This window comes from Oncorhynchus nerka, linkage group LG27, assembly GCF_034236695.1.
Source record: "Oncorhynchus nerka isolate Pitt River linkage group LG27, Oner_Uvic_2.0, whole genome shotgun sequence".
Taxonomy (NCBI): Eukaryota; Metazoa; Chordata; class Actinopteri; order Salmoniformes; family Salmonidae; genus Oncorhynchus; species Oncorhynchus nerka.
Window position 1 is genome coordinate 75,847,897 of NC_088422.1, and position 144,179 is coordinate 75,992,075.

A 144,179-nucleotide genomic window follows, 5' to 3' on the forward strand; every position below is an offset into this window, starting at 1 on the left:
TGCACAGTAATAACTGTAACAACACTGTAAGTTGTGTTGGAGATATAATACCCAGTGTAATGCACAGTAATAACTGTAACAACACTGTAAGTTGTGTTGGAGATATAATACCCAGTGTAATGCACAGTAATAACTGTAACAACACTGTAAGTTGTGTTGGAGATATAATACCCAGTGTAATACACAGTAATAACTGTAACAACACTGTATGTTGTGTTGGAGATATAATACCCAGTGTAATACACAGTAATAACTGTAACAACACTGTAAGTTGTGTTGGAGATATAATACCCAGTGTAATGCACAGTAATAACTGTAACAACACTGTAAGTTGTGTTGGAGATATAATACCCAGTGTAATGCACAGTAATAACTGTAACAACACTGTAAGTTGTGTTGGAGATATAATACCCAGTGTAATGCACAGTAATAACTGTAACAACACTGTAAGTTGTGTTGGAGATATAATACCCAGTGTAATGCACAGTAATAACTGTAACAACACTGTAAGTTGTGTTGGAGATATAATACCCAGTGTAATGCACAGTAATAACTGTAACAACACTGTATGTTGTGTTGGAGATATAATACCCAGTGTAATGCACAGTAATAACTGTAACAACACTGTAAGTTGTGTTGGAGATATAATACCCAGTGTAATGCACAGTAATAACTGTAACAACACTGTAAGTTGTGTTGGAGATATAATACCCAGTGTAATGCACAGTAATAACTGTAACAACACTGTAAGTTGTGTTGGAGATATAATACCCAGTGTAATGCACAGTAATAACTGTAACAACACTGTAAGTTGTGTTGAGATATAATACCCAGTGTAATACACAGTAATAACTGTAACAACACTGTAAGTTGTGTTGGAGATATAATACCCAGTGTAATGCACAGTAATAACTGTAACAACACTGTAAGTTGTGTTGGAGATATAATACCCAGTGTAATGCACAGTAATAACTGTAACAACACTGTATGTTGTGTTGGAGATATAATACCCAGTGTAATGCACAGTAATAACTGTAACAACACTGTAAGTTGTGTTGGAGATATAATACCCAGTGTAATGCACAGTAATAACTGTAACAACACTGTAAGTTGTGTTGGAGATATAATACCCAGTGTAATGCACAGTAATAACTGTAACAACACTATAAGTTGTGTTGGAGATATAATACCCAGTGTAATGCACAGTAATAACTGTAACAACACTGTATGTTGTGTTGGAGATATAATACCCAGTGTAATGCACAGTAATAACTGTAACAACACTGTAAGTTGTGTTGGAGATATAATACCCAGTGTAATGCACAGTAATAACTGTAACAACACTGTAAGTTGTGTTGGAGATATAATACCCAGTGTAATGCACAGTAATAACTGTAACAACACTGTATGTTGTGTTGGAGATATAATACCCAGTGTAATGCACAGTAATAACTGTAACAACACTGTAAGTTGTGTTGGAGATATAATACCCAGTGTAATACACAGTAATAACTGTAACAACACTGTAAGTTGTGTTGGAGATATAATACCCAGTGTAATGCACAGTAATAACTGTAACAACACTGTAAGTTGTGTTGGAGATATAATACCCAGTGTAATGCACAGTAATAACTGTAACAACACTGTAAGTTGTGTTGGAGATATAATACCCAGTGTAATGCACAGTAATAACTGTAACAACACTGTATGTTGTGTTGGAGATATAATACCCAGTGTAATGCACAGTAATAACTGTAACAACACTGTAAGTTGTGTTGGAGATATAATACCCAGTGTAATGCACAGTAATAACTGTAACAACACTGTAAGTTGTGTTGGAGATATAATACCCAGTGTAATGCACAGTAATAACTGTAACAACACTGTATGTTGTGTTGGAGATATAATACCCAGTGTAATGCACAGTAATAACTGTAACAACACTGTAAGTTGTGTTGGAGATATAATACCCAGTGTAATACACAGTAATAACTGTAACAACACTGTATGTTGTGTTGGAGATATAATACCCAGTGTAATACACAGTAATAACTGTAACAACACTGTATGTTGTGTTGGAGATATAATACCCAGTGTAATGCACAGTAATAACTGTAACAACACTGTAAGTTGTGTTGGAGATATAATACCCAGTGTAATGCACAGTAATAACTGTAACAACACTGTATGTTGTGTTGGAGATATAATACCCAGTGTAATGCAAAGTTCATGCAAAATCATATTTGACTGCGTACGCTGTGGTTTTAACCAGTACTGTACTGAAATGACTAAAAGAAAGAAAGACTTCATGTTCCAATAGATTTGAGGTTATTTGAATGAGTGCAGAGGGAGACCCCTTGAGAGGGGAAGGCTTCTTAATGTGAGATCCTCTCAGTTTATCTAACAGTTGACGTTATGTTCCCTCCTCCTTTCCCAGTGAGGTCTGAATCTCTCGGGTGATGTTAAAAACCACAATGAAGCAAACACACATTTTACGAGTGCACGGGAATGCCATAATCAAAGACAGGTTGGTCACTGTCCTCTTAGCATCATGTGGATTCCACTTCTGACAATAGCATTGTTATATTGAAGTAAATACAATGTGGAAAGAGCACTAGATTGTCCTTGGTGGTCCAAATTGTTAAGCACTTGTAACTAAGCAAAAATTATCATCTGCTTGTGAAATAATATATAATTTCATATAGGCTTCTTAAAATTCTTTACATCAGCTCCCATGTGAACTTACATAGTACTCTGTCTTTAGGAAACACCATGTGAACTTACATAGTACTCTGTCATTAGGAAACACCATGTGAACTTACATAGTACTCTGTCATTAGGAAACACCATGTGAACTTACATAGTACTCATTAGGAAACACCATGTGAACTTACATAGTACTCTGTCATTAGGAAACACCATGTGAACTTACATAGTACTCATTAGAAACACCATGTGAACTTACATAGTACTCTGTCATTAGGAAACACCATGTGAACTTACATAGTACTCTGTCATTAGGAAACACCATGTGAACTTACATAGTACTCATTAGGAAACACCATGTGAACTTACATAGTACTCATTAGGAAACACCATGCGAACTTACATAGTACTCTGTCATTAGGAAACACCATGGGAACTTACATAGTACTCATTAGGAAACACCATGTGAACTTACATAGTACTCATTAGGAAACACCATGTGAACTTACATAGTACTCATTAGGAAACACCATGTGAACTTACATAGTACTCTGTCATTAGGAAACACCATGGGAACTTACATAGTACTCATTAGGAAACACCATGTGAACTTACATAGTACTCATTAGGAAACACCATGCGAACTTACATAGTACTCTGTCATTAGGAAACACCATGGGAACTTACATAGTACTCATTAGGAAACACCATGTGAACTTACATAGTACTCATTAGGAAACACCATGTGAACTTACATAGTACTCATTAGGAAACACCATGTGAACTTACATAGTACTCTGTCATTAGGAAACACCATGTGAACTTACATAGTACTCATTAGGAAACACCATGTGAACTTACATAGTACTCTGTCATTAGGAAACACCATGTGAACTTACATAGTACTCTGTCATTAGGAAACACCATGTGAACTTACATAGTACTCATTAGGAAACACCATGTGAAATAATGTGATTCAATGGGTAGTTTATCGAAAAAAGCAACACGCTTATAATTTCAGTTCTCGTGATGGGTGCCACTGTCCAGGCCAATGGACATGCTAACTTTTTACTGTACTATAATGTCTGAGAAAATGTATACACAGTAGGTGACATTACAGACTCTAATCTTCTGGGATATTCTTTGTGCTGGACGTCTGATCAGTAAGCATCTTCTGAATGCCTCAACTATGGAGGGTTTAGTTACACAGCAGAGGATCTGACTGCCGGGCTGAGAGAAGGCCTGGAGTACGAGGTTCAATGTAGCCCTGTCGCACTCCGGCCGGGCAGATTGAGTCTAATGTAAATTGCTGTGCCAAAATACGAGTTAACTGGTAAAATGATCCGAGGTCCTTGTCACCTCTAGTCATGTCAGCAACCTGCTGAAGTGTGTCCTGGTTCTCCAGGCTTCGCAGCACTTCCATGGCTGGTTTCTATTACCCACTGCTCATATCAATCAGCACAGACGGACAGAAAGGAAGGCTCAAATGGTTGTGCTGTACTAAAGACGGTAGAGAGAGAAAGAGCAGCAGATGGGGTGTTGGTGGCTTCAGTCTAGATTGAAAGGCTCTCACAGGACAGTTGATTCACACCTCCTGTATCCTCCCTCTCTTTGAGTGAAAACACGAAAACACGATAGTAACCGCAACTATGTACCAAATGCTTGTAATGTCACAACAAAGGCTCTTCCTCTCTCCGTCTATAGCCCATGAATAGTTCATGGAAAAGCTCTTGGAATGTTAAAGTAAATAGTGATCTTGACTACAAATGTTGCGAAAATATAATGTACGTTTCCGTTTGGATTATTTGGGGTTTTAGATCGATTCGCTCTGGAGAATTTTGGGGTACAGCTCTTCTAAAAAGGAAAGGAAACCAGAGTTAAAGGTCTCTGTGTCCTGTCCTCAGGGGGGACAGTCAAACACCATAAGAGGAAAACTCCTGTTGCTTCAAGAAAAATACAAAGAGATTGATGTTCCTAGTTTGAAGGTTAAGTTCTCAGTGGGTACACTGACCCCTTTAGACACCGTAGAGAAGCCAAGGATAGCTATCTCTGACAATGTGCATTGTTTGTGTGTCAAACCAAGTCAAGGCATAATCTATTATTCCCTCTTATTCTATTCTACTATATATTTTCATGTAAAAAAACACAATCCACCAATGTAAAGGCCACCTGTTGTCAGATTTTATCAGGTTGAATTTTGGCCACTCTCCCTGAGATGTTCAGAGCCAGGCCCTAAATATCCTATTACCTGGCGGAGAGGAGTCTGGTTTATGGAGCCTGGAGTCCAGTGGAGTCTACAAGCTTTTATCACTGCATGTAGACCCGGCACTGGTCTACTGCTCTCCCCTACAGCAGTAGAGCACAGACCTTGTATATGTTGTCCCTGAAGTAGCATACTGTTGGTCCAGGGCTGCTGGACCTGAGAGAACCTCAATGTAACTGGACTGATGGGCCGTAGAAAGTGTCCCATCTTCAGGGGTTTGAATGGTTGAAACCATTTATTTATTTATTTTACCTTTATTTTACTAGGCAAGTCAGTTAAGAACAAATTCTTATTTTCAATGACGGCCTAGGAACAGTGGGTTAACTGCCTGTTCAGGGGCAGAACGACAGATTTGTACCTTGTCAGCTCGGGGATTCGAACTTGCAACCTTTCGGTTACTAGTCGAACGCTCTAACCACTAGGCTACCCTGCCGCCCCGGCAAACCATGCCATTTGTTACCCTGTACTCTTTTGGAGCAACAGTTTTTTTTAACCATAATTCAATGGTGGCTTAGAAAACCTGTATGAATATCTAAAGGGTTCTAGCTGTCCTTTACAATTTGGTTGACGAAACAATGCATTTCCCTTTTCCTCATTTCTAAGTTGCAGGCACAAAGTATTTGTTTCCTTCCTCTTACAGTACATAAAGATTTGCAAGCACAGTACAGCATGTTAATGTCCACAAAATCATTCACTGATCCTTTCAATCACTTGCAACCCACCCCATAAACAAATATTGTATTGGTGACATGTTGTGTATTTGTATGCGGCACATGTTTAGCAAGGTTACACAATCCAGTCACCTCTTGGACACGCAGGGACTGCCTGTGCTTACTGGGGGCTGGCCTTTGAATGTATACAAATAACTGGGGGAAGTGCTGATGTACATCTGAGTCACATTAATGGTGGAGGTCTCCTGTAGTGCTGAGACGTTCCTGCCTGCTCTTTAACGCTCGCTCTATCTGAGGAGTCAGTCATACCTGTGGTCAGGCAAGGCTGCTGCAAGGGTGACTTCCACTGTAAAAATGTGCACGGTCTACCCAGCCAGTCTGTGATACCAACTTGGTCCTGGGCCTCCCCTGGGAGCAGTTTTGTTTTTTTGTCTTAGCACTACACAGCTGATTCAAATAACCAATGCTTGATGATGACTTGGTTATTTGAATCAACTGTGTTTTGTGCTAAGACAAAAACAAAACATGTGCCCTGAGGGTATCTGTTGTAAAATATTAGATATGTAAACTTCCTTTTTAGTGGCTCACTTATTGCTTTAATAAGATACATTAGGACAGCATCATTAGCCTAAGTATTATTTATGGCGGTTTGTTTGGGATTAACAGCGGCAATCATTTTCTTTACATCTACCGAGTGTACGACGTTATGTAGACTACAGGTCACTGGCAAGTTCAGCTGAACGCAAAAAGAAACAAACTCCCTTGAAATCTCCCGAAAACAGCGCTGGTATTATCTTCAAAGGACCCCGCCGTGTCTAGCGGGAAATATTGTAAAGACTGTGACTCCAGGAATGTCAGCCTACCTGCTTAAGCCTGATTGAAGTAATAACTCACGAAGTCCCCGTTGAATTACCTGCCATGACTTATACCTGTGGTCGAAACCAATAAGGCTCACAAGACCAGGTTTAGGGTCTTTAAAACGTGACCCTAAATAAGATCTCGTGAGTGATTATGTGATCTGGTAGGTTTACGGAACATAAAAGCTATTCCCCGGACACAAACGCATTCCATTGCAAATATGACCCCGAGTTGATAGGAAAGTGTGACAATGTGTTTGGGTTTTTAGTATAGGCCTATGTGATTCAAACGCACCTTCAAATCGATCATTCAATTTTCAGTCCGTGTCTATACGTTTTCATTAGTTGACTTTGTATATGCCGAGCATTTTCGTAATTTCTTACAGGTTTATGATCTTTTCCGCGCTATATTACGCACGCCTCTCCTGTGAGTCATTACGTACCAAAGGTTAAGCAAGGCCATGACACAGGATTGGAAATTAAATATATGAACAACTGAATATTATTTTTAACTTGAATAACTTGTAGGCTTAATGTTTTAGGCATGCCACGTTTGGCGCCCGTGCGTATAATGTGCTTAAATGACCAATAGAGAAAAGACTGCACATACGCGTTCAAGTTTGAATCAGAGTATTTACTCATTTATTTCAGGTGAATATTTTCTTGTTCAGAATTATCTAAATATAAGAAGCTATATAATGACTATATAATAGGCAACTTGATGCTTTCTGAATAATAAAGATGTGCATACGGTAAATGACTTCTGATTCATCATAATATTCTCATATGGTTAACTATTGTTTAACTACTATTAATATTATTATTATTAGTAGTAGTAGTAGTCGTATTCCCATAGATTCCAAGCAGTGATCAATCATTCGCATACTCTTGACAAAGCAAGTGTCTGGTGTTCGTATGTTGTTGTCTAAAGTTATTTGATTAAACCAAAGAGATTCGATAACATCTGCACAGCAGACCATCATTAAATCTTATATTGATGGCTATGCTATGTTACGTCACCCGTTTAAACTAATTATGTAGCGAGGAATAGACTGATTGGTTTATGTGCTTTTATTAGGGTTTACAGAAATCCTATTCTGGCACGTTAGTGGCATGTTGTCAGTGCCCAGCCCTCCTCCGTAACTCAGCTGTAAATACTTAATTATGTAATAATAATAATATTATTACTGTTATGATGATGATAGTCTAGTCATCAACAATAATATAATCTTTATCCTCATTAATATCATCCTGATCCTCATCATGGTAGCCATTAGCCAATGGTAAGAACAGCATGGCAAAGTTTAACTGAAGTTTCTTCATGTGTACTTTTTTCTCACGCTAGACCAGACAATTGATCAATGACTTCTCCTTGACAGCAGTGATTCAGTGCTTTCGCTTTTATATTGACATCTCAACTCGTTATATCCTCTTTGGTTGTGTCCCCATTTTCTAATTTTCACCAAGGACAGGACTCCTGTCGTTTTCACTAGATATTCATTAGAATATCTGTAATAGTGATTCATTAACATGTTTGGTGAAGCCTATACTTTCGTTTAATCGAACCGTTCCCATGCACAGCAGTGCAAATTGATATTAGTATATTGATGAAAATTGTGAAATATTCTAATTTCATTCTATAATTTCAGTAATCTGGCATTTGATTTTAATTTGGATGTTGTTTGTGTTAGCAGCACTGTCCAGTGTCCATACGTTCACTGTGCATGCATCTTTAGTGTCGGTTTTGTTTTTCTATTTATTGATCCGGAAAAACAGAAAACGGATGTTATTGTTATGTTATAAATCAGGTGTAATGGGTATACATTTACATTTTCTAAATTACACAGATGGATGGAAAAATACTTACGTTTCCTCACAGATCGCTTGGTTGATTTTCGAGCATGATTAATTAAGGATTATTGAAATTGTGAGGATTTTTACTTATCCTTGCGCTTAATGTTACCTGTAGCGTTCAATAAACTATCATGTGGTTCGATCATCGTCTATGCACTCTTACTTTTTGTAATAAAACATTTGAAGAATGTGCGTTTAAATGAAGGAACGTTGGACATCTTTGATCTAAATGTAGCCTAGAACTGAGACAGAATTTGGCCACATTTAATGAAAATGTTTTAGAAGTGAGCTAACTACTCTTTTTTATCTAGACAAGTTAGTTATGAACAAATTCGTATTTACAATGACGGGTTAACTACCTAGTTCAGGGGCAGAACGACACATGTTTTACCTTGTCCGCTCTGGAACTCGATCCAGCAACCTTTCGGTTACTGGCCCAAAGCTTTAATCACTAGGCTACCTGCCGCAATTGGTTTATAGAGACTTCGAAACGTGAGACTGACATAATTATTTGGCAGAAAGTCTTAGGCATATTTTGCCTGTATTATCATTGTAGCACTGCTTTAGTCTTGCTGAAGTCAACCATTTTCTTGAGGATTCATGGCCTACGTATCGAATATCATCTGGCTTTGGTCACTGACTTCTCAACCATAAACAACAAATGAATCACTTTTGAAATTTGTAATAACTCCTACAAAAATTCTTAGCACTTGTAGCCACTCTCCTGAGAGAGGTTCCATAGAGCTTTTACCGCAGTATTTGATGCTTCCCTCCAGTTGATCATCTGAGAAGCCGCTGTATGTCCGTGGGTTTTCATCTCACCCACAAGTTGCTCGCAGATGGTTAGAGAAAGCGATGGATTTTGCGGTATTTGTGTTAAATTTATAGCATGGGCGGATTTTTCCTGCGCTCAAGATGTGCCCTTTGTTAGACCTCTGCAGAATATTTTCAACATAAATATATAGTTCGGTTAATCAGTAGAGGGTATTATTTCTTATTAAGAATTAAGAATTGCATGTAGGTATTTTACACATTACATATTAATTTAATGCAACGTAACTGTGGGTTTCGAGTTGCAAAGTTAAAGTTTGTATTTCATTGTAAAACAAACAAATATTTCTTAAGAACTTGTGATCCGTTATATTTTATTATATGGTCATACAAACATCTATAAGGTCACCAATACCCAAGTCACGCTAATGCAACGTTTCTGCAGAGTGCACGTAGGCTATTGTAGGCTAGAGGACTTTACAGTGTTCTTTTGTCAATTCACAAAATCAGGCTGTTTGATCAGCAATGTTTTAGTTACAATCTCTAATTCACCACAGGCTATCAGTTTGGGCAATCTTTTCGACAAGAATCGGATTATCTTTACCTTGATATCATATAGGTGCAAAAACGTGTGTGTGTGGGTGTGTGTATGTCAACGATGGATTCTTAACATTTGCAAACTCCCCCAATATCTATTGCTCATGAGACAATATTGAGTAAGTAGCCTATGGATGTAAAGAGACTAGGAATAATAACAATATTGGTCCGCTGATAAACTATTTCCCATATTTTTCATGCTTGAAAACGTGATAATTCAATTGTCCGATTCAGATTCAGTATTAAGGATTGTAATGCAGATTATCGCATTAAATATAGCCTAATTTAATTCAATCGCCAAAGGGAAAACGTGATAGTCGGGAAGGTTATGCCTCTTCGTAATTGTGTTACAGGGGATAGTTGTGGCCGTAATATTGGTAGTAAGTTGTGAAGTCCATCACATTGAGTTTGTAAAGACTCATGCATTGACAAATGTTCATATGCGGTTAGTGATATTATCCAACAACCGGGATGATAGCAGACGTGATTACTTCACCCATTTATTTTATTTCATCGTCGGTTCTGATTATTGGAAGGAATTTCTCAATTTACATGAAACTGTTTAAGAGGCATGTGGAGACAGGCATAACGTTCCCAACTTTACGAAAATACTCAAAACATCCCTCATAATTGGGGGTATAGTCAGTCAAGTGAGCAGATATTTACACCGACCAGTGTATACAGAACACAAGCACAATTTATGTTGTCATTTGATGCGGTTTCTCCATAAGAGTAAACAATACCGGACACGGGAAATCTCCGTTCGTTCGAAACAGAACTGTGGTTTTACTCACCATAGCAGGGAATGAGCGCTCCGTTGTGTCCGCTTTCTTGGTGCAGTTTGCCTCCTTCGGGGGGGGTTTTGCAAGAAGACCTCTGCATGAAGAGGTGGTATTTGTTAAAGGTGCCTTCCCCAGTGGTGACATCCAATGACTGACACTCCTGTTGGAATGGGCTCCGAGACTTTTCTCCGTAAGCCTGACCTTTGTTTGGCAGGAAAGTGGGGCTGTATTTGTTGTCACTTACTTGGAATGTCCTAAACGGGTTCGTCTGATGATCCCTACCTTGCGGTGCAGAGGGGCTATAATATGAATCCATGGATGTCATATCGCAGTATGAGACGCACGTCTCGGCGTTCATGCCTAAAAAAGTTACTGGGAGAAAAAGACTTCCAAACTTTTTTCTTTCTTTCCGTTTTGGAAAGGGAAGCAAACAGATACCCTCACTCTCTCTCCCTCTTCCACATACGGATGAACACACGCATACACACTGTCACGCACACACACATACACTGGCACGGCAGCTGTGTTTGGTTATAAAACGATTCAGATGTTTTCCAGGAACCACTCGCTGACCAAAAGCTAAAAACTCCCCTTAAGGTTTAGAAGAGTAACAAAAATGCGTCTTTCTTCAGAAGATGCAACCCAGATCTCCCCGATATACACTACCGAGAGCTGTGTGGACTTTAAGTCAAGACATCTCCGGAGTGATTATGTTGATAAAATGAATGGGTGATGTCAGACCTTTCCTCAGAAGAAAAAAAACGTTTTTTTTTTTTATATGTGGGGGGACTTAACACATGACATTAATGTAATTAGGGTATGAATATATAACTAATTGTAAGTGAAGGGCAACAGCGAGAGCGCAATTTTATGATTGATTCGCAATGGTTCGTCAAGAGGGGACTTCTTCCAGACAAATAGAATCTCGACACATACAGGACAATATAGCCTATCCATGTTTCATGTGTACTGTGTGATTTGTGACACGGATAACTATTCTACATCTTTCTGATTTCCATTTATATGTTGGGGGGGTATGTGTGTTTTAAGCAGAATTACATTTTATTTTTCTGGAAACCACATCACGCAGAAAATATGTTCTATCGTTAAAGATGAGTTGGCATATATTCAGAATATCTACAACTTCATCCTTATATTCCGTTGATCGATATTTTTTTACCTTTTGAAGGCCTTTTTTCTCATGTTATCAACTGATTGGAAATAAATCACATTGCACTTATAATTTATCTCCGTGTCAAACCCTTCCACTCTTGATGTGATTCATTTAATATCGCCGGGTTCAAGCTTTAATGCAACCTATTTACCGTAAGCCTATAGCACGGGTTCTCTAATTAGACTCGTTTGCAAAGGTTGAATGAGTCCCGTCGATAAATGAACCACACTGATATAACGATATAACCACGTCTAATTCAACAAAATCATACAATTTGGGCCTAAAGGCTTATGGGCTCAAAATATTATCTAATAATTTCAGTGAAATTAGTCCAATATGTCTTAATAGTTGGAGATATATCTCTATTACAACGATTATTGCGAACTCGGCAACAAGCACATCACTGAAATGTCAAAACGTAGTGGTAGGAGTCATCGTGTTTTCTATTGCCACTTACTTCAATATTTTAATAACAGATTAGGCCTATGTTAATGTGCTCGTGGGACGGTGGGACATGTATTCGTCACAAGCAGGAATAACAATAACATATTTTCCTCCTTGAGTTACTTATTTCATTGTTATCTCCAATTTTGTGGGATATTGCTCAGCAAATTAAATATTTTAATTGAATTGGTGAAGAACATGCTTGGCTACTATAGTCACTGTATTAAGCATTGGACATATGGCTATTAGGCTACAATCTTACTACAGGGAGTTGCTGTGTAAAGCCCCTCTGGTGAAAAATATTCCGCGTAAAATATCTCTGCAGTAGGCTATCTGCAACAACATGGTTCTTTGATCGCTGAATTTTCATGGTGTAGTTCATGGGTAATGAGCTTGGAAACGAGACGGACACCCTCCTAAAACCTACAAGTGAAGTGGTGATGACAGGGTAGTAAGACATGATTAGGCTACATTAAAATGTAATGTCATCAATTAAGCAAATTTAGCACAATCTCACACTCATTGTTTATGTAAAAAATATTGCATGCGTGGGCTGAAATGGAGTCAAACTTTTAATTAGGATAAATGTCTAATTTACTGTTTAATTAAGTATATCAAACGCAATATACAAAAACACAATTAGCCTATTATGAAACGTTTCCCAAAAACGTAGCAAAGGCCTAGTCAAAGGCAGCCTCCATCGTTGGAGCTATTTGAAAATGAGTGCCTTTTGCTGTAGATCACTTTGAGAGCGAAGGCCTGCATGCTTTTCAGATGCTACAAAACGAATGTTCAATAAATAAAATAATGAGACGATAGAGATTTCGGTTAATACTATTGGACATGGCTACATGGTGATATTACAGGAAACGGACGTGAGCATTCAAGCACTTAAATAATTCATTGGTATTATTTACTACCCAGGGAAACGTATTTAACCCAACATAACAAAGTTCAATACAGGCTGCATTAAAGTGGCCTTGTTAATTTAACCACACGCTATAGTACACATGAGGCCGACTCGGTGTGCTGTTTTATCTATGCAGTTCGTGGTGATTGGTTTGGTGATTCCTTTGGTTGTTAAATTAACTAAAAAATATATAATCGTAAATTAGGCTACATGGTTTAGTTATTAGTCTTTATATATTTCTCTTTAGAGCAAGCAAAGGCCAATCTTACCTGTTAGACTGGCCTAGAGATAGCCTTTTCTCCTTTACTGTCAACAATTTAAAAAAAACAAAGGCAAATGCAGGGACGTTAAGGACGCTATAAAACAGGGTTATCCAAATCCGCCTTCCATATTAAATTAAATAGAGCACATCTCCACATTGCTGCTCATTTGCGGACTTTCTTCCCCAGTCCCTCCGGTATCAGAGACCTTGTGTAAAACTCACGGGTGATTATATTTTCCACCAACGAACCAATGACACTATTCACCATTTGTTTCGACGGGATTTATTTATTTATTTTATTTATTTCACCTTTATTTAACCAGGTAGGCAAGTTGAGAACAAGTTCTCATTTACAATTGCGACCTGGCCAAGATAAAGCAAAGCAGTTCGACACATACAACGACACAGAGTTACACATGGAGTAAAACAAACATACAGTCAATAATACAGTATAAACAAGTCTATATACAATGGGATGGGATGCACACATCTCAGAGATGTTGTTGTCATTTAAACCCAAAACCAATCAATCGAAATAATATATTAAAGCATTATAGTTATTATTATAAGCCTAATATTCTAATAATTATTAAGGCTTCCAAATTGCTTCCAAGTTTGTCTGTAATGCATCATTCATAGAAATATTAAACGAGAAGCATCCATTATATTAATATAGTAAGACTCACAAATTGCATAAACGAATGAATACCATATTGCAGTGGACTTTGGAAATGTGGAAGCCCACTAAAATGGTACATAGACTGCTGTAGATAACATTGCTTTAATGTGAAATAGGCGCTTGATTAAACGCTCAGTCTCAAGGACAGCTAGATTCGATTGATTTCACCCTAAAGCAGTGTGAATCCATTTATTTCAAAGTTCTGTTTCCAGACATTCGTCATTCATTTCAAAGAGATCAAATGCAACAATGTATTTAGATCTGGCCGTTTGTTTTATTTTACTTTTAAATGAATCTAATTTCCACAACATCTTTTCTTTTTTAAATATTTTATTTTTAAGGGTTTTATTTAGCAATTTAGTACAAAACAAAAGACATATGAAGTAAAGTATTGCTTAAGTAAGACATGGGACAAGAATAAAGCGACAATGAGAGATACAACAACAATAAGCGTTCCCAGTCAGTGTTCCCAGTCAGTGTTCCTAGTCAGTGTTCCCAGTCAGTGTTCCCAGTCAGTGTTCCTAGTCAGTGTTCCTAGTCAGTGTTCCCAGTCAGTGTTCCCAGTCAGTGTTCCTAGTCAGTGTTCCTAGTCAGTGTTCCCAGTCAGTGTTCCCAGTTAGTGTTCCCAGTCAGTGTTCCTAGTCAGTGTTCCCAGTCAGTGTTCCCAGTCAGTGTTCCTAGTCAGTGTTCCCAGTCAGTGTTCCTAGTCAGTGTTCCTAGTCAGTGTTCCCAGTCAGTGTTCCTAGTCAGTGTTCCTAGTCAGTGTTCCCAGTCAGTGTTCCCAGTCAGTGTTCCTAGTCAGTGTTCCTAGTCAGTGTTCCCAGTCAGTGTTCCCAGTCAGTGTTCCTAGTCAGTGTTCCCAGTCAGTGTTCCCAGTCAGTGTTCCTAGTCAGTGTTCCTAGTCAGTGTTCCTAGTCAGTGTTCCCAGTCAGTGTTCCCAGTCAGTGTTCCTAGTCAGTGTTCCTAGTCAGTGTTCCCAGTCAGTGTTCCCAGTCAGTGTTCCTAGTCATTGTTCCTAGTCAGTGTTCCCAGTCAGTGTTCCCAGTCAGTGTTCCTAGTCATTGTTCCTAGTCAGTGTTCCAAGTCAGTGTTCCCAGTCAGTGTTCCTAGTCAGTGTTCCCAGTCAGTGTTCCCAGTCAGTGTTCCCAGTCAGTGTTCCTAGTCAGTGTTCCCATTCAGTGTTCCCAGTCAGTGTTCCCAGTCAGTCTCTGTCCAGACGGTCCAGAAACGGACCCAAATCCTTGAGAAATCTGCTGGAGGAGAAAGTCCTGGAAAAGCGAATAGTTTCGAAGTTAATAGTGTTAATAATTTCTGCTAGCCATCTACTGAAGCAGGGGGGAGAGTGACTTCCATTTCCAGAACGTCTTAACATGGACGTTTTGTATTTATCACATCTGTGTCAAACACAAAGTTACTTTCACTTTGTTTGCCAGTTATTTATCGGTAACATAATACAATGATCCTAGATTGTGACCTGATATACAGCAATACAGGCTTTGTGGACTTGTCCGTTTGTTTGTTCCATATTACTTGCTATATAAGATTCTCAGCTCATCTGTCACTTCTTTTCTCAGATGTGGGAGTTTTGTTAACATCCTTTGATAACAGGTACATTGTGCAGTTCCTTGTGAAAGGGTAGAGAAAAAAGACAAGGTAGCAAAAATACCACACCAGTATGTATACAAGCTTGAATAATGTAGATTGATGATTTATATGATGTATTATGTAAGGCATCTGTCATGACAGACCAACGAAATGAGGAACATTGTATGCTTTAGTGAATGGTAAAGTAGAATATGTTGTCATGTTGTCTAAATGGAGAAACTGTGTGATGTGTCAGTTATAGATGGGAACAGGATCCAGGGACTGGTGGGTCCACCCTTAACCTCTACGGATGTGGTCCAGAAACCGGTCGCCCAACCTTAACCTGATGTGCCCAGCCTGTCTCTGACAGGTAGACATGGAGGGAGACATGATGTCACATTGTGTATTTGTTCTGCAGGTAAGCAGGCAGGCAGGGCAGGGGCCAGGTTGTGTTACAGGCCTGAGGCTGGTGCTCAGGGTGGTAGAAAGCAGCACCTCTTGGCAGTAAAGGAATGTATATACATGGCACACAGAGAGAACGTGTGGAGGACCCAACACTACATCAGAACAAATGTAAACCAGCCATACTGAGCAACCACACACACACACACACACACACACACACACACACACACACACACACACACACACACACACACACACACACACACACACACACACACACACACACACACACACACACACACACACACACAATACGGCAATGCACTTGCAGCACTTCATTCCCTAGATTCAATTTGAAGGGCATTTAGACAGCTGAAAGGTGCCTCTATGTTTATGTATCGCTGTCTCTATACTTCAGTACTGTTTACATTCAGCCAAGCCAGCAACAAAAAGCCTTTGAGAAGTGAGGTACATAGGTTTGTGACAGTCAAATGGATTTAAATACCAGATTTTATGGGGGGGAAAACAACCCAAGAAACACTTTTACAATGTGAGTGAACCACTGTGTGTGTCCTACTTCGTCCCCCTGACCCCTGCCAGAGGAACAGGTGTGTTTGGTAATGAAAGCTCATCAGGGCTTAAGAGGCTGAACACACACATCCTATACCCCAGCAATGATAGAAGGGTTAGTGATGACACCAGCTTCAGAATAACAGCTAGGAGAGCACAGTGGCTCCACAAAATGTCTCTAAGTAGGCTACAATGAGCAAAATATCTCTCTCTCTGCTTTTCGCTATGGTTTTCAGAAGAGGCTTTGAATGACTAATACCTCCACCGAACCCAAATAATACATATTTATGTGGCTTGTGCCTGCTTTCCACACCCACAGCTGGATGCTGGATGCATCCAATACCTGCCCTCTCCTAGGGCAGGTATTAGATCAAGAAACATTGATGATCCAACTAAGCAACTACAGATGTAGGATATTAATTTGAGACAGTTTGCTACAGCAGGAAAATAATCCTGCAACAGGAAATGTGAATTATAATTAATTGAAATTTTTGTAGTGGTTTGTACATTTTTGTAAGGGATTCTTTTTTATTTTAATTTTACATGTTTTTATTTAAACTATAAGTCAGTTAAGAACAAATTCTTATTTACAATGACTACCTACCCTGGCCAAACCCTAACCTCGACTACGCTTGGCCAATTGTGGGCCGCCCTATGGGACTCCTAATCACGTCCGGTTGTGACGGCAGCCTGAATGGAACCAGGGTCTGTAGTGACGGCTCTAGCACTGAGATGCAGTGCCTTAGACCGCTGTGCCACTCAGGAACCCCAAAGATCAAGTCTGACATTTCAAAATGGAAATGAAGCCTTTTTCAACCTCAAAAGCACAACACGTTTTAAATATCGTGCATTGCAGGAAGGTTCTGCTACAACAGAGTGATTCAATTAAGATCCTACATCGATATGGACTCCAGAGTAGGTGTCACAATTTTCAGTACTTTTTCAATACCATGAGCTACTAGTTAGGCTACTAGTTACATGGTTACTACCAAAGGTGACTTGTTTCTCTTTTCTAAGCAGCAGTGAGCAGAAAATAGCACCCCCAAAAGTGCAATATAACTTTGCAATACTGTCTTACATTTGGTTGACATTTTTTGCTACTTTTGTCTTTTGTCTATAGTGTGCACAGTCCGCACTGTGCAAATTAGTATGTTGGTTACACTGTAAATAAAGATGGACTATATGTTGTATATTTCCATTGGCATATTCAGAGGGTGGTTCGTGTTCTGGCCACAAGCGTGATTCCTACTCTGTTTATTTCAGGGGTAAAGCGTCCCTAGTCTCACTCACTGTAATTGTTTTATTATAAAAACCATGCGCCCTCCTTTGGTGCTGCAGCTTGGAATAGACACAGTACATAGAGGGAGAGGGGCTCCAGCTAGCGATTACACTCCTGACTATTGAAAGTTATTAACGTGTCGGTTTCCTGGCAAAGCTATTAAAAGCTTCCCATCGATCACAGGCCCACCTGCCTTGTATAAGGCTCCGTATTTATTGAGTGTGGCATTTTAATAAAATAGAATATAGATATATACATCAGGAAAAGAAACAATTGGCACACCATGGTATCACACTTGTTTTGTATAATAGGAGAATGTTGATGCTTTTAATCACAAATGTTTAAGTGCTGTTTTTATAAGGTGTAACATTAGCCATGTAGAAACAAGTTATTACATCTTTGAATATGCTCGCTGTAAGTGCACTTAAAACCTCAAACACTGTAATTATTGCATTATTGAAAGTGTCATTATGTATATTTGAACATTATTGTCATCATTTCAAGTAATGGATGATACATGTTTTTAGTTGTAATATAATATATCTCATGCTGAGGAAACAGTTGTAAGCCATCATAACGTGTCGGGAGTAAGGCAGAGCCTGTCAGTATATTTCAGTTAGCAAGACTTCAGTTTGATGGGAACGTGCCGCTATATGGATTCTATTCTGCTGATTCATTACAACATCCTTTTTCTGATTTATTTTGCTGCTCTTGCAATTACAAACTCAGGTCTCCATCATTGAAATATGTGTCACAATAACCACTATTCTGTTTCTAATAGTCAGGAGGTATATTATTAGGGGGTAAGAGTATTATTATCATCATAAAGCGTTGGACTATACAGCGTTAATGTCAATATCAATTTCTTTATTAATGGAAGAGAAGCAGAGAGACCAATGATCCTAATCATTTTTACACTTGTTTGTCAGTTTGAATTATTTCAATGTTTGAGGATGCCTGACATTATCTATATTCACTGTTCTCTAGGGATTAGTTCAAATGCTACCATCATATAAGTATTTTGTCTGAAAATTATGTAATCAAATGCAGAGGTTTTATATCACGTTTTGTTGTTTATTTTGTATGTGATCAAAGTCATTTGCTCTTTCTGTCAAAGTATGTTCCCTTAACCAACAATGATTCAGTCCCTGACATTCAGTATAAGGGTAAATGTATGTTCCCTTAACCAACAATGATTCAGTCCCTGACATTCAGTATAAGGGTAAATGTATGTTCCCTTAACCAACAATGATTCAGTCCCTGACATTCAGTATAAGGGTAAATGTATGTTCCCTTAACCAACAATGATTCAGTCCCTGACATTCAGTATAAGGGTAAATGTATGTTCCCTTAACCAACAATGATTCAGTCCCTGACATTCAGTATAAGGGTAAATGTATGTTCCTTAACCAACAATGATTCAGTCCCTGACATTCAGTATAAGGGTAAATGTATGTTCCCTTAACCAACAATGATTCAGTCCCTGACATTCAGTATAAGGGTAAATGTATGTTCCCTTAACCAACAATGATTCAGTCCCTGACATTCAGTATAAGGGTAAATGTATGTTCCCTTAACCAACAATGATTCAGTCCCTGACATTCAGTATAAGGGTAAATGTATGTTCCCTTAACCAACAATGATTCAGTCCCTGACATTCAGTATAAGGGTAAATGTATGTTCCCTGACCTAAGGGTAAATGTTCCCAACAATGATTCAGTCCCTGACATTCAGTATAAGGGTAAATGTATGTTCCCTTAACCAACAATGATTCAGTCCCTGACATTCAGTATAAGGGTAAATGTATGTTCCCTTAACCAACAATGATTCAGTCCCTGACATTCAGTTCCTTAACCAACCAACTATTCAGTATAAGGGTAAATGTATGTTCCCTTAACCAACAATGATTCAGTCCCTGACATTCAGTATAAGGGTAAATGTATGTTCCCTGAACAACCAACTATTCAGTCCCTGACATTCAGTATAAGGGTAAATGTATGTTCCCTGAACAACCAACTATTCATTCCCTGACATTCAGTATAATGGTAAATGTATGTTCCCTGAACAACCAACTATTCAGTCCCTGACATTCAGTATAAGGGTAAATGTATGTTCCCTGAACAACCAACTATTCATTCCCTGACATTCAGTATAATGGTAAATGTATGTTCCCTGAACAACCAACTATTCAGTCCCTGACATTCAGTATAAGGGTAAAAGTATGTTCCCTGAACAACCAACTATTCAGTCCCTGACATTCAGTATAAGGGTAAATGTATGTTCCCTTAATCAACAACGATTCAGTCCCTGACATTCAGTATAATGGTAAATGTATGTTCCCGTAATCAACAACAATTCAGTCCCTGACATTCAGTATAAGGGTAAAAGTATGAAATAAACTGTCTGCATGGTGGAAATGTTGACAAATTGGCTGATTTATTAAAACGTGAACCCCTTATTTCGTCGATGGGCAGTGCACCCTTGCACGCAAGATCAGCTGATGTAAGAAGGGCTATATAAATAAAATTGATTTGATTTGATTTTGAAAGACATAAGATTCCCACTATAATGGAACAGGGGGGAATTCATCCATTTTGATGAGGTACATTTTATGAAAATATGGCGAACGAGATATGAAAAAAAGATCAGAAAAAAATCTGTTTTAGTAAAGGGGCTGCATGGTACAATGTCTTAACAGCTTATGTATTAGAAAGTCTGATTCTATAGTGTTAGCAGCCATCTAAATGATAGTTTGTGACTGATCTGGAAGGAAGTCAGCCCAGTGTAATAGCCCAACATATTGTCCTCATGACACAAGGGGGGAGTGACAGTTGTCATAATCAATGACCTTGACATGCACCCATTGTGTTTTCCTCTATTCAAACGCTTCATTCCAGTCATGGGAAGAGTCAATTATTAGTGAATGTGGAAGTTAAAAGACAACACAAGGATATGGAGGAGACACCATGCGGGCTACATCCTTAGTGCAGTGACTGTGTCAGCCATGTTGACTGTGTCAGCCATGTTGACTGTGTCAGCCATGTTGACTGTGTCAGCAGCCATGTTGACTGTGTCAGCAGCCATGTTGACTGTGTCAGCCATGTTGACTGTGTCAGCCATGTTGACTGTAGCCCTTGGCTAGGCTGGTGGTGGAGGCCTTTGATGGCTGTTAATACAGTGTTGAGAGACGCTAATAATTGACAGCATTGTTCAGTGATGCTAGCGGATGTAAAGTGGACAGAGGAACAGGAAGAGGAGTGGATCGTACGCAGATCTTATTTAATTGAACATAAAATAACTGTTCCAAAGCAGTCTATTTGAGCATCATATAACATGACTACCATATCCCTCCTCTCTCTAATGTGAGACTGCACTGTATGTTCCAGATAGTTCCATTTGGGCTTGCTGAAGCCAAAGTGAGGAGGACACAGCTCAGCAGTGTTTGATGAACACAATCTCCCTCCAGAGGGTCTGTTTTGGGTTGAGGCTCCACTCTGCTCTGCTTCCTCTATCTAGTCCACTGTTTTTGCATCACAGGTATCTAGACTGGCAGAGGTGAAAACAGTCCTGCCCAGGCAGGAAGTGAACACAAGTAATTACTCCTGAACACATTTGACATTCATTACATTGCCCAGATGAACGAATCACAGTGTACCAGGGAGTTGAGTTTGGTCTGTATACCTAGATGGGTACATACACACACCGTGTTCTATCTGACAGTGTAGGAGGTTACTCTCATATCACTCACATGACCGTGTAATGTGTAGTGTGTGTGTCGTTTCAACCTGGACATTTGAAAATCTCTTCATCATTCATGTCGTTTGTGTTCTGTGTTCTTGGTGAACTGTTAAATCTATTGATTCCAATGGATTTTGGAATTACTAACCTACAATAGAAATGTTCCTCAGCTGTTGCGATTTTGTGTGTGTGTGTGTGTATATATATGTGTGTGCGTGTGTGTGTGTGTGCGTGTGCATGTGTGTGGTGAGAGTGAGACGGTGTGTATTCAACAGACTGCTCTGCGTGTGACTAGTGTTGTGAATCATAGATACAGTGTGTTTGTGAGGCGTAGTGGGGGGGTCTTCCCTTCACCATAGTAACCATATGGTGTACCCCACCATAGTCATCCTGTGGTGCTGATTGGATGACGCATGACCCACAGCATTCACTGACGCTTGTTTATTCCACCCTGCATGTTGTGTGGTGTCGTCAGTCATGGTTTTTCTGAAGATAGGCGGGTGGAGTTTAAAATCGAAACCCATTCCCACCCGCGATGCTCATCCAGGTCTGCTCAACTCCGTTACCCCTTCCCCTGTCCCTGTGTGGGGTGATGGGCCTATAGCTCTGATCTGTCCCTACCCCTGTGTATTCAGACAGACACGCCCGGATATGTGAGTGTCTTCTGGGTGAGGATGAGCCCTCACCGTGCCTATTTGGAGCAGAGCACCAGATTTTTATGTGCTGCTGAAATTGGTTTCACATGAGTGGAGGGGCAGACTGCATCAGCAGATTCTCTGATCCTATTAAACAGAGAAGAAGGGGGAAAGGGCCAGCGGTTGTACTGATCTTTAATTTAATAAACAGGACCAAGAAGGGAGACAGAAAAATCATCAGTGCCCTCTTTCTCTGGTCTCTGCTCCTTGGCCAGGCTGAGTTTAACCGTTCTAGTGCAGTGTAGAACAGAGTATGTTCCTCCGTAACATACTGATCAGCAGCATCAGTGGAACATCTGCTGGTCTTCCCCTGATGGGGCACCGCAGCGCCACACATCTGGTCCTGTTACTCTAACACTAGGGGTACAAGGTGGAACAGGTAACGTTCCTGTGTAGCAACACTGGTCCATAAGCATCACTGTTCATCTTGTTAGAAGACTGTACAATATGCATACTACAACTACTAGAAATTAAGAACAATAATGTGAAAATAACTGAATATTATGTAAAATGTTGATTATACTAAATGTGGTATTGTTTATGAAATCATTTTCACTCTCTGAAATGAAATCTTATTTAGAAGAGGGGGCACAGTCAGAGCAGGGATGTGAATTTTCTGCTCGTATAGTTTGGGTTTGACTCTAGCTCAGTCCCAGATTTTCATTTTCTACCCAGCCCCTGTCAGACACCTCCTTACATTAGGATCTGCTCCTGCAGAACTTGTAGGGGGCCTGGAGCTGATGCCCACGGCCCCCCCAATCTGCAGATGAAAGTTTATTAGGATTTGCAAAAATGCATCCCATATGTGACTGGCTTGGCAGTCTGGTCTTGATCTTGGGATTCCTTCTTGAGTGATATGATCAGTTGGTTGAATTATCCCACTTCATCAAATTCAGAGCACACCCGGCATGCGCTGCACAGAGAAGAGGAGCGAAGGAGGGGAGCGCTGTGCGTGCGGCACATTAAAGCCCCTCCATCCTCCACGGCCCTGACAGAGGCCCAGATAACACTGTCTGCTGTGAGGTATTATCGGTTCAGCCGGGCCCAGATGCTCAGCAGTCAATATCAGAGTGGTCCACTTGTCCATGACCTGGATAGTGCACATGTATACGATAAACCTCAAGAGGATGGATTTGGCTCCCTCTAGCCATACTGTGTCATTGTGTTTGAACACACACAGGCCCACAGAGGATACGTCCCTCACCTTAATGCAGCCTACTGTCCTCAGATCTTGCATGTGAATAAGTGACACAGGAATCATGTGGAATGTGGGGAGATAGAATATCGACTGCCATTAGTCATACTCAGAGTATTTAACAGTCACCCACTGGTATGTAAACAACTAATGCCTCACATACTTGGCAGGCTCGTACGTGTGGTATTTGTCCCTACCTATAATTTAGTTCTCAAATGCAGCCATTCTGGTTGTATGGGCCAGGAGGCTGTTAGGGAGATCCTTAGGGTGCTTTACAGTCTACAGCCGCAAGTATTCAGATAGGGCTCTTCATATGATAATGGTAGATGAACATAAAACCTCTGGAAGCATGAAACTGCAGTTGCCAAAGTTGCATACTGATACTGTAGTGTTTATTGTTTCATAACTCAAACTGGAATGATGCATGAGGAACAGCACACAAAGTGAGAAGGTATTTTTGAATTGATGTGGAGAACATGTGAACCAGTGGAGGCTGTTGGGGGGAGGACGGCTCATAGTAATGGCTGGAATGGGGTCAATTGAATGGTATCAACCACATGGAAACCACGTTTGATACCAACCCATTGACTCCTTTCCAGCCATTATTATGAGCCGTCCTCCACTCAACAGCCTCCATTGGTGTGAACCTCTCCTTAGAGAATGAGAGAGAACCAAGCAGTGAATACTTTATCAACACCTCACAGGCATCGTAACAAACAACAACCACATCTTACTGATAATGTTGTGCAAATAGGTTGCAGGCATCAATGTATTCTGAATAAATTACTCAAATGTCCAGCAATTTGTTTCTCTTCTCCCGTGTAAAAAGCCAGATGGTGAATTGTTATGTCCTGTTTTTGGCGTCGCTACATTGCTTTACTATGTGTTACCATTGTTTAAAAGTTTGGTAACGATTTGCATGATCTGTTTATTATAATCATCAAGCATACACATCTATAAGCACATCATAAACACAACATTATAGCTGTATAGAGTACTATTATATGGCTGTTCAGTCTTGTCCAAGCCTTCTATTTTAGACACAGAGAGCCAGTCCTAGTGCATTCTGGGAAGGACTGTTATAAACACTGTAGGGCATTGGGAGGACAGTGCTTGCCAAAAAAACAGAGAAGCACTGCTCTGAATTTTCTGAAGCTGCTATTCACTTCCAAGGACATCTAATGGGACGCCAAATGCCTTCAATTTGAAAATAGTCCACATGGCTCTTTGAGCCCTCCCACCTTGATATGGATATATTCAGCACTGTTGTCTCCAAACCAAGCTACCCCTGTCCCTTCACTAACCCGGCTCTTATTACCACTGTTTCAGTATCGCAGCCTAAATGAAAATCAATTATATATGGAAACCGCTACCGGATGCTTGTTAAGCTCAACACTATCCACACCATACAATATCTCTACATGAATGAAATCATTGAAATTGCATGGATACATGATTATGCTAGTGCTGTGGAGTAGTTCATCTTTGCACATTGTATTCCCACGAGCGTTATTGTGTTATTAGTGATGTGTATCAACTCAGCAGGTCTAGTTAGGTCCACTTAAACGTCTTAAGTGACATTACAGCAATGTTTTGATAAAGAGGATCACAACCCTCTGATTGCTTAAATTGTTTATAATCTTGTTAGAAAAGACAAACCTAATTCCTACCTAAAGGTATGAAAACAAATGCAGAATACTAAATTGAACGTAAGTTTGTTTAAATTACCTGGGAAATCAGGTGAATATGACTTAAACAGGAGTACATTTACATGTACGCTGCTGCTACTCTGTTTATAATATCCTGATGCCTTGTCACGTTACCCCTATACATATCTACCTCCATCACTCTAGTATCTCTGCACATTGTAAATACGGTATTGGAACTGACCCGGTATATAGCTTCTTACTTTCTTGTGTTCTTCTTATTTCTTATTTTTTATTTCTCGTGTGTTTTTATTCTACCTTGTCCTTTGGAGTATTACACTGATTACTGCATTGTTGGGTTTAGAGCTAGCAAGAAAGGCATTTCACTGTACTTGTGCACGTGTAAAAACTTCTGCATCATTATTTGTATTTTTGTTGAAAGCTAGCCCATCTAATGCTCTTCATGTTTGTTTTGCGTTTTATGTTGAAAAAAAATCATAGCAAGAAAGAAATTTAGCAGTTTTATAGACCAATCAAAACTATTTTTATTGAATTTTGTGTGTGTGTCCCTTTGTATCATAAAAGGCTGTGTGTGTGTGTGTATATATATGTGTGTGTGTGTGTGTGTGTGTGTGTGTGTGTGTGTGTGTGTGTGTGTGTGTGTGTGTGTGTGTGTGTATGACAACAGGCTGCAGAAGCTGAACTTTACTGCTCTCAGGTTGTGTTTTCTCTTACAGTCAGTCACAGTGTGTAGGAGCACGTGAGGAGGAGTGAAGGATGGAGCGGGAGAAGAGAGGAGAGTTGTCTTTCTCTTCCTCTCCCCCTCTACTGCATATGACTACCATATGGAAGCACTTGTAAGGAAAATTAAGTACAAATCAGTTACCTGACAGCACTATTTCTAGCCAGACAGAGCTGGTCAAGCTGTGTATCTGCTGGACTGGGCAGTTCTTCTGCTATGGTCATCTCCCAGGTATCCTGCAGGTTTTACTGTACCTGACTCCACTTCTGTGATAGTAATACCATAGTCGTCTTTGTCACCTATCTGCTGTTTTCAGTCACACCATGACTATTAGAGATTCATTTGAAGCGTCAGACACTAAGGCATGTGGAGGTTCAGATCTCCTGGAGACTGATACACCTGTTTGTCTGGATCTTAGAGATACACAACTCACCATACTATAGAATTATAGCCATTTCTTCTGTCCTAAACAAAGCTACATGAATGTTTACTGTGAATCACGTTTTAGTCATTGTTCATGGGAGAGTAAGACTCATTCTGCATGAATGTGTGCATGAGAGACAGTGCACATGTGTACGTGTATGTCGGCCCTGTCTGTCTTTGTCTCTGTACTTCTCTTTGCTCTGAATTATGGGTAGACGATCAGGGTGTGAAGACAGAGGTCTCGCCCCCACACTCCCTGGCTCTAGCACGAATAGTCTTCTATAGCATTTGGGGTTTTGTGAGAAGCATTCGGTCTCAATGTTTCCCTTATGGATTGAACTGTGAAAGAGGGGTAGAACATTGGTATGAAGTTCAGAGTTATAGATTTGGCTCAGTACTCATCTCACACTCCATGCTGCACAGCTTTTTTATTTGTCTCCCAAGGCTGTAAAAAAAGGCATATTTTATCTTCCTTTATTTAGAAATGTTTGGAGGATAAACCCTCCTGAGAATTCATCTCATTTTTTTATGGGAGTTCTGGTATGACAACATATGTGCAGTATTGTGAAATCCATTGCAGTTCCCATATCATTATTTTTCTAAAAACTGTATATTGCATATAGCTTGAATACAGGCAGACATTGACTCAGTACGTGTCTGAGGCAGCAAAGTGTTGGTGGTGAAATGGGCCTCAAATGGGAGTCCAGCGTAGGAAAACAGAATAGACTCTCCCTTCACCAGGGTGAAGCCACATTCCCTGGTCAGAAGTCTCTGGGATGAAAGTGGTGTGTGATCTCCCAGGTCATCCTGCGACCCTGCCAATGTTTTCATAAGAGGAGGCTGGGTCCTGGGCGTTTTATCTGCCAGGCCTGGATGGAGCTGGACAGGGGGTGGGGAGGGGCCGGACCCTAACCCTCCTTTGTTTGGTTTGCGGGACGGGCAGGACTCTCACAGCAAGGTGCTCGCTGTCATCGCTTTGACCCCTGGCCTCGGCCACTGGCAATCCCCAGGACTCCAGAGAAGAGGGCCGCAGGGGCTCCTGGGACAATCACACAGAGGTCAGAGGGCAGGGATGCTGGCCATGTGCACATGTGTCAGGAAGTGGACCACATTCTCTCTTCTTCATTCATCAGTATTTCTGGTCTCTAGATTTGGTGTCAGTTATTTACCCTTTAGAGTTTTGTCTGAGGTTTAAATTAATTCTGAGCCAATGTGCAATGGATATCTCTACTGAATGACAGGGTAAATGCCTGATCCAAGTGTGGTGAAGAATTGACAAAAGCCAGCTTCATGTAGATCTGTAGCCTGCTCTCAACCTCCCAAATCAACCGTCTCTGCCTCATTTCATAGTGTCTGATTACTATGAGGCTTATGTGTGTTAGCTAGAGTAGATAAACTATATTCATGTAGTGCTGAGTTTTCCCCAGACAGGACAGGCGTTCGTCTTAAATAGAGCTATAATTATCAGTGAAGGGTATGTAGTGGACTTGTCAACAGCAAATAGTGTGCTTGGATCACGTCTGTGCTGAGAGTGTGTTACATGTAACTAATACATTGCCAATCCTGCTGGCCCTCGTTTTGTACAAGGAAGGGAAGAGGTTAAACACATTGCTACACAAACCAGGTTTCCATCCAACATTTCTAGGTGAGTAAAGTACATATATGTCAGATATAAAATGTCACGACAGGCCTGATGGAAACAGCAAATCTGTTGGTAAACATTCCAAATGACAACCAAAGGAAATATGCTAGACAATGAGATCTTTTTGTGTCTGTAAAATGAATTATGCAAGAAATGGTGGTGGAAACTTGGTGTCATTTGGAACGTTTATGTTGTGTGGTCCCCTCACTACGACTTGGGAAAGCATGCAGTTTATTAGGCTACAGATGAAATAAATGATGATGAACTTCACAGGGTGGTGAAAGTGCAATGGTATTTCCAATAAATATTGAGGGTCTTATTCTGGTTACATGATGATTGATGTTTGGCTGCCGTTTGACAAATAAAAATTATCTCGCTATTTTGTCCATAATAATTTCATCATGTGGGGACAGACGCTGGGAGATGAGAAGCAAGTACAGGGAGTGAATGTTTAATAAACAACAGACATGAAACAAAACATGGACAGCGTCTGGACAAGGGAAACTTAACGACATTAATGTGAACACAGGAATCAAACTAAGGAATGGACAGATAAAGAGGAGGCAATCAATAAAGTGATGGAGTCCAGGTGAGTCCAATGAAGCACTGATGCGCGTAACGATGGTGACAGGTGTGCGTAATGATGGGCAGCCTGAGAGGGGGAGCGGGGGCAAGGCGTGACACATCATATACGTAGCCTACACGCACTGTATCGACGAGCTGTATAACACAACATGTTTTGTGACAAAACCATCAGTAAAGTTGAAAATGTGATAGAAACCCATTTAACTTGTATTCTTTATTTGGTACATGTCAACACACACAGCCTTTAATCCGCAACAATTCAATTTGAGTGAAACACATCTCTGGTGGGAAAATGTGCATATTGTTTTTATGCAGATTTGAGAAAATTCACATGAAAATCTGTCCCCAATTGGATGGAAACCTAGCTACAGACGTTAAGCCTATTACTCAACGGCTGACAGACAGTGTCTAAGGCTGAGATAGGAACTCTCTATTATGTTTTACACTATTTACTCACACTCTCTCAAGCCTGTACACTCATTGTCACACGCATTTGCTCGCACACTCAGTGTACACACATTCACACCACACACACACAGATTCCTTCACTCCTTCCCAAGCTTTCGAGCGGATCTCAGAGCTCCAGGTCAGCCACCTGCCTCTAGGCTGGCACATAGTCCAGTCTCCAGACTACCTTTTCCTTCCTATAACTACCACCTCCAAATCAAGTGGAAATATTATGATTGGACAGAGGTCAGTGTCACCCCTGCCCCGCCATCCCCTCCCATCCCCCCTCCAGGCACGCCATTGTAATTCAATTAAATATGTTCTTAAAGAGGATGGAGCAGGAAGAGGCTGGCTGGTCAGACACAGGTCAACACAGGCCTTCCAGCACATACTGCAGACAAAAGCTCTCAGTGCTATGGGACACAGAGCCATACTGACATATGGATTTACTGATGCCCTCAGCAGTCAGGAGGTCCATATTCACTCTCAATATCATGAAATGTGTGGAGTACCTCTATGACTATGCAGCCTACAAAACTTAACGTAGTACTTTGCACAACATGTAAAAGGAAGAATTCAGAGTCCTCACAAGCTCCCAAAACAACCCTTGTAAAATACTGTATATCTTGTACTTTGCATAAATGTTTTGTTTCAGTGGAAAGTAATAGTGTGTTATTTATCTCATAAAAGGTGTCATGTGTGTGAAGTGTCTGTGATTTCCGTCAGATGTTTGAATTTCCCCTTTAAAGTGTCTCGCTCCCGTGTTCTGTGTAATAAGGCCTCTCTCACGGTTAATGGCAACACAGAGAGCAATCACGTTATATAATAACCCTGTGTTGTAGACTGTACAGTCACAGAGGAAAAACATCACATATTAAAAGTCTGTCTTTAATTTGTCAAATCTGGAGAGAGAAATCTCATCTTTGTAGAATGTAAGCTTGAGGTCCATCTTTGTCCCGGCTTGGATACCCACTGTAGACTTACTGTATACAGATTGACTTACATTCTATAAAGAGAATATGAGAATGCTTATGGTAGAGTATCTGCTAAATGTTTGCAGTGTTTTCCCCAGCCATGGGAACCCAGTGTCATCCTTCCACTGATGCTTATTTCATCTGAACACAACTGTGACTGTGTTTCATGTTATCAGGGCTTTAGTCAAGCGGAGGGAAGATGTGTAATGCTGGTTTCCATGTTGTGGTAAAACAGCCTTACAAAGAGGGGACACAATTCTATGAAGCCATGAGCCAAATGAAAAACACGTCTACTTGAAGAATACTGTGAAATGGAAGAAAATATGCCTCCAATATTTGTATTCTCTATTTGTCAGTGTATTAACTCAGTCTCATTGTCAATATGGGTTTGATATTCTTCAGGAAAGTCATCCATGTCCTATTTCTATGGTGATACATTGTGTGCCGCTTAGGTTGTCCTGGTTGTGTCAGTCATTTCCATAATGGATAATGACCACGGGCAGAAGAACTCTATCATTTATTTGGAAAAAGAGAAGCAGCTGTAAAGACTCTCTATGGCGATCTCATTTTACATGGGTTTCCACATAAAACACTCTTGTGTGATGCCACAGAGGGGGTTCACTGTTTATCAAAGGGTTTGAGATGGGGATTCTGACCTAGACAGGAGCTTTTTTTTCTACAATACAGAGCACCACTGCTTACTTGGGTTTAACAAGCATGACACCACATCACATACTTTACAGTAAAACTACATGAATGTACAGAGTGCTTGATTTCAGTGGACAGGCAGTAGAGAAATCAAGAATCAATTTATCTGAGACTGTCTTCCATCGACAGAGGACACTCAGTGAAAGTGGCACAGAGACAAACTGCAGTCAAGGCAGCGTCTGTCTGCAACACAAAAAGCTGCATATTTCATAGATATCATTCACTTCTTAATGAAGTGTTTGTGTTTTCTCCGTGAAACCCCACTATGATGTTCATTTTGATGGCTGGCTGGACTGTAGCCAAAGGCCATTGTCACGCTCTGACCTTTAATATCTCTGTTTTCTTTATATTTTGGTTAGGTCAGGGTGTGACGAGGGTGGGTATGCTAGTTTTGTATTGTCTAGGGTTTTTGTATGTCTAGGGGTTTAGTAGGTCTAGGTATTTGTAGATCTATGGTGGCCTGATATGGTTCCCAATCAGAGGCAGCTGTTCATTGTTGTCTCTGATTGGGGATCATATTGAGGTAGCCATTTTCCCTTTTGTGTTTGTGGGTTCTTGTTCTATGTTTAGTTGCCTGTCTGCACTACTCATATTAGCTTCACGGTTCGTTTTGTTATTTTGTTCGTTTGTTCAGTGTTCATTCTTATAATAAAGAAGAATGTACGCATACCACGCTGCACCTTGGTCTCATTCGTATGACGAACATGACAGCCATTCATGTCTCCGTTGATGGAAGAAATCCATAGACACGTATAGACATTGCCACTGCACTCACAGGTATTTCTTAGAGGGCTAGGGGGTGATATTGCACTGTGTTCACAAAGCTCAGGAGAGGCAGACAGTGGGCCAGGAGGTTTGTGGGTAGAAAGTCCATCTCTAAAGGCCGGTAGCCCATCTTCTAAAGTAGTTACAGTCTGTGGTCCTTTGGCTGTTAGAACAATGTCAGATCTTATTAGGCTTAACAGAGGAGATGGCTGCCATAAGAATACCACACTAACAGTCTCTGCCTCAGTAAGGCACATTTGTAGTTTAAACTAAGATTTTCCTGATCTTTCATAGAAACAAGGATTTCCCACAAGCATTAAAATAATCTCTTCACATTTGCTTCTCCAATAAATTGATTATCTCTCTGTGACACTGAATTTGAGGACATTACTAGGTCATTACTACAGTGATAAGATAAAGACAAAGAGGTCTGATGCAGTTTGATGAACAGGAAATGCCAAAAATCTTTGTTGGTCTAAGTACAATGTTGGATCAGACATGTTTGAGTTGCAGCCTCTCTAAGGCAGTATTTGTTTATCTGATAACAGGGCCGGGTGGCGTGTTGTGTTGTGGAGCCGGAGGAGCTGGCATCCTCTCTGCCCAACAGAGCTGTCAGGTATTGCGAAAAAATAACTGCTTGAGCAGAGGTCACCATAAGGAGGAAACAGAGGGCCACTCATCGGCCTAATACCTAGGAATGTCCTGACAGAGACTAGAAAGGAGCCCTTTCAAACAGCCACCTAATCAGAGTCATGTTCTTCATTTAATTTGCGAGGACACTTGCATGGATGAAGATGTCCTTTATTCACAGTTCATTCATTCCCAGGGTTGGGGAATTGAGGAACACAAGAAGTGGGGGGGCTTGGTGTCTTCTCCATCTTTCCCTCCATAAACCCATACATACGTCCAAACATTTATTTCACTGCTTGCTTCACTTGTCCACTACCCAATTCAATGTAAATGCAATTTAACTTCAACAATAGTAATCTGATCTTATTTTGTATATGTGAGTGTGTGCGCTTGTGTCACGGGCTGGGCGAATGAGCAATCTAACTACCATGATTTTTTATAAAATGTACTAATAATGTTTGATCACATTATCTAACATAAGGACGCACAAAGATCTTCCAAGTGAATGTGAGTGCCTTGGTATGTAGCCACTGATTACATTGAGGAAGGTTAAAGCTTGGCAGATTACGGCCTGACAGATTGAATGGTTTTCTCTGTGACACACTTGGGTCAGCATTCAGTTTGACCCCTCTCATCTGGAGAAGACCTGACTTGGGATGTCACTGATAGGGCACACATAAGCAGTATTATTAGCGAGTACTTAGTGCATAAAGGGCACATTTGTACTGTAATTGTAGAGGTGTAGAAGTTTAAAGTGTAGCCCATGTGGTCCAAACCTTAGATTTACAGGTTGTGGGGGTCAGCCAGGTTGGCAACAAAGTCCTGTTTGGAAGGTCCAAATGATTTCAGATAGAGCTGTGTGTGCTGTTTACGGACACTTGGGTCACATGGGTCATGCTGATCTTCGTGGTATGGACCAGAGCCCTGAGTCCCTCATCCTGTCTCCCAATGCACAGACACAGGATCCAAAGTCAGTGTTCTCTCTCTATTCCTCAGTCTGGCTGGACATTACAGGAGAGCCTGCAAACAACAGATAGCAGTGTTATAGTTCTTAAGGACCATACAACACTGAAACTAGATTTGTCCTCTTCCAGATTTGGTGGAAATCCCCTAACATAATACAATGGTACTAAAATAAATGGAATGGTTCCAGAGGGGTTTCAGACAAGCACCACATCCTACAATAAAACTCCCAATCTCAAGTGAATCTGAACAGACTTGGCTAACCTCTGACCCTTATGGTCTCTCCCCTCATCCTCTCCTCTGAACTCTAAAATATAACCAACATGAATAAACTGCACAAGAACAATGTAAACCAATTAATTTGATTAGCATAAAGCCATGCTACAAATAAAGGCAAGAATAATCAATTTGTCTTAGTTTATTATGACATCCGCTGAGTGAAAGGAAGTGGACGGAGCGGAAGGCCGGGCCTGGAGGGGAGAGGAAGCTGAGTTTAGTGGTCTGCTAGCTGTGCCTGAGGACAGCTATAGCTCAGCTAGCAACAATGGAGGCCACAGACAGAGGCCCAAGCAGGCAGAGCCCCATTCCACAGCTACAGCCCAGCAGGGGAAGGCATGGTTGGGAAATGAGGCAAACATCACATGTGACAACGTTACATCCATATGGGTGAGTCTTCCCATCTCTACTCTGTGAATATACAAACCCAATTCACTGGAATTTATGATATTACAGGATATCTGGTAACATTTCCTTTTAAGGTTTCCTTGTTACAGTGTAGTTATATGTAACAAGTATTGTAGTTAACTGTGATAACTCATAGTTACAATGTAATAACAAGATGTACCTGGTAGTAATTGTGGTCTGTAATTACAGAAGTATAACAATGAATGTTTGGTACCATGCTTGTTACAAATGGGCAGGTTTCCACTAAGTTCACCAACTTATACAGTACATTACAGTACATCACCCATTCTGACAACCTGGCCATCAAATGGGAGAATAAATACACTAGTAAACCAGAGTACATGTAATATCTGCATAAGTACAAGGTAATTACTAGGTGTTACACTTCATTTTAACTAGCCAAATCCTGTGTTTCTTGAGGGGTACTTACTTGTAATTATAGTGTACCAATAGCCAGTGGTGGAAAAATTACCAAATTGTATTACTTGCATAAAAGTAAAGATACTTGAATAAAAAGTGAAAGTCACCCAGTAAAATATTCCTTGAGTAAAATTATTTGGTTTTAAATATACTTAAGTATCAAAGTAAAAGTATAAATAATTTCAGATTCCTTATATTAACCAAACCAGACGGCACAATTTTCTTTTATTTATTTATTTATGAATAGCAGGGGCACACTCCTAAACTCAGACATAATTTACAAACAAAACATTTGTGTTTAGTGTGTCTGCCAGATCAGAGGCAGTAGGGGCGACCAGGGGGTTCACTTCATAAGTGTGTGAATTGGGATAATTTTCCTGTCTTGCTAAGCATTCAAAATATAATGAGTACTTTTGGGTATCAGGGAAATGTAGGGAGTAAAAAGTACATGATTTTCTTTAGAACTGTAGTGGAGTTGAAGTAAAAATGGTCAAAAAATATAAATAGTAAAGTACAGATACAGTACATTAAAATGGTTTTACTTGAAGATGCACACTCAAACTTTTGTATAATTTTAGCCAGTAGTTTTGAAAGAGAGCCAAAAGTGGTCCCCATTTTTTGTGTACTTACGCCATAAAATTGTGTGCTACATCATCCATTTTGTATGATATGTTACGTCCTGCAAAAAAAACATTGATTTTTTTGTTGTGCAATTTATAGTATATGATATGTTAGGAATCCAATTTGTACTATTTGTTATGAATATATTGTGCTTAAGATCCTGGAGTGCATCTTTAGTACGGGTACTTTAGTTTACATCACTGCCAATAGCATCCCAACACACTGCACAAACCACATTATATGTGTTAGCCAACTTAGAACCGATCACCTCATTGACACAACTCTGCAATAAAGAGCTCTGGAGTCTGATATCCAGCCCCAGGTCAAGTTTTCATTTCAAATTAATGGAAGCTTATGAGTGCAATGGCACAAATGGGTTCACTAAAGGTTCACGTAAAAATATATATTAAAATGTTTAGTCATTTAACGTTGTATTTGACAATGGTTCGATTGTTTTAAGCACCAATATAAATATTTTAGACACAAACAGTTGTGGTAAATATTGTGAAATAGTCATTTCTGCTTGCCAAAATGTAAGCTTGGTTGAATAATGGTTTATAAATGCACTTAAATGGTCATAAGACAAACTCTTATTCATCATGTAATCTTGCAAGGGTTTCACTGTTAAGGCATAATGTGTTCCCAATTTATGACAATACACATGTGACAATGCTGATTTTCTCATCAATTAAACATTTGATGTCAGTACAGTTTTCTGTTCCCAAAACTAGAACATGTTACAAACAGACTCAGTGGACTTAGTTTTGTAGACTTACCCTTTGCCAAAGTAAAAAAGAAGAGGTTTTGTTTAGAAGGAGTGCAAGGACAAATTTAGTTATTGCCCACGCACACCTCCCAGAGTAGGCATTCCCTAACGAAAATATGCTAATTTAGTTCGTAATATAAATATCTTTGGCGTTAGCATGCACTTTTACAGCTAGGTAGGCCTAGACTAAACTATAGAAAGCATGATGATAATAACTAGTATAGACTAACGTAGTGTCTAATGCTAAATTGTCATACATTCTTCTTCTCTACCACATATTTCCACAAGGTCTCAGACTGGGTCTCAGGATGGGAAAGGTCTCAGGATGGGAAAGGTCTCAGACTGGGAAAGGTCTCAGACTGGGAAAGGTCTCAGGATGGGAAGGTCTCAGGATGGGAAAGGTCTCAGGATGGGAAAGGTCTCAGACTGGGAAAGGTCTCAGGATGGGAAAGGTCTCAGGATGGGAAAGGTCTTAGGATGGGAAAGGTCTCAGGATGGGAAAGGTCTCAGGATGGGAAAGGTCTCAGGATGGGAAGGTCTCAGGATGGGAAAGAGGATGGGAAAGGTCTCAGGATGGGAAAGGTCTCAGGATGGGAAAGGTCTCAGGATGGGAAAGGTCTCAGGATGGGAAGGTCTTAGGATGGGAAAGGTCTCAGGATGGGAAAGGTCTCAGGATGGGAAAGGTCTCAGACTGGGAAATGTCTCAGGATGGGAAAGGTCTCAGGATGGGAAATGTCTCAGACTAGGAAAGGTCTCAGGATGGGAAAGGTCTCAGGATGGGAAAGGTCTCAGGATGGGAAATGCTTACAATAAACAAATAGATGAAGACAGAGACAGATTGCTACTTGTAATGTTAAAAAGGGGTGAAAAATACCATTTTATTTTTCTAAATGACCTATCTAGGCTACTCACCACTCTATAGACTACAGATTTGAGTCACAACTATAATAGTTATTTTTATGTTATGTCTTGTTTAATCTAATGAGTCAAATTATTAATCTAACAATAAAAATCCTAATTATTTTGTAAGAAATGCAAGTTCTTTTTACATGTGACAATAAAGTTGACTAAAGTAGAAGTTAATCTATTGTTTGTAGATATTTTCACTTGGTAATGAGTAGCAGGCCAAAGTAATTATATAGGAATACCTATATCCTGTGTAACACCTAGTTACATTGTACTTATGCAGATATTACATGTACTCCTTGACACACTAGTGTGTTTATTTTTCATTTGGATGGCACTATCAGAAGCTGATGATAAGATTGTCAGAATGGGCCATGTACTTTGTAGGTACAGTATAATTACAAGTAAGTACCCCTCAAGATACACTTCATTTTAACTAGCTAAATCATGTGTGACAACTAGTAATTACATTGTACTTAGACTTTGAAATTGTGTCTTATTCCTCATCTGGGATGACACTCTGTTTTCGTAAGCGCAACCAATTTAACCTATGTGGTATGCATTATTTTGGGGGCAAGTGCTAGCAACAACATTGACTGGAGATATACACTAAACAAAAATATACAATTATATAACTATTTCAAAGACTTTACTGAGTTACAGTTCATATAAAGAAATCAGTCAATTGAAAGAAATGAATTAGGTCCTAATCTGTGGATTTCACACGACTGGGAATACAGATATGCATCTGTTGGTCACAGATACGTTTAAAAAAAGGTAGAGGTGTGGATCAGAAAACCAGTCAGTATCTGGTGTGACCACCATTTACCTCATGCAGCGCGACACATCTCCTTCGCATAGTGTTGATCAGGCTGTTGATTGTGGCCTGTGGAATGTTGTCCCACTCCTCTTTTACTGGATATTGGCGGGTACTGGAATATGCTGTCGTACACGTTGAACCAGAGCATCCCAAACATGCTCAATGGGTGACATGTCTACTGAGTATGCAGGCCATGGAAGAACTGAGACATTTTCAGCTTCCAGGAATTGTGATCAGGTCCTTGCAACATGGGGCTGTGCTTTTTCGTGCTGAAACATGAGGTGAAGGCAGAGGATGAATGGCACGACAACGGGCCTCAGGATCTCGTCACGGTATCTCTGTGCATTCAAATTGCCTTTGATAAAATGCAATGGTGTTTGTTGTCCGTAGCTTATGCCTGCCCATACCATAACCCCACTGCCACCATAGAGCACTCTGTTCGCTGTCTGCCATCTGCCCGGTACATTTGAAACCGGGATTCATCCAGGATTCTTCTCCAGCGAAGGTGAGCATTTGCCCACTGAATTTGGTTACGACGCCTAACTGAAGTCAGGTCAAGACCCTGGTGAGGACATCGAGCGCATAGAGGAGCTTCCCTGAAATGGTTTCTGACAGTTTGTGCAGAAATTATTCGGTTGTACAAACCCACAGTTTCATCAGCTGTCCGGGTGGCTGGTCTCAGATGATCCCGCAGGTGAAGAAGCTGGATGTGGAGGTCCTGGGCTGGCGTGGTTACATGTGGTCTGCGGTTGTGAGGGTAGAGAGGATGTACTTCCAAATTCTCTACAATGACAATGGAGGCATCTTACGGTAGAGAAATGAACATAAAAGTATCTGGCAATAGCTCTGGTGGACATTCCTGTAATCAGCATGCCAATTTTACGTTCCCTCAAAACTTGAGACATATGTGGCATTGTGTTGTGTGACAAAACTGCACATTTTACAGTTGCCTTTTATTGCCCCCCAGCACAAGGTGCACCTGTGTAATAATCATGCTGTTTAATCAGCTTCTTGATTTACCACACCTGTCAGGTGGATGGATTATCTTGGCAAAAGAATAAATGATCACTAACAGGGATTTAAACAAATGTATGCACAACATTTCAGAGAAATGAGCTTTTGTGTGTATGGAACATTTCTGAGATTTTTTATTTCAGCTCATGAAACATAGGACCAACACTTTACATGTTGTGTTTATATTTTTGTTCAGTATATTTTGAACAGTGCATGGGTAAGTAATTAGATCCTATTGAGTATAGGCTATAATCTCTCAGACACCAAGCGCATCCACAAGGGTTCCCAACCTTTGTCACAGTTGTTAATGAATCGGATGAAACTGAGAAGAAGTTGGTGAATTTAGTGGAAATCTGCCCATTTGTAACAAGCATTTGTTGTTACCATGCTGTAATTACAGACCGCAATTACTACCAGTTGCAGGTTGTTATTACACTGTAACTGTGAGTTGTTACCATTAACTACAATACTTGTTACAGTGTAATTACACTGTAACAAGGACCCCTTAAACGGAAGTGTTAACAGATATCTTTATGATTTGTTTTATGAGAAGCCGTGATAATAAGTATTGATTTAGTATGGCTGTATATGTTCACTTTAGTGTCTCGGGGGCCAACTCAAATGTTGAGAGTGTGATTCAGCAGTAGCTGTTCAGGTGCGTCAAGCGATAAAACCAGTCTGTCATCAGAATGTCTTTCCAGTGGTACAGTAGGTTTCAGGTAGTGTACCTTGACAATAGGTAGTGAAAGGGGTAATAAGTAGCGCCAGCATGTGGTATCCAAGGCTGAGTTCTGGGTTCCACCTTGGTGCCAGCTGCTGCGGCTGTAATAATAAAGCTGTACAATACGCCCTGCCCGCTGCCCGCATGGGGAATCAGTAGCAGTGATTTGAAATAAAACTTAACAACCAATCAGAAATAGCAAACTCCCCAGGACAAGCTTTGCTGTGCTCCACTCACAGTCTTTGTTCATAGCTAATGAGCTATGGTTGTTTAGAAACACATGTTTTTTCCATAAGATTTAATGATTTCCTAATATAGTGGCTTGCAGCATACTAGAGCATAACACAGCAATTATATTCCTATAATGATGGCCATTATAGAGGACCTTTCTCTGGATATTGTATGATGTTGGCAAAGTCTAACACCAGGCTTGTTATGGCACGGCCTCTCGTAATGAGAACACGGCAGCCATGTTGTAGTCCTGGTCCATCGACTACTGTTGCCTTGAAAATGGTGCACGTTTATTTGGTAGATTTGCTACTGTGTGCTATGGTTTACAATGTGGACAGTCATCAGTCACAATACTCTTGGGTGTTAGACCATAAAGCACATATCTGATTAGTGAGATATCTGCCCAAAAGGTTCAACTTTACACACAATTCAATGTGAATTACTAAACCGACAAGTTTGGATGAAGATAAACGTTTGGAGGGAAGATAATATAATCTAATATTGGTCCGGAATTCCTCTCAGGGCCTCTGGGGTATGAAATATGATTATGGAAACACACCAAAATGTGAAAACGTTGGACATGTGAGAGGAGAATCCTAAAAATGAAAGCAAGAGAGGGGCTAAGTTGATTAGACGATTGGACAGGGGGTGTGTGGTGCGAGGGCTGGCAGTACCCCGGTCTAGAAGGGCTGCTGGCCACGTGCCGATCAGGACTTGTGACTGAGGGGACTATCAAAGGTAAGGACTGCGGCCGGGTCGGGATACAAAGAGGCCACTGAGCAGTCGGCCTTTTCATTTGATGCCTTACATCCATGCCCTTCTGCTGCTGATTCAATTACAAATAATCACTCAATTAAAATCACATGCAGGGGCAAGTAACCTTTTTTTCAAGAGCCTCAGCTCCAAAATAACTATTTCTACATCCCCCCCAGAATGTCTGGTGAAGAGAATTCCTACATGACATGGCAGAACAGGCCCTTTATCCCATTTTTAGCACCTTTATACAACCAGCCATTAAATTGGCCACTCGTTAGTAAAAGACATTCATCTGAGGACATACTGTATATATTTTTTATTTAACTAGGCAAGTCAGTTAAGCACAAATTCTTATTTAGAATGATGGCCAAACCCGGACGACACTGGGCCAATTGTGCGCCGCCCTATGTGACTCCCAATCACGGACAGATGTGATGCAGCCTGGATTTGAACCAGAGACTGCAGTGAGGCTGAGATGCAGTGCCTTAGACCGCTAGCCCACTCGGGAGGTTCAGAGGTTCATTTAGGACCATTTTTCTCTACAGTGGTTACAACTTTTTGTAGTTTTCTCCATGCTACAGTATATGGACACCAATATTAAAGTTATATAAATTCTTCTTAAAGTGGATCCAATTATCATTCCCCTAAATTACATGTTTTAATGTCTACCTCTCTTTTGCATTCCTTAAATGTATTTCCCAGGCTACTTAGAATCAGGGATTCTCCCTCCTCTCTGTTATGCTCCCTACAACACTAGCTGCACAGCTTTGGTGAGGCCTATAGCACACATAGAAGGGAGAGATTGCTTGCAGAGGAAGATGTGAAGAAGAGGAAATGGGGTCTGGCATGTTGACTCAGGAGTAGGCCCCTCAGGACCCCTCAACGGACAGCTATTAAAGTTTAATTGCTAGCGTCGCCTATCATGGAAGTCCTCAGAGCTCTGTAGGGGCAAATTGCTGAGCTACTGGGGAAGGAAGGCAATTTGTTGAATAAGGCCCAGTCATGGTTTAGGTAGGAGATGTCTGCCCAGCTAACAGCAAACACTCTCACAACTTTAGAGAACGTTCCTTTAAGAGTGTCATTAGGTCATTACCTAACGTTTTCATGAGAACGTTCCAGTAATGTGCAAGGACTGTTTCAAGACCACTCCCTTAATATCAAACAGAACTTACTCAGAATGTGGTTACCATGTTTTCAGAATATTCAATATTCAGTGTTGTAGACAAGTTTCATCAGAACATTGCAAGAATATTCCAATGTCCAGTTTTCTGAGGGTTTGGAGAATTTTCCATCAAAGTTGAGCCAAATATTCACAGAACATGGTTGCCATGTTTTCAAAAGACAAAATAATGTTCTCTCTCCCTATAATTGTTAGCTGGGTGGATGTTCAGAGGATGCTGCTCACCTGAGAACTCAGTGCTGCGTCACTACTACATTTACAACATACCATGATGTTACTGTAGGTTACAGTGTGTGGTAAAGTAACAAAAAACACAATGGATGTTAGGGAACATTGTGTCCAGCCCAATTTCCTCTTTCCCTCCCATGAAAAATAAGGAGTATCTGAGCTTTGTTTCTGGGTTATTTGCATAATTCACTTTGATGGGTGAATACTTGTCTCCATCCCTCGGTCTCTTTTGTATCTGAAGATTACAACGGGACTGTTTCCAGCGCCACGCAGGCTACCAGGAGAAGACTATCAAAGGGAAGGACTGGGCTTTCAAGTCAGGACCCTTCGATTGTATTACAGATTGGTTCCAGGTGAGGCAGCTTTGGTAAGCTCAGCCAGAGGAAAATTGCCCTCCATGGAGTGCCGGCGAGAGGCAGGGAGGCTTCACGGTTGGCATGGCACTCCAGAATTCCAAAACTACTCACGTTCAGCAGGATTTTGGAGGGATGAACACCGGACCTCAAAAATCTTGTTGTGGTTGATCACAGTTCCATTAAAAGCTAAGCCAGAGAAAGGGGTACACAGGGTGTCTGTCTATTTCAAAAGATTATGTTGGAATAGCTGGATAGTACGGTCATGCACAGACTTCAACTGTCACCATAATGGTCAAATTATCCCTTTGATTCCCTCAGAAAATAAGTCCAGGATTTATCTTTCAAACTGAGACATTCTCCAGCTCCTCTTTGGTGTTAACAAGATTTTTTAAATTAGAGGTTCATCTTCATTTCCATCTCATTCACACATCATGACAGGAATCTCTGTCTGCAGGACTCCTGACTGCTGAGAATCTTGTAGCTTTTACTAAAAAGAACTAATCCTATTGATTAAGACTGACTTCCCGGTTGTGTCTTCGTTAATCTGATAACATCTATTTCTGAGGATTGATATGAATGGTATGAATGAAACTGACAAATCACAAACATGGACATTGTGCTTGTTTTTCTTTATGCAGATTGGATTCTCTTGTGTTTTAACACAGTGACAGAGAGAAAAATCCTTGGTATGTGGAATGGAGGCAGAAAGGAAGGTTTGGTGCAGCACAGGTGCATACGGAACGTCAATCTTTGATATACCTGTAGATAATAGAGCAGATCCTCGCCTTGAGGGTCACCCAGCTAGCCTTAACTCCCTCCCTCACTGGTGTTGCTGTATCTCTGCTGTCTGTCATCATCTTCTATCAATAGACCCGTGCCCACTGCCCATGATGCCAGGTCTCAGAGCCAAGCCTGTCTGTTCAGTTAAACGCATCATAAACCAGTCCTCAGGGAAACACTAAACAGATCTTGGATTGTTGTACATGTATGTAGAGCTGGTTGTCCTGGGCTCCCGCTGCACGCAGCAGTGTCAGCTCTGATCTAAAGCAGGCTGCGTGTGGAAAGGCCAATTAGGCAAAGACTGTTCTGAGGACAACGTGGGCGTGCCAGGCCTTGCCATTCCACATCCCTCACCTGCCCCGACAGATCGTCCCAGACACTGCAACATCTGCTCATGTTTTTGAACTGGGGAGATTTGTTTTTTAAATCATCCTTAATTGGGTGTTCTTCTTTGTTGTCAAGTTTTTTTTGAAGCAGAGCACAAATGAAAAGAGTAACATATTTTGGTTTTGCATTATGCTATACAACAAAGGTACAAATCAAATGTCCCCTGCCAGCATCCTTCAATGTGTCCCAGTCTGGATTTCCTCTGTGATAATTCTGTCAGATATTAATCTAATTTTACCCCTTTTCAAAAAACATACTGTATGTCCTAGTTGTGTCAATCATCAACATTCTACTTTCAAACAGCATCAGATAGCAGAGTTAGTAAGACAGTGGACCAGCTTGAGTGAGGAGGCCAGGTTATTGTCGTGGGAAAAATTTAATCTTGTAGTAGTTCACCAATTCCCCACTGATTAAGTTTACACTGAGAGGAAAGATTGTTTCCACCTTTGCAGAGAGCCGAGCTCAACAACAAAGAGTCTTCGATGGACCTCGGTGCAGACTACAATCACTCCACCCTCCTCCTAGGCCACACAGAGCAAATAAGCTGTTATTCCACTGTTGTTTGGAAGGATTGCAGAGGGATTGGTCCTGTAATGAAAAGAAAATAGAGGCGATGTTCCCATGACGGATATGGTAAACCGAATCGAGACGGGGCGCACCGTTGGCTCTGAGTTCACACCTCTGGTCCCGGAGCACCCTCCCTTAACGCCCATCCCCCAACCCTCACTGACTCACCCTTTCCAAAGAACCTGATCCGGCCTGGAGGCCCATGAGGTCACGTCCTGGTGAGGATTTGTTTGATTTCTCTAATCACTGCTGAGGCTCTTCTTGTCTTTGTTTGCTTTGTAGAACAAGCAGTAAACACACATGCTTAAGATGGTTGTATGGCACACAGACAGAGAGAGCAGAGGACAACTGCTGGAGGACGCCGAGCTCTTGATTGCATTGAAGGTCATGGTAATTACTTTGTCATGTGCCTGTCCTGAACTACTCTGACTGTGCCGATGGTATGTCAAAAATATGACGAGGGCATTGCAATTGATTCAAAACAAATTGACAAGAAAATATACTGGTCATACGTCACACACAAAGTGAATCCTAAGACATTCCTAAGTGAACAGCAGTATTTGCGTCTTCAAACGGAGTGCCACTCCATATTTTAACTTAGAGATCAGCTCAGCTAGGTGGATATCCAGCCTCCTCTTGTAAACAGAGCTTAGTTTCTGTTGGACCCTAACCCCCTCTCTGGTGGTAGGGGGTCAGTGGGGTCAACCCTGATTGGACTAAACGCCAGGCCCACTTGCCAAGCCGAAAGGCAATGTGGGAGCTTCAAGACAGAGTGGAACACTCTGGCCATGTCTCACAGGGGGAAGAGGTGGGGGGTGGGGCTAGCTGGACCACTGAAGAGAGAGACCCACAGGGTGGGAGGAAGCTGCTGTGAATGAAAACCAGGAGAGGGAGGAAGTCCAGTGTTTATGCTGCTCATGGTCTCCTCTCTTCACTGTCAGGGAGAAACAAGCCCTGCTGGAGGTAGGTAGAGCCTGCCTGGCCTGGCCTGGCCTTACTCCACTAACTGGAGAGCCAGAACCCTGCTGACTGTTACTATGTTTAGGCTTTGCTCTCCCCCTCTTGTCAGGACCCCAGCTGTCTACCCTCGGAACTCCCTGCTGCTCCATGATTTGGTGGGAAAAGGAGATGATATGGGATTGATATGAATTTGTTTCTGATGACAGGTTCATCCTGATTCATACGTCTATATTTTAGCAGAGACATGTTGATTATTTAATATGAAATAGTGACTGAGTATAGGATTTAGTGCCAAAAGGCGTTTTCTGCCTCGGCTGATCTGTAAACTGTAAGTGGTTGGAATCAGCACAACCAAATGTAATGCAACTCTCTGCAGAGGACAAGCCATCATAACTTTGTCATAATAATCCACTGTCCAAAACTCTCCCCCGTAGAGTTCGGAGGCAGAGTTATAGTTGTTTATTGTTTGGTACTGTGTGTTGTCATGGTTAGATCATGACGTGAGCAGTAATGGTCTTTTCTCAAATCTCATTTGCTCCGTTTCCAGATAACCATCCGTTTTACCATATTTGAAAAACACATTTGTTTGTGTGGAGTAATAGTTTGTGTGGAGTAATAGTTTGTGTGGAGTAGTGGAGTAATAGTTTGTGTGGAGTAGTGGAGTAATAGTTTGTGTGGAGTAATAGTTTGTGTGGAGTAGTGGAGTAATAGTTTGTGTGGAGTAATAGTTTGTGTGGAGTAATAGTACTCTGGTCATTTCTTGAGTCTTTGGCTCTCAAAGGGAAATTACATTTATGTTACAATGACACACTGTCCACTGTTGGTATTTTTTGCTTTGACTGGTTTAGGTCAGGTGATAATGACAGTGTTATATTACATTATATTAGAGGGAAAAACAAGATACTGAATAAACGATGTGATTCACATAATATCACATAACATACCAATGCATACTGGTGGTCTGCAGTCAATGTCTTGTGGCATAAAACATGTCAACTGGTCTTTTGAGCATTTCTGGGCAAGATAAACCAACAGGATTCAAAAGCTGCGAATGTGGCCCTTGTGGGTGAAGTCAATATGCCATGTTTTCCTATTTTACCTGACGTGAGGCCATTCTCCCACAATGAATGCACAGTCACACCACCACCACCAGGTCTGGAACTGAACTATAACTACATAATGAACCATCTGGTCTCTGATGTTGGACTACAACATTGCACACAAACACAGATACACACGCAGCAGACCGCAAGGGCCTGCAAACTGTCTCCAATCACACATTTACACGCATATACACGTGCACACACTCTCTTACACTCCCTGACACGCAAACACACATGCGCACGCACGCACGCACGCACACACGCACACACGCACACACACACACACACACACACACACACACATACACACACACACACAGAGAGAGAGAGAGAGGCCTGTTGATGTGTGTGAAACACGTAGGTGGATCTCTGCAGTGCGTCTTAATGAGCTTTCAACTGCATATAGTGTGTTTTGAAGGCTCCTTTCAGGGTCTTTGATTGGATGCCGCCCGCCCATTGCCTGCCAGGAAGTGTGTCTGATGTGGAGTCTGTATGCTCCGCAGACTTCCTGGTACTGACGCATGCCCATGGTGTAATGTCAAACCCTACCTTGTCTTAACAGCTCCTCAGCCTCAATCTAAACCCTGACCCCAGATCATCCACAGAGCCCCACCACGTCACCCTTTCAACCCCATCACCATGCCCATTCTGAGACCTGCTGGGCCGATGGGGTCAGCCAGTGCCTCACGTCAGCCCTAAAGAAACAGGAAAGAGAAAGAGTGGCTCATGTTATTCAGAATATCAACCACAGTTAATTAAATGAAGCCTGTCTGTTCCTGAAGTCTCCTTCTGAGGAAACGCTGACAGGTTCCAGTGCCCTGGTCCAGTCCAACCAGACTGCAGAGAGACACCACAGAGCCCTGGTCCAGTCCAACCAGACTGCAGAGAGACACCACAGAGGACTGGGGAGTTCTGGGACACACAGGAATCACAATAGACCCTTCTCCTCAGAGAAATACACCAGACATCAGCATGTGTGTTCAGCTATAAGCAGGCTAGTCAGAAATGGTCATACACACTGTTTGGGCTAAATCTGTGCACGCTTGCTCATGCACATGAAAGCATTCTGCACTGTGTATTATTTTTGGGGCGCAGTCATATAGCTAATTTAGTCTATGATCTGTAATTGCATATCCTGTGTTTCTCATAACCATTCCATTACCATAGGTTCAGTCATACTGTGTATTTCAGAGGCTTTCTCCTCCTCTGTCCCTATGATTTATGTGGAGCATATGTGTTTTATCTGTGATACAGTGTGATGTAGGCTCTCTTTTTCAATCATCCTCTCCCAGTCCCTCTTCTTTTCCTTCTGTATGCTAAGATTTTCCCTGGAGAAAGGAGTAGTTCTTGATCGCATTAATATTACTACTCACCTCCCCTTCCTTTCTTAGGCAGAGATCATTTTAATGCTCTCTTAACCTAGTTAAAAAAACTAATGGTCCATTTTTTTTTGCTGCATATTTATCCAGGTAGCTGACCATCTACTCGAAGAGCTCTGCTTCAGAGATTTCAACAAGCTCGTGGACTGATACCATCACCAGGAATGAGGATACCTCCAAAAACATGTTTCTCGTTTGACTCGTTTGGATGAAATGTCCATTTCTGTTATCTGCAGATCAGTTTTGTTTTGTTTTTCTAAAGTGGATAGATTTCACCCGAGGTAACAGTGGAAGTCTAAAACCCTCCATAAAGCTAGAACACAAACACCGGTCTGAAGCGGAGGCTCTCCGGCTCCAAGTTTGGGTTTAGATTTCCATCTGAATTGATTAAAATCTGAATTTCAAGTAAACATGACAGATTCCATCTGCTTAATTGAAAAAACAAGAGAGTTTTGATGACAAGAGCAGAATGTTTTAAAGAAATGCACAACTAGGTATTTCAGGTCAACTCATCACTGTCTTTTCTCCTATCCTCCTGTTGTGATCTAGTTGAGACCCTCTTTGTGTGGCCCAGGGGTTTTCATTGGCAGAGTACACAGAAATATCACAAAGTGCTTTGATGCTGATTTCAAATGAGACCTAAATCGAAGCACACAAAACGTGTAGTCCAACATTGAGCGTGGCAGGTCACAGACTCCCATTCTACTATGTGACCCCTCCATGTGTGTCCAGGCTTGGATCTGAGATGGGAGAACAGTGCAGTTGGATCACAGTGGGTGAGCTCAGATTTAGTAGGAGACAGTCACACCTCTGGATGGAGTCAATCACCCCCAGGGGAAAGTCTGAGATCCAGCACAGGGTGTGAGATCCTACCCTGCCTCTAAGTTCGTAGGAGACGAGAGGAGGAGAGAACCAAAGATCCAGTACCCATTGGGACCCATTTACTTTTTCCCTGCAAGATTTAATCATTGATGATCCCTATTTTCTGCCTTGTAGTAGTAATAGGAGTATAATTTTATGTCATGTATGATCTCTTCAAGGGACACATGTTTGAAAGGCCATCTGAAAAGAACACCATCTCACAAAAAAGGAATGGTAGGAGACAAGGGAGTGTGCAACACACCTCTTGTCTATCTTCAGGGAATGAAGAGTGTTGAAGGATTTCATGCACAGTGACTGCACAGTACCAGAACCAGAAGTGCTCTAGTATAGAAAATTTTGGTGATGATTTAAAATAGGAGATAAGGTAATGGCCTAAAACATAAAATACATAAACACATTACACAGACTATAATGGATTGGTGGGGAGGTGCATCATGGGATGGCTTTGTCTTTGTTGCCCAACTGTAACACAGACACACACATGTGTACACCAACACAATGGTTAAATTGGGAATAACCCTAACCCTAGTTTCATGTCCACATCCTGGTTCAACCCTAACCCTATCCTCAACCACAACCCTAACCCTATCCTCAACCACAACCCTAACTTCATGTCCACATCCTGGTTCAACCCTAACTCTATCCTCAACCACAACCCTAACCCTAACTTCATGCCCACATCCCAGTTCAACCCTAACCCTAACGCTAGTTCCATGTCCACACTCCGGTTCAAGCATAATCCTAGTCTCAACCCTAACCCTAACCCTAGTTTTATGTCCGCACTCCGGTTCAACCATAATCCTAGCCTCAACTATAATCCTAACCCTAACCTTGGTTTATGCTACTTTTATTCTTCTTTTTATTCTCATTTTCTCTTTGATCCAGGTTTTAGGAGCCCAGCTCCAGGTAGCTCCAGCTCAATTTAACCTCTGGCGCTACTGTACATACTGTACATGCATGTACATTTGCACTCACAGCATTGCGCTAACATACTCAAACATTTCAGACCAAAATAACATCTGCAGATAGCCTAGCAGTTAGAACGTTGGGCCAGTAACCAAAAGGTTGCTTGTTCAAATACCCAAGCCGACAAGGTGAAAAATATGTTGATGTACCCTTGTGCATGGCACTTAAGCCTAATTTGCTCCAGGGGCTCCGTACTACGATAGCTGACCCTGTAAAACAACACATTTCTCTATGGAACAATACAACCCTGTATGGAACAATACAACCCTGTTTTTTGTGCATGTTTTACATTTCCATCCTTAAAAAGCTAATAGACAAATGTTAAAATATGACAAGAAAATGATTATGTAGTATAATTTTCAGTAGTTCTTTCGGGTATATGAGTTGTAGTATATGAAATGTTTTCCCCTGGAAGTGTAACTGGACCTGGAGAGGGATTGAATGATGAGTGACAGATGAGCTTCAAAGCCAGTCTCCGAGCCGGTCACATGACTGTGAACCTCAGTCAGGTTCCTGTCCCTAGGCAGGCATCCCAGTAGTTCCCATGATGCCCTCTGGGCCTGGCTCAGTTTGATGGCAGCGCCAGGCCTGCTCTGGTTTCACCTTGCCAGATAAGATCGGCGCGTGTGGATTCCTCAGCTCGCTGACCAATGCAGGTTACCATTGACCCCTTGGAGCAGCTTAAATAATGCCCCAGGTTTGGGGGGTTTCAAGAGCCAAACTCAGTCACGCAACACTACAACAGGAAGCCAGGGTCAAAGTTAGGCAATTCTTCTCCTGTTGGTATGATTTAACTGATTTTACACAGTCGTCTAAACTTCTTTGCTTACAGCAATCCAGACCATCTCTCTCCTCTCTCTGTCTCTCTGTCTCTCTCTCTCTCTCGATAAGTGTTGTAATGTATCTGTGCAGGGCCTGCTTTGGCCTCACAGGCAGAGGAGTCTGCTTTGTGTCGGCTGAGAGAGAGAGAGAGAGAAAGAATATGGGCCCCGCCAGTTCTGGTTCTCTCCTAGAGACTGTCTAGTCAAGAGTACACTAGGCCCCTCAGCTACTCAGCCTGGAGAGGCCTGCTGAGGAATAACAGAGTAGAAGAGGCAAGGATTAGAGGGGCATCTCACAGAGCTCTTTTTATCTTTTTATTTCTCTCTCAAATTAACTTGCTACTCCCTGCTGTCTGGGGAATATATGGTTCTTTACTTGGAGGGGGATTTGTGCTCGTGTGAACGACATATAAAAAAAACTAGGGATACCAACTCAGATATTCAGCATCAGAGAGCATTCGCATTAGGAACATGTTGAAAAGCTGTGTGCTAATTTCAACCGCAAAGAGTCATGTGCTGTGGATCAGAAAGGACCTCAGTTATCCATGTGAAACACTCTTCCTTTAATGTCACCCATCTCTCTTTTACTTTAGGGAGGGCATTCTCTGAGTGTCTCTTAGGTGGCACACTGGGTGCTGTGTTCATATCAGACATTACATTAAGCTAATTATGTAATTCCCATTCCCATTTTCACAACTTTCACAACCTTACCCCAAGAGTAGCAGTTGAACTACAGTATACAAGGCATGGTGAATAGAAGTTCAACATCTTATATCAACATATTTTTATCAAATGGTAAATAAATCAGCTGTGGCAGCAGAGGTTATTGAAGTCAGTGAGGCCACTCTGTGGGGTCTCCTTTAGGGTGATGCTGAGGGACCCGCAATGCTGGGGAAAGAAAGTCAGCTAATCTTGCAAGCCAATGGGAAGCATACATACACCCAAACTAGAGAGAGGGACACCCCTTGCTTATAAGGAGTATAGGACATATCTCATACAAGGCAGCTGGTGAACAGACCCCCCCCCCCCCCGCCAACCCACAGCCTCCCATTCCCCCCATCAATAGAGGAGGAGATCAGGCCTCCACTCTCACTTCCCTCCTGGGGAAAGGAATATTTATCTTTTTGATTTCAATCTTGGCACCAAATGCTGCTCCTAGCTTCCTCCATATGGGCAGCCATCCCTGGATCCTCATAAAGACAGACACACAGGGCGAGGGGGAGACACAGAGATAAAGAGAGTGAAAGAGAGAGTTAGCTAGAGGGAGGGTCTGTATGGAGGCCGAACACAGGCCCCTGTCCCAGCCTGCACATGGATGGATGTGTACCCTGATGGATGTCTGTGGTAATTACCAGCTGGGATTACCCCCCCCCGGCAGGACGCCATGTCATCCCTGAGTGGTGCACGTGGCAGACAGACCAGGGGACAACAGACAACAGGCTCACTGCCTGGTTAGTAGTAAACACACTCCTATGAACTCACCATGTTATGACTGGCCAGTGGTTTCAGCTGGTCACTCTGTACGATAAGAGACTCTTATAGCCTCTTTGAAAACATCCAAACTACCAGAGCCTTTGCTGGTTTGGTCTTGTAACATCTGAAATCCAGGACATGGTTGATCTGGGTTTGAAATCTAAAGCTAGGGAATACATCATATTGAGCTGAGATCCTAAAAACAGATTAATGCATGGAATTGTAAGCAATTCTGAACCAGCCCCCAACCAAAACCTCACTGTATTTGCATGATGGTGCATAAAATGGGCCTTGTATAATAATGATAACGATGGGTAGTTACAACCGTGGACTTTGTTTTTCATCTCTCTCTGCTGCACATATGGCCCATGAATTATCAATGTCGTTTGGCTAATTTAAGGGAGACTCTTGGTGGGGTACACACATCCCCAAACGACTCGAGGAGTTGAAGATCCTGCCTTTACCTCTGTAGAGAGGAGAGAGAGAGAGAGAGAGAGAGAGGTGGGCCAGGGGGGACAAGAGCGTGAGAGAGAGAGATAAGGAGTCCCTTGGTTTTAACTGTTTTAAATGAGCTAAAACCAAGGGATTCCTTATCTCTCTCTAACACTCTTTCTTTTCCCCCCCTGCCCCACCTGGTCACATGTGGCGAATACAACAGGTGTATACTTTACTGTGAAATGCTTACTTTATTTATTTCACCTTTATTTAACCAGGTAGGCAAGTTGAGAACAAGTTCTCATTTACAATTGTGACCTGGCCAAGATAAAGCAAAGCAGTTCGACACATACAACAACACAGAGTTACACATGGAGTAAAACAAACATACAGTCAATAATACAGTAGAAAAATAAGTCTATATACAATGTGAGAAAATTAGGTGAGATAAGGGAGGTAAAGGCAAAAAAAGTACTTACGAGCCCTTACCAATGATTAAAAAAATATATTGTAACCCAAGAGGAATAAAATACACAAGAATGAAGCTATATACAGGGAGTACTAGTACAATATTACTGTGCAGGGGTACGAGATATTTGAGGTAGATATGTACATAAAGGTAGAGTAAAGGTACTAGGCATCAGGATAGATAATAATACTACTAAATTAAAGAACAGAGTAGGGCTAGCATTTGATGAGTGTGAAAGTGTTTCAGTGTGTGTGTGTATGGGTTTGTGTAGTGTATATAGTGTATATATAGTCTTATGAGTATGCATAGAGTCAGTGCAAGCAAGACGGTGTTAGCGCAGATAGTCTGGGTAACCATTTAAATAACTATTTAGCAGTCTTATGACTTGTGGGTAGAAGCTGTCTCGGAGCCTGTTGGTCGGAGAGCCGATGCTTCAGTACCATTTGCAGGATGGTAGCAGATGAACAGTCTATGACTTGGGTGGCTGATGTCTTATGCAATTTTTCTGGCCATCCTCTGACACCGCCTAATATAGAGGTCCTGGGTGGCAGGGAGCTCAGCCCCAGTGATGTACTGGACCGTCCGCACCCCCCTCTGTAGCCCTTTGCGGTCGAGGGCGGTGCATTTTCCATACCAACCGGTGATGCAGCCAGTCAAGATGCTCTCGATGGTGCAGCTGTAGAACTATGAGTGGAACCAGAGAGATTCATACGAGATGTAGGAAAGACAAAATAATATGAAGAGCTGATAATGGAGAGAACCTTGAAAAAATGAAGGTGGAGAGTAAAGGAGAGGTGAGGAGAGACACAGGGACATATTGTGAAAGGGAGAGGAGAAGAGAGGAGTAACCGGCGGGGCAGCTGTTGAATTCCTGCACCCGTCTCGGCTGCACTGAAAGTGGAGTTGGGCTGAAGTGTTTGTGGGGCTCCTGTGGTTTTTCAGCCTATAAATCCTCTGCACATATTTAATCCAGTCAGAATGTGCAGCAGGAGAGGAGCGCTGAAGGATGTATGACCATTACTCAGCGGCCCACATCAGAGAGAGGAGCTGGGGATCCATAAACTCCCACCTACCCTGTCCCCGGCAGCCCAGAAGAGGGCCAGATTCTGGGGATCACTGTTGAGGTGTGAAGATGTCTGGTGCTCTGGAGGCCTAAAAAGCTCCATGTACTCGCAGGTCCTTCACCAATTGATCCAAAGTGTTAGACATCCTAAATCTGACTCTTCAGACAACCCTTCTCTGGCCATCTGATTCATCAACTAGGACTATGAGAGAAAGTAAGGCAAGAAAAATAATAGATAAAGGAATAAGTCAGATGGATGGTTAATTATTGCTAATACAGTGTTTCAAATACATCAGGACATGAATATTGAGTAACACTTGCGGTTACTGTCCCTACCGGTTCCTCTATTTCCCTCCTCTTGTGTCTCTCACAAACTGTGCAGTTTCGCTTCTCTCCTCCCAATCTGTGATATTAGCGCCATCTTCTGTCTATAGGAGTTATCAACAGGCGAATCTCCAATAGTTCGGTTTGTGTCTGACTTCAGACAAACACACTGGTCTAGTTCATCGTCTTTACCTCATTTTCCATGAGGCTCATCCGTTGACTCTGTGATCCACTCCTGTCCAGAATGGCTGCTGAATAGTGATGGAGTAGTGATGTAACAGACGTGATCTCTTAAATAAACGCTCCTCTGTCTCAACAGGGTTCAGTTTCTCTCAGGCTCAGCCCTCTCAGACTCCGGGAAAGACCTGCGATTGGAACCAGACGCCCTTCATGTCGTTTATTAGAGGTTTACATTCTGTTTATACTCTGGAAGCTATGATGAAAACAGAAGTCTCTCGTGGCTTTCCATCTGAGACTCGATGAACTCCAGTGACAGAGGGTTTTATTTGGGGCAGACGTGTGTCAGGCCTGTGCACTTGTTCAATGGCCTGACTGAAGACAGGTGTCTCCAAGCACTTTCAACAGGAGGGTAACACAGGGGTTCTGTGTTGCGGATTCATGGCCATATCCATTCACAACAGAGGGACTGGGTGGGTGTTGCCCCCTTAGGAGACAGCAAACTCTATGAGAGATAGGCTATACAGTGGGGCAAAAAAGTATTTAGTCAGCCACCAACTGTGCAAGTTCTCCCACTTAAAAAGATGAGAGAGGCCTGTAATTTTCATCATAGGTACACTTCAACTATGACAGACAAAATGAGAAATAAAATCCAGAAAATCACATTGTAGGATTTTTAATGAATTTATTTGCAAATTATGGTGGAAAATAAGTATTTGGTCAATAACAAAAGTTTATCTCAATACTTACAATATACCCTTTGTTGGCAATGACAGAGGTCAAACATTTTCTGTAAGTCTTCACAAGGTTTTCACACATTGTTGCTGGTATTTTGGCTCATTCCTACATGCAGATCTCCTCTAGAGCAGTGATGTTTTGGGGCTGTTGCTGGGCAACACGGACTTTCAACTCCATCCAAAGATTTTCTATGGGGTTGAGATCTGGAGACTGGCTAGGCCACTCCAGGACCTTGAAATGCTTCTTACGAAGCCACTTCGTTGCCCGGGCAGTGTGTTTGGGATCATTGTCATGCTGAAAGACCCAGCCACGTTTCATCTTCAATGCCCTTGCTGATGGAAGAAGGTTTTCACTCAAAATCTCACGATACATGGCCCCATTCATTCTTTCCTTTACACTGATCAGTCGTCCTGGTCCCTTTGCAGAAAAACCGCCCCAAAGCATGATGTTACCACCCCATGCTTCACAGTAGGTATGGTGTTCTTTGGATGCAACTCAGCATTCTTTGTCCTCCAAACACGACGAGTTGAGTTTTTACCAAAAAGTTATATTTTGGTTTTATCTGACCATATGACATTCTCCCAATCTTCTTCTGGATCATCCAAATGCTCTCTAGCAAACTTCAGACGGGCCTGGACATGTACTGGCTTAAGCAGGGGGGACACGTCTGGCATTGCAGGATTTGAGTCCCTGGCGGCATAGTGTGTTACTGATGGTAGGCTTTGTTACTTTGGTCCCAGCTCTCTGCAGGTCATTCACTAGATCCCCCTTGTGGCTCTGGGATTTTTGCTCACCGTTCTTGTGATCATTTTGACCCCACGGGGTGAGATCTTGCGTGGAGCCCCAGATCGAAGGAGATTATCAGTGGTCTTGTATGTCTTCCATTTCCTAATAATTGCTCCCACAGTTGATTTCTTCAAACCAAGCTGCTTACCTATTGCAGATTCAGTCTTCCCAGCCTGGTGCAGGTCTACAATTTTGTTTCTGGTGTCCTTTGACAGTTCTTTGGTCTTGGCCATAGTGAAGTTTGGAGTGTGACTGTTTGAGTTTGTGGACAGGTGTCTTTTATACTGATAACAAGTTCAAACAGGTGCCATTAATACAGGTAACAAGTGGAGGACAGATGAGCCTCTTAAAGAAGAAGTTACAGGTCTGTGAGAGCCAGAAATCTTGCTTGTTTGTAGGTGACCAAATACTTATTTTCCACCATAATTTGCAAATAAATTCATTAAAAATCCTACAATGTGATTTTCTGGAGAATTTTTAAAATCATTTTGTCTGTCATAGTTGAAGTGTACCTATGATGAAAATTACAGGCCTCTCTTATCTTTTTAAGTGGGAGAACTTGCACAATTGGTGGCTGACTAAATACTTTTTTGCCCCACTGTATAGGCAGTCGTTATGCTGAGTAACCATTTATAATCAGACATGAGTTTCTCTGATGTGTATGCCAGGCCATGTACCCTCTTGGTGCATGCACACATGCAGAGCCATCATCATACCTAGGCAAAGGGACAGAATTCTGGAACCGTTCATTTTGTGGATGGAGCCAGTTCAATTCTATTTTCATTCCTTCTTTCACTTCTTTCCTCCCTCTTTGCACACAAAGAGGACATCATCCCTCTCATGTGGTCGTGATCCTTTCACAAGCCAAACTCTAGCCATTTATTTATGTCTGTTAGCGCTGTTTCTCCAACTCCCCCAATTACGACACTTAAACATTTTCAGAGACCTCACGTGCAAAACCAAAAACGTAGCAACCATGGATGCAATTATTTTTCTCAGCAGTGTTCCAGAAGAGCGAGAGACAGAGAGACAGACAGAGCGAGAGAGAGCTGTGATCATTCACTCACTGGCTCAGAGAAAGAGAAGGATTACTAGAACTGGAGCCTGAGGAGGGGATGTCAGATGGGGGCGGGGCTCTTTAGGAGCTGTCAGTGACACAGGGGTAAGGCGCTCAGATGGAGAAGCTCCCATGACAGGCACAAGCAGGGGAAAGGTAATGGGGAATGATTTGAGCTTCAACTTAATTCCACATGAAAGCCTTTTTAACCACAAGACAGACTCAATTCTCTTTTCAGATGTATTCTCTTTTTTACATCCATCCACAGCAGCTTCCATAAATAGCCTATCAAAGCACAGCTCAACAGTTGCGCAAGCGTTTACTGTCAGGGGACAATATTCAGATCATCAATTCAGCTCTTATGGAAGGTTCTCAAGCATCTCTCAGGGCCCAGATGTGTTAGTAATGCCAGTTTGAAATTAACAGTCTCTTACTGCTCCTCCTTAATCAAATTACAGTACATTTTACCCTCAATATCAGGGGTGTAGTTAGTTTTTACCCATAAATGATGAGCTTTGGTCAATAAGGGGAGCAGATCTCACACAGACTCTCATATCTCTGGCCATCCATCTTAAAGATTAGACAGTAAGAAGATCTGCGCCAAACCAGACTACATTGAATAATAACAAACACATAAATTAACAGAAGACAGGAGATGCATACAGCTGTTCCAAACCCCAGCGATGGGGAAGAGACAACAGCTGCTTGTGTGTGGCGGCATGGTGTGTCTTCAGGACTATTTTACATTTGGGTATGTTATTGCTCACTGTTCTTGTGTTGTCCAAGGCATAGACCGTTGTATCACACCGACCTGGACAGACAGACGTCTCAGCAGCATTGCTGTGTATCAAACCATGATCCAAGATACAGAGATGGAGATAGAAAGAGACTGAAGGGAGAGATACTGAATGTCATCACAAACCACCCACTAGTTCTGGCATAGGCACATCAAGAGCTGTTTAACAACATGTGTGCTGCATTATTTGATCAGAAAAAGATATAAAACTAGTTGAATAAGTGTTTAATAACATGCAAAGAAAATCAAAACGATCTATGAAAATGTGGCTAAGCATTTGTTACTCTTTATTGGAAATCAAGGGCCATCAATTTACAGTAAATCACCTCAATGTCATTTCTTTAGAATGCTTAATGTATTTCTTTATAGCCAGAGTGGGAAAACTCATGGAATTTAATTGAAATGGGTAAATCTAGAATTAGATCACGGTCCCAGGGTTCAATGACCAAGTAGCCTGCCTGCTGTTTCTGACCTGAGCAGTAGTACATCATTGTCTCACCCTGCTGTCATAATCGCTACGGTGCCAGAGCAGCCATTGGAGGGTAGGCTACAGTGTGGCTGACACATGAGGTAGGCAGATGTGGCTTCTGGGGTGGCAGAAGCAATAACGCCAAGGGAAAGAAACCATGGGAGTGACAGTTATAGGGAAGGTAATCAGGAAGGTGATGGAGTCCAGGTGAGTCTGATGAGCGTAACGATGATGACAGGTGTGCGTAAAAATAAGGAGACTGGTGACCACGGCTCCAGCCACAGGACGCGGACTAGAGGGATGGTCCCGGGGACCAGGACAATCGCTTCTGCTGAGGCGCGGGAATCTGTCGAGCCGGTTGAGGCATGGGAGCCTGCCAAACCATCCGAGTCTTGTGAGCCTGTCGAGCCAGCTGAGGCATGGGAGCCTGTCGAGCTAGCTGAGGCATGGGAGCCTGACACGCTAGCTGAGGCATCCTTGGTAGCGTCGGCCACAGACACTTGACGGGCCAACTGAATCTTGTAAACCTGACGAGCCAGCTGAGGCAGCCGCGGTTGCTCCACAAAAATCTACAAAAACAAAAACACTCCCTAATGCTCCCTTTTGGTGAGGCGTTATTCTGTAACGTGTACGCTAAGAATCGGGAAAAAAGTACAGGGAGTGTATTTAATAAATAAACAAAATTGAACAAAACAAGAGTAGCGTACAGACATTAAACACAAGAACAGAAAAAATAATGCCTAGGGAAAGAACCAAAGTGAGTGACAGGTATAGGGAAGGTAATCTGGAAGGTGATGGAGTCCAGATGAGTCTGATGTGGTGCTGGTGCGCGTAATGATGGTGACAGGTGTGCGTAATAATAAGCAGAATGGCGAACTCGAACGCCAGAGAGGGTGTATACGTGACACCTCTCATATGGGTGAAGTGTGTATGGGAATGAGTGTATCTAGGAACATCTGTTTGCCTGTATATTTGTATGTGTGTGGTAGATTAGTTGCATGAGTGTGTATCACCATTGATGCTGTACCAGAAAGTTATTTGGTCATAAACATCACACTGCTTCTGACTGCAGGCACTGCTATTGTGCCACCTTTGACATTTAAAGAGTAATGCGGAATCATTTTCAGACAGCAGAGAACTTCCTAATGGCCTTGGGGCCCAAGCTCCCTGCCATCCAGGACGTCTATATCAGGCAGTGTCAGAAGTTGGCCCGAAAAATTGCCAAAGACTCCAGCCACCCAAGCAATAGACTGTTCACTCTGCTACCATCCTGTACACAGGACCAGAGCAACAGCTTGCAGATCAACAGACTCCAAGACAGCTTCTACCTCCAAGCCATAAGGACTGCTAAATAGTTCATTAATAGTTAACCGGACTATCTGCACTAACCCTATGCACACCCACATGACTATTTGCTCTCAGAACAGCCTCAATTTGTTGGGGCATGGACTCTACAAGGTGTCAAAAGCATTCCACAGAGATGCTGGCTCATGTTGACACCAATGCTTCCCACAGTTGTGTTAAGTTGGCTGGATGTCCTTTGCGTGGTGGACCATTTTGTAGCATTAGTCTTATTCTAAAATGGATTACATTTTTCAATATACACACAAAATACCCTACACACAATACCTCATAATGACAAAGCAAAAACAGGTTTTTAGAAATGTTTAGAAAAAACAGAAATACCTTATTTGCATAAGAATTCAGAACCTTTGCTATGAAACTCGAAATTGAGCTCAGGTGCATCCTGTTTCCATTGATCATCCTTGAGATGTTTCTCCAACTTGATTGGAGTCCACCTGTGGTAAATTAAATTGATTGGACATGATTTGGAAAGGCACACCCCTGTCTATTTAAGGTCCCATAGTTGACAGTGCATGTCAGTGCAAAAACCAAGCCACGAGGTTGAAGGAATTGTCCGTAGAGCTCCGAGACAGGATTGTGTGGAGGCTCAAATCTGGGAAGGGTACCAAAACCCGTCTGCAGCATTGAAGGTCCCCAAGAACAAAGTGGCCTCCATTATTCTGTATACTTCTGGCCCTTCTTTGGACACTGTTAACAACCCTCCTGGCAAGCTTCAATGCCATACAACTCTCCTTCCGTGGCCTCCAATTGCTCTTAAATACAAGTAAAACTAAATGCATGCTCTTCAACCGATCGCTGCCTGCACCTGCCCGCCTGTCCAACAGCACTACTCTGGACGGCTCTGACTTAGAATACGTGGACAACTACAAATACCTAGGTGTCTGGTTAGACTGTAAACTGTCCTTCCAGACCCACATCAAACATCTCCAATCCAAAGTTAAATCTAGAATTGGCTTCCTATTCCGCAAACAAAGCATCCTTCACTCATGCTGCCAAACATACCCTTGTAAAACTGACCATCCTACCAATCCTCGACTTCGGCGATGTCATTTACAAAATAGCCTCCAATACCCTACTCAACAAATTGGATGCAGTCTATCACAGTGCCATCCGTTTTGTCATCAAAGCCCCATATACTACCCACCATTGCGACCTGTACGCTCTCGTTGGCTGGCCCTCGCTTCATACTCGTCGCCAAACCCACTGGCTCCATGTCATCTACAAGACCCTGCTAGGTAAAGTCCCCCCTTATCTCAGCTCGCTGGTCACCATAGCATCACCAACCTGTAACCTCTTTCCCTACTGTATTTATTTAGCTCCTTTGCACCCCATTATTTTTATTTCTACTTTGCACATTCTTCCACTGCAAATATACCATTCCAGTGTTTTACTTGCTATATTGTATTTACTTTGCCACCATGGCATTTTTTTGCCTTTACCTCTCTTATCTCACCTCATTTGCTCACATCGTATATAGACTTGTTTATACTGTATTATTGACTGTATGTTTGTTTTACTCCATGTGTAACTCTGTGTTGTTGTATGTGTCGAACTGCTTTGCTTTATTTTGGCCAGGTCGCAATTGTAAATGAGAACTTGTTCTCAACTTGCCTACCTGGTTAAATACAGGTGAAATAAAATAGATAAAACATTCTTAAATGGAAGAAGTTTGGAACCACCAAGACTCTTCCTAGAGCTGGCTATCCGGACAAACTGAGCAATGGGGAGAAGGACCTTGGTCAAGGAGGTGACCAAGAATCCAATGTTCACCCTGTCAGAGCTCCAGAAGGACAACAATTTCTGTAGCACTCCACCAATCAGGTCTAACAGGAGCCGCTCCTCAGTAAAAGGCACATGACAGCCTGCTTGGAATTGACCAAAAGGCACCTAAAGGACTCTCAGACCATGCAAAACAAGATTCTCTGGTCTGATGAAACCAAGATTCAACACTTTGGCATGAATGCCAAGAGTCATGTCTGGAGTCAACCTGGCACCATCCCTGCGATGCAGCATGGTGGTGGCAGCATCATGCTGTGGGGATGTTTCTCAGCGGCAGGGACTGGGAGACTAGTCAGGATCGAGGGAAAGATTAACGGAGCAAAGACCAGAGATATCTTTGATGAAAACCTACAGAGCACAGAGGATCCCCTTCTAACAGTACAACGGCCATAAGCACACAGCCAAGCTTTTGCATGAGTGGCTTTGGGAAAAGTCTCTGAATGTCCTTGAGTGGCCCAGCTAGAGCCTGGACTTAAACCTGATCGAACATGTCTGGAGAGACCTGAAAATAGCTGTGCAGTGACACTCGCCATCCAACCAGAATAAGTTTGAGAGGATCTGCAGAGAATGGGGAAAAACTCCCGAAATACAGGTGTGCCAAGCTTAGAGTCACACCTAAGAAGACTCGAGGCTGTAATCACTGCCAAAGGTGCTTCATCAAAGTACAGAGTAAAGCTCTGAATGCTTTTGTAAATGTAATATTTACGTTTTTTGTTTTTTTAAAGAAATGTGCAAAAATGTATCCAAACCTGTTTTTGCTCTGTCATTATCGAGTATTGATGAGGGGAAGGGGGGAAAACAATAATCAATTTTAGAATAAGGCTGTCGTGGAAAAAGTCAAGGTTTCTGAATAGTTTCCGAATGCACTCTAGCTCCATTCTTGTGTAGTCATTCCTCTTGTGTCACCATTTTTCTTTGTTTTGTTATTTTTAACTGCATGATTGGGAAGGACTCATAAGCAAGCACTTCACAGTTAAGTTTACCTGTTGTATTTGGAGCATGTGACAAATACAATTTGATTTAGGCCTACTACACATGATCACTTAATGATTATCAGGCACCTGTTAATAAAACATTTGTCGACTATTTGTCGAACAATATTATCAAACACAGTACAGTTTGAAGATAGGCTAACACTGCTTCTCCAATAGAAATCCCCGATCACATTAGTAGGCGATGTCATGGCGACGTTGTTAAGCTAAACTGATGCATAGAAACACGTCATCCGTGTACATGCCCTCAAATGCACTTCTTCGATATAGTTGTTTTTGACACAAATGAAAACGTGTCAGTTTGTCACTTTCACGGGGTTGGAGTAATAACACGTTCAACTACTAACGACATTGGCTCGAATCAAGGTTGTGCCTTTAAATTTCGAGAAACTTAACTAAATAATATTTTTTCACTTCTCAAACCCTGGCCTGGTCTGTTTGGCAACTGTTCCCGGGAGTCTCGCGGTTTTGCGCCATTGGGTTTAGAAACTGTGATATTATTTAGACGTAATCATTCGATAGATCTGCAAAGAATAATCTATTGTCCTTTTCAAAGCAGAGAAGAATGGCTTAAATAAACTTGGGATTCAGTAAATGGCTTGCAATACATTTGGGATTCAATACAAATTGACTTGCATAAAAATGCTTACCTAAATCTGTAAAATACAGCCTCTATAATAATTAGACTGCAATTATAGGCAATGTTGTTGAGGACTGATTCTAGTTAAATCTGTCGGTCTACTAAGATGAACTCAGGCAATTCTAGGACTACCAACGGGGCCTTGCAGCCAGCCGACCCTGTTCTCGTGTCTCGTTAGCATCTGTAGCAGTATAGTGTATAGTTCTCGGTGAGGCCGGGGAGGCAGAATACCATTGTCAATACAAAATAACATACAAGTTACACGAAATATATAGAGCTAAAACTACAACGTCAGACGACGAACAAAGACAGATAGCCTTAAGGTAAGTGGATGTTGTCAGCGTCAAATTCAGAAATAATTTTGCTAGCTAAGTTAGCGAGCTAGGCTAGCCTCTGACTAAAGTCGTCTCTATCTAGCATTGTCCTGTCATCCAATTGATTTAACGGAATCCAAGTTCAGTGACCACATTAGCAAGGTACATTTCAACAAACTAGTGTGATGGCTGTTGTTCATATAAATGTAGTTCATCTTTTTTTTTTTCGAATCTCGTTAGCTAACTAGCTAGTCAGCTATCGATTTCTATCTCGCCTCTAAGTGATTCGCGTTGCCAGCTAGCTAACGCCGGTCTCGGTAACAATGCGAGGAGAAAATGAAACTAGCGAACGTTAGCTAGCTAAATGTAGCTAAGCTAGCCTTGTAGCTGGGTGGGGGTTGTTGTGGGATGGGATTCAAGTTTAAGCCTAATTTATGACCATCTGTTTTCAAATGGCATACACGTTATACTTGTGACGACATGTAGGTAGCTACATCAAGTGTTTTGTCGGAATAGTTGTTTATTTGATGTTGATGAGTAGTGTAGCTAGCTAACGTTAGTTTGGCAGGTAACGTTTATGCGGCTCAATGGACAATGCTCGGCTGACAGTCCCTCGGCTCACAAAGGACTTGCAATTTATCCACTTTTTCCTGTGCCTCGCCGGCTTCAGCTTCTTAGTTGGCTTATGGTATAAAAAAAATCTGGGAATACTAACGTCGTTAGTTAGCTAGGTACTAGCTATTGAATTATAACGTTACTTGTCTTGAGTTAGCGAACGTTAGCGGTTGACATAAATCATCCTGCAAACCGACATATTATCCAAAGTGATTCATAGGTCTTCGTTTTTCGCCAAGGAACATTAATGGGTAGTACCCCATGTTGATTTAAAACCATTTTTTATATAAAATGTCTGTCTAACCACTTATGTGGTCAACAATGTAACGTCATTGTTCCGGCCTTTGTTGTTTACAGCACCATGCATTGGCAAACTGTTTTAATCAACATATTTTAATCTTTATTGTATTCAATTACAGCCTCAGTGTTTTGTAGCCTTCACTAATAATGACTGCTACAAATAATTTTCTGTCTTCTCATCAGATGCCTTCAGCAACAGTTGGCCACAATGCTGTTCAGTCCTCCAGCCCAGAGTTGGGTTCTGGGACCCAGTCTGAGGCCATGAAGCAGGTCCTGCAGGTGATAGACAAGAAGGTCCGCAACATGGAAAAGAAAAAGGTAACCATGTTTCCTTTTTTTAATCTAAGCATGCTTTCAGATACCTCCCAAAAAGAATAGGTTGTTTCATGCTTAGTTGTTGCTTGAGACCCAACTGAAGAACAATTCTGGATGTCTCTCTTGTCTGGGAAAATTGTCTGCTTTATGACCATGCATTGACTTTGTCTCAAAGTTGGTAACTAAGATTAAGGCTAAGATTACGGCTACAGACAAATTTAGTTGGTGTAATCAATCATTAACCTGTGACTTTTATTTGGTGTTAGAATCACAGCACTTAATAGATGGTATATTTCTGCTGAAAGAATCTCAGCAGACCTTTTCGTAACCCTTATTAAATGTGCCATATTTTTATAGGGCAAGCTGGATGACTACCAGGCCAAGAAGAATAAAGGAGAACGGTTGAACCAGGATCAGCTGGTATGTACCAGACACGGGTCTGGGTCGATGTTATCTCAGGGAACTTCAATTGTGAACTTGATTGTTTAACCTGTTGCATATGTACTATAATCTTTCATTCTTCGGCTTTCCATTGATTTTATACTGTGGTGTTTGTCGTTTTGATCTGTGACACAGCTAACAAAACATATTTAATGTTCATTCCCTCTCTTGTCTCATCTGTAGGATGCCTTGACTAAGTTCCAGGAAGTGACCAACAACCTGGATTTTGCAAGGGAGTTGCAGAAGAGCTTCCTGTCTTTGGGGCAGGAGGTGAGTTCTGTCTCAAGGTTTCATTCTGGTCACTATGACCACACTCACTGTATTTATTAGGTGATGTTTCTCAGTCACTGTGGCCATAGTGCAGTGACAACTCCTTCCCCATTTCCTTGCAGATTCAGAAAGCAGTGAAGAAGTCTGCCCGGAGGGAGCAGCTTCAGCGGGAGGAGACGGAGCAGAGGCGTCTGAAGACTGTTCTGGAGCTGCAGTTCCTGCTTGACCGACTGGGCGATGAGCAGACGAGGCAGGACCTGAAACAGCCCGCTGCAGGCTCCCCCCTGCTCACCGACTATAACCTCACCGCACTGGACAGTTTCTACAAGCTCGTGGGCCCGGAACGGGACCATGACGTCAGGTACAAACCTTTTTGCTTCTCAGTTTTTTTTTTTTTGATGGAGTGACGTAATATGATTGTATGCATGTTGTAAATGTCCTACCCTGTTCTCCAGGTTGACTGACCAGTATGAGGAGGCCTCCCTACACCTATGGGAACTGCTAGAGGGCAGAGACCAGGCTGTGGCAGGAACCACATGTATGTTTCTAACACTTCTGAAGTAGCTCTCAATGTATTTACTCTGTACATGTAGGCTTTGGCTTGTTTAATTAGTTACCCACACCCCCATCTGTATACTGAGTACTGAGTACTTCCGGCGCCGACAGAGATGGCCGCCTCGCTTCGCGTTCCTAGGAAACTATGCAGTTTTTAGTTTTTTTTTACGTGTTATTTCTTACATTGGTACCCCAGGTCATCTTAGGTTTCATTACATACAGTCGAGAAGAACTACTGAACATAAGAGCAGCGTCAACTCACCATCAGTACGACCAAGAATATGACTTTCGCGAAGCGGATCCTGTGTACTGCCTTTCACCCAGGACAACGGAATGGATCCCAGCCGCCGACCCCAAAAAACGACTTCGAAAAAGGGGAAAACGAAGCGGTCTTCTGGTCAGACTCCGGAGACGGGCACATCGTGCACCACTCCCTAGCATTCTCCTTGCCAATGTCCAGTCTCTTGACAACAAGGTTGATGAAATCCGAGCAAGGGTAGCATTCCAGAGGGACATCAGAGACTGTAACGTTCTTTGCTTCACGGAAACATGGCTCACGGAAACATGGCTCACTGGAGAGACGCTATCTGAGACGGTGCAGCCAGCTGGTTTCTCCACGCATCGCGCCGACAGAAACAAACATCTTTCTGGTAAGAAGAGGGGCAGGGGCGTATGCTTTATGGTTAACGTGACGTGGTGTGGCCAAAACAACATACAGGAACTCAAGTCCTTCTGTTCACCTGATTTAGAATTCCTCACAATCAAATGTAGACCGCATTATCTACCAAGGGAATTCTCTTCGATTATAATCACAGCCGTATATATTCCCCCCCAAGCAGACACATCGATGGCTCTGAACAAACTTAATTTGACTCTTTGCAAACTGGAATCCATATATCCGGAGGCTGCATTCATTGTAGCTGGGGATTTTAACAAGGCTAATCTGAAAAGAAGACTCCCTAAATTTGATCAGCATATCGATTGCGCAACCAGGGCGGGAAAAACCTTGGATCATTGCTATTCCAACTTCCGTGACGCATATAAGGCCCTGCCCCGCCCTCCTTTTGGAAAAGCTGACCACGATTCCATTTTGTTGATCCCTGCCTACAGACAGAAACTAAAACAAGAAGCTCCCGCGCTGAGGTCTGTTCAACGCTGGTCCGACCAATCTGATTCCACACTCCAAGACTGCTTCCATCACGTGGACTGGGATATGTTCCATATTGCGTCAGACGACAACATTGACGAATACGCTGATTCGGTGTGCGAGTTCATTAGAACGTGCGTTGAAGATGTCGTTCCCATAGCAACGATTAAAACATTCCCAAACCAGAAACTGTGGATTGATGGCAGCATTCGCGTGAAACTGAAAGCGCGAACCGCTGCTTTTAATCAGGGCAAGGTGACTGGAAACATGACCGAATACAAACAGTGTAACTATTCCCTCCGCAAGGCAATCAAACAAGCTAAGCGTCAGTATAGAGACAAAGTAGAATCTCAATTCAACGGCTCAGACACAAGAGGTATGTGGCAGGGTCTACAGTCAATCACGGATTACAAAAAGAGAACCAGCACCGTCACGGACCAGGATGTCTTGCTCCCAGGCAGACTAAATAACTTTTTTGCCCGCTTTGAGGACAATACAGTGCCACTGACACTGCCCGCAACTAAAACATGCGGACTCTCCTTCACTGCAGCCGACGTGAGGAAAACATTTAAACGTGTCAACCCTCGCAAGGCTGCAGGCCCAGACTGCATCCCCAGCCGCGCCCTCAGAGCATGCGCAGACCAGCTGGCTGGTGTGTTTACGGACATATTCAATCAATCCCTATCCCAGTCTGCTGTTCCCACATGCTTCAAGAGGGCCACCATTGTTCCTGTTCCCAAGAAAGCTAAGGTAACTGAGCTAAATGACTACCGCCCCGTAGCACTCACTTCCGTCATCATGAAGTGCTTTGAGAGACTAGTCAAGGACCATATCACCTCCACCCTACCTGACACCCTAGACCCACTCCAATTTGCTTACCGCCCAAATAGGTCCACAGACGATGCAATCTCAACCACACTGCACACTGCCCTAACCCATCTGGACAAGAGGAATACCTATGTGAGAATGCTGTTCATCGACTACAGCTCGGCATTTAACACCATAGTGCCCTCCAAGCTCGTCATCAAGCTCGAGCCCCTGGGTCTCGACCCCGCCCTGTGCAACTGGGTACTGGACTTCCTGACGGGCCACCCCCAGGTGGTGAGGGTAGGCAACATCTCCACCCCGCTGATCCTCAACACTGGGGCCCCACAAGGGTGCGTTCTGAGCCCTCTCCTGTACCCCCTGTTCACCCACGACTGCGTGGCCACGCACGCCTCCAACTCAATCATCAAGTTTGCGGACGACACAACAGTGGTAAGCTTGATTACCAACAACGACGAGACGGCCTACAGGGATGAGGTGAGGGCCCTCTGAGTGTAGTGTCAGGAAAATAACCTTCACACTCAACGTCAACAAAACTAAGGAGATGATTGTGGACTTCAGGAAACAGCAGAGGGAACACCCCCCTATCCACATCGATGGAACAGTAGTGGAGAGGGTTGTAAGTTTTAAGTTCCTCGGCGTACACATCACAGACAAACTGAATTGGTCCACCCACACAGACAGCATCGTGAAGAAGGCGCAGCAGCGCCTCTTCAACCTCAGGAGGCTGAAGAAATTCGGCTTGTCACCAAAAGCACTCACAAACTTCTACAGATGCACAATCGAGAGCATCCTGTCGGGCTGTATCACCGCCTGGTACGGCAATTGCTCCGCCCACAACCGTAAGGCTCTCCAGAAGGTAGTGAGGTCTGCACAACGCATCACCGGGGACAAACTACCTGCCCTCCAGGACACCACCCAATGTCACAGGAAGGCCATAAAGATCATCAAGGACAGCAACCACCCGAGCCACTGCCTGTTCACCCCGCTATCATCCAGAAGGCGAGGTCAGTACAGGTGCATCAAAGCTGGGACCGAGAGACTGAAAAACAGCTTCTATCTCAAGGCCATCAGACTGTTAAACAGCCACCACTAACATTGAGTGGCTGCTGCCAACACACTGACTCAACTCCAGCCACTTTAATAATGGGAATTGATGGGAAATGATGTAAAATATATCACTAGCCACTTTAAACAATGCTACCTAATATAATGTACCCTACATTATTCATCTCATATGTATACGTATATACTGTACACTATATAATCTACTGCATCCTTATGTAATACATGTATCACTAGCCACTTTAACTATGCCACTTTGTTTACATACTCATCTCATATGTATATACTGCACTCAATACCATCTACTGTATCTTGCCTATGCCGCTCTGTACCATCACTCATTCATATATCTTTATGTACATATTCTTTATCCCCTTACACTTGTGTCTATAAGGTAGTAGTTTTGGAATTGTTAGCTAGATTACTTGTTGGTTATTACTGCATTGTCGGAACTAGAAGCACAAGCATTTCGCTACACTCGCACTAACATCTGCTAACCATGTGTATGTGACAAATAAAATTTGATTTGATTTGAGTATCTTGGGGCTTATCTTTAGATTTTGGGGAAAAAAGAGCTTGGAAGGAAATTTATGAGCTGGCTCAACTGGGAGCAGTGTTATGACTAAAGCCCTTCCAACCCCTTGAAGCACAACTGGCTTGCTGGACATACAGTCCATGTTAGCAGAACATGTATAAGGGGAAGTGCTTTTCTGGGTGGATGGGGTGAACTGGGGTTAGGCCAGTGGGCTTTGAGGGGTAGTGCCAGCCCAGACACAGGACACCTGTCATTCCACAAATGCTGAGCATCCACCCCACATGTTCCAGCGACAACTTTGTGGTGGATCATATGGCATTGTGGATTATAAATACTTGTAGGTTATTAAAGTTCTTCGAGCTGTGGATCTTGGCCAGGCCTGGCATGGTGCTGTGGAATGGGTCACAGCTATGATTATACCAAGCATAGACCCGGCCTATTGACTGAGTGTTTGTTGCACAACACAAACACACACGTTTCATTTCTAATACGTTCTGAATATGATCTGTCCCTTTCCTAAAGACAAGGCACTGAAGGAGACCCTGGACAAGGTGCTGCTGAGTGGCTATTTTGATAGCGCACAAACGCATCAGAATGGAGTGTGTGAAAAAGAGGGGGAGGAGGAGGAGGAGGAGGAAGAAGAGGAGGAGGAGGAGGAGGAGCAGTCTGTGGCGCATGAGTTGTCTGGGGGCGGGGAGCAACCTGCAGCACCAGGTAACCAGGATCTCTGTGTAGACTGAGAATCTGCCAGGACTAAATGAGCACCATTAGTTCAGGTTTTTTGGTGGGGTTTTTGGCACTGGCTATTTAGAGCGTCTGCTAAATGACTTAAATGTAAATGTAAATGTATCAGGATTGGGCGAAGGCAGTGCTTAAACTGCTTCGCTTTGGCTGAACGTTTCCTATTGCGAGGTTGGAGACCTTTTGTCGCTGTATCTCTCAATTACTAATACGTTTTAAGACTATGTTAATCACGCAGCTGACGAAATTCCGTGAGATTTTACTTCTGGGTTAGATTATCATCACCTGAGGGGAACTCATGTTATGATTGGTCTGAGTGTGTGGACCTGGATGAGTGGATATTAATCAGAGCATATTCCTTTTACAGAGGGAACAGTTACTGAAGAATACACAGAGGCCATTGAAGTAGAAGCCACAGAGGTGAGTTCAATCTCTACCCTGACTCTTAACTGCTGTAAAGTTCAGCATTCTCTGGTTTACCTTACCTATTGGAATCTAATCAAGTGATCTTATGTTTATTTGTGTAGTTTGTAAACAGACAGTTCATTCCAGAAACCACATACAGCAGCACTGGCAACGACCAAGTAGAGGAGTGGACAGCAGAGGTCCAGGTATGCTGCATGTCTACACCTCTCATATCATTTGTCATATCACAAAGTCACAAACATAATCTTTTAGGGTTCAACAAGTAACGCCCTGGCCAAATGGTGTCATCAGCTGGGTTTAAATCTGTCCCTGTGTCTTTAGGTGGTCAACGTCCTCCAGCACCAGCCTCCTCCCCAGATGACCCCTGAGCCTCACACTGTGAACCCAGTCTCCCACACGCCTGACCCCGTGGTCCGGAAGCAGGTCGTACAGGACCTCATGGCCCAGATGCAGGGGACCTATAACTTCATGCAGGTGATGATCCTTCCAACTGCCCCCTATGGTCCTGCGCTGGGTGCCTTATCGGATCCTGTTTGGTCTCTTGTTCATGCTGACCCATGTGCTTCCTTCCACAGGACTCCATGTTGGAGTTTGATGGCCATGCCCTGGACCCAGCCATCGTGTTGGCCCAGCCCATGAAGCCTGCACAGAGCGTGGACCTGCAGCAGATGGGTAAGTGTTAGTACATCACATTCTGTTTTAACTCTCCTCTGACCAACACCACCACTGAGGCTGTAGTCCTCTTAGACATGTTCGCTTCTACACTCACTGACAGTTTATTAGGTGCACCCATCTAGTACTGGATCAGCTCCCCCCTTTTTTCTAGAACAGCCTGAATTCTTTGGGGAGTGGATTCTACAAGGTGTAGGAAATGTTTGTTGCTCAATTGGTATCAAGGGACCTAACGTGTGCCAGGAAAACAGTCCCCGCACCAGGCTGGATGGGTCCATGGACTCATGCTACGTACGCCAAATCCTGACGATGCCAATTAGTATGTTGCAACAAGAACCCGTATTCGTCGGACCAGGCAATGTATTTCCACTCCTTAATGGTGATCGCATGCCCACTGGACACGCTTCTTGTTTTTAGCTGATAGGAGTGGTCATCTGCTGCACTAGCTCATCTGTGACAAGGACTGCCGAGTTCATTCCGAGATGCCGTTCTGCACACCACTGTTATACTGTAACGTTATTTGTCTCTGTGGCCCGCCTGTTAGCTTGCACGATTCTTGCCATCCTCCTTTGACTTCTCATCAATGAGCTGTTTTCTCCCACAGGACAGCTGCTGACTGGATGTTTTTTGTTTGTCGCACCATTCTTGGTAACCCCTAGACACCGTCGTGCATGAAAAGACCAGGAGGCCGGCCTTTTCTGAGATACTGCATCTGGCGAGCCTGGCATCGACAATCATACCATGCTCGGTCTCTTAGGTCACTTATTTTGCCCATTCTAAAGGTCAATCGAACAGTATCTGGATGCCTGTCTGCCTGCTTTATATAGCAGGCCATGTGACTCATTCTCTGTAGGAGCGATTCATTTTTGTGAACGGGGTGGTGTACCTAATAAACTGTCCAGTTAGTGTGGTACTGCTTATATACTCTTGAGTTTTGTCTGTTTATTTTGTTGTTGCTCTTAGCTGTTTTACCAACAAACCATGTTATATTTATCTTGTGTACAGTTCATTCAGAATCCAGACTTGCTCAACCAAGCTCAGGTCCTGAATCTACACAAGTAAGTAGCAATAATGATACTTGAACAGAATTCTGATAGTAGTGATCCCCAAGACTCGATCCCGGAGCAGACTTATTTAAAGGGCAAGGGTACTATGTGAACCTTCCCTTATTCTCCCCCTTCCCTCCCCAGGTCCTCATGGTCTCCCCCACACCTGATGCCTACTCCTCCACAGCGCCTCTCTACCAGCCCTCCCACACAGCAGAGCCCCGGCCACAGACCGACGGCATCGACCACATCCAGGTAAACCCTCCCTCCCCAAGGTGCCCTCTGCTCCACCCTCCTCTACCCCCCTGGCTGTGTGTGTGGGTGGGTGGTGGAGCTTCTCTATGCTTGGTTGTTATTGGGCAGTGTGAGAGATGGTTAACACTCATCCTACCTGCCTGTCCTGAAGTGTCTGTGAAAACCATTGAAGTATGTGACGTCTCTGTCTCCCCACCACGCCCCGCCCCCTCCCTAAACCAGGCCTCGATGTCCCTGTCGTCTGAGCAGTCCCCCGCCCCGTCCTCCTTGCCCTCTGCCTTCCCGCCCGTCTCCACCCCCCACAGCGGCGGCATCAATGTCAACGCAGCACCATTCCAGTCCATGCAAGCGGTAGGCTTTGTTAATGGAGGACTTAACTGACATCACTTCACTTGAACAAAACCGTCATATAACCCACTTAACTCTAATCACTTGCCACACATTCACGACAGGAAGAATAGAAGTAGTACACACTGTCACACAACAGTAATACCAGATTTACTTTGCAGGGATAATGAAAAAACTGATTGGGACATCAACTGAATTAATAAGTAGAATTCCAGTGTTGGCCTACATTTCTCAAAACCAAGCTTCACCCCATACCCCCCCACCCCCCTTTCTGTCAGAGCAGAACAGAATGCTCTTCTTGTCTGCCCCCATGTCTACATAAAGCTTTATAATCAACTCTAAACTGATTAACTTTATTTTTGCAAACCTTGAACAGTATGTACGGTATGCTCAATAATCAGAATACAATCTGTTAGTGGTGATTTGCTGTTGTCCTGCATGGGTATCTGACATCTCTAAATGAAAGCTTTTCTCTGGTTGTATTGTGTCCCTAAGGTGTTCAACCTGAATGCCCCCGTGCCCCCCACTAACGAAGCAGACAGTCTGAAGCAGAACCAGTTCCCCAGCGGCTACGGCCAGGGCTTCAGCAGCCAGGCGGAGCACTCCGTGGAGGAGCCTGACATCCAGCAGGACACTCTACAGTCCGGTGAGAGAGGGACTGGGGTGTCTGTTGAGGATGTGATTTAGACGAGCGGAATCAGGAGCAGTAGACCTTGGGTCTAAGGGCATGATCAGAAAGGTCAAATGTTAATGACCCTTATAATGTTGTTCTCAGCTGTAGGAGGCTTCCACACCCAAGACCAAGTGATGTCGTCGGCAGCGGGCCACCAGGTGCAGGGGCCAGGCTTTGGGCGGCAAGGCCAGTCCTTCTATAACAGCAGGGGGGCCGTGTCTCGCGGAGGCCCCAGGAACCCCCGGGGCATGATCAATGGATACCGAGGATCCTCTAACGGTTTCAGAGGTATGAGCTCATGCTGATTTACTGTAAGGGACATACTTTCATACAGGAGTGATTTATTATGGTGTTAACAGCATAAATGGTTGTCTTCCTCAGGAGGATATGATGGCTATCGCCCTCCCTTCTCGAACACTCCAAACAATGGTTATGGGCAACAGGCCCAGTTCAGCACTGCACCCCGGGACTACTCCAACAGCACCTACCAACGGGTAAGGAAGGGCACAGTCAACCATTTAGGTCCTAGTGACTAGAAAACACTTGACCCTTGCATTAGGATTGTGTGAGTTGTTGTCCCAGATACTGTCATGAAGTTGCTGTATAAGTCTTTCTGAATGACCTGTTGTTTCTACAGGAGGGATATCAGCCAGGCTACAAGCGGGGAGCAGCCCAGGGACCTCGGGGTTGCTCTCGAGGTAATGCTCAAGCGATGCGATCCTAAAGCGCTTAAAGGATTGTCAACTTCCGCCACATTGAACATTCAGATATTATGAATGTTTGCCCCAGCTCACTTTTATAAAAAAAAAAAGGTTTTGTTTTGTTTCTCATCTATCTTCTCATTTCTCCAAGCCTATTTATCAGAGTAAGCCTGCTTTGGTATGTCTAAGATACTTTTGTTTTAACACATGTAAAGCTGAAATCCACAGCATTTAGATTTATCAGCAAGTCTGTGTTCGAAACAACAAATAGATATTCCTGTAAACTTGAAAGATTTCATTAATTTATTTTTTGTACAAAATAAATGCAAAAAACCCCTGCAACTGTCGGTCCAATCCATGAGAATCTTTTATATTTTCTGTCACTGCCCAGCCGTCAACCACTTTTCCCTGGTGCTTTTGGTTCTCATTGCATTACATGTTTGTTTTATTTCCATCTTTGTAAGCTGATGTTACTCCTTGGGAGACTGTTTCAATAAAGATGTGTTGTATAACCTGCTGTCTGCTGCTAATTTATTTTCGTTGATCCCTGCTGCTCTGTGGTGCCACCACAGCCTTATCTGCCTCTGCTGACATCTCTTGGGGTTAAGAGTGGGTTGGAGGATTTTGGTTATGCTTTGCTGAAAGACCTTCACTCTGCTTCTGTCTCCCTCACCCGCTGTGCCCTGCCTTCTGTATTTTGTCATGGGAGGCTACATGTATTGTTGGCCATTCACATTCATGAAACAAATGTCACTGAGTTTCAAAGTAAACCTGTGGAGTTCTTTGTAAATCCTAGGGCAACAGATCTACCCCGCCCCTTTTGGTTCCATCTGGCAAAATACATTCTGTAGACCTGGATAAAAGCTTCCCAAGCTCTTATATACACAGTGGCATTATTCACTGTGACTAGCTGAATTGACATGATTACATTTTGTGATGGGTGTATTAGCTTGCTCATAATGTCCATTTTGTCTCCATATTAGAGTTGATCCCTTCCCTGGCAGGTGCACACTAGCCATTTATAGAATGTGGATGTTTATACTCCATGCCCAGACTTAACCCAGAATAAGGGTGATAGGCTGGCCTCAGCTGACTTATTTTCTGTCTGCTTGGCGGTTGCAGGCCGGGGGGGACTGTTCAAGCCCAGCCGAGGGATGGTGACCCAACTATCTGGACATCAAGCCAATTAGTCTTGGATACAATCATCTCTACCCTCCTGGACCATCCTTCCCCTGATCTGACTGTTCCTCTCCATATCAACCTCTAGGTTGGTTTGGTGCAGCCTGGGTCTGAAGCCATACATACCACCCGTAGCTCTGGCAGATATTTAGCTTTCTCACAATCATGCTATTGCATAGCCTTAAACTGATCAAGCTGGAACATGTGTGCCTTTGCTGTTGGACTGTTTATTTGGGTATTTGCTTGATAGGCAATCATTTACAAAACTGTCTGGGGCTAGTGACAGGCTTTGGAAGCATGACACGAAAGACCAAACAATATATTGACTGCAGTCATACCATGCAAGGACATTGTCTCAATGTGAAGATTGTTTATACTGTACATTGTATTGCTATGGCATGTTGGGGAGTAAAGTCAGTACAAATGGTGTGTAGTCTAAGCAGGTTATAGGTCTGACTGATTTACCCAAAATTAAGATTTCCTGTGCACACATTTTGCTCTGGCCAGATGGTAGCGGTTATGTTCTGTACATTTGCATTTGTCACTTCTGCTCTGTCCAAAAACATACCTTGGAACTGATGTCTACACTGTAGGTCTGTAGAATGTAAGGATTCTGTCAACTTTGTGTTAGTTTCACTCTAGCTATAAAGAATATCACTTTACAGATGTTTTCCTGTGCAATTGGTCATCTGAAAATTAAACTAATCTTTTATACAGAGAAAAATTAGGCACACCTCTATGGTGCAAGATAAAAGAGCATTTGCCCTAGCCAGCAGAATTTGGTAAAATTAAAACAAAAAGGCCCATTAAAAGAGACTCTGGGGGTGATGTGCTGAGTACAAAAGGTAGACATCATTGCCTGGTAACGGGCTGTTCAGTATCAATACATGTACTGGCCTTGGCCAAGACACACCTACAGGTCATTAGGAACAGTAGCCTCACTCAAACACAAACGTGAAAACAAGACGTGGTTACCTATAATCTCTACAGAAATAACCAGATCATCAACTGACTCTTGCATTTGCACATCCAAAAGGGCTGGCTATAGTATAAGTACCACAAAATAAGACTGCAATGCACTCAGGTTTCCCATGACTAGTGCCCATAATAGCCAACATTAGCATACATGGCTGTTATCAGACTTGAGAATATGAAGTAATACACAGGAATGAACCCATACAAAAAATAAAGTAGATTTATATTCTACTCTGTTCCATGAGACAGTTGTCTTTACTGTTCATAATGCTCCCAATGCCATTTTCAGTGCCTTTTGAAATGGAGCCTTTTCAGGAATCCATACATTTCACAACATTATCATTATTCAGGTGAAGTGACCAGACAATTATTAGGCCTAATTGTCATATCACACAGCACTAATTAAAAATTATGTTCCAAAATACATTGACACTACCAAAACAATTCCACCAAAGCTCTGCATTTTAAATAATGATCAATTATGACCAATCCATACATCACATACCGCATATGCACTCTATAACACAAATTCCCAGGCCGCAAACGTATAAAACATTTCTAGGCCTTGGAGGCTCAAATTGAAATCCACAAGTGGGCAGAGATACTGTAAACGCCTCCTGTGTTCTCCAGCTGGTTTTCAGTTAACTCTTTCAGGATAACGGGCCACACATGCCCATATGGAGGGACCTCCACAGTACTTATATACCTCCAGTCCAGTGTGCAAAGGTCTGTGGGTGGGGGGCCATGGAGCCAGAGGTGTTTATAGTTTCATCTGACAGCTGGGGTTGCGTGGGCTGGTTCTGATGGGGGCCTATGGCAACATGACATGGTAAGTCATGTTGGCCCTATGGCACTGCCTGATGGCCTGGGGGCAGATCCTGGAGTCGTGGTTGGGACAAATCCTGGGTGTTGTGGGGTATTTGGTTCTGGAAGTGGTTGTCTTGCTTCATACCCGGGTGGTTTTGGGACATATCTTGGTGGCCCGGGGGCAAAGGATGGTACTCTCCTCGTGGCTCTGGGATAGCATTCCCTTCTACTGAAAAAGGGAGTAGTTTTGAATACAGTTAATTTTTTACATCTTTTTTAAATTGAGTTTATTTTCTCCCCTTTTTCTCCCCAATAGAATTGTTCTCATCTTAAGATCCATTTTCCATAGTCACCTCTACATTCTGAAAAATACACGACACACCGGTAATGAGAAAATGGAATTGGGGTAAACTATCACTCACCATGAACCTCTGGAGGGGGCTCAACTTTCTGTGTTTTCAACCGTTCCATGTGTTCTACTGCCTGAAACACCACAGACAAACAGAGATACGCAGATGAATGGTTATAGGTAAGCATGTCAGCTCATGTCAAAAATAACAATACCACACAAAAGAAGTGCATTACAGTAATAGAGAACCTATTGGTTGTGTCTGTTCTACCACTGCCCACTCTGTACCTGCTGAAGCTCTACTTTCTGCGAGTTGAGCTGTTCCTGTTGCCTCTCCAACTCATCCCTCTGTTTCTGGAGGTCTGATGCTTTCTGGTTGAGGTCCTCTTCCTGCTGGGCCAGGTGCTCCTCAAACTCCCTCATCTCCTCATCTGTGTAGGCCTGGTTCTGCTCTAAGGTCTAACAAAGGAGATTCATTCTACCTCTCTTTATTGGTATGAAAAGCAACAATTACAGTATGGTTGAATATAGGAGTGTTTATAGATATGGTATGGTTTTTGTTACTCTTGCCATTTCATAATAATCAGTTATAATGTTGAAATATTAAAAGTAGGCCTGTATGAATGAGAGTTAAATAGATATGGCTACCATACCTCCCAACTATCTGGTTCCAGGAATTCCTTTTTCTTTGTGGCAATCAGGAACTCTTCTAAGGAGACCAGTCGGTCTTTGTTGGTGTCCACCTGTAAACAGTGAGATCAGTCACCATGTGAACTATTTATTTCATTAAATCAACGAAACCAATCTCTAACTTTCAGTGCTAGCAATCCATGGGAATATACACTGCTCCAAAAAATAAAGGGAACACTAAAATAACACATCCTAGATCTGAATGAATGAAATATTCTTATTAAATACTTTTCTTTACATAGTTGAATGTGCTGACAACAAAATCACACAAAAATTATCAATGGAAATCAAATTTATCAACCCATGGAGGTCTGGATTTGGAGTCACACTCAAAATTAAAGTGGAAAACCACACTACAGGCTGATCCAACTTTGATGTAATGTCCTTAAAACAAGTCAAAATGAGGCTCAGTAGTGTGTGTGGCCTCCACGTGCCTGTATGACCTCCCTACAAAGCCTGGGCATGCTCCTGATGAGGTGGCGGATGGTCTCCTGAGGGATCTCCTCCCAGACCTGGACTAAAGCATCCGCCAACTCCTGGACAGTCTGTGGTGCAACGTGGCGTTGGTGGATGGAGTGAGACATGAGGTCCCAGATGTGCTCAATTGGATTCAGGTCTGGGGAACGGGCGGGCCAGTCCATAGCATCAATGCCTTCCTCTTGCAGGAACTGCTGACACACTACAACCACATGAGGTCTAGCATTGTCTTGCATTAGGAGGAACCCAGGGCCAACCGCACCAGCATATGGTCTCACAAGGAGTCTGAGGATCTCATCTCGGTACCTAATGGCAGTCAGGCTACCTCTGGCGAGCACATGGAGGGCTGTGCGGCCCCCCAAAGAAATGCCACCCCACACCATGACTGACCCACCGCCAAACCGGTCATGCTGGAGGATGTTGCAGGAAGCAGAACGTTCTCCACGGTGTCTCCAGACTCTGTCACATCTGCCACATGTGCTCAGTGTGAACCTGCTTTCATCTGTGAAGAGCACAGGGCGCCAGTGGAAAATTTGCCCATCTTGGTGTTCTCTGGCAAATGCCAAACATCCTCCACGGTGTTGGGCTGTAAGCACAACCCCCACCTGTGGACGTCGGGCCGTCATACCACCCTCATGGAGTCCGTTTCTGACCATTTGAGCAGACACATGCACATTTGTGGCCTGCTGGAGGTAATTTTGCAGGCCTCTGGCAGTGCTCCTCCTTGCACAAAGGCGGAGGTAGCGGTCCTGCTGCTGGGTTGTTGCCCTCCTACGGCCTCCTCCACGTCTCCTGATGTACTGGCCTGTCTCCTGGTAGCGCCTCCATGCTCTGGACACTACGCTGACAGACACAGCAAACCTTCTTGCCACAGCTCGCATTGATGTTCCATCCTGGATGAGCTGCACTACCTGAGCCACTTGTGTGGGTTGTAGACTCCGTCTCATGCTACCACTAGAGTGAAAGCACCGCCAGCATTCAAAAGTGACCAAATCATCAGCCAGGAAGCATAGGAACTGAGAAGTGGTCTGTGGTCACCACCTGCAGACTCACTCCTTTATTGGGGGTGTCTTGCTAATTGCCTATAATTTCCACCTGTTGTCTATTCTATTTGCACAACAGCATGTGAAATTTATTGTCAATCAGTGTTGCTTCCTAAGTGGACAGTTTTATTTCACAGAAGTGTGATTAACTTGGAGTTACATTGTGTTGTTTAAGTGTTCCCTTTATTTTTTTGAGCAGTGTAGTATGCAAGGTTCACGGCCGGGACAACAGTATACCTCGTTCATGACGTGCTCTCTCATACGCAGGCGCTCCTCCTCCATCTCCACCATATCGTCTTCTTCATTGGTAGGATCATAGATCTTCTCCAGCTGAGCCCACAGAATGAACCGTTATCTATACATGCACACGTTTCATCATCATGGCAGGTGAAACATTCAAAAAGAGGACAAATCTTTACCTCCTTGGTAAACAATGCCTCCAATTCCTGCTCATCGAAGAAGCCGTCTCCATTGGAATCTGAAAATTCAAACGCAAGAATGTTGAGGAACTCTTGAGATGGATGTCCCTGCCCCAACCTGTGATGTCTATTGATGAGGACTTACCATGCAGCTTGAAAAAGGTCTTGGGGTCAAAATCTTCAGGGTCAAGACCATCTGCTTCCTCCCACACCTCTTTGAACTGATTCTGGCTGCCCTGCACAGCAAAAAAAAAATTTAATCCCCTGTTAGATATGAATGGCTAACTTGAGCTAAATCATTATGGGGCAAATTTAGAGCAGAAATAGGCAACTTGAATTTTGCGTTTGAACCCTTTTGTAGGCTCGCAGATCAATTTCCATAAACAAACAAACATATACAGCATAGTGTACAAAACATTAGCATGAGTGTACAAAACATTAGGAACACCTTCCTAATATGGAGTTCTACCCTCTTTTGCCCTTAGAACAGCCTCAATTTGTCGGGGCATGGACTACAAGGTGTCGAAAGCATTCCACAGAGATGCTGGACCATGTTGACTCCAATGCTTCCCACGCTTGTGTCAAGTTGGCTGGATGTCCTTTGGATGGTGGACCATTCATGATACACACAGGAAACTCTTGAGCGTGAAAAACCCAGCAGCGTTGCAGTTCTTGACACACTCAAACCGGTGCGCCAGGTATCTACTGCCATACCTTGTTCAAAAGGTACTTAAACCTTTTGTCTTGCCCATTCACCCTCTGAATGGCACACACACAATCCATGTATCAATTGTCTCAAGGCTTAAAAATCCTTCTTTCACCCGTCTCCTTTCCTTCATCTACACTGAAGTGGATTTAACAAGTGACATCAATAAGGGATCATAGACTGACCGGGTGAAAACTATGTCACGGAAAGAGCAGGTGTCATTAATGTTTTCTACAGTCAGTGTATATTGTTTAGGAACTCATTTGGGGTCTCAACTAACTGCTGGGAGTTAGAATAGTAGAAAACACAAGATCCCATTTTGAAATGTGGTTGTGCATCAGCAGTTTCTCGTTATGTTAGTCACTCAATTAAACCATGTCAGCTAAACATTTTTAGATACAGACCCTGGAGCCACTCATGATGAGTTTAGATTTATTGTGGCCCCCACCACCCGCCCCCACATCAGACTTGCCCATCCATGGTCTAGAGACTGGCTAGACCATATGTGAGCACAAACAGATTGAGCTCTGAAACACACAGATAACATAGCATCCAAGTGCAGTTGGACTTACTGGATGGTTGACTTTGGGATGGTCTGCATGTTTCTTCTTCATCTCCTCGTAATGTTCTTCCTCCTTCTTCCTCCCTTCATCGTCTAGAGTCTTGAGGTGTTCCCTTCGCTCATGGTCTTTCGTCATCTCGTACTTCTTGAACTCCTCGTGGCGCTCCTTGTCATAGTTCTCCAGATCGTTTGTGGCCTTGTGGTCAAATGAAGGATGAGAGTTAAAATGTCTTGAAGAGAAGAGGACTACAGGTACTTTAGTAAGCTACTGTATGTACGTACCATGCATTCTACATTATACTTACTGATTTGATGAGTCTGTCCAGATCCTCCACTTCAAAGGTGTGAGGATTCATGTGGTTCAGGTACTCAAACTGTTTCAGCAGAGCTTGGTGGTCTACTGCCATATCTGTGAGTGAGGTTTAACAGAGTCATTACACAAATATGACATTTGATGACCTGACATTGGCACTGTAATAGTTATCCAGTGCCAAAGCTCACCCCGTGTGCATCTAAACTAGCCTGTAATCCTTCCTATTAGAGGTTGAAGTGAGACGTTACTGTTGTCTGTAATAGTGTGCGGTTACGATTGTGATTCGAAGCAGAGATTTTCAGAAACATGTTTCACAAGTAAGTAGGTGACTCAACACAGACGCTACAGTAACCACATCCTCCTGAGACCTTTCCCTCAAAAATGTACTTCTTGGTCACTTGCCCACACGCCCTAGTGTTTCTAGATGGTAACAGTACAGCACTTAAGGCATATTAATGGTCTTTCACTGGGCAGCATACCGTTCCCTCCTTCGATGTCTTGCTTGGCTTTGATCAATGTCCGTAGCCGGCTAACCTCCTGCCTTTTTAGCTCATCCAGTTGTGTCCTTACATGGTGGCCGACAAAGTCCAGCTCTTTGGCCAGCTTCCCCATCTGTAGGAAACGTGATGTAATGATTATCATACTGCTGCTGTTTTGCATTTTTCATGACTAATGACTCAAGGAGTAAGAACGACAAGAATGAGCAGGACACAGTTAGAATACCTTGATGTCCTCCATATCTGTGTTATGGAGCTTCTCTCTGAAATGCTGGTCTTTTTCCAGAAAATCAATGACTTCCCTGAGATAACGGTCATAGTGGAGTCCAGTGTCCTGTTACATTAAATAATGTAGTAAGTAGTAGTAGTATGCATAACATGCATTCTAGCTCATGCATCATTCAATAGACCTTCAGTTCAGTCGGTATACTTTACAATTCAATAAATTATGTAAGAGAAAATATTTGCTAGCTGGTATAACTGGTGTGAGCTCATACAGGAAACACAAATGACTGCTTTTTTCATTGCTGTTAGGGCTGCTCTGCCTGCCATGTTTCTCCACTGTGCTTGCTTGGTACGTGATCCTTCACCAACTCTTACCACACTTGGTGATGGCTCTGAGGCTTTGTCCTCCGGCTGGTTCACCTTGGTCTTGTCCAGACTGATGGGCACTGCCTCCAGACAGAGCAGCTGTACCAGAAGCACCACGCAGCTGGTGTGGAATATCTGTCTCCAAGACATCTGGCGACACAAGACGCACCTTGACACAACGCTTCAACTAGAAATGATAGAAAACATCAGTGTCTGCCCCAAATAAAGAGGCTATGCCCCAACCATAGAGAAAGACAGAGGCCTCTTCTTTGTATCGGTCCCATTATGGCCTCAGAGCACTGGCTTGTCCATTTTGAAGCAGTCAATTTTATTATTTTCTTCTACTACTACTTCTATGAGTTGATAAACAAACTGAAAGGGTGCATAAACTCTCGACCCGCTCCACTACAGCCCCGCCGATGTTAATGGGGGCCTGTTCGGCCCACCTTTTCCTGTATTCCATGATCAGCTCCTTTGTCTTGCTCACATTGAGGGAGAGGTTGTTGTCCTGGCATCACACTGCCAGGTCTCTGACCCCTCCCTATAGGCTGTCTCATTGTTGTCGGTAATCAGGCTTAGCACTGTTGTGTTGTCAGCACACTTAATGGTGTTAGAGTTGTGTTTGGCGACGCAGTCATGGGTGAACAGGGAGTACAGGAGGGGACTGAGCACGCACCCCTGAGGGCCCCCCGTGTTGAGGATCAGCGTGGCAGACGTGTTGTTGCCTACCCTTACCACCTGGGTGCGGTCCGTCAGGAAGTCCAGGATCCAGTTGCAGAGCGGGGCTGTTTAGTCCCAGGGTCCTTAGCTTAGTGATGAGCTTTGTGGGAACTATGGTGTTGAACGCTGAGCTTTCGTCAATGAACAGCATTCTCACATACATGCTCCCTTTGTCCAGGTGGGAAAGGGCAGTGTGGAGAGTGATTACGTCATCTGTAGATCTGTTGGGGCGGTAAGCGAATTGGAGTGGGTCTAGGGTATCCGGGATGATCCTGTTGATGTGAGCCATGACCAGCATTTTAAGGCACTTCATGGCTACCAACGTGAGAGCTACAGGGCGGTAATAATTTAGGCAGGTTACATTCGCTTCCTTGGGTATAGGGACTATGGTGGTCTGCTTGAAACATGTAGGTATTACAGACTGGGTCAGGGAGAGGTTGAAAATGTCAGCGACGACACTTGCCAGTTGTGTACTCAAAGCATGCGCGGACCGTCTTGGTAATCCGTCTGGCCCCACGGCTTTGTGAATGTTGACCTGTTTAAAGGTCTTGCTCACGTCGGCTACCGAGAGCGTTATCACACAGTTGTCCAGAACAGCTGCTGCTCTCATGCATGCTTTTCAGTGTTGCTTGCCTCTTTCTAGAGCTCCGAACTGAACATTACTGATGTCATGATTCAACATTTTCTTTTTCATAGTTCTCAGTTGTCATGAAAGCACCATAAATCCAGAGAATGCTAGACTTTGATGACACCACCTTCCTGTTCAAGTGAGCACAGCACAATAAATTGAGTTAAAAAATGTATTGTATGCTTCTGCATAAATTATTTAATATGCCAGGGAGATACAGTGCATTCAGAATTCCAAGTCTGGAACTAAGTATTCAGAACCTTAGTTATGAGACTCAAAATTGAGCTCAGGGGAATCCTGTTTCCATTGATCATCCTTGAGATGTTTCTACAACTTGATTGGAGTCCACCTGTGGTGAATGTAATTAATTGGACATTATTTGGAAAGGCGCACACACCTGTCGATATAAGGTCCCAAGTTGACAGTGTATGTCAGAGCTAAAATAAACACACAAAAAACAAGTCATGAGGTCGAAGGAATTTTCTGTACAACTCTGAGACAGGATTGTGTCGAGGCACACATTTCTGCAGCACTGAAGGTCCCCAAGAACAGTGCCTCCATCATTCTTAAACGGAAGAAGTGTGGAGCCACCAGGACTCTTGCTAGAGCTGACCGCCCGGCCAAACTGAGCAATAGGGGGAAAAGGGCCTTGGTCAGGGAGGTACCAAGAACCCGATGGCCACTCTGACAGAGCTAGAGACAACCATCTCTGCAGCACTCCATCAATCAGGCCTTTATGATAGAGTGGCCAGACGGAAGCCACTCCTCAGTGAAAAGGCACACGACAGCCTGCTTGGAGTTTGCCTAAAGGCACCTAAAGGACTATCAGACCATGAGAAACAAGATTCTCTAGTCTGATGAAACCAAGATTAAACTCTTTGGCCTGAATGCCAAGTGTCACATCTGGAGGAAAACTGGCACCATCCCTATAGTGAAGCATGTGGTGGCTAGGGCAGTCACAAAATTGTCAGCTGGTGATTGTAAAGCAAATAACTGTCAGTCTCACGGTAATTGAGAAACATTTAGCATCTCCTGGCTTCCTACAAGCCACTGATGCAGACTTTTGGAACATCTACATTTTAAAAAGTCTAATAAATCTATGTACTGTAATATACACCTTCCCAATGAATCCATTATTTATTTTAGACAGGTCTAAAGAAACATGATGTGAAGAAAATGTAGTCTATTTCAGAAGATCAAAATATCAGACCTTGAGAGTTGTACTTATGTTAGGTCCTGATGTGGCTATGCGCTATACTAGTTAATTTAGCTGACAAGATTTGCTTAGAATTCCCTGGCATTATTTTATATGATTTAATAGTATGAAGAATACAATTGAACAAAGCTGAATAAAATAAATATTTTCAACAAATTATTTGGAGGGACTGCGCACATACGGCTATTCTGTGTTGAGCGGTTAACAAAGAAATAGGTACTCCTAAATGCTTAATTTAGAGTTATTAATTTAACTTAAGTTGTTCTACAAACATTGGGCTATATGTTTTAATTTATAATACATTGTAAAGCTGCATGATATGATGATTTGAAAAAAAGTTGCTTGAAAAGGCATGACCTCTGCTTTGTTTTTTTGCGCAGGCTTTACACACTACACCAGTCACTCATTCACAATTTGACAAGCACTTGAAAATGCCTAGAATCGTTACGGCGGCGTCCCCTTTGTGTGGCCGTTATTCACCCTAAAAAAATCCATGCCCTTTGTGGCCAGTGGCCGTTGTGCCCTTCTCCCTGAGTGCGGAGTGCTCTGAATCACCTCTCACTCACATGGCTCTCCATTACGTGATCGGGTCTTTCTCACGGGCTACAAGTGAAGATAGACACATGGGGGACACAACTGTACACGTCCTTATCCCGCTGCCGAGGTGCACATTGAAGATATTGGAAGAAATGTCCACATTTACTTTTCATCAGCCAACAAGATGAGTAGGCTTAACGAACAGCAAAACCACTAGCCTATGTCAATCTACTATCCCCCATAGTACAAAAGTCACCCTATTCTACTCTATGCGAGAAATAAATATTCCAAACATAGTCTGGGACAGTTGTGGGATGTGATAGATCCCAAATGTATACAACTAGCATCAAAAAAACGTTTTTACACAATGTGGCTAAACTATTTGGCTATTATGCATGTAATGCTTTTATTATAAAGGTCCATTTTTATGGTGAAAATTATCTTCCCCAAACTTAAAACTCACACGCTGCTTTATGCATGCCAGTTAGGCTCTACACCCGGCCACTTCAGTTGTGATACAAACCTTATCAAAACATATAGGCCTACGGGCTAGGTTACATGAGGTGTGTGACTATGATTAGAAAGTGTCGCAAAAAAAAGGCATTGTTTCTTATGCTGGGCATCATTCACAAGTGATAAAATATAATTCACAAGTGATAGGCTAATATTGTCACCCAGCATCAGTGCTCGGAAGAGCCTAATTACCATGACTAAACTGTCATGTGGAATTTGACTGCCTTCATGACCACCTGTGTGGCGGTAATTCGGTCACCGCAACAGCCCTAATGGTGGCAGCATCATGCTGTGGGGATGTTTTTCAGCGCTAGAGATTGGGAGACTAGTCAGGATTGTGGGAAAGATGAACATAGGAAAGTACAGAGAGATCCTTGATGAAAAGCGCTCTGGAGCAGGTTAGGACCTCAGACTGGGGCGGAGGTTCCCCTTCTAACAGGACAACAACCCTAAGCACAAAGCCAAGACAATGCAAGGAGACGCTTGGGGACAAGTCTCTGAATGTCCTTGAGTGGCTCAGCCAGAGTCTGGAACTGAATCTCTGGAGAGTCCTGAAAATAGCTGTGCAGCGATGCACCCTGTCCAACCTGACAGAGCTTGAGAGGATCTACAGAGAAGAATGGGAGGAACTCCCATAACCATTGCTATGAACACTAATAAGCCAACCTTACTGAATCATAACTCACTCCTTGTCCTTTGCTTCTGTGGCACACATCTACTCACTGGGACCCTCTCAGGATTCCTTACCCATCCTGCAATACTCTGACTGGTCACTTCAACCTGCTTCTTTTCGCACCGGGCACTTCCGGTCCCCAGCAACATGAGCACCCCTACAGTTGACTACTTTATCCACCGAAACTACACAATCCTCTGTCCCATGCCCTCCTGCACACTTCCCACATCTTGGAATCTCCCTCCTACACACTGCTGCAACATGACCATAAACGTTGCACCTAAAACAGTAATTACAAGATGATATCCATCTGTGATGGAGCCGGTTCTTAACCAACCATGCTATTTTGTTTGTTCTTTCGTGTTGTTCGTTACTTGTTTTGTACATAATGTTGCTGCTCCTGTCTTTTATGACCGAAAAGAGCTTCTGGGCATCAGAATTGAGATTGCTCACCTCAAACTGGACGAAGTTCTTCTTCAATGAGTCGGACGGGAGAGATATAATACAGACACCCGACCAGGGCCAGATCCCTGTTATACACTGGAGAAAGAAAGAGGTTTCGCGGAAAGAGATCAGGGTGCTTTGTAAGGATCAGGTGACGAGTGGCTAATCTGCCCTTGCCTTCAGTCCTGCTAGCTAACGTTCAATCGCTGGGAAATAAATGGGATGAACTGAAAGCACATTTATCCTACCAACGGGACATTAAGAACTGTAATATCTTGTGTTTCACCGAGTCGTGGCTGGATGACGACATTAAGAACATACAGCTGGCGGGTTATACACTATTGACAAGACAGTACAGCAATAAGCAAACAGGAAAACACTCATCAAGAGGCAGCGCTCCTAGTGGCTGGGGACTGTAATGCAGGGAAATTTACATTTCTATCAGCATGTTAAATGTCCAACCAGAGGGGGGGAAAAAAATTCTACCACCTTTAGTCCACACAGACTAGTACAAAGTTCTCCCTCGCCCTCCATTTGCCTAATCTGACCATAATTCTATCCTCCAGATTCCTGCTTACAAGCAAAAATTAAAGCAGGAAGCGCCAGTGACTAAAACAATAAAAAGTTGTCAGATGAAGCAGACGCTAAACTACAGGACTGTTTTGCTAGCACAGACTGGAATATGTTCCAGGATTCTTCCGATGGCATTGAGGAGTACACCACATCAGTCACTGGCTTTATCAATAAGTGCATCGAGGATGTCATCCCCACAGCGACTGTACGTACACACCCAAAACCAGAAGCCATGGATTACAGGCAACATTTGCACTGAGCTAAAGGATAGAGCTGCCGCTTTTAAGGAGCGGGACTCTAACCTGGAAGCTTATAAGAAATCCCGCTATGCCCTCCGATGAACCATCAAAACAGGCAAAGTGTCAATACAGGACTAAGATCGAATCGTACTACACCGGCTCTGACGCTTGTCGGATGTGGCAGGGCTGTATTAACAAAAGGTTGCCCAGTGACACGAGCCTACCAGAGGAGCTAAACTACTTCTATGCTCGCTTCAAGGCAAATAACACTGAAACATGCATGAGAACACCAGCTGTTCCGGAAGACTGTGTGATCACGCTCTCCGCAGCAGATGTGAGTAAGACCTTTAAACTGGTCAACATTCACAAGGCTGCAGGGCCAGACAGATTACCAGAACGTGTACACCGAGCATGCGCTGATCAACCGGCAAGTGTCTACACTGACATCTTCAACCTCTCCCTGTCCGAGTCTGTAATACCAACATGTTTCAAGCAGACCACCATAGTCCCTGTGCCCAAGAACACGAAGGTAACCTGCCTAAATGACTACCGACCCGTAGCACTCACGTCTGTAGCCATGAAATGCTTTGAAAGGCTTGCCATTACTCACATCAACACCATTATCCCAGAAACCCTAGACCCAGGCCAATTTGCATACCACACCAACAGATTCACAGAGGATGCAATCTCTATTGCACTCCATACTGCCCTTTCACACCTGGACAAAAGGAACACCTATGTGAGAATGCTATTCATTGACTACAGCCCAGGGTTCAACAACATAGTGCCCTCTAAGCTCATCACTAAGCTAAGGACCCTGGGACTAAACATCTCCCTCTGCAACTGGATCCTGGACTTCCTGACGGGCCGCCACCAGGTGGTAAGGGTAGGTAACAACACATCCGCCGCGCTAATCCTCAACACGGGGGGCCCTCAGGGGTGTGTGCTCAGTCCCCACCTGTACTCCCTGTTCACTGATGACTCGGTTCTTAACCAACGGCCAGGCACAACTCCAACACCATCATTAAGTTTGCTGATGACACAACAGGGGTAGGTCTGATCACAGACAACAATGAGAAGCCTATAGGGAGGTGGTCAGAGACCTGACCATGTGGCGCAAGGACAACAACCTCTCACTCAACGTAGACAAGACAAATGAGATGATTGTGGACTACAGGAAAAAGAGGACAGAGCATGCCCCCATTCTCATCGACGGGGCTGTAGTGGTGCAGGTGGAGAGCTTCAAGTTCCATGGCATCCACATCACCAACAAACTAACATGGTCCAAGCACACCAAGACAGTTGTGAAGAGGGCACGAAAAAACATATTCCCCCTCAAGAGACTGAAAAGATTTGGCATGGGTCCTCAAAAGGTTTTACAGCTGCACCATCGAGAGCATCTTGATGGGTTGCACCACTGCCTGGTATGGCAACTGCTCGGCCTCTGACCGCAAGGCACTACAGAGGATAGTGCGTACAGCCCAGTACATCACTGGGGCCAAGCTTCTTGCCATCCAGAACCTCTATACCATGCGGTCTCAGAGGAAGGCCCTAAAAATTGTCAAAGACTCCAGCCACCCTAGTCATAGACTGTTCACTCTGCTATCGCACGGCAAGCGGTACCGAAGTGCCAAGTCTAGGTCCAAGAGGTTTCTAAATAGCTTCTACCCCCAAGCCATAAGACTCCTGAACAGCTAATCAAATGGCTACCCAGACTATTTGTACTGCTGCTACTCTGTTATTATCTATCCAGTCACTTTAATAACTCTTCCTACATGTACATATTACCTCAATACTGGTGCCCCCACACATTGACTCTGTACCGGTACCCCGTGTATATAGCTCTGCTATTGTTATTTACTGCTGCTTTAATAATTTGTTATTCTTCTCTCTTACTTTAAAAAAAAATGTATTTTCTTAAAACTGCATTGTTGGTTAAGGGCTTGTAAAGTAAGCATTTCACTGTAAAGGTTGCTGTATTCGGTGCATGTGACAAATACAATTTGATTTGATTTTCAGTGGATTCTGCACAGAAGTTCTAACAGGTTCATTGATATATCCTAACATGACTTTGTCTGGTAGAGACGCTGACAATGACTCCTGTTTCACCACGCTCCCCACCGGTCCCTCGAGCTTTCTCCATGGCCTCAACCCCATATGTTTCCTGTCCATTGCCGACGTGTCTCTCTGCCATCGATGGCTAACTAGCTACCTAGTAACTAGCTAAGCTATTAAACACGTTAGCTATGAGGTGATACTTTTCATCTAACTAACTAGCGTGTTACAATTTAAATCATCAGCAGTTCAATAGCTGATCGTCTAGCTAACTTTACAGGCAAACTCACTGTGATCAATACAATAGTTTAGTAAGTAGTTATGCTGATGCTGGCTGGCTGGCTAGCTGGTAGATGGCAAACTAATCTAATGACAGCTAGCTTGAAGTTAATGATGAGGTTTCCATTTCCAAGCTGCGGTGTCTAGTGTTGTGACCACAACGAGAAGTTGCGGTATTTGTCTTGTTGTCTGGTTACAGTACCTGTCTCATTCACAACATAACAATAGCTTCAAACCAATGTGCGTGTCACGGCGGGACTTACTTTTTGATTGGAATCCCCGTCAAACGGTCGTTACCACAGCCACAAAGTCATAAACACCACCTATTTCTACAATTTGTCTACTTAAAATTAGATGTTAAACCTAACCTTAACCACAGTGATAACCTTATGCCTAAACTTACATTAACACCAATTATGTTTTCGATATTTTTTACGATATAGCCCATTTGAACTTTGTGGCTGTGCTAGCTAGTGGAAACCCCGTCAAGCTAATTTTACTAGCTAAATAGTCTCCTCCTCCTCACTGACAATTCGTCCTCTCTTCCTCTTTCCTTCATGCTAACATGCGTTTGTTTACAGTGCCAGATAGAAATCCTACATTGAAAACATGGCATGCATGTTAAATTAGGTAGTTGTCATTGGATAAAATCTTCCCTTCCTACTTTCTGAAGACGCGCATTGTTATTCAATTAGGCCACGCACATTGTCAGTCAAAAGGTTGGGGAAATACTGTGCAATCACGTTAGGTTGCACTAAATCGTACGTGGCGTTTATAATTTGGAGGAGGTGGGTGTTCGCTGATCCTGGATCAGTGTAGCTTCCTTGCCATGATATCCAAGACTACCATGTTTAGAAACTATGTGACACAGGAGGTTGGTGGCACCTTTATGGGGAGGACGGGCACGTGGCAATGGCTGGAGCTGAATACATGGAAAGGTATCAACAAAATCAAACACATGGTTTCCATGTGTTTGATACCATTCCATTTGCTCCATTCCAGCCATTATAATGTGACTTCCCCTCAGCAGTGGATATGGTTTGTGAAGACATTTAGGCAGGGAGATCTGATCCAAGGTCATTTCAAAGCTTAATTTTTGACTTTGTCATTACTTACCAAAATCATACATTACACTCAAATAATTCTGTATTTGGGTTGAAGGATAAAGCAGGATGTATTGAGTTGGTTTAATGTGATTGCTTGGACGAATGAGAAAATTGATGAGCAGCTTCCTGCAGGGTTATTGTATGAGTGAACATTATTGAGCTACAAATATTAGCTATGCCAGCAAGACATGTACGTGGTTTTCTAAATATACTGAATAAAAATATAAACGCAACAACACATTTTCCACCTAAGGAGCCTGAAAAGATTTGGCATGGGTCCCCATATCCTCAGAAAGTTCTACAGCTACACCATCGAGAACATTCTAACGTGTTGCAATCATCGCCTGGTATGGCAACTTCTCAGCATCTGACTGTAAAGGGGGTAGTGCGTACGGCCCAGTACATCAAGTCATAGACTGTTCTCTCTGCTACCGCACTGCAAACGGTACATACCGAAGCGCCTAGTTTATGACCAAAAGGCTCCTTAACAGCCTCTACCCCCAAGCCATAAGACTGCTGAACATCTAATCAAATGGCCACCCGGACTATTTACATTGAACACCCCTTTGTTTTTACACTGCTGCTACTCGCTGTTTATTATATTTGCATAGTCACTTTACAAATGACCTCGACTAACCTGTACCCCCGCACACTGACTCAGTTTGACTCATTGACTCTTGTTCAAGCAACTGATTTGTTATTCCCACTCGCCATCACTAACCGCTGTCATGAAATGGACTCATGCTAGCCACAAGTTCTGACTGAGTTCAATCGTCATGAAACGCAAATACAGTGATTGCCTTTTGTCTCTTTCATACAAACGTTGCGAAATTACGAGGAGCGCCCACAATGTGTTTTGTGTGGAGACGTGTTTATTAATGAGTCTCTCAAAACGAACAAATTAATAAAACGACACGTACTGACCAAACATCCAGGCACTACATGACGGTAAACCCAGGGAGTTATTTAAGAACAGTGCAGAATGCTTCGGGAAACAGTGCTTCGAAAGTGGAAAAGTAAAATAACAAGGCACTGTCATTTTATAACAAGTAATGATGATAAGCAGAAATAAGGGAGCACTATCTCGCATAGTAGAAGATGTGAGTTTCTCTTTCAAACAATCCCTTGGGTTTGTAACGTTACACAGCTAATAGCTAACGTTAGCCAAAGCAAGCTAACTAGCTACTGATAGTGCAACCCTAAGAAACAGTACAGATGAAGATGAACAATTCAAGCCTACTGTACATTTTACTGTAGAAATTATTGTTAAAAACAAGTCTAGGTCGGAACTGTTGCTATTACAAGTAATAATTGTTATTCTGATTTGGAATAAACTGATTGAAGCAAGATGCTTTTTGAGGCAAACAGTCACACTGTTCTGGTTTGTTCATCTGCAGTAGGAAGCAGTCTCCTGCCTAACTGAGAAAGCAGTAGATATTCTGATCCAGCTTGGCACCACATACTCATGGTTCTCAAGTACAGAAACAGTGTGAATGCTGAGCATGACCTCAGTTTTGCACTGTCAAAAACTGAGCCCAGAATAGACATGCTTGTTGAAAACTTCAACCTCTCATTAGGACTGTGTGTATGTATTAGTTTTCTGAGCTACATCTGTGTGTTGTGATCAATCAGTGTATTCCAGTTCAGAATAAAACATGTATTTTAACAGCAACATTTCCAACCTAGACAGATATGTAAGAGTGTTTTTAATAGAGAAAAATAAACAAAATATATATATAATATATAACGACTTTCTATCAACAATCATTTATACCTTAAGATGTACGGTAGGCCTGAATTTTTAAACTTATTTATTTATTTATTTATTATTATACCTTTATTTCAACAAGGAACACAGACTGAGACCAAGGTCTCTTTTACAGCTGGGCCCTGCGTATACATGTTTACAGCTCTGCCCTGCGTATACAGTTTAGGTACAATGATTAAGAAACTAAACAAGACAAACAAAACAATCACAGATAACACAAAAAAATACAGCAGCAGATTACATTTACACACAGGTTATTACCCTAACAGCACAAGAACTTGCATTACCCGAAACAGTTACAAGCAACACAAAAATAAAAATCCTCCAATAAATATTTAAAATGGGCGACAGGGGGACAAGAGTCTCAAGTTTAAGTTTAGTCTGCAGGCTATTCAATAGGCAAGGAGCGTAACAGGAAAAGGCAGCCATACCCAACTCTGTACTGTTACTTAGGGTTGCACGATCAAAAAGCCTGTGTGTGTTCTGTTATACATCTGTGTGATGTGATCAATCCATTTATTCCAGTTCAGAATGAAATTATTTATTGTATTTTAACTGCAACAGTTCCAACCTAGACAGATATGTAAGTGTTTTTAATAGAGAAAAATAAACAAAATATATTTATGGGTATTTCTTTGTTATTTGTTTTTATTTATATAGCTTTTTATTAGGCATAAGGGCAATGAAATGTCCCGATATTTACGTATAAGTTGCATATTTTCCTAAGCTTGGGTCCCAGGCTGAAGAAGTTTAAGAACTCCTGCTTTAATTTATTTCACAGTAAGTTCTACACATGTTGTATCCGGCGCATGTGATAAATACAATTTGATTTGACTTCAATGATTTTACTGAGTTGCAGTTCATATAAGGAAATGAGTCAATTGAAATAAATACATTTGGCCTTAATCTATGGATTTCACATGACTGGGCAGGGGCACAGCCATGGGTGGGCCTGGGAGGGCATAGGCCCAGCCACTTGGGAGCCAGGCCCAGCCACGTGGGATCCCAGACAATCAGGTAAAGAAATTATCTTTATGGTAAAGAAATTAACATTCAATTCACTGGCAACAGCTCTGGTGGATATTCCTGCAGTCAGCATGCCAATTGCACACTGCCTAAAAACTTGCGATATGTGTGGCATTGTGTTGTGACAAAACTGCATATTTTAGAGTGGCCTTTTATTGTCCAAAGTACAAGGTGATATGGCACACCTGTCAGGTCGATGGATTATCTTGTCAAAGGAGAAATGCTCACTAAAAGGGAAGTCAAAAAAATGTGGACAACATTTTAGAGAAATACGTTTTTTGTGCATTTGGAAAATGGCTGTGATCCTTTGTTTCAGCTAATGAAAAATGGGACCAACACTCTACATGTTGTTTTTATACATTTTTCATTGTACATGGCTCTGGGCTATTTTATCCATAAACTATCATCCTTATGACAATAGAATGAGTCATTATAATTAGAATCATTCTATTTCTATGATTATTACATCATAATCATCATCATTATGAGGGCAGATGTTGTTACATGATGAATGATGACATGTGCATTCTAGTGGATCAAGATTAGCCATCAGTCAACTTCAAATTCAAATATAGCTGCAAGCTTCTGGGGTTCAAGCTTTGGTCACATAGTGCCACCATCAGGACAAATTGGAAACATTGCCAAATTCAATGAATACCAGCGTTGTAATATAATGTCATTTTGATTTGTGCAATTATTTTCAGAGCAAGAGCAATAATAACTTTTTTTGCATGAGTGATCAATGGATTGATCTATCTATAAATTGTCATGGATCAAAGTCCATCTCGTTCATCAATGGCCCCTTCTATAGAGGAGCGCACTGAAGAAATGTCTCGAGTGGTTCAGGTCAGTGAACTCACTGGGATCTCCATGAGCCAGATCATGGCATCCAGAACCTCCTTGGGAACGCCAGTGACTTCTGTTTCCCAACTCCTTGCATCCGTGACATCCTTGCATTCACCAATGCCACCTCTTCCTAAAGCTGCTTGGGGCTCCAAGGAACATGACTCTAATGAGATAAGCATTATTAGCCATTTGTCCTCACATTGTGTGGATAAGTCATGGCCTTTTGCAATCTACCCACGCTGTGAGGAACTAATCCAACAAGAAAGAATGCCTCCGCTGGAGAAGTATCCCTCTCCCACCGTGCCAAGGAAGAGATCAAAGAGCCGGGTAATGTCTTCCCTGTCACTGAGGTCAGGGTGCTCTGAACAGACCCTGACCAGTATCCATGAGGAAGATGAGACTAAGGTGGTCCACCTGATCAGCCAGGCTGTGCCCCAGGGGACCCCAATGGAAATAATGGCTGAGGTGGGAAAAGTGGCAAGTAAAGACTCCTCCAATAAGAAGGCCTCCTTCTGGAGGAGACTGAGATGTCTTTGTTGCCTGGGGAAGAAGGAGGCTGCTACTACAAAGAAGACTAAGGTGGAGGTGCATGAGCAGGTAAAATGGTCACGCCGCACAATCAAAGTCACAAATGGTCAAATTTTTCTTAATTCTCTCTGCTAAAAAATTATCTTCTTCTGTTCCCTTTACAGGAGGATGCTGAGGTGACCCGGGATGCTGTTTTCCCTACTGAGATGTCCTTAAAATGCTCAGGAAATGATTGATGTCCTCAAATCTTAATATTTTAATAAAATCGGAATATTTTAGATGTCAGCCTCTGTGTGACACCTGCTCCCGCTCTCCCTCTCTGGCGCCAGCTGTCACCATCATTACGTGCAGCCGTGCAATATTGGACTCACCTGGAATCCATTACTCTGTAGATTGCCCTTCTATCTATGTCTGTTCCTCAGTTGGTTCCCTGTGTCAGCATTATTGTTGTTATGTTCCCCTGTCCAGATGCTGTTTTTGTTTTAATGTCCGTTTTACAGTAAATGTTCACTCTCTGTACTTGCTTCTTGTTTCCAGTGTCGATCCTTACAGAATGCTCACAGCAGTAAAGGAAGCATCAGGGAGTTTTTGTTATAGTTGGTGAGGTCGGGTCTGGGTGCCGTTGCCGATTGTACCGGGGGGGCCTCAGGTAGCTTGTCGGGCTTCCATGCCTTAGCTGGGTTGAGTGGTCTTCTTGCCTCGGTTGGCTCAGCCGGCGCCCACCCCACGTCATGCTTCAGCCGGCTCGCCAGGCGCCCACGCCTCAGCCGGCTCGCCAGGCGCCCACGCCTCAGCCGGCTCGCCAGGCTCCCACGCCTCAGCCGGCTCGCCAGGCTCCCACGCCTCAGCCGGCTCGCCAGGCTCCCACGCCTCAGCCGGCTCGCCAGGCTCCCACGCCTCAGCCGGCTCGCCAGGCTCCCACGCCTCAGCCGGCTCGCCAGGCTCCCACGCCTCAGCCGGCTCGCCAGGCTCCCAAGCCTCAGCCGGCTCGCCAGGCTCCTTGACTTCGGCGATGTCATTTATAAAATAGCCTCCTACACTCTACTCAGCAAATTGCATGCAGTCTATCACAGTGCCATCCGTTTTGTCACCAAAGCCCCATATACTACCCACCACTGTGACCTGTATGCTCTCAATGGCTGGCCCTCGCTTCATGCTCATCGCCAAACCCACTGGCTCCAGGTCACCTATAAGTCTTTGCTAGGTTAACTATTAACTATTACAATGGTCTTCATTTTATAGGGACTACCGCTGGTGTAGTTTACAGTGGATTGCAAAATTATTCACCCCCCTCCTATTTTGTTGCCGTACAACCTGGAATATATTTTTTTTTGGGGGGGGGGGGGGGGGGGGACAAACAAGATAGACAAATAAACTGAAAACTTGAGTGTGCATAACTATTCACCCCCCCAAAGAAGATACTTTGTAGAGCCACCTTTTGCAGCAATTACAGTTGCAAGTCTCATGGGGTATGTCTCTATGAGCTTGGCACATCTAGCCACTGGGATTTTTGCCCATTCTTCAATGCAAAACTGCTCCAGCACCTTCAAATTGGATGGGTTCCGCTGGTGTACAGCAATCTTTAAGTCATACCACAGATTCTCAATTGGATTGAGGTCTGGGCTTTGACAAGGCCATTCCAAGACATTTAAATGTTTCCCCTTAAACCATTCGAGTGTTGCTTTAGCAGTATGTGTAGAGTCTCAAATCTCTGGAAGATTGAAACAGGTTTCCCTCAAGAATATCCCTGTATTTAGCGCCATTCATAATTTCTTCAATTCTGACTAGTTTCCCAGTCCCTACCGATGAAAAACATCTCCACAGCATGATGCCGCCACCACCATGCTTCACTGTAGGGATAGTGTTCTCAGGGTGATGAGAGGTGTTGGGTTTGTGCCAGACATAGCATTTTCCTTGATGGCCAAAAATATCAATTTTACTCTCATCTGAACAGAGTAACTTCTTCCATATGTTTGGGGAGTCTCCCACATGCCTTTTGGCGAACACCAAACGTGTTTCCTTATTTTTTTCTGACCACTCTTCCCGTAAAGCCCAGCTCTGTGGAGTGTAGGACTTAAAATGGTCTTATGGACAGATACTCCAATCTCCTCTGTGGAGCTTTGCAGCTCCTTCAGGCTTATCTTTGTTATCTTTGTTGCCTCTTTGATTAATGCCCTCCTTGCCTGGTCCGTGAGTTTTGGTGGGTGGCCCTCTCTTGGCAGGTTTGTTGTGGTGCCATATTATTTAAAAAATTATAATAATAATGGATTGAAATGCTCCGTGGGATATTCAAAGTTTTGGATATTTTTTTACAACTCAACCCTGATCTGTACTTCTCCAAAACTTTGTCCCTGACCTGTTTGGAGAGCTCCTTGATCTTCATGGTGCGCTTGCTCAGTGGTGTTGCAGACTCCGGGACCTTTCAGAACAGGTGTATATATACTGAGATCATGTGACACTTAGATTGTACACAGGTGGACTTTATTTAACTAATTATGTGACTTCTGAAGGTAAGGTTTCACCAGATCTTATTTAGGGGCTTCATGGCAAAGGGGGTGACTACATCTACACGCACCACTTTTTTTTTTTTTACTTTACTAATTTGGAATATATTGTGTATGTCCATTACATTCAATCCACATAAATATCCATTTCAATTACAGGTTGTAATGCAACAAAATAGGAGAAACACCAAGGGCAATTAATAATTTTGCAAGGCACTGTATTTGAAAAGCAAACATGTCACATAAACCATCACAGAATAAAAATAAAACACACACAATGTAGCTACTTTAATTGCACTGACGCTATTTTACGTTTTCTAATATCATTATGCAAATATTTAATAAAAAATGTCACTCATTCCGTGGTCGATATGAAACACAACAGCCATTTGTTTTTAAACAATTCGCTAGTCCTACCATACATTTTTTTCCCTTCAGCTTACGTCATTTCCGATTAAAAGCTCCACTTCCGAAAGGGCGCAGGTTTTTCTGCCTCTTTCTTTTCCTTTAAAACGCCATCATGGGTCGCATGCACGCTCCTGGGTAAGCATGCGTTTAATTCGGAAATAATTAGCATATTGGCTTTTGTTCTCCGTAGCTGGAACTTTTTATTCGTTTTACAGTTTCTCATCAACCCCAACAGATGTTTTGTCTACACATTTGTTCAAATATTTAAGCAATAATTATTGCTAGCTAGCTGGCTAACAACTACCGACACAGTGCCATGATGGCCGCGCACGCAGTCCTACCAAGTTAGCAGATGGTTTAGTCATTAGAATAATTATATAGGTGTTTAGTTATATATGCGTTGATATTGGAATGGAAACAAATAACCCGCTCGATGAAATCGCCTTAAACCACATGACAATGTTTGCCCATTCTAACGTTAACGTAATGTAGACTAGTTTAGCCATAGTTTCTACCCAAGACTAGCAAGGTAACTAGCTAGTTACACAGTACCGCACTAGCCAACTAGGTATCTAGTTAGTACTTATACAGTACTGCACTACCCAAATAACTAACTAGTTGAAGCGTGGCTTTAGCAGCCCATGGCTGTTTGTCATCATAATGTAATTACTGTAGCTACCGACTTACAGAGACTTTCTGTTTCAGCAAGGGCCTGTCCCAGTCTGCACTTCCCTACAGACGCAGTGTGCCCACCGTAAGCATCTAGTTGTTCATAACGTTCCAATGTCATGAAACTTGTGGATGGTTAACTGGCTTTTAGTTTGTATAATATGTTCATGAATCTGGCTAACCTGGTAATGTGACCACATGGTTTGCCAATATATCAACATTGAGGCAACTTTGACTGGAATGTGCGTGTCATATTGCAGTCTAGCTAAATATCGAACGAAGGATCGATACTGTGAATTAAAGTTTAAATGAACAAAGGGGAAATCGGTCTCTCAAACTCTGAAATGTTGTTCTACAGTGGCTGAAGGTTACATCTGATGATGTCAAAGAGCAGATCTTCAAGCTTGCCAAGAAGGGTCTTTCTCCCTCCCAGATTGGTAAGGACCTTGTTAATTTGTATACTGTCCAGCCCTTTCCATAAGGTTCTCTTAGTTCATCTGGTGGCAATGATTTATGCACCCTAACCCAACGGCCATATCAAATGAATGGTATGATCTTGTCAGGTGTGCTAAGATCAATGCGTTCCTTGTCGCCTTTCTCTGAAGCTTCTGTGCCGTTGAAAGTGAATTCAAGGTTCAACATTATCAATCCAGATTTACCCAGTGTTGTCCTAGGCATATACTAACATTTAATCTTTCTCACCATACTTTTTAGAACAAAAGTTGAACGCATTGTCTATTTCTCTACAATCAAACCATTTCGGGTTTGGTTGACCACACAAAGTACAAACCACAGAGGGGAAAATACAAGGAGACTGAAGTTAGAAAAGGCTGATATTATTCTCTCCACAGGTGTGATCCTTAGGGACTCTCATGGTGTTGCCCAGGTGCGCTTTGTCACTGGAAACAAGATCCTGAGGATCCTCAAGTCCAAGGGCCTGGCCCCTGACCTGCCCGAGGATCTTTACCACCTCATCAAGAAGGCTGTTGCTATAAGGAAGCATCTGGAGAGGAACCGAAAGGTAACAGGGCCTTTAAATGTTTCTCTCGGGTTAACTTCCAGGGAGGTCGGAGACTGTTAACCTCTGACACCCCAGCCCGTGAACGGGACCGTTGTCATCATCTGACACTAATTAGCGTAACGCAAAGGACATAAATATTCCTAGGAAATATATTGACACAGCTTAGCCCTTTGTTAATCACCCTAGCCAGAGCTAGACAAGCATTTGTGTAAGTTTATCGATAGCCTAGCATAGCATTTTGTCCAGCTAGCAGCAGGTAACTTGGTCACGGAAATCAGAAAAGCAATCAAATTAAATAGTTTACCTTTGAGCTTCGGATGTTTTCACTCACGAGACTCCCAGTTAGATAGCAAATGTTCCTTTTTCCAAAAATATTCTTTTTGTAGGCGAAATAGCTCCGTTTGTTCTTCACGTTTGGCTGAGAAACATTCGCCCGGAAATTAGTCATGAAAACGGCGAAAAATATTCCAAATCAGATCCATAATATCGACAGAAACATGGCAAACGTAGTTTATAATGAATCCTCAAGGTGTTTTTCAAATATCTATTCGATAATATATTAACTGGGAATGGTGGTGGCTTAGTAGGGGAGAGAAACAATGGCCGCATTTGTCCTTTACGCACTAAACACTATGAGGGACTTCAGCAGACCACTGACGCAATGTTGACGTTCAGGCTCATTTTTCAAAATAAAAGCTTGAAACTATGAATTGTGACACTAGACACATTAGGGAAGCCATAGAAAAAGTAATCTGGTTGATAGCCCATTCACTGTTCTATAGGGACACATAGGAACGCAGAGCCTTCTAAATAAGTTCCGTCCTGTTTGGATTTTTTTCAGGCTTTCGCCTGCAACATCACTTCTGTTAGTCACAGACAATATTTTTACATTTTTGGAAACTTTAGAGTTTTCTATCCTAAGCTGTCAATTATATGCATATTCTAGCATCTTGTCCTGACAAAATATCCTGTCTACTACGGGAATGTTATTTTTCCAAAAATGAAAATACTGCCCCCTAGTAGTCACAAGGTTAAAACACCAGGATTCTCAAGCAAAACTAGTTGTTTGAAAATCCAACTAAATTACAGCCCCGATGTAAAAATGAATTGACTGATGCTCAATGTGGACATCCGGTAAGGTTGCTCTTGCATGGCTCTGTCCAAGTGGCTTATAGGAGCGTAGCACTGTACAGCGCCATGATGTACAGTCCCGTCCCACAACATTGACAGCAAGCCTGTTCCCAGCCTTTGGGGCTGGTAGGGATGGCATCCTGCATATTCCTGTCTTCCTAGAGCCTCTGGGACATGACTGGGGAGGCAAACCATGTAGTGCATAATTTAACTATGTTGTAATACCCGCCTTTGCCATTGACTGTCTTGATTTTTTTGACTGGAATGGCTTTTTAACTATGTGGAAGGGCTTTTTAACTAAACTTTTTTCTTGCAGGACAAGGATGCCAAGTTCCGTCTGATTCTCACTGAAAGTAGAATCCACAGATTGGCACGTTACTACAAGACGAAGAGAGTTCTTGCTCCCAACTGGAAGTAGTATGTATTAACTTTTCGCTGCTTTATTGGCCTTAGGGAGATTAAGCCAGCATGAAGGCATAGTACCTACTCTATTAATATTTTCAGTTTGTTAGTTCAGTAAATGGCACATTTCATTGTCCTGTTCTTCCCTTGTAAGAGCTGAGATATTTCTTATGTGCTAGATAAAACCTTGGAGGTAAATTAGCAGAATGGCTGTTCTGTGCCAACCTGCCAGTCCCCTTCATACATCTCCCTGACCCTGGTTCTATTTAATTGTTACCAACTGCCAGAAGCATTATTCTAACTGGTTAATTATCAGTCTCCCACAGGCTGAAAATGTATACCAACAAATGTACACGTATTGACTTAAGACCTGATTATCAACCATACGACTACTTGTATTGTTAGTCTGAGTTGGTGATCAACTTTGGTTGATTACACAGCATTCCTTTACTAATCACTTTCCCCCCTTAATTCACAGCGAATCCTCTACTGCTTCTGCTCTGGTGGCATAAGGAGTCTTTCTCACAAATAAATATCAATTTGGAAAGATCTTGTCTGTTGTGTTTTTGTTTCAGTGGAGGGGGTATAAAGGTTGGCCAAAGTACACATGATGGTACTTATACTGAAAAATATAAACGCAACATTTACATTTTTGGTCCCAATTTTTTTCATGAGTTGAAATATTTAAACAATCCCAGAAATGTTCCATATGCATGAAATGTTTATCTTTAAAGTTTGGTTTCATCCCTGTTAGTGAGCATTTACCGCTTTGCCATGATAATCCATCTACCTAACAGGTATGGCCAATCAAGAAGCTGATGACAGCATGATCATTCAACAGGTGCTTCTTGTTCTGGGGACAATGAAAGGCCACTATGTGCAGTTGTCACACAGCACAATGTCACATGTTGCAATTTTTGAGGGAGTGTAGAACTGGCATGCTTACTGCAGGGTTGTCCATCAAATCAAGGTTTATTTGTCACTTGCACCGAATACTACAGATCTTACAGTGATATGTTTACTTACAGGCTCTAACCAATAGTATAAGAAAGGTATTAGGTGAACAATAGGAAAGTAAAGACTAAAAAGACAGTGAAATAAGAGTGGGGCTATATACAGACACCAGTTAGGCTGATTGAGGTAGTATGTAGATATGGTTAAAGTGACTGCATATATGGCAGTGGCAGTAGCATCAAAGAGGGTGTGGCGGGACAATGCAGATGAGCCAATGTGTGGGAGCGCTGGTTGGTTGGGACAATTGAGGTAGTATGTTCATGACTGTGTAGTTAGTGACTATGCATATATGATAAACCGTGTAGCAGTAGCGTAAAAGGGGTTGGGGCGGGGGCACACGATGCGATTAGTCCGGGTAGCCATTTGGTTACCTTTTCAGGAGTCTTATGTCTTGGGGGCTGTTGCCAGTGAATTGAATGTTAATATCTTTACCATAAACTGCCTCCAATGTTTGACAGTACAGTCAACTGGCCTCGCAATCTCAGGCCATGTGTAACCACGCCAGCCCAAGACCACATCTTACTGCTTCACCTGCAGGATTGTTTTAGGAGTATTTCTGTGGCAATAAAGCGCTTTTGAGGGAAGAAACTAATTCTCATTGGCTAGGCTCCCAAATGGGTGGGCCCTATGCTATTCTCCTACCTGGTCATGTGATATCCATAGTTAGAGCCTACTCTTAGGTCTTTGAAATTGTAGCATTTGTATTTTTGTTCAGTGTATTTTGAAAATGCCTTCTTGCTAATGATGGCTAACCAATTGTATTGAATGTTTTTTTCAAAGTCATTTCTATTATACAAACACTTAAGTGTCCAAATTAGCTTCAATGCCATACTACACACATTCTGTGGCCTCTTAAATGCTAGTAAAACTAAATGCATGCTAATCAATCAGCATCACTACTCTGGATGGTTTTGATTTATATGTGGACAACTATAAATATGTAGGTGTCTGGATAGACTGTAAACTCTCCCAGACTCACATTAAGCATCTCTAATCCAAAGTTACATCTAGAATCGGCTTCCTATTTCGCAACAAAGCATCCTTCGCTCATGCTGCCAAACATACCCTCATAAAACTGACTATCCTACCGATCCTTGACTTCGGTGATATCATTTACAAAATAGCCTCCAACAATCTACTCAGCAAATTGGATGTAGTCTATCACTGCCATCCGTTTTGTCACCAAAGCCCCATATACTACCCACCACTGTGACCTGTATGCTCTCGTTGGCTGGCTACATATTCCTTGCCAAACCCACTGGCTCCAGGTCATCTATAAGTCTTTGCTAGGTAAAGCCCCGCCTTATCTCAGCTCACTGGTCACCATAGCAGCACCCACTCGTAGCACACGCTCCAGCAGGTATATTTCACTGGTCATCCCCAAAGCCAACACCTAATTTGGCCGCCTTTCCTTCCAGTTCTCTGCTGCCAATGACTGGAAGGAATGGCAAAAATCACTGACATTGGGGACTTATATCTCCCTCTCTAACTTTAAGCGTCAGCTGTCAGAGCAATTTACCGATTGCTGCAGCTGTACACAGCCCATCTGTAAATAGCCCATCCAACCAACAACCTACCTCATGACCATTTGAGTTTTTCTGCTCTTTTGCACACCAGTATTTCTACTTGCACATCCTCATCCGTATATGTCACTCCAGTGTAAATTGCTAAATTGTAATTACTTCGCCACTATTGGCCTATTTATTGCCTTACCTCCTTACTTCATTTGCACACACTGTATACAGATTTTATATTGTGTTGTTGACTGTACGTTTGTTTATCCCATGTGTAAGTAACTCTGTTGTTTTTGTCGCACTGCTTTGCTTTATCTTGGCCAGGTCGCAGTTGTAAATGACAACTTGTTCTCAACTGGCCTACCTGGTTAAATAAAGGTGAAATAAAAAATTACGTGTAGATTCATTGTTACCTTGTTAAATGTGTTTTTTAAATAATTGGATGGAGAGGCTCTGGTTCCTAGGCAACCTGGTGTAGAAACTGCTGTGCTCTCCATGCTTCCTCCCAGCTCTGACTCGCAGCAGGGGAAAAAAAGGTGGAGACATGATATAACAGACTGGGCCTCCACATGCAATCAATGAAAACCCTTTGTTCTGTGGCATTTACAGGCTAAATTACTGGCTTAATGATGGAAAAATACTTCTGTAGTGAAGTGATCAGTCGTAACGCACCATTTTACCACAAGAGAGCAGCATTTAACTATTAAATTACACTGACTGAACCACAGTTATGCCCTTAAAGGCTAAACGCCTGAAGTTACTCCTTTTGGTGGTACATGTTTGTGAAGCAGTTGAATTCAGCAGACATATTTTTGCATGTGCAACTGGTACATTTATCATGGGATGGTGGTTCTGATATTAAGTAAAAGTGGCTGACACCACAGGCCACAAAGACTACTCTTAACTAGCGGTCTCGTAAACCCACAATCCTTAAGACTGACGGGAAGCTGCATTCTGATTAATGGAGCCTAATCTCTCACCCAGCAGTCCTGCTCACTTGGCCCCTCTGGGGATACCGAGTGCAGGACCTGGAAGCTGTACTTACTCTCCATCCAGATGGAACCATACACCTGCCAGAAGATGTTTCACTTCAACATCACCTTCAACTTTTGATCTATGTCATGAGTTGCTCCACCTTAGGTATTATTTATATGATTAGACTAGTCTCTGCTTATGTGACTTCAAAAGATATTCATAATTAATCATTGGAAATATTTGATAGCCTCTGGTTTAGATGTCTTTACATTTTGGCCATCAGTAATCAAAGAAAACATTATTGTCTAAGATCATATTACCAATATGGTTCCTAAATTTTCTTGAAAGCAGGAGCCTATAAATAGAAGCATTATTAAGGGGTGAGCTGTTTTGTGATCTTTTTTTTCTGGAGATTTAACATACATTACTTAGGCTAGCTTTATTCTGCTAAAAGAATAACAGGTAATGAAGGTGTCACACTTATTGATTTTATATCAGTATATCTTGGTGTATCACTATCTGTGTTGGACAGGGGCATGGCTTTAGTGCCTGAGGAGTGAAATGCCATCTTGGTGTGATATATCAGATTGCCTGTAAGATCTTTATTGCATTTGCTGCAGAGCCCCTTCAGCTAGCACTGATTCAGCTGGAGCTGCTGCCTCCTAGGAGAGGACTATAACATTGAGTCACCTTGCTGCATTGTGAGCCTCTGGCAGTGGAGAGGCGGGAATCAGCAGCAGCGCCTATACTGCAGAGCTGCGCAGGACTGTGCAATCACTACTGTGTGTGTGTGAAAGGGAGATAGAGAGAATAGTGGAGAAAGGTTGACTGGGGACTGCAGTGTTATGTCCCCCTCTGCCCCAGGGTTCATGGTTTGGAGAATTTTTCTCTTTCTGAAATGCTTTTGGTAAATGCACACCACCCCAGTGTAGATGACTTAGTGCAGCGACTGATCCCAGTTAAAATTGTCATGTTTTTCCCCCCTCAGACTGCTACTTGCAGATACAGTTTTTCAGAGTTTGTGGTGTGTCTCCAGGACTGAGTTGCTGCAGAGGGATTCAGTGGAATGAGAAAGGCAGCATGTCAGGAGAGTTGTCCATAGACTCTATAACTGTGATCCCATGGGATCAGCGAGCTGTCAACCTCTCAGTGCTGGCCCTCTCCCTCAGCAGCCCTGCTCTGAATGCCTAATGCAGCTTTCATGTGCTAGAGGGATGTAGGAAACACAGAAATATCCAACTTGCTAACTGGTTGTAGTTATACACATGCCACATTCAACCACTTAGCAAGTCGGACATTTCAGAGTTTCCTAGTTCCGACTAGCATGTGAACACGATATAACATCACCACTCTGAGAGCTCCTGTCACTCATCTGCAGCAAGAAGTTATTCTTTATGTTCCATTGACATTTACAAAAGTTATTTTCAAAAGCTTATTTGTGTGTGTTATACTGATACAATAAAATAAACAATAGCATGATATTTGGCTCACCTAACTTCCCCTATTGTTTGCAGAGTCATCAAAGACAGATCCCCACGACCTCAATATACCAGACTCCATCATTTTCTTCAACTTCTGGCTTAGTTTTTTCTTTCTTTAATTTAATTTAAAATGTATTTAACTAGGCAAGTCAGTTAAGAACAAATTCTTATTTACAATGACGGCCTGGCAAAAGGCCTCCTGCGGGGACGGGGGCTGAGATTAAAAATACAAATATAGGACAAAACACAACAAGAGAGACACCACAACACTACATAAAGAGAGACCTAAGACAACAACATAGCATGGCAGCAACACCACATGACAACATGGTAGCAACACAACATGGCAACAGCACAACATGGTAGAAGCACAAAACATGGTACAAACATTCATGGGCACAGACAACAGCACAAAGGCAAGAAGGTAGAGACAACAATATATCACACAAAGCAGTGATCATCAAGGCAGGTTTTCAAAAATAGCTTGTTTGATGTATAATATCTGTAGTCAATAGGATTTGGAGAAGAAGCGTGTTTGATTTCACACCATCATTCCAGAGGAACAGTACATCAAACCAATGGGGGACAGGCCAGCAAAGCCTCCTCCATAGGGATTCAGTATCAAATATTTATATTGCAGTGGGGTGTTTGATGCTTTCTGCTCCCTGGGAGTGTACTCTGGGTTGTTTTAGTCCAGGAAGGAAGGAGATTGATAACCTTTACCTAACAGGAAGCCCACGAGGATATGGAGAGTTATTTCTCTTCTTTTAGTCCTTTTAAAAATGTATTGGACCAAAAGACTGTGTTCAGTAAGAATGTTTTTAGATAAAACACTGCATTAGTAAAAAAGTCCTGATGGCAGTACTAAATCTATTGAGATGTAATCCACTCATTCTGAATCATTAGGAATACGTGAATTCAAATGGCTATTGTAAAAATAAAGGTTGTCATAAAGACATTGGAGAGAGGCCAGACATTATATGTCGATGTCTTCCTTTTTTGATGTCTAGTGATACAGCTCTTTTCCCTCTTTACTTATGGAGATGTAGCCTGCTGTGTACTCTGTACTGTGACTTTGAGCTTTGCCTCACACACCTCAAGTAAAATTTATGGGCAGCATCAGGAAATTGGGCAGGTCCGTTTGATGCAGCGTAAGCATTATTGTAATGTGTCATGGTTGGGAAGGCTCTCTGTCCTTAAGGCCTGCAGCTGCAGTGAGAGAGATGACGCTGACAGATCCACAGCTAAACCAGCTTTGTGTGTACATGCCACACACACTGGCACACACATTGTCACACACACACAGAGAGAGTCGGATTGCAGATGCATCATTCATTCACTTATTGCCATTTAACATATTGTCAGCCATAGCACACAATAAAGCTGGCTATTTATAGATTTTCTCTGATGACAACAATGGCCTCCTGAGCAGTTGCTTCTTCTTTTTATGTGAACTTGCCCTGCTCTTGAGAGAGGTCCTGCCATGTCAGTGTATTTTTGTTACTGGGAAGTCTCTCACTCAGAGAAACCTGATAGCTGCTGGATCTGGGGTGTGAGGACAATGTAAGGCATGGGATAATAGTCCCATTACAGCACAGCCAGCTGGCATATTTTAAGACATTTCTGTCAGTATCCAATTTGGAATTTTCAGGCAATATTAACCATTAAAGAAATACAGAGTTACATAGCCTATACAGATGTAGATGTAATTTGATCACTCTTTTGTTGTTGATAATTTTTCTGTAACCTCTTTCAACATCTATCCAACATATTAGCCCAACACCTGATACATGTCTGAAATCCTCAAGATGTCTCCATAGTTATGGGAAGTAGGTGTGCTGAGGGTGCTGCAGCACCCCCTGAAAAATAAAAATAATGCAATTTTCAATTAAATAAAAAAATGAGCGGAGAAAAAAAATTGTCACTGATCTTACTGCGAGCTTCCTGTTTGAAAGTTGCTCTGACCCCTCTAAGATGTCACATCAGTTACAGTGCCTTGCGAAAGTATTCGGCCCCCTTGAACTTTGCGACCTTTTGCCACATTTCAGGCTTCAAACATAAAGATACAAAACTGTATTTTTTTGTGAAGAATCAACAACAAGTGGGACACAATCATGAAGTGGAACGACATTTATTGGATATTTCAAACTTTTTTAACAAATCAAAAACTGAAAAATTGGGCGTGCAAAATTATTCAGCCCCTTTACTTTCAGTAAAGCAAACTCTCTCCAGAAGTTCAGTGAGGATCTCTGAATGATCCAATGTTGACCTAAATGACTAATGATGATAAATACAATCCACCTGTGTGTAATCAAGTCTCCGTATAAATGCACCTGCACTGTGATAGTCTCAGAGGTCCGTTAAAAGCGCAGAGAGCATCATGAAGAACAAGGAACACACCAGGCAGGTCCGAGATACTTTAAACATCCCAAGGAGCACTGTGCAAGCGATAATATTGAAATGGAAGGGGTATCAGACCACTGCAAATCTACCAAGACCTGGTCGTCCCTCTAAACTTTCAGCTCATACAAGGAGAAGACTGATCAGAGATGCAGCCAAGAGGCCCATGATCACTCTGGATGAACTGCAGAGATCTACAGCTGAGGTGGGAGACTCTGTCCATAGGACAACAATCAGTCGTATATTGCACAAATCTGGCCTTTATGGAAGAGTGGCAAGAAGAAAGCCATTTCTTAAAGATATCCATAAAAAGTGTTGTTTAAAGTTTGCCACAAGCCACCTGGGAGACACACCAAACATGTGGAAGAAGGTGCTCTGGTCAGATGAAACCAAAATTGAACGTTTTGGCAACAATGCAAAACGTTATGTTTGGCGTAAAAGCAACACAGCTCATCACCCTGAACACACCATCCCCACTGTCAAACATGGTGGTGGCAGCATCATGGTTTGGGCCTGCTTCTCTTCAGCAGGGACAGGGAAGATGGTTAAAATTGATGGGAAGATGGATGGAGCCAAATACAGGACCATTCTGGAAGAAAACCTGATGGAGTCTGCAAAAGACCTGAGACTGGGACGGAGATTTGCCTTCCAACAAGACAATGATCCAAAACATAAAGCAAAATCTACAATGGAATGGTTCAAAAATAAACATATCCAGGTGTTAGAATGGCCAAGTCAAAGTCCAGACCTGAATCCAATCGAGAATCTGTGGAAAGAACTGAAAACTGCTGTTCACAAATGCTCTCCATCCAACATCACTGAGCTCGAGCTGTTTTGCAAGGAGGAATGGGAAAACAATTCAGTCTCTCGATGTGCAAAACTGATAGAGACATACCCCAAGCGACTTACAGCTGTAATCGCAGCAAAAGGTGGCGCTACAAAGTATTAACTTTAAGGGGCTGAATAATTTTGTACGCCCAATTTTTCAATTTTTGATTTGTTAAAAAAGTTTGAAATATCCAATAAATGTCGTTCCACTTCATGATTGTGTCCCACTTGTTGTTGATTCTTCACAAAAAAATACAGTTTTATATCTTTATGTTTGAAGCCTGAAATGTGGCAAAAGGTCGCAAAGTTCAAGGGGGCCGAATACTTTCGCAAGGCACTGTAAGTCATGTGATACTGATCATGTGATTTCTCTGTAGGGTTGCACATTTTGGGGAATATTCAGAGGTGGGAATTAATGAGAATATATGGGAATTAACAGGAATATATGGGTATTAACGGAAATATATGCAAATTAATATGAATACCATTTAAATGTAGATGTTTTTTGAACTGGTGCAACCAATTACATTCAGAAGTCACATAATTAGTTAAATAAAGTCCAAAGGACCACTTTAAGCCCTGGGCTTTACGGAAGAGTGGCCAGAAAAAAATAAGCAAACGTGTGGTGTTCGCCAAAAGGCATGTGGGAGACTCCCCAAACATATGGAAGAAGGTACTCTGGTCAGATGAGACTAAAATTGAGTTTTTTGGCCATCTATGTCTGGTGCAAACCAACACCTCTCATCACCCCGAGAACACCATCTCCACAGTGAAGCATGGTGGTGGCAGCATCATGCTGTGGGGATGTTTTTCATCGGAAGGGACTGGGAAACTGGTCAGAATTGAAGGAATGATGGACGGAGCTAAATACATGGAAATTCTTGAAGGAAAACTGTTTTAGTCTTCCAGAGATTTGAGACTGGGGCGGAGGTTCATCTTCCAGCAGGACAATGACACTTAGCATACTGCCAAGGCAACACTCGAGTGGTTTAAGGGGAAACATTTAAAAGTCTTGGAATGGCCTAGTCAAAGCCCAGACCTCAATCCAATTGAGAATCTGTGGTATGGCTTAAAGATTGCTATACACAAGCAGGAACCCATCCAACTTGAAGGAGCTGGAGCAGTTTTTACTTGAAGAATGGGCAAAAATCCCAGTGGCTAAATGTGCCAAGCTTTTAGAGACATACCCCATGAGACTTGCAGCTGTAAATGCTGCAAAGGCGGCTCTACAAAGTATTGACTTTTTTTGGGCGGGGGGGGGGTGAATAGTTATGCACGCTCACGTTTTTTTCCCTCTTATTACTTGTTTGTTTCACAATAAAAAATATTTTGCATTTTCAAAGTGCTAGGCATGTTGTGCAAATCAAATGATACAACCCCCCCCAAAATACATTTTAATTCCAGGTTGTAAGGCAACAAAATAGGAAAAATGCCAAGGGGGGTGAATACTTTTGCAAGCCACTGCAGATTGCTGCTACAACTTGATGGCCCTTCGCATACCTAACCATTTCCTTGGCTCTCTTGTAGAGTGTATCCATTGTTTTCAGTGCCATGATGTCCTTAAGAAGCAGATTCAATGCATGTGCAGCACTGCCAATGGGTATGATGTGATTGCATTGTCTGTCACCAGTGCAAATACCTTCTTTGGTTCAAGGTCATTGATGACTGCCTTCAGCTCATCTACAATGTAGAGACCGGTGTATCTGTTGTCCCTTGTGTCTGTGCTCTTGTAGAATACTGTTTGAGGGGTGAAGATGATGTAGTTAATTATTCCTTGCCCACGAACATTCGACCACCCATCAAAGACGATTGCAATACAGTCCTTCTAGGCAGAGTACCTCTGTCCAGTGTGTGTTCTTTTGCCCCTCAATCTTTTTTTTTTAAATTGGCCAGTCTGAGATATGGCTTTTTCTTTGCAACCATGCCTAGAAGGCTAGCTTCCCGGAGTAGCCTCTTCACTGTTGACGTTGAGACTGGTGTTTTGCGGGTACTATTTAATGAAGCTGCCAAGTGAGGACTTGTGAGCCGTCAATTTCTCAAACTAGACACTCTAATGTACTTGTCCTCTTGCTCAGTTGTGCACCGGAGCCTCCCACTCCTCTTTCTATTCTGGTTGGAGCCAGGTTCCACTGTTCTGTGAAGGGAGTAGTACACAGCGTTGTACGAGATCTTCAGTTTCTTGGCAATTTCTCGCATGGAATAGCCTTCATTTCCCAGAACAAGAATAGACTGACGAGTTTCAGAAAGTTATTTGTTTCTGGCCATTTTGAGCCTGTAATCAAACCCACAAATGCTGATGCTCTAGAACACATATGTCAGAGTCAAGGCCCGCGGGCCACATCCGGCCCGCAAGAAGGTTTTTTACGGCCCCTGGGATGATCTTGATTTATTATTAGAACCGGCCCGCAGCAAGCCGGCAGCCCGCAGATCTTTTACACGCACCAATACTACATTTCCCACAATGCAAAGGTGACGCACCGAGCAGTAGGCTGCTTCATTTCAATATTTATTGGCACAGCAGTCGTCAGCATCACAGTAAAATTAACTTTCAGATACCCATCAAAAATGGCAAAACGGAAGGTGGATACTGAGAACCCGGGGTTTCAAACAAGGTGGGAGTCGGAGTATATGTTCACGAAGGTAGCTGGAAAACCTGTGTGTCTTCTGTGTGGAGAAAGTGTGGCGGTACTGAAAGAGTATAATCTGAGACGACATTATGAAACGAAACACGCGGACAAAAACAAGAATATGGACATGGAACAAAGGCTACAAAAGGCAGAGGAATTAAAACGAGGCCTCAAATCTCGACAGGCTCTGTTCAAAAAAGCCAAATCACAAGGCCAGGCTGCTGTCAAGGCCAGTTTTATTTTGGCAGAAGAGATCGCTAAATCAGCCCGGCCATTTACGGAGGGGGATTTCATCAAAAACTGCATGATTAAAGTTTGTGACGAAGTTTGCCCAGAAAAAGGCAACTCTTTTTAAATGTGAGTCTGAGCAGAAACACCATTGCCGAGAGAGTAGACCAGTTGTCCATCAATCTAAAAGAGCAGCTTGTGAAAAAGGAAAAGATTTTATTGCATATTCCTTGGCTGTGGATGAGAGCACCGACATTTCTGACATTGCCCAGTTGTCAATTTTCATCCGCGGAGTGGACTCCAACCTAAGCGTGACAGAGGAGTTTTTGGCTTTACGTCCTATGCATGGCACAACTACGGGGCATGATTTGTATGAAGAGGTGTCAAGATGTGTAAATGAGATGGAGCTGCCTTGGGAAAAACTCGTGGGTTTGACAACCGACGGAGCACCTGCGATGTGTGGACACAGGAGCGGACTGGTGGCGAAGATACGGGAAAAGATGCAAGAGGAAAACGCGACAGGTGAGCTGACAGCTTATCATTGTATCATACACCAGGAAGCGTTGTGCGGTAAAGCCTTGAAAATGGAGCATGTAATGAGCATCATCACGCGCACAGTTAACTTTATCAGAGCCAAAGGTTTGAATCACCGCCAGTTCAAGGCATTTCTGACGGAGTTAGAAACGGAGCATGGTGATTTGCCTTATCACACAGAGGTGCGATGGCTAAGCCAGGGAAAGGTGCTTCAAAGATGTTTCGAGCTTCGTGAGGAGATTTGTCTGTTCTTGGACAGCAAAGGGAAAGACACAACACAACTCCGAGACGAAATGTTTCTGTGTGAAATGGCTTTTCTGTGTGACATTACGAGTCATCTGAATGCAATAAACTTGCAGCTGCAGGGTCGGGATCGTGTCATCTCTGATATGTACAGTACAGTGAAGGCATTTAAAACCAAACTGACTCTGTGGGAGACGCAGATGCGGAAAGAAAATTTGAGCCACTTTCCCAGCTGCCAGACCATGAAAGAGAAGCTCTCTACCAGTGCGTTCCCGAGCACACAGTTGGCTGATAAAATAGGTATGCTTGCTGCTGACTTTCGACGCCGATTTGCTGACTTTGAAGCACAAAAAAGCAGGTTGGAACTGCTCGGTAACCCATTTGCTGTTGACGTGGAAAGCTCACCACCAAACCTCCAAATGGAGTTGATTGACCTCCAATGCAATGATGCACTGAGGGCAAAATATGCGGCAGTGGGTGCTGCGGAGTTCGCCCGTTTCCTCCCGGCACAATGCCCCAGCTGCGCATCCAGGCTGCTCAAACGTTTTCTATGTTTGGCAGCACATACCTGTGTGAACAACTGTTTTCTTTGATGAACCTGAACAAAACATCACACAGAAGTCGACTTACTGCTGAACACCTCCACTCAATTCTGAGGATTTCTTCAGCTCAGAGCCTTACCCCGAACATTGATGAACTTGTGGAAAAGATGGGACACCACCAAGTATCACCCTCAACCTCAAACAAGTGAACATTACTGTGCAATCACATATTTAGAGTTTTTACTCAGTTCAAGTTTAAAAGTTAAAATTTAATATTTGTTTTCACTGCATGTTACTTCTCCTTAAACAAAGTGTTGTTTTTGATTAATAGATTTTTGCACTTTATTTTTTTGTATTTCAATCCAATTATATTTTAAAAATATTTCAGTTGAGTGGATGATAGAAAATTGCTATTATTGTTTTTTCTTTGAAGTAAATTTAGCCCACTTTTGCTAAAATAGAAAATATAGTCTACTGATGGTGCCTTGAATACCGGTTTCTTTCATTTAATGTTCATGTTATGGGGATATTTATATAAAGGAAATTTGTCTTTTGTGTCTGTTGAAAATTAAAGATTACTGACAGAGCCATAAGAAAATATTGCTTTATTTATCTGATCATATTGTAATATATTTGTTAGGTTTTCAGTAGGTTCAATTAGGTTCACTAGACTATATGCGTCATTTAAACATTTTTCAATGAACATTCGAACAGTCCGGCCCTCGTCTTGTAGCTGATTTTTTTATTTGGCCCTCCGTCCATTTGACTTTGACACCCCTGCTCTAGAAACTCAACTAGAAGGCCAGTTTTATTGCTTCTTTAATCAGGACACCAGTTTTCAGCTGTGCTAACATAATTGCAAAAGGGTTTTCTAATGATCAATTAGCCTTTTAAAATGATAAACTTGGATTTGCTTACACAACGTGCCATTGGAACACCGGAGTGATGGTTTCTGCTAATGGGCCTCTGTACGCCTATGTAGATATTCCATTTAAAAATAATATATGCCGTTTCCAGCTACAATATTAATTTACAATATTAACAAAGTCTACACTGTATTTCTGATCAATTTGATGTTTTTTTGTGCTTTTCTTTCAAAAACAAGGACATTTCTAAGTGACCCCAAACTTTTGAACGGTAGCGCATGTCGCATTCACGTGCTAGCTGTAACGAGGAAACTCGGAAATGTACTACTTGCTAACTGGTTGAAAGCAGCACGCAGAAGCATCATGCCCATCATATTTGTCCTGTTGTTTCTCTGTAGTTGCCACCTGTCAATTTGATGAAGTTGGCTTTAGCTAGCCTAGATAGGTTCCCAATCTCCCAACCCTGTAACTAGCTACTAAGAAGCCATTTCAGGCTATCAAGTTAGAGATTGTCTAACTGTCTTAGCTGGCATGTCTGCTGGCAAGGTTGGTAGACTTTAGAAAAGCAAGCAATAATTGTTCTGAATAAGACTCACATTCCTTTCAATCTTTTACCCAAATTTTAGCAGAGATGCAAAGAAGCACGTTTCTTTTTTGTAATACAAGTCAGGAGGATACAGGCAGCTCAAGAGGTATGCATAGATATGAAGAAAATAGACGTTTCTTTTACATAGAATTAAGTATGATGATTATGGCTCTAGAAGGAAAAAGCTGTTTCAGGTGTTTGAAAAATGCAAAATTCTCCAACTAATGGTAGTGGGTGTCACGACTTCCGCCAAAGTTGGTCCCTCTCCTTGTAGCGTTCGGGCAGCGTTCGGAGGTTGAAGTCACCGACTTTCTAGCCATTGCTAATCCTCTTTTCATTTTCCTTTGGTTTTGTCTTGTCTTGTATCACACCTGGTTCCAATCCCATCAATTACATGTTGTGTATTTAACCCTCTGTACCCCCTTAAGTCTTGTCAGTGATTGTTTGTTTGTAAGCTATGTGCAAGTTATGTTCTGGTGTGCGATGGGTTTTGTACCCACTTGTATTATTTTGTATATTTTGGTTTTCGGAGATTTTGAGCACTTATTTAACTGCTCCGTTTATACCAAGTTCGATCTCCTGCACCTGACTTCCCTGCCACCAGCACGCACCCCTTACAAAATCACCGAACCGACTATGGAGTCAGCAGGAGCAGGTACCCCGGTTATAGGGGTGGAGGAGCGCATCCGGGAGCACACAGCGATGCTTCACCATCTTGGCACCGCCATGGGCCGCGTTGTCCGGACTATGGACTGCTGGGAGAGACAGGGAGTTCTTCCAGTGCCCCCACCAGCACAACCAGGGTCTTCTCTGAGCGCCCCTTTTACACCTGGTTCCAGTGGGATTCGTCTCTCCCTGCCCCAGGAGTACAACGGAGAGGCTGTGAACTGCCAGGGGTTCCTGCTTCAACTGGAGCTATACCTGGCCACTGTCCACCCGGCTCCATCGGGCCGTGAGAGGGTGTCCGCCCTCGTCTCGTGCCTCACCGGGAAAGCCGTGGATTGGGCCAACGCTGTGTGGAGAGAGGGAGATGCAGCGTTGGAGCAGTTTGAGGAGTTCCCCGCCGTTTCCGGGCAGTCTTTGACCACCCGCCCGAGGGTAGAGCGGCGGGTGAGCGCCTCTTCCATCTGAGGCAGGAGACGAGGTGCGCCCAGGAGTTCGCCCTGGAGTTTAGGATCCTGGCTGCCGGCGCAGGATGGAGCGACATCCGTCGGGAGTTGGCCTGCAGAGACACCACCCTCACGTTTGACCAGCTGGTGGACTTGTCCATCCGGCTGGACAACCTGCTGGCTACCCGCGGACGTTCTGATCGGGGTCCGGTGGTTCCATCCTCCCGCACACCCTCTCCAATACCCATGGAGCTGGGAGGGGCAGTGCGCAGGGAGACCGGAGGGGGTTCCCGCTCGTGCACCATCTGTGGCCGCAGAGGTCACACTGCAAACTAGTCTTTTCCTTGTTGACTCTTCTGCATTTCCCGTGGTGCTGGGCCTACCCTGGTTAGCTTGTCATAACCCCACTGTTTCTTGGCCACAGAGGGCTCTCACGGAGTAGTTGCGAGAGTGCTCAGGTAGGTGTTTAGGGGTTTCCGTTGGTGCTACTACGGTGGAGAGTCCAGACCAGGCACATTCCCTCCAAAAAGAAGGCGACTCAATTACCACCTCATCGATGGGGCGATTGTGCGATAGATCTCCTGGTAGACGCTGCACTTCCCAGGAGTCACGTGTATCCCCTCTCACACAGGCGGAGACGGAGGCTATGGAAACATATGTCTCCGAATCCCTGCGTCAGGGGTACATTTGGTCCTCCACTACACCCGCCTCCTTAATTTTATTTTTTGTGAAGAAGAAGGAGGGAGGTCTGCGCCCGTGTATTGACTATCGGGGTCTGAATCAGATCACTGTGAGGTATAGTTACCTGCTACCGCTCATAGCCACAGCGATAGAGTCAATGCATGGGGCGCGCTTCTTCACCAAACTAGATCTCAGGAGCGCTTACAACCTGGTGCATATCCGGGAGGGAGACGAGTGGAAGACGGCTTTCAGTACCACCTCTGGGCACTATGAGTACCTCGTCATGCCGTACGGGTTTATGAATGCGCCATCAGTCTTCCAAGCCTTTTTAGACAAGATTTTCAGGGACCTGCACGGGCAGGGTGTAGTGGTGTATATTGATGACATGTTGACATACTCCGTTACACGCGCTGAGCATGTGTCCCTGGTGCGCAGAGTGCTTGGTCGCCTGTTGGAGAATGACCTGTACGTCAAGGCTGAGAAATGCCTGTTCTTCCAACAGTCCGTTTCCTTCCTAGGGTATCACAGTCTCTATGGGGGTGCCACAGGGTTCAATTCTTGGACCGACTCTCTTCTCTGTATACATCAATGATGTCGCTCTTGCTGCTGGTGAGTCTCTGATCCACCTCTACGCAGACGACTCCATTCTGTATACTTCTGGCCCTTCTTTGGACACTGTGTTAACAACCCTCCAGGCAAGCTTCAATGCCATACAACTCTCCTTCCGTGGCCTCCACTTGCTCTTAAATACAAGTAAAACTAAATGCATGCTCTTCAACCGATCGCTGCCTGCACCTGCCCGCCTGTCCAACATCACTACTCTGGACAGCTCTGACTTAGAATACGTGGACAACTACAAATACCTAGGTGTCTGGTTAGACTGTAAACTCTCCTTCCAGACCCACATCAAACATCTCCAATCCAAAGTTAAATCTAGAATTGGCTTCCTATTTCGCAACAAAGCATCCTTCACTCATGCTGCCAAACATACCCTTGTAAAACTGACCATCCTACCAATCCTCGACTTCGGCGATGTCATTTACAAAACAGCCTCCAATACCCTACTCAACAAATTGGATGGAGTCTATCACATCCGTTTTGTCACCAAAGCCCCATATACTACCCACCATTGCGACCTGTACGCTCTCATTGGCTAGCCCTCGCTTAATACTCGTCGCCAAACCCACTGGCTCCATGTCATCTACAAGACCCTGCTAGGTAAAGTCCCCCATTATCTCAGCTCGCTGGTCACCAGCTCCTTTGCACCCCATTATTTTTATTTCTACTTTGCACATTCTTCCACTGCAAATCTACCATTCCAGTGTTTTACTTGCTATATTGTATTTACTTTGCCACCATGGCCTTTTTTTGCCTTTACCTCCCTTATCTCACCTCATTTGCTCACATCGTATATAGACTTGTTTCTACTGTATTATTGACTATATGTTTGTTTTACTCCATGTGTAACTCTGTGTCGTTGTATGTGTCGAACTGCTTTGCTTTATCTTGGCCAGGTCGCAATTGTAAATGAGAACTTGTTCTCAACTTGCCTACCTGGTTAAATAAAGGTGAAATAAAAATAAATACACATTTCCACCTCAGGGGTGGAGATGGAGAGTGACCGCATTGCAGCCGTGCATAATTGGCCGACTCCCACCACGGTAAAGGAGGTGCAGCGGTTCTTAGGGTTTGCCAACTACTACCGGAGGTTTATCCAGGGTTTCGGTCAGGTAGCGGCTCCCATTACCTCACTGCTGAGGTGCTTGCAGTGGACAGTGTGCTTGCAGTGGACAGCTGAGGCGGACAGGGACTTTTAGTCACCTGATGGCTCTGTTTACCTCGGCTCCCGTGCTGGCCCATCCGGATCCCTCTTTGGCGTTCATAGTGGAGGTGGACGCGTCCGAGGCTGGGATAGGAGTTGTGCTCTCTCAGCGCTCGGGTACGCCACCGTGAAAGTATGACATGGGGGACTGGGAGTTGTTGGTTGTCGTCAAGGCTTTGAAGGTGTGGAGACATTGGCTTGAGGGGGCTAGACACCCTTTTCTCATCTAGACTGACCACCGCAATCTGGAGTACATCCGGGCGGCGAGGAGACTGAACCCTCGCCAGGCAAGGTGGGCCATTTATCACCCGTTTTGTGTTTACCCTTTCTTCCCAGCTGCATGACACAGAGGAGCGGCCCACGGATCCCACTCCCATACTCCCCGCCTCCTGCCTGGTGGCGCCGGTAGTGTAGGGGGCGGGACATGGACATTGAACAGGTGTTACCTGCAGAGCCCGCTCCCGTCCAGTGTCCCGCTGGGCGTCTGTACGTCCCGTCTGCTGTTCGTGACCGGTTGATATATTGGGCTCACATGTCACCCTCCTCTGGTCATCCTTAGGATCGGTCGGACAGTGCGCTGTTTGAGCATGAGGTACTGGTGGCCTACCTTGGCTATGGACGTGAGGGTTTATGTTTCCTCCTGCGCCCAGTGTAAGGCTCCTAGGCACCTGCCCAGAGGTAAGCTACACCCCTTACCCGTTCCACAGCGGCCTTGGTCGCACCTGTTGGTGGATTTTCTTACTGATCTTCCACTCTCACAGAGTAACACCGCGATCCTGGTCGTTGTGGATTGTTTCTCTAAGTCCTGTCGTCTCCTCCCTCTGCCCAGTCTCCCTACAGCCATACAGACTGCGGAGGCCTTGTTTACACACGTCTTCCGGCACTACGGGGTGCCTGAGGATTTAGTGTCTGATCGGGGTCCCCAGTTCACGTCTAGGGTCTGGAAGGCGTTCATGGAACGTCTGGGGGTCTCGATCAGCCTTACTTCAGGTTTTCACCCCGAGAGTAATGGGCAAGTGGAGAGAGTTAACCAGGATGTGGGTAGGTTTCTGCGATCCTATTGCCAGGGGAGTGGGCGGAGTTCGTGCCCTGGGCCGAGATGGCACAGAACTCGCTTCGCCACTCCTCCACTAACATCTCTCCCATCCAGTGCGTACTGGGTTGGGTTTGGCGCCCCCCCCCTCCTGGGTTGTGCCGTGGCGGATATCTTTGTGGGCTATACTCGGCCTTGTCTCAGGATGGTAAGTTGGTGGTTGAAGATATCCCTCTAGTGGTGTGGGGGCTGTGCTTTGGCAAAATGGGTGGGGTTATATCCTTCCTGTTTGGCCCTGTCCGGGGGTATCATCGGATGGGGCCACAGTGTCTCTTGACCCCTCCTGTCTCAGCCTCCAGTATTTATGCTGCAGTAGTTGATGTGTCGGGGGGCTAGGGTCAGTTTGTTATATCTGCTACCTGTCCCAGACCTATTATTTGACCATGCTGGTCATTTATGAACATTTGAGCATCTTTGCCATGTTCTGTTATAATCTCCACCCGGCACAGCCAGAAGAGGACTGGCCACCCCTCATAGCCTGGTTCCTCTATAGGTTTCTTCCTAGGTTTTGGCCTTTCTAGGGAGTTTTTTCTAGCCAACGTGCTTCAACACCTGCATTGCTTACTGTTTGGGGTTTTAGGCTGGGTTTCTGTACAGCACTTTGAGATATCAGCTGATGTACGAATGGCTATATAAATAAATTTGATTTGGGGTACCAGCCGGTTCATGTGCCTTGGCATCAGGGTCAGACCGAGGTTCCTGCGGTGGACGACTGGTTCAGGCGCGCGGAGGAGACATGGGAAGCTGTCCATGTCCACCTTCAGCAGGCCGTGACGCGCCAGAAGAGTAATGTAGATCGCCTCCGCAGTGAGACCCCGGTGTTCACACCGGGGGACTGGGTCTGGCTCTCGACCCGAAACCTGCCCCTCCGCCTGCCCTGCTGGAAGCTGGGTTCGCGGTTTGTGGGGCCATTTAAAGTCCTGAGGAGAGTGAACGAGGTATGTTATAGGTTACAGCTTCCCCCCAATTACAGCATTAACCCCTCGTTCCATGTGTCTCTCCTCAGGCAGGTGGTGTCTGGTCCGCTACAGGAGTCTGAGGTGCGGGAGGTTCCTCCGACCCCTCTGGATATCGGGGGGGCCCCGGCGTACTCCGTTCGCTCCATACTGGTTTCAATGGCGAGGGGCCTTCAGTATCTCGTGGAGTGGGAGGGGTACGGCCCGGAGGAGAGGATCTGGGTTCCAGTCGAGGACGTGTTGAACCCATCTATGCTGCAGGAGTTCCACCGTGTTCGTCCGGATCGCCCTGCGCCTCGCCCTCCGGGTAGTTCCCGAGGCCGGTGTCGACGTGCTGCTGGAGCCATGCGTCAGGGTGGGGTACTGTCACGACTTCCACCGAAGTTGGTCCCTCTCCTTGTTCGGGCGGCGTTCGGTGGTCGAAGTCACCAACTTTCTAGACATCGCTGATTCTCTTTTAATTTTCCTTTGGTTTTGTCTTGTCTTGTATCACACCTGGTTCCAATCCCATCAATGACATGTTTTGTATTTAACCCTCTGTTCCCTCCTAATATCTTGTGGGTGATTGTTTGTTTGTAAGCTATGTGCAAGTTATGTTCTGGTGTGTGATGGGTTTTGTACCCACTTGTATTATTTTGTATATTTTGTTTTTCTGAGTTTTTGAGCACTTATTAACCTCTTGCGACGAGCAATCCCGTATCCGAGAGCGTAATCATAGCCTCAAACGCATTAGCATAACGCAGTGGACATAAATACCCCTAGAAACTTTTCCTATTCATGAAAATCGCAAATGAAATGAAATAAATATATTCAAACACAAGCTTAGCCTTTTGTTAACAGCACTGTCATCACAGATTTTCAAAATATGCGTTACAGCCAACGCTAGACAAGCATTTGTGTAAGTTTATCATGGCATAATGCTATGCTAGCTCTGCTGGCAGCAGGCAACATTTTCACAAAAATAAGAAAAGCAACCAAATCAAATCATTTACCTTTGAAGAACTTTGGATGCTTTCACTCAGGAGACTCCCCGTTAGATAGCAAATGTTCCTTTTTTCCAAAAATATTATTTTTTGTAGGCGAAATAGCTCCCGTTTCTTCATCATGCTTGGCTGAGAAATCGACCGTAAAATGCTACAACTATAACGGCAAACTTTTTTCAAAATTTGCTGCATAATATCGACAGAAACACGGCAAACGTTGTTTAGGATCCATCCTCAAGGTGTTTTTAACATATATATTCGATAATATATCAGTCGAGGCAATTGGTTTCTCATAAGAAGTGATTGGAAAAATGGCTACCTCAGTATTTTACACAAGATTTTCTGCGGGAGACACCACAAGCTATATACAGTGCCTTGCGAAAGTATTCGGCCCCCTTGAACTTTGCGACCTTTTGCCACATTTCAGGCTTCAAACATAAAGATATAAAACTGTATTTTTTTGTGAAGAATCAACAACAAGCGGGACACAATCATGAAGTGGAACGACATTTATTGGATATATCAAACTTTTTTAACAAATCAAAAACTGAAAAATTGGGCGTGCAAAATTATTCAGCCCCTTTACTTTCAGTGCAGCAAACTCTCTCCAGAGGTTCAGTGAGGATCTCTGAATGATCCAATGTTGACCTAAATGACTAATGATGATAAATACAATCCACCTGTGTGTAATCAAGTCTCCGTATAAATGCACCTGCACTGTGATAGTCTCAGAGGTCCGTTAAAAGCGCAGAGAGCATCATGAAGAACAAGGAACACACCAGGCAGGTCCGAGATACTGTTGTGAAGAAGTTTAAAGCCGGATTTGGATACAAAAAGATTTCCCAAGCTTTAAACATCCCAAGGAGCACTGTGCAAGCGATAATATTGAAATGGAAGGAGTATCAGACCACTGCAAATCTACCAAGACCTGGCCGTCCCTCTAAACTTTCAGCTCATACAAGGAGAAGACTGATCAGAGATGCAGCCAAGAGGCCCATGATCACTCTGGATGAACTGCAGAGATCTACAGCTGAGGTGGGAGACTCTGTCCATAGGACAACAATCAGTCGTATATTGCACAAATCTGGCCTTTATGGAAGAGTGGCAAGAAGAAAGCCATTTCTTAAAGATATCCATAAAAAGTGTTGTTTAAAGTTTGCCACAAGCCACCTGGGAGACACACCAAACATGTGGAAGAAGGTGCTCTGGTCAGATGAAACCAAAATTGAACTTTTTGGCAACAATGCAAAACTTTATGTTTGGCGTAAAAGCATCACCCTGAACACACCATCCCCACTGTCAAACATGGTGGTGGCAGCATCATGGTTCGGGCCTGCTTTTCTTCAGCAGGGACAGGGAAGATGGTTAAAATTGATGGGAAGATGGATGGAGCCAAATACAGGACCATTCTGGAAGAAAACCTGATGGAGTCTGCAAAAGACCTGAGACTGGGACGGAGATTTGTCTTCCAACAAGACAATGATCCAAAACATAAAGCAAAATCTACAATGGAATGGTTCAAAAATAAACATATTCAGGTGTTAGAATGGCCAAGTCAAAGTCCAGACCTGAATCCAATCGAGAATCTGTGGAAACAACTGAAAACTGCTGTTCACAAATGCTCTCCATCCAACCTCACTGAGCTCGAGCTGTTTTGCAAGGAGGAATGGGAAAAAAATTCAGTCTCTCGATGTGCAAAACTGATAGAGACATACCCCAAGCGACTTACAGCTGTAATCGCAGCAAAAGGTGGCGCTACAAAGTATTAACTTAAGGGGGCTGAATAATTTTGCACGCCCAATTTTTCAGTTTTTGATTTGTTAAAAAAGTTTGAAATATCCAATAAATGTCATTCCACTTCATGATTGTGTCCCACTTGTTGATTCTTCACAAAAAAATACAGTTTTATATCTTTATGTTTGAAGCCTGAAATGTGGCAAAAGGTCGCAAAGTTCAAGGGGGGCGAATACTTTCGCAAGGCACTGTATGGTCCCTTACAGCCATTCTTCAATGGAAATGCCTAAAAAGACGTCACAATTCTGTAGACACCTTGCGGAATACGTGGAAAATGTAAGCTCATTCGTAGCTCATTCACAGCCATATAAGGAGTCATTGGCATGAGGCGGTTTCAAAAAATGCGACACTTCTTGGTTGGATATTTATCTGGGTTTCGCCTGTAACATCAGTTCTGTGGCACTCACAGACAATATCTTTGCAGTTTTGGAAACGTCAGTGTTTTCTTTCTTAAGCTGTCAATTATATGCATAGTCGAGCATCTTTTCGTGACAAAATATGTTGTTTAAAACGGGAACGTTTTTCATCCAAAATGTTTAATAGCGCCACCTAATGCATAACTGGTTAAACTGCTCCGTTTATACCAAGTTCGATCTCCTGCGCCTGACTTCCCTGCCACCAGCACGCACCCCCTTACAGCGGGGACTAGCCCCCTCCGGACCACCCCCCAGACTTCCTCACCTACATTGTGCCCCCTTAGATTTTTGGGTGCATGACACCCCTGGCGGCTAGTGTATAGCTCAACCAATTAGCAAGTGAGAAATTAGTTTCCTACTTCCGACTACCACATGAAAGTGGCACTGATGTTCCATAACCTTACATGTAACCTTACAAAATAAAGGAGAATCTTGAGTAAATGAGGGGTACAAAGTATATTGAAAGCATTGCTTCCACACATATGTGGTTCCTGGTTAAGCAATTAACATCCCTTCATCCTTAGGGTCATGCATAAAAATGTCAAGTTGCCCATTATTTTGGCTACCCATGGTTGGAAGAAGAGATCTCAGTGACTTTGAAAAAGGGGTCTCAAAGGAGAATAGTGTTCCTCAGTCCCCCTCATCAATCTACACACAATACCCTATAATGACAAAGCAAAAACAGGTTGAGAAATGTTTGCAAATGTATAAAACATATTTTTTTCCTGAAATATCACATTTACATAACTATTCAGACCTTTTACTCAGAACTTTGAAGCACCTTTGGCAGCGATTACAGCCTCGAGTCTTCTTGGGTATGACGCTACAAGTTTGGTACATCTGTATTTGGGGAGTTTCTCCCATTCTTCTCTGCAAATCCTCTCAAGCTCTGTCAGGTTGGATTGGGAGCTTTGCTGCACAGATATTTTCAGTTCTCTCCAGAAATGTTCGATTGGATTCAAGTCCGGACTCTGGCTGGGCCACTCAAGGACATTCAGAGACTTGTCCTGAAGCCACTCCTGCCTTGTCTTGGCTGTGTACTTAGGGTCATTGTCCTGTTGTAAGGTGAACCTTTGCCCCTGTCTGAGGTCCTGAGCACTCTGGAGAAGGTTGCCATCAAGCACCTCTCTGTACTTTGCTCTGTTCATCTCGATCCTGACTAGTCTCCCAGTCCCTGCCGCTGAAAAACATGCTTCACTGTAGCGATGGTGCCAGGTTTCCTCCAGACGTGAAGCTTGACATTTAGGCAAAAGAGTTCAATCTTGGTTTCATCAGACCAGAGAATCTTGTTTCTCATGGTCTGAGAGTCTTTAGGTGCCTTTTGGCAAACTCCAAGTGGGCTGTCATGTGCATTTTACTGAGAAGTGGCTTCCGTCTGGCCGCTCTACCATAAAGGCCTGATTGGTGGGGTGCTGCAGAGATGGTTGTCCTTCTGAAAGGTTCTCCCCCCTCCACAGGGCGGCCAGCTCTAGGAAGAGTCTTGGTGGTTCCAAACTTCTTCCATTTAAGAATGATGGAGGCCATTGTCTCAACACAATCCTGTCTCGGACCTCTACGGACAATTCCTTTGACCTCATGGCTTGGTTTTTGTTCTGATAAGCACCGTCAACTGTGGGACCTTATATAGACTGTAATGAATACTCAGGGAGTAAAAGGTGTCGATTCACGCGCAGAGTGAGGGAGGTATTTATTTCGCCTTCGAAGGCAGGAATCGTGGTCACAGGCAGGCAATGGTCATGCACAGGTAGGCAAACAGGCAGGTGAATCAAAACGACGACTGAAGGCTGTAACTGGTTCTCGCAAACATGCTAGGAAGGCTTAGTAGAGTCAAAACGAACAATACCTCACAAAGGCACAAATTGTTATGCAGGTGAGTGAGGACCCAAAAGCGATTTAACAGAAACAGAGTCTTTTAATGTCCAAACAGGGAAAACATAAATCCTCAATCTTTACAGGAGATGTCCAAACAGGGAAAACATAAATCCTCTATCTTTACAGGAGAGTCCCCCTTCTAGTAGTAGAGGAGAATAGCAGGGCTAGCGGCAACAGACTGCTGGTCCCTCCGGGTAGGCGCGGGCCGTAGAGGACAGAGACACCTGCTCACACGCAGCATCTGATGAAGAGGCAGATTACGACAGGACGGGACAAGGGCAAAGCAAACAAGAATCCGACAAGGACAGAAGCAGAAACAGAGAGAGAAATAGAGACTTAATCAGAGGGCAAAAGAGGGGACAGGTGTGAGAGAGTAAACGAGGTCGTTAGGAGAATGAGGAACAGCTGGGAGCAGGAACGGAACGATAGAGAGAGAGAAAGTAACCTAATACGACCAGCAGGGGGAAACGAAGAGAAGAGAAAGCACAGGGACAAGACATAACATGACAATACATGACAGTACCCCCCCCACTCACCGAGCGCCTCCTGGCGCACTCGAGGAGGAAACCTGGCGGAAACGGAGGAAATCATCGATCAGCGAACGGTCCAGCACGTCCCGAGATGGAACCCAACTCCTTTCCTCAGGACCGTACCCCTCCCAATCCACTAGGTACTGAAGACCACGGCCCCGCGGACGCATGTCCATAATCTTCCGGACCCTGTAGATAGGTGCGCCCTCGACAAGGACGGGGGGGGGGGGGGGGCGCGAAGAAAAGGCTTGACACAGGAGACATGGAAGACCGGGTGGACGCGACGAAGATGTCGCGGAAGAAGAAGTCGCACTGCGACAGGATTAACGACCTGAGAAATACGGAACGGACCAATGAACCGCTGGGTCAATTTGCGAAAAGCTGTCATAAGGGGAAGGTTACGAGTGGAGAGCCATACTCTCTGACCGCGACAATACCTAGGACTCTTAGTCCTACGCTTATTAGCGGCTCTCACAGTCTGCGCCCTATAACGGCAAAGTGCAGACCTGACCCTCTTCCAGGTGCGCTCACAACGTTGGACAAAAGCCTGAGCGGAGGGGACGCTGGACTCGGCGAGCTGGGACGAGCACAGAGGAGGCTGGTACCCGAGGCTACTCTGAAAAGGAGATAGCCCGGTCGCAGATGAAGGAAGCGAGTTGTGAGCGTATTCTGCCCAGGGGAGCTGTTCTGCCCAAGACGCAGGGTTTCGAAAGGAAAGACTGCGTAAGATGCAACCAATAGTCTGATTGGCCCGTTCTGCTTGACCGTTAGACTGGGGGTGAAAACCGGAAGAGAGACTGACGGAAGCCCCAATCAAACGGCAAAACTCCCTCCAAAATTGAGACGTGAATTGCGGATCCCTGTCCGAAACGGCGTCTGACGGAAGGCCACGAATTCTGAAAACATTCTCAATGATGATTTGTGCCGTCTCTTTAGCAGAAGGAAGCTTAGCGAGGGGAATAAAATGAGCCGCCTTAGAGAACCTATCGACAACCGTTAGAATAACAGTCTTCCCCGCTGACGAAGGCAGACCGGTAATAAAGTCTAAGGCGATGTGAGACCACGGTCGAGAGGGAATGGAAAGCGGTCTGAGACGGCCGGCAGGAGGGGAGTTACCGGACTTAGTCTGCGCGCAGTCCGAACAAGCAGCCACGAAACGACGCGTGTCACGCTCCTGAGTGGGCCACCAAAAACGCTGGCGAATAGAAGCAAGCGTACCCCGAACGCCGGGGTGGCCGGCTAACTTGGCAGAGTGAGCCCACTGAAGAACGGCCAGACGAGTAGGAACGGGAACGAAAAGAAGGTTCCTAGGACAAGCGCGCGGCGACGGAGTGTGAGTGAGTGCTTGCTTTACCTGCCTCTCAATTCCCCAGACAGTCAACCCGACAACACACCCCTCAGGGAGAATCCCCTCGGGGTCGGTGGAGGCTACTGAAGAACTGAAGAGACGGGATAAAGCATCAGGCTTGGTGTTCTTTGAGCCCGGACGATAAGAAATAACGAACTCGAAACGAGCGAAAAACAGCGCCCAACGAGCCTGACGCGCATTAAGTCGTTTGGCAGAACGGATGTACTCAAGGTTCTTATGGTCAGTCCAAACGACAAAAGGAACGGTCGCCCCCTCCAACCACTGTCGCCATTCGCCTAGGGCTAAGCGGATGGCGAGCAGTTCGCGGTTTCCCACATCATAGTTACGTTCTGACGGCGACAGGCGATGAGAAAATACGCGCAGGGTGGACCTTATCGTCAGAATGGGAGCGCTGGGACAGAATGGCTCCCACGCCCACCTCTGACGCGTCAACCTCGACAATGAACTGTCTAGAGACGTCAGGTGTAACAAGGATAGGAGCGGATGTAAAACGCTTCTTGAGGAGATCAAAAGCTCCCTGGGCGGAAACGGACCACTTAAAGCACGTCTTGACAGAAGTAAGGGCTGTGAGAGGAGCTGCCACCTGACCGAAATTACGAATGAAACGACGATAGAAATTCGCGAAACCGAGAAAGCGCTGCAGCTCGACACGTGACTTAGGGACGGGCCAATCGCTGACAGCTTGGACCTTAGCGGGATCCATCTGAATGCCTTCAGCGGAAATAACAGAACCGAGAAATGTGACGGAGGAGACATGAAAAGCGCACTTCTCAGCCTTCACATAAAGACAATTCTCTAAAAGGCGCTGGAGGACACGTCGAACGTGCTGAACATGAATCTGGAGTGACGGTGAAAAAATCACGATATCGTCAAGGTAAACGAAAACAAAGATGTTCAGCATGTCTCTCAGTACATCATTCACTAATGCCTGAAAGACAGCTGGAGCGTTAGCGAGACCGAACGGCAGAACCCGGTATTCAAAGTGCCCTAACGGAGTGTTAAACGCTGTTTTCCACTCGTCCCCCTCCCTGATGCGCACGAGATGGTAAGCGTTACGAAGGTCCAACTTAGTGAAAAACCTGGCTCCCTGCAGGATCTCGAAGGCTGAAGACATAAGGGGAAGCGGATAACGATTCTTAACCGTTATGTCATTCAGCCCTCGATAATCCACGCAGGGGCGCAGGGTCCCGTCCTTTTCTTAACAAAAAAACCCCGCTCCGGCGGGAGAGGAGGAAGGGACTACGGTACCGGCGTCGAGAGCTACAGACAAATAATCTTCGAGAGCCTTACGTTCGGGAGCCGACAGAGAGTATAGTCTACCCCGGGGGGGAGTGGTACCCGGAAGGAGATCAATACTACAATCATACGACCGGTGAGGAGGAAGGGAGGTGGCCCTGGACCGACTGAAGACCGTGAGCAGATCATGATATTCCTCCGGCACCCCTGTCAAATCACCAGGCTCCTCCTGTGAAGAGGGGGCAGAAGAAACAGGTGGAATAGCAGACATTAAACACTTCACATGACAAGAGACGTTCCAGGAGAGGATAGAGTTACTAGACCAATTAATAGAAGGATTATGACACACTAGCCAGGGATGGCCCAAAACAACAGGTGTAAAAGGTGAACGAAAAATCAAAAAATAAATGGTTTCGCTATGATTACCAGAGACAGTGAGGGTTAAAGGTAGCGTTTCACGCTGAATCCTGGGGAGAGGACTACCATCCAAGGCGAACATGGCCGTGGGCTCCCCTAACTGTCTGAGAGGAATGTCATGTTCCCGAGCCCAGGCTTCGTCCATAAAACAGCCCTCCGCCCCAGAGTCTATCAAGGCACTGCAGGAAGCTGCCGAACCGGTCCAGCGTAGATGGACCGACAAGGTAGTACAGGATCTTGAAGGAGAGACCTGAGTAGTAGCGCTCACCAGTAGCCCTCCGCTTACTGATGAGCTCTGGCTTTTACTGGACATGAAATGACAAAATGACCAGCGGAACCGCAATAGAGACAGAGGCGGGTTGGTGATTCTCCGTTCCCTCTCCTTAGTCGAGATGCGAATACCCCCCAGCTGCATGGGCTCAGCACCTGAGCCAGTGGAGGAAGATGGTAGTGATGCGGAGAGGGGGGAAACGGATAACGCGAGCTCTCTTCCACGAGCTCGGTGACGAAGATCTACCCGTCGTTCTATACGAATAGCGAGTTCAATCAAAGAATCCACGCTGGAAGGAACCTCCCGGGAGAGAATCTCATCCTTTACCTCCGCGTGGAGACCCTCCAGAAAACGAGCGAGCAACGCCGGCTCGTTCCAGTCACTGGAGGCAGCAAGAGTGCGAAACTCTATAGAGTAGTCCGTTATGGATCGATTACCTTGACATAGGGAAGACAGGGCCCTGGAAGCTTCTTTCCCAAAAACTGAACGATCAAAAACCCGTATCATCTCCTCCTTAAAGTTCTGATACTGGTTAGTACACTCAGCCCTTGCCTCCCAGATTGCCGTGCCCCACTCACGAGCCCGTCCAGTAAGGAGAGATATGACGTAGGCGATACGAGCTGTACCCCTGGAGTACGTGTTGGGCTGGAGAGAGAGAACACAATATCACACTGGGTGAGGAACGAGCGGCATTCAGTGGGCTCCCCAGAGTAACACGGTGGGTTATTAATTCTGGGCTCCGGAGACTCGGAAGCCCTGGAAGTAGCCGGTGGATCGAGGCGGAGATTGTGAATATGTTTCGAGAGGTCGGAGACTTGGGCGGCCAGGGTCTCAACGGCATGTCGAGCAGCAGACAATTCCTGCTCGTGTCTGCCTAGCATCGCTCCCTGGATCTCGACGGCTGAGTAGAGAGGATCCGAAGTCGCTGGGTCCATTCTTGGTCGGATTCTTCTGTTATGCAGGTGAGTGAGGACCCAAAAGCGATTTAACAGAAACAGAGTCTTTTAATGTCCAAACAGGGAAAACATAAATCCTCTATCTTTACAGGAGAGTCCCCCTTCTAGTAGTAGAGGAGAATAGCAGGGCTAGCGGCAACAGACTGCTGGTCCCTCCGGGTAGGCGCGGGCCGTAGAGGACAGAGACACCTGCTCACACGCAGCATCTGATGAAGAGGCAGATTACGACAGGACGGGACAAGGGCAAAGCAAACAAGAATCCGACAAGGACAGAAGCAGAAACAGAGAGAGAAATAGAGACTTAATCAGAGGGCAAAAGAGGGGACAGGTGTGAGAGAGTAAACGAGGTCGTTAGGAGAATGAGGAACAGCTGGGAGCAGGAACGGAACGATAGAGAGAGAGAAAGTAACCTAATACGACCAGCAGGGGGAAACGAAGAGAAGAGAAAGCACAGGGACAAGACATAACATGACAATACATGACACAAATAGAATGAACTGAACTAAACGAGGAGCTGATGAGACCAGGTGAGTAACTAACACAGGTGAAATCAATGAACAAAAATGAAAGACAGGGCTACGTTCAAGAACACAAACAAAACAGGACTAGGTTCAAGAACACAACGAAACAGAACACAAGGTTGACTAAGAAAATAAACACAGAACCTTACATAGACAGGTGTGTGGCTTTCTAAATCATGTCCAATCAATTGCATTTCACACAGGTGGATTCCAATCAAGTTGTCGAAACATCTCAAGGATGATCAATGAGCTCAATTTCGAGTATCATAGCAAATGGTATGAATACTTATGTAAATATGATATTTCTGTTTTTTATTGTTAATAAATTAGCAAAATGTTTAAAACCTGTTTTTGCTTTGTCATTATGGAGTATTGTGTGTAGATTTATGAGGGGAAAACATAATTGAATCAGTGTTAGAATAAGGCTGTAATGTAACAAATTGTGGAAAAAGTAAAGTGGTGTGAATACTTTCCGAATGCACTGTATGGGAGATTATGGACCAGGGCTTTCCCCCACCATCAACAAAACACTAAATGATGGAATGTCGCATCCCTCCAATAGAGTTCCAGACACATCTATGCCAAGGCGCATTGAAGCCGTACTGGCTCCTCGTGGTGGCCCAACGCCCTATTAAGATACTATATGTTGGTGTCGTCTTTATTTCGCCAGTTAGATTCATCAGGAAATGCTATATCATTTCTAGTTTATTCTACTGTAGGTGACGTCATTATTGCAGGAAAGATCGTTCAGTTGAGTTTTGGAATTTGCGTGTGATGGACTGTTGTTTGGGAATGTTAATCTTCTTAAATAACAGGGCGTTAATGCTGAAATATTTTCAACGCATTCCTTATGTGTAATTACTGTAGCTGCACCCTTGTGATGCATAACAATACTGCGCTAGATTGAAATGAATTGGATAACCATGTTTTACATTTGATTCAATCACAGCCAACCATGCACGCTTTGGTATGTCCACACCCCTTTTTCGTCGGCTAAAAGTGGCACAAAGACGCGCTGGCTTTAGGACTTTTTTACAAGTTTGGTCTTCCCCTTTAAAAGTCTGCAGCCCTAGCGGTGATCATTGGACTGAAAACTCTGCGGAGGGGAAGATGAGAATGAAATAGCTTGAACAAGAAGCCGGGATCATGGCGGCACCGCTCGGGCGGGACACTCTACCTGACCACTGGTCCTATGGAGTTTATCGAGATGGCAGGGTCTTCTTCATCAAGTGAGCATGCACTGTGATGTTTTACATTTAAGCTGTACTGGTGAAACGGGTTAATTACGCAGTTATTCACGTTCTCCTCGTCCAGTAACAGGTGTTTTCTTTCTTTCAGTGATAAAACTCACAGCACTACTTGGCTCCATCCCCGTACGGGTGAACCTGTCAACTCTGGACACATGATACGATCAGGTACGCGCAGGAATTAATAATACGATATTTCATGACTGCTGTGCACATTGTGCTTTAGCCTACCACATGTAGATATGTATATATTCACGCAGCCCATTGTATTCATGTTTTAGATTTACCACTGGGATGGGAAGAAGGATTCTCGGACGAGGGGGCCAGCTACTTCATTAAGTGAGTGCAGCTTTATGTTGTTAATGTATGGGATGTGCGTGACTCTAAGTCCGATTCGAGCTCGAATAGCTCATAGCTGTAGGCATATTGTTGTGTCTGTAGTACGCTTGAAGGCATGAGGTCTTTTAAATGCATCAATTGCAGCGGGTTGAGAAATGATGACGTTGCAATGCAAGCCGTCACCTTCTTTCTCACGGTTACACTTACAAATACCCCAAGTGTTCATGGATACAATGTTGTACTAGGACACAGCGCTCGGGTTTGCTGATTTGGTTTGTCATTTATGAATGTCACAGAGAAGCCTATTGCTCCTGACTAGCCCCATATGATACCTTTATTAGGCTACTGGCTGAACGATATCAAATGCTGTATAGCATAGACTACTACTTCATGCAAATGTTTAGTCAGGGATTTCTGCTATGTTAGGCTATTCAGGCTTTATATGATACAAGTATATTGCAATGTCATTGCCAACAGTGGCAGTCAGTGCCGTTTAAGATTTTTTTCATGAGCATGGCCTTATTTCTATTACAGCATATTGGATGACTGTCATTCATATCCATTCACCCAGTTGTCACCATATTCGCTAAAGTAATGTCATAGTCAGCATAGCTAATAGAACTAACACGTTAGTAAACCCACTACAATAATACAATAGCGTTACAGTGTACAGTCATTAGGCCCCACTGGCAATAAATTAGTAAAACCTAAAGCTTACCTTGACTTGGAAGAGTTCCAGTGTTGTGTTGGAAAGTGATAGCCAGCTAGCTAACATAGCATGCCTCTGTTAGAGCAGGGTGTTCTTGTAGGCTAAACTAGGTAGCTGCATTTCTCTCTTGCTTCTCTTTCATTTTGGAATGAGTTAATTTGTTCAAAACTGTTCAACTAGTGTCTTTCTCTCTCTTTGAGTCAACTACTCACCACATGTTATGCACTGCAGTACTAGCTAGATTAATTCTCTGATCCTTTGATTGGGTGGACAACATGTCAGATCATGCTGCAAGAGCTCTGATAGGTTGGAGGGCATCCTCCGGAAGTTGTCATAATTACTGTGTAAGTCTATGGAAAGGGGTGAGAACCATGAGCCTCCTAAGTTTTGTATTGAAGTCAATGTACCCAAAGGAGGACGGAAGCTAGCTGTCCCCCGGCTACAGCATGGTTCTACCCTACAGAGTGCTGTTGAGTGTACTGTAGACCTTCTTTGCAAAATAATGTGTTTTAATCAATTATTTGGTGGCGTGATTATATTTAGTATAGTTTGATCTAAAAAGGATAGCTTTTTAAATGTTTTAAAAATTTTCTTTTTATGAAATTCAGTGAGGAGGATGGTCCTTCCCTTCTTCCTCTGAGGAGCCTCCACTGATTGCCAACCACTAATTGTTATTTTTCTGGACCATTTTATTATGATTTATTCAGTAATTTATCTATAGTTTTGTCAAATCATAGACTGCTGTCTTTAAACTTTTAGCCTAATGTATGCATCCGTTGCCTATGCTTACTTTAGGTTTCAGACAGAAATTAGCCAGGCCTATTATAAACCAGCGCCTTGAAATACATTTCCTGTTATTTTGACAGAACTCCCCAAAGGTGAGATGAATGAAAATATGATTGTGTTTGACCAACATAACCTAATGCTATATTGTTTGGAGAAAGGTCATGTTTGCATTTCTTCAGGATCTGTAGCTAGATAATATCCTACTTTTATCCTTCTTTTAATTGACTTTCTTTCTATTTAGAACATCTGTGTTTGAGGAAGAGAGAGGACTGAACACACACACACACACACTCTCTGATGGGATGTAATTGCCCATCTGTCCAACGGATACGCCTGCATGGAGTGTTTTAACATGTACATGTTTAACACAGTTTTGTATCACAATATATTGTGATTTGATTACAGACATCACAATAGATTGACAGGCTAAATTGATGCTCTATGTTGAAGTTTCATGCCAATTAACTCTTGCTTTCTGCCCACATCATTTAGAAAATAAAGGGCAATGCCAAGCAGGACTGAAAGAAATCTATTGAAATTCAGCTCACACCCTCCAATACGCAAGACCTCTACTCTCTCCATTAGCTGTGTGTGTTTGTGTGTGTGGCTGAGGAAGGGGCAGGAGAGGAGCTTGTGTGTCTGTGACCATATGGTGACAGAGATGTATAGCATGATTACAGTCTTGAGGCAGCGAGAACAGGATCCCCAAAGTCACACTTTTTCTATCCAGAAAATGATTATGGCTCCCAAAAACCAATCCACCATATCTACCAGAGCATTCTGTCAGTCTTTGTCTTTCTCTTGGCTACAAACAGGCTGTGCTATATTTGTAGAAGTAACATTAAACCACTCACTTCTTTCTACAGTATTTTATTTGTTTACCCAGACACTCAGTAGAGAGCCATTTGCATTATCTATGTCCTTCTGCAGTGTTTCACATCTTGTTTGTTGATGGGAATCAACTCTGTAGGCTGTGGCTTCCAGTGTGTAGCAGATGGGTCCCTGGAAGAGGAAGAAACACACAGAGTAGATAACAGACCACTCTGAAAACCAACTGATAAATTAAGCTAACAATGACAACTGACAAGTCTACTTTTCCTAGCCACGTGCTTATACATCTGCATTACTTGCTGTTTGGGGTTTTAGGCTGGGCTTCTGTATAGCACTTTGTGATATCTGTTGATGTGAAAAGGGCTTTATAAATACAATTGATTGATACTGTAAAGCAAGTGTAAACATAGAGAATGCTTGAGCAGGGGTTCCTCATTGTGAACCAATGGAAGGAGAACTCCTTCCACCATGGGTGATTTCTGGCGGGTAGCAACTCAGTCACAGAGTTTCTAAACCCAGAGGCGCAACATCAAGGGACTTCCGGGAGCGCTTGTGAAACAGACCAAACAGACCAGGCCGGGGTTTGAGAAGTCAATGGGAGAACTGAAAAAGTCTTCTTAGTTGTTAATTTTCTCAAAATCTAATAGATCAACCTAGATTTGAGCCATTTTCTTCAGTAGATAAGACAAATTGACACATTTTCTTTTTGGTCAAAAACTTTATATCGAAGAAGTGCCTTTGATTTGATCGCCTGCTCATGCCGATGACCTGTTTCTACGTATGAGCTTAGCTAGCCAACGTTGCCATGACATCACCTACAAGTGTGATCGGGGATTTCTATTGGAGAAGCAGTTTTAGCCTTCATACTGTACTGTCTTTGAATCAGTGTTATCAGCTTATTAGCCAGTTACAGAATCATTTTCAGCCGGCTACATTTTTCACTTCATTTTAACTAGGCTACTTTTCATTTAACAGTTTCAATTCGCAAGTCCGTCGCGCCCTCTCCCGCTAGAATGAACAATATGCATCTTCTAGCGATCTATTGATGGGATCGGTGCCTGTCAGTCAGAAAGTAAGCAATAACAGGGTAAACTTGGCAGAGAGGAAGTGGCGAAGGGAGAGGTTTCACTGTCGCCAAAATCTGTCCAAAACAAGCCCACTGCATGTTTATGGGCTTATTTTGGACCTAAGCTTGTTGCCTGCCTTCCCGCCTTTGGGACAACTACTCCCATTGTTAGGGCGGAGTGTCACGTTCTGACCTTAGTTCTTTTGTTATGTCTTTGTTTTAGTATGGTCAGGGCGTGAGTTTGGTGGGTTGTCTATGTTAGTTTTTCTATGATTTGCTATTTCTGTGTTTGGCCTGGTATGGTTCTCAATTAGAGGCAGCTGTCAATCGTTGTCCCTGATTGAGAACCATATTTAGGTAGCCTGTTTTCTATTGTGTTTCGTGGGTGATTATTTTCTGTGTCTGTGTGCTCCACACGGAACTGTTTCGGTTTGTTATTTCACGTGTCGTTTATTGTTTTGTTTCAGTGTTCACTTGTTTAAATAAAGAGCATGAACACGTACCACGCTGCGCATTGGTCCTCCGATCCTTACTACTCCTCCTCGTCAGAGGAAGACAACCGTTACACGGAGACATGAGCATCTCGTCATTATATACAGATATCTGGTTGCAGTCAAATTTCTTTACACAGAGGGAAGAGAGCATGATGCTCATGAATTTGCAAGTATTCAGACCCCTTCCCCTTTTTCACAATTTGTTACATTTACAGCCCTCAAATCTACTCACAATACTCCATAATGGCAAAGCGAAAACAGGTTTTTAGAAATGTTTAATTTATTAAATGTATTAATTTCTGATTTACATACAGTAGGGAGAACAATTATTTGATACATCAGAAAAGCAGAACTTAATATTTGGTACAGAAACCTTTGTTTGCAATTACAGAGATCATACTTTTCCTGTAGTTCTTGACCAGGTTTGCACACACTGCAGCAGGGATTTTGGCCCACTCCTCCATACAGACCTTCTCCAGATCCTTCAGGTTTTGGGGCTGTCGCTGGGCAATACGGACTTTCAGCTCCCTCCAAAGATGTTCTATTGGGTTCAGGTCTGGAGACTGGCTAGGCCACTCCAGGACCTTGAGATGCTTCTTACGGAGCCACTCCTTAGTTGCCCTGGCTGTGTGTTTCGGGTCGTTGTCATGCTGGAAGACGCAGCCACGACCCATCTTCAATGCTCTTACTGAGGGAAGGAGGTTGTTGGCCAAGATCTCACGATGGCCCCATCCATCCTCCCCTCAATACGGTGCAGTTGTCCTGTCCCCTTTGCAGAAAAGCATCCCCAAAGAATGATGTTTCCACCTCCATGCTTCACGGTTGGGATGGGGTTCTTGGGGTTGTACTCATCCTTCTTCTTCCTCCAAACACGGCGAGTGGAGTTTAGACCAAAAAGCTCTATTTTTGACTCATCAGACCACATGACCTTCTCCCATTCCTCCTCTGGATCCTCCAGATGGTCATTGGCAAACTTCAGACGGGCTTGAGCAGGCGGACCTTGCGTGCGCTGCAGGATTTTAATCCATGACGGCGTAGTGTGTTACTAATGGTTTTCTTTGAGACTGTGGTCTCAGCTCTCTTCAGGTCATTGACCAGGTCCTGCCGTGTAGTTCTGGGCTGATCCCTCACCTTCCTCATGATCATTGATGCCCCACGAGGTGAGATCTTGCATGGAGCCCCAGACCAAGGGTGATTGAACTTGAACTTGAACTTGAATTTTAGAATAATTGCGCCAACAGTTGTTGCCTTCTCACCAAGCTGCTTGCCTATTGTCCTGTAGCACATCCCAGCCTTGTGCAGGTCTACAAGTTTACCCCTGATGTCCTTACACAGCTCTCGGGTCTTGGCCATTGTGGAGAGGCAAAATCGGCAGTGTATCAAATACTTGTTCTCCCCACTGTAAGTATTCATACCATTTGCTATGAGACTCGAAATTGAGCTCAGGTGCATCCTGTTTCCATTGAACATCCTTAAGTTGTTTCTACAATTGATTGGACTTTATTTGGAAAGACACACACTTGTCTATATAAAGTCCCACAGTTGACAGTGCATGTCAGAGCAAAAACCAAGCCATGAGTTCGAAATAATTGTCCATAGAGCTCCGAGACAGGACTGTGTCGAGGCACAGATCTGGTGAAGCGTACCAAAATATTTCTGCAGCATAGAAGATCCCCAAGAACAGTCGCCTTCCTCATTCTTAAATGGAAAATGTTTAGAACCACCAAGACTCTTCCTAGAGCTGTCCGCCCAGCCAAACTGAGCAATCGAGGGAGAAGGGCCTTGGTAAGGGAGGTGACCAAGAACCCAATGTTCACTCTTCCAGAGCTCCAGAGTTCCTCTTTGGTGATGGGAGAACCTTCCAGAAGGACAACCATCTCTGCAGCAACTCACCAATCAGGCCTTTATGGTAGAGTGGCCAGACGAAAGCCACTCCCCAGTAAAAGGCAAATGACAGACCGCTTAGAGTTTGACAAAAGGCACCTAAAGAACTCTCAGACCATGAGAAACAAGATTCTCCGGTCTGATGAAACCAAGATTGAACTCTTTGGCCTGAATGCCAAGCGTCACATCTGGAGGAAACCTGGCACCATCCCTACGGTGATGCATGGTGGTGGCAGCATCATGCTGTGGGTATTTTTCAGCGGCAGGGACTGGGAGACTAGTCAGCATTGAGGGAAAGATGAACAGAGCAAAGTACAGAGAGACCTTTGATTAAAACCTGCTCCTGAGCGTTCAGGACCTCAGACTAAGTTCACCTTTCAACAGGACAACAACCCTAAGCACACAGCCAAGACAATGCAAGAGTGACCCAAATCTCTGAATGTCCTTGAGTGGCTCAGCCAGAGCCCGGACTTGAACCAGATCTAACATCTCTGGAGAGACCTGAAAATATCTGTACAGCGACACTCCCCATCCAACCTGACAGAGCTTGAGATGATCTGCAGAGAAGAATGGGAGAAACTCCCCAAATACTGGTGTGCCATGCTTGCCCCTGTATGTGTGTGTGCATTGTGTGAGTCTAGCCATTAGCAATGATCAAATCAAATCAAATTTTATTTGTCACATACACATGGTTAGCAGATGTTAATGCGAGTGTAGCGAAATGCTTGTGCTTCTAGTTCCGACAATGCAGTAATAACCAACAAGTAATCTAGCTAACAATTCCAAAACTACTACCTTATAGACACAATTGTAAAGGGATAAAGAATATGTACATAAAGATATATGAATGAGTGATGGTACAGAGCGGCATAGGCAAGATACAGTAGATGGTATTGAGTGCAGTATATACATATGAGATGAGTATGTAAACAAAGTGGCATAGTTAAAGTGGCTAGTGATCATGTATTACATAAGGATGCAGTAGATTATATAGAGTACAGTATATACGTATACATATGAGATGAATAATGTAAGGTATGTAAACATTATATTAGGTAGCATTGTTTAAAGTGGCTAGTGATATATTTTACATCATTTCCCATCAATTCCCTTTATTAAAGTGGCTGGAGTTGAGTCAGTGTGTTGGTAGCAGCCACTCAATGTTAGTGGTGGCTGTTTAACAGTCTGATGGCCTTGAGATAGAAGCTGTTTTTCAGTCTCTCGGTCCCAGCTTTGATGCACCTGTACTGACCTCGCCTTCTGGATGATAGCGGGGTGAACAGGCAGTGGCTCGGGTGGTTGTTGTCCTTGATGATCTTTATGGCCTTCCTGTGACATCGGGTGGTGTAGGTGTCCTGGAGGGCAGGTAGTTTGCCCCCGGTGATGCGTTGTGCAGACCTCACTACCTTCTGGAGAGCCTTACGGTTGTGGGCGGAGCAGTTGTCGTACCAGGCGGTGATACAGCCCGACAGGATGCTCTCGATTGTGCATCTGTAGAAGTTTGTGAGTGCTTTTGGTGGCAAGCCGAATTTCTTCAGCCTCCTGAGGTTGAAGAGGCGCTGCTGCGCCTTCTTCACGATGCTGTCTGTGTGGGTGGACCAATTCAGTTTGTCTGTGATGTGTACGCCGAGGAACTTAAAACTTACTACCCTCTCCACTACTGTTCCATCGATGTGGATAGGGGGGTGTTCCCTCTGCTGTTTCCTGAAGTCCACAATCATCTCCTTAGTTTTGTTGACGTTGAGTGTGAGGTTATTTTCCTGACGCCACACTTCGAGGGCCCTCACCTCCTTCCTGTAGGCCGTCTCGTCATGGTTGGTAATCAAGCCTACCACTGTTGTGTCGTCCGCAAACTTGATGATTGAGTTGGAGGCGTGCGTGGCCACGCAGTCGTGGGTGAACAGGGAGTACAGGAGAGGGCTCAGAACGCACCCTTGTGGGGCCCCAGTGTTGAGGATCAGCGGGGTGGAGATGTTGTTGCCTACCCTCACCACCTGGGGGCGGCCCGTCAGGAAGTCCAGTACCCAGCTGCACAGGGCGGGGTCGAGACCCAGGGTCTCGAGCTTGATGACGAGCTTGGAGGGCACTATGGTGTTAAATGCCGAGCTGTAGTCGATGAACATCATTCTCACATAGGTATTCCTCTTGTCCAGATGGGTTAGGGCAGTGTGCAGTGTGGTTGAGATTGCATCGTCTGTGGACCTATTTGGGCGGTAAGCAAATTGGAGTGGGTCTAGGGTGTCAGGTAGGAGGTGATATGGTCCTTAACTAGTCTCTCAAAGCACTTCATGATGACGGAAGTGAGTGCTACGGGGCGGTAGTCGTTTAGCTCAGTTACCTTAGCTTTCTTGGGAACAGGAACAATGGTGGCCCTCTTGAAGCATGTGGGAACAACAGACTGGGATAGGGATTGATTGAATATGTCCGTAAACACACCAGCCAGCTGGTCTGCGCATGCTCTGAGGGCGCGGCTGGGGATGCCAGCCTTGCGAGGGTTGACACGTTTAAATGTTTTCCTCACGTCGGCTGCAGTGAAGGAGAGTCTGCATGTTTTAGTTGCGGGCCGTGTCAGTGGCACTGTATTGTCCTCAAAGCGGGCAAAAAAGTTATTTAGTCTGCCTGGGAGCAAGACATCCTGGTCCGTGACAGGGCTGGTTTTCTTTTTGTAATCCGTGATTGACTGTAGACCCTGCCACATACCTCTTGTGTCTGAGCCGTTGAATTGAGATTCTACTTTGTCTCTATACTTTGTCTTTGTCTTTGTACTGATGCTAATGAAAAACAGTCTTCTGGTAGATGGAAAGCCTTTCCCAAAAAACATTAAATGTTAACTACAAAGTTGCATATTCTTACCTGGCAGAATGATATCATGATTATTTTCATTAATCCAGTTGGTATTTGTTTTGCAAACTCATCACATGTGCTACAAAACACAGCTAAACAACAACCTCTTGCTTGGTGCACACTTGAATTAAAGGGTAACTACACCCCAAAAATATAAATGTCTCAGTTTTTTCCCAGACCTCAAAATGGTCTCACGATGTGGTTTAAACATTGTTGTGGACTTAGAACCTCAAATGTATTTATTTATTAAAAAGTGTTTTTTTGAGAGAGATCCTAAAAAAAGGTGAAAAAACAAAACCTGGACAAACAAAACCTTGAATTGATTTACTCTATTTTTGTTTTAATAAAATGATATAATTTGAAGAACATTATTATGGCATATATTGCAGTAAAACTGTAAATAAGACTCATCTCAAAATGAGACAGGTTTAATGTTATCTTATTTAGAAAATAGTCCTGGTCATATAGGCTTAGACCTAGACAATCACCAAAACAGCTAACAATACACTGAATTCCTACGTTTCAATCATTTAAATTGTAAAGTCATGTCTTTCTACACAATACCACAAATCATTTTTTTACAATCAGGGAGGTAAACTCAAAGTGTTCAATCATTTTCCTGTGTATTTCAAATGGAATCATGTAACAAAATAGAGCTCTTAAAAATGTTGAGCGCCTAGCTGGCTACTTTTTCTATTTGTCTGACTACTCTATGTACTTGTGGAAAACACTGGCAACTCTGTCCACAGTCATCCCCCTTTTAGTTTGCCTCACTTGCCCCAGTCAGAGAGCCTGCCATAAAGTGCTTTGTACTGCTATGGTTGTATTCTTGTTTGTGTGAATAGTTTGTTGAATGTAGGAAATTATTGGGAGCAAACAAAGTCTGTTCCAAGCGGCACACAGCACAAACATGAGCCTCAGTATAACACGATTGTGTTAATATTGGAATAGGAAGTTCTCCTAACTCGAAGCAGTTGCAATAATGAATTGATAACTAATGAAAGTGTTCTGTGGTTGCAGACAGATGCTTTCTAGTGCTTAGCAACACTGGTGTGGATGGGTGGATGCCCATTCAAGTCTGGTGTGTTCCTCAGTAGTCTCAGACAGACTCAGTCTGATGGGACCGTGGGAGTATAACTCATTCAGCACAGCACACACCTACCTGTATGTAAGGCACTGATATCCATGTCCTCCCATCTGCCAACTAAACAGCCCAGTGCAAGATAGATTGAGATTGTCTGTGCCACTGTCTTTCTCCCTGTGTTGCATTGGAAATGTGTTGCTCTGAGATGGAGGACTCGTAACACAGACAATGCAACGCACCTTATGTAAACACTATAGAAACGACTGAGGCAGGAAGCTGGCATTCAGACATGTGAGTTTATAAAAGGGCAAAGGAAAAAATGATTGCAGAAATGTGTTATAGCTGACACTTTGATTGTGTGCTGCATGAAGAGAGTCATTGTGCCCGTCTCTCTGGCCGCTGAGAAAAGAGAACAACAGGCCAACCCGGAGATCTATGATGGCCCAAATGTCAGCCTGGCTGTAAAATCAATTGGTTATTTGTTGCTGAAATGACTTGAAGGAAGCAAGGATCCTGTTTTGGTCTTCTTCTCTGGCACTAGCTGGACATTGTGTCTTTGTCATTGTGCTGTTTTAACATTGGTGGGTTCGGTAACAGCAGACGACAGGGACAGGCCAAGTCACGACTGTCCTACAACCCTCTTCTCACATTAGAATTCACATAAAGTATCGCTGTGGTTTCAACACAATTCAAACTTGACACACTCTTTCCAAGTTCAGAACGGAAAAAGTGTTCTCTTTGTTCCACTCTACTGCTACTTTACCTAAGGTTAATCAAATCAGTTAGTTACTGCAGTGTAGTTGCATGTAATTACACCAGGACCGGAACTGTAGATTCAAAGTAATTACATGTGTGTTCATGTCTTGGAAGAGCCAATGAGAGATGTTGAGTTTGTCCTTGTGATGTGCTTGGCCTCTTTATTATGCCTCATTGGGGAATCATTCATTTCTGCTGATGTGGCTTCTGTTATTTTCACCTAATGGTGGGCTCTTCAATACTTCACAGTGGACCGGCCACATCAGAGCTTTATTTGATTTACTGCCATCTTGGACGGCGCCAGGTTTTTCTACGTTTGTCCCATGTGCCTTTAAGGTAATTATGGGCGAGTCGTTGAATGCATAACCCACCTGCCTGCCTGGTCACCCTCGCACTCAGCTAATTAAACACTATGAGTGGAGGCATGGGCTGGTTAATTCATCAAACCTCCAGTCTCTCAGAAATATGACAGTCAACTGTGAAGTCAAGCTATATATGACTGATAGCTCCTGTCAAAAAGCGAAACTCTTTTTAAACCAAAGTCATATTTACTCCATGACTGACATAGATGTGGTTGAGGTTTCATCCAAACAGTAGCACTTTAGGTTGAAGTCTCCCATAATCATTGGATGGAGCTGTCTGTATAGGTTTTTGGGGTCCCCCCCTTCCCTGCTGTCCATGGAGCATGCTGTGACAGGCTGAGCGGAATCCAAGTCCACATGGCGCTGCCGTGACAACGGTCTGCTGGTTGTGTAGCAGGTTGCTGGTGGAAACCAGCGGAGCTAGAGTACAAAGAAGGGATTGTTGAGACGGGCAGTGCGGTCGTAGTAAAACTCACATTAATTTACATGTAGGTCAGTGGAGGAATGGAGGTCTGCCTAGTGCTCTCTAACATGGTGGGTTAGTTAGATAACCTCTCCTGTCTCAGAGTGGACCAGGGCTCTTTGGCTGTTACTTTAATCTGGCACTATATTCCTGACTTGCATTTCTTTAGAATTCTTTCTACTCAGACTGAGAGAGGTATTTATTTTGATAAAATCTACACCGAAGAAATTAATGTTGTTT

The 144,179-nt window shown here is 43.5% G+C and overlaps 5 protein-coding genes, 1 long non-coding RNA gene and 3 other non-coding genes across 17 annotated transcripts in view; 7 read left to right on the plus strand and 2 right to left on the minus strand.

The window, feature by feature from the left end:
• LOC115112436 (homeobox protein aristaless-like 4) overlaps positions 1–11,208 on the minus strand; it is a 26,607-nt gene extending 15,399 nt beyond the window's left edge. The window contains exon 1 of the mRNA XM_029639500.2: positions 10,514–11,208. Within this exon, the coding sequence (XP_029495360.1) occupies positions 10,514–10,859 (346 nt within the window). The 5' untranslated portion in view covers positions 10,860–11,208. The remainder of the gene's footprint in view (positions 1–10,513) is intronic.
• Positions 11,209–33,424: 22,216 nt separating this feature from the next.
• On the plus strand, positions 33,425–47,250 carry LOC115111132 (uncharacterized). The gene is made up of 2 exons (XR_003860780.1): positions 33,425–33,627; positions 46,931–47,250. It is a non-coding gene; the product is annotated as an uncharacterized LOC115111132 (long non-coding RNA).
• A 14,518-nt stretch (positions 47,251–61,768) lies between these two features.
• Positions 61,769–75,157, plus strand: LOC115112437 (caprin-1-like). Of its 3 annotated transcripts, none has more exons than XM_029639502.2 (19): positions 61,769–62,395; positions 63,485–63,619; positions 63,974–64,036; positions 64,241–64,327; positions 64,450–64,688; positions 64,783–64,865; positions 68,977–69,168; positions 69,563–69,615; positions 69,723–69,806; positions 69,943–70,095; positions 70,197–70,293; positions 71,299–71,351; positions 71,484–71,594; positions 71,817–71,945; positions 72,438–72,588; positions 72,718–72,903; positions 72,997–73,109; positions 73,253–73,313; positions 74,439–75,157. In XM_029639502.2, the coding sequence occupies exons 2-19, from the start codon at positions 63,485–63,487 to the stop codon at positions 74,504–74,506; spliced, it is 2,058 nt and encodes a 685-aa protein (XP_029495362.2). In that variant the 5' UTR covers positions 61,769–62,395; the 3' UTR covers positions 74,507–75,157. The 3 variants fall into 3 exon arrangements, with proteins under 3 accessions (XP_029495362.2, XP_029495363.2, XP_029495361.2); XM_029639501.2 differs by lacking the exon at positions 61,769–62,395 and adding an exon at positions 62,880–63,074; XM_029639503.2 differs by lacking the exons at positions 61,769–62,395; positions 71,817–71,945 and adding an exon at positions 62,873–63,074.
• On the minus strand, positions 73,522–90,456 carry LOC115112438 (nucleobindin-2-like). Of its 5 annotated transcripts, none has more exons than XM_029639507.2 (13): positions 90,065–90,456; positions 81,934–82,111; positions 81,560–81,667; positions 81,316–81,448; positions 80,829–80,932; positions 80,534–80,719; positions 79,401–79,491; positions 79,256–79,314; positions 79,074–79,166; positions 77,280–77,369; positions 76,915–77,085; positions 76,700–76,760; positions 73,522–76,506 (listed from the first exon to the last, which is right to left on the minus strand). In XM_029639507.2, the coding sequence occupies exons 2-13, from the start codon at positions 82,072–82,074 to the stop codon at positions 76,316–76,318; spliced, it is 1,428 nt and encodes a 475-aa protein (XP_029495367.1). In that variant the 5' UTR covers positions 82,075–82,111; positions 90,065–90,456; the 3' UTR covers positions 73,522–76,315. The 5 variants fall into 5 exon arrangements, with proteins under 5 accessions (XP_029495367.1, XP_029495366.1, XP_029495365.1 ...); XM_029639506.2 differs by having other exon boundaries at positions 81,934–82,074; positions 90,065–90,455; XM_029639505.2 differs by lacking the exon at positions 90,065–90,456 and adding an exon at positions 90,004–90,057 and having other exon boundaries at positions 73,522–76,503; positions 81,934–82,074.
• A 7,596-nt stretch (positions 90,457–98,052) lies between these two features.
• On the plus strand, positions 98,053–101,759 carry LOC115112440 (small ribosomal subunit protein uS15-like). The gene is made up of 6 exons (XM_029639508.2): positions 98,053–98,122; positions 98,693–98,741; positions 99,015–99,093; positions 99,508–99,677; positions 101,125–101,225; positions 101,689–101,759. The coding sequence occupies exons 1-6, from the start codon at positions 98,100–98,102 to the stop codon at positions 101,720–101,722; spliced, it is 456 nt and encodes a 151-aa protein (XP_029495368.1). The 5' UTR covers positions 98,053–98,099; the 3' UTR covers positions 101,723–101,759.
• Positions 99,169–99,300, plus strand: LOC115112581 (small nucleolar RNA SNORA68). The gene has a single exon (XR_003860956.1). It is a non-coding gene; the product is annotated as a small nucleolar RNA SNORA68 (small nucleolar RNA).
• On the plus strand, positions 100,796–101,016 carry LOC115112604 (small nucleolar RNA SNORA73 family). Its single transcript, XR_003860977.2, has one exon. It is a non-coding gene; the product is annotated as a small nucleolar RNA SNORA73 family (small nucleolar RNA).
• Positions 101,330–101,458, plus strand: LOC115112591 (small nucleolar RNA SNORA19). Its single transcript, XR_003860966.1, has one exon. It is a non-coding gene; the product is annotated as a small nucleolar RNA SNORA19 (small nucleolar RNA).
• A 30,401-nt stretch (positions 101,760–132,160) lies between the features above and the next one.
• LOC115123604 (pleckstrin homology domain-containing family A member 7-like) overlaps positions 132,161–144,179 on the plus strand; it is a 159,660-nt gene continuing 147,641 nt past the window's right edge. For 2 of the 3 annotated variants that reach the window (XM_065012008.1, XM_065012013.1), the window contains exons 1-3: positions 132,162–132,303; positions 132,413–132,489; positions 132,603–132,660. In XM_065012008.1, coding sequence (XP_064868080.1) covers positions 132,221–132,303; positions 132,413–132,489; positions 132,603–132,660 — 218 coding nt within the window. In that variant the 5' untranslated portion in view covers positions 132,162–132,220. Of the gene's footprint in view, positions 132,304–132,412; positions 132,490–132,602; positions 132,661–144,179 lie in introns of all 3 variants that reach the window. The other variant, XM_065012004.1, reaches the window with a different exon arrangement.

Coding starts and splice junctions, on each gene's coding strand:
- LOC115112437 (XM_029639501.2), top strand. CDS start 62,964: ATGCGGCTCAATGGACAATGCTCGGCTGACAGTCCCTCGGCTCACAAA. Junction 63,620..63,973: donor GCAACATGGAAAAGAAAAAG/GTAACCATGTTT, acceptor ATATTTTTATAG/GGCAAGCTGGATGACTACCA. Junction 64,866..68,976: donor GGCTGTGGCAGGAACCACAT/GTATGTTTCTAA, acceptor CCTTTCCTAAAG/ACAAGGCACTGAAGGAGACC.
- LOC115112438 (XM_029639504.2), bottom strand. Junction 79,315..79,400: donor GACCTTTTTCAAGCTGCATG/GTAAGTCCTCAT, acceptor TTGAATTTTCAG/ATTCCAATGGAGACGGCTTC. Junction 79,167..79,255: donor AGGCATTGTTTACCAAGGAG/GTAAAGATTTGT, acceptor CTGTGGGCTCAG/CTGGAGAAGATCTATGATCC.
- LOC115112440 (XM_029639508.2), top strand. CDS start 98,100: ATGGGTCGCATGCACGCTCCTGG. Junction 98,123..98,692: donor GGTCGCATGCACGCTCCTGG/GTAAGCATGCGT, acceptor TTTCTGTTTCAG/CAAGGGCCTGTCCCAGTCTG. Junction 99,678..101,124: donor ATCTGGAGAGGAACCGAAAG/GTAACAGGGCCT, acceptor TTTTTCTTGCAG/GACAAGGATGCCAAGTTCCG.